The sequence below is a fragment of the Rhinolophus sinicus genome, chromosome 15, assembly GCF_057876585.1.
Source record: "Rhinolophus sinicus isolate RSI-liver-muscle chromosome 15, RSI-T2T, whole genome shotgun sequence".
In the NCBI taxonomy this organism is placed as follows: Eukaryota; Metazoa; Chordata; class Mammalia; order Chiroptera; family Rhinolophidae; genus Rhinolophus; species Rhinolophus sinicus.
In genome coordinates, this window is record NC_142515.1 from 46,315,067 (window position 1) to 46,436,962 (window position 121,896).

At 37.7% G+C, this 121,896-nt stretch overlaps 3 protein-coding genes, 1 non-coding gene and 2 pseudogenes across 5 annotated transcripts; 4 read left to right on the forward strand and 2 right to left on the reverse strand.

Moving 5' to 3' along the window:
- The first annotated feature begins 6,402 nt into the window (after positions 1 to 6,402).
- LOC141572801 (GTP-binding nuclear protein Ran pseudogene) lies at positions 6,403 to 6,769 on the forward strand (annotated as a pseudogene).
- A 2,055-nt stretch (positions 6,770 to 8,824) lies between these two features.
- Positions 8,825 to 8,906, forward strand: TRNAS-UGA (transfer RNA serine (anticodon UGA)). The gene has a single exon. It is a non-coding gene; the product is annotated as a tRNA-Ser (tRNA).
- Positions 8,907 to 30,644: 21,738 nt separating this feature from the next.
- On the reverse strand, positions 30,645 to 96,614 carry DNAJC12 (DnaJ heat shock protein family (Hsp40) member C12). Its single transcript, XM_019731770.3, has 6 exons — positions 96,489 to 96,614; positions 66,316 to 66,444; positions 57,335 to 57,413; positions 44,829 to 44,968; positions 35,956 to 36,160; positions 30,645 to 31,694 (listed from the first exon to the last, which is right to left on the reverse strand). The coding sequence occupies exons 2-6, from the start codon at positions 66,391 to 66,393 to the stop codon at positions 31,600 to 31,602; spliced, it is 597 nt and encodes a 198-aa protein (XP_019587329.2). The 5' UTR covers positions 66,394 to 66,444; positions 96,489 to 96,614; the 3' UTR covers positions 30,645 to 31,599.
- Positions 69,053 to 70,392, forward strand: LOC109447374 (small ribosomal subunit protein eS1-like). The gene is given in 4 exon segments (XM_088791715.1): positions 69,053 to 69,547; positions 69,549 to 69,566; positions 69,568 to 69,774; positions 70,243 to 70,392. Coding segments are annotated over 4 exon segments (843 nt in total). The 5' UTR covers positions 69,053 to 69,079.
- LOC109447373 (glucosamine 6-phosphate N-acetyltransferase pseudogene) lies at positions 81,844 to 82,616 on the reverse strand (annotated as a pseudogene).
- SIRT1 (sirtuin 1) lies at positions 95,922 to 119,703 on the forward strand. Of its 2 annotated transcripts, XM_019731766.3 has the most exons (9): positions 95,922 to 96,358; positions 97,729 to 97,845; positions 99,108 to 99,349; positions 100,617 to 100,769; positions 109,184 to 109,331; positions 110,065 to 110,144; positions 111,031 to 111,217; positions 114,837 to 115,397; positions 117,587 to 119,703. In XM_019731766.3, exons 1-9 carry the CDS (start codon positions 95,965 to 95,967, stop codon positions 117,913 to 117,915), a joined length of 2,211 nt encoding a protein of 736 aa, XP_019587325.3. In that variant the 5' UTR covers positions 95,922 to 95,964; the 3' UTR covers positions 117,916 to 119,703. The 2 variants fall into 2 exon arrangements, with proteins under 2 accessions (XP_019587325.3, XP_019587326.3); XM_019731767.3 differs by lacking the exon at positions 97,729 to 97,845.
- Positions 119,704 to 121,896: the final 2,193 nt, after the last annotated feature.

Genomic DNA, 121,896 nt, shown 5'->3' on the forward strand with positions numbered 1-121,896 from the left:
CACTATCAAATGTGTGGAAGAATAAAAATATTTTCAGACGTTCATGGTTGAAAAATATTTTTTTCCTCACATTCACCCTTTCTAAGGAAGCTACTGGAGTACATGCTTCCCTAACCTGAGACAGTAAACCTTGAAAGAGGAAGATGTGATCCAGGAAACAATAGAAAATATTACAGGAGAAAACTGAAGTGAGATCCCAGGATGACAGATGAGCAGCAGTAGGCTTAAAAGCAACTGGTCCAGACTGGAGAAAAGGATAGAAGAGCTCTCTAGAAGGTATCCCTGAATGACAGGAAGGAAGGATGGAGAAAAGGAGTGAAGGAAGGAGAAAGGGAGGGAAAGAAGGAAAGAGGAAAGGAAGGAAGGCAGGAAGGGAGGAAGAAGGAATGGGGGGAAGAATAGACGGAGAGAGAGAGAAAGAGAAATCTAACAGATTACCTGACGTGTTTAAATATGATGAGAGATTTACAGTTCTGTCAGAGAATTTGGGGATGAATTGGTGATAATCAGATAGAAAATTAAGCAGACAAAAAAGAACTATATAATCATTAATGCCTAGGAAAACAAAGGTTCTACCACAAAGGAAATCTAATCATAGTATAATATGTGGCCTAGCTCTAATAATTACATAATCATAATAATACAAACACGAAACATTGTTTTAACTAAATATCATCATAAAATTTAAAAGATAAGATACAGGAAAAGAGGAGTATATTTAAAAAGCTGAAGGTTTATATTTTATAGTAGAGATAAAATCTGAAACTAAAAATCCAAGAAACAGCGGTATAAAAGTAGTGTTTAGAAAGATGGAAGCAAATAGCAGAATAAACAGCTACTATAAGCATTAAAGGTAGTTATCATGTCTGGAGAGTTAGATATGAGAATGGAATCATGATACAGGGAATGCTGTTTTTTCATTAAAAGTTGTGTTATACTACAGTAGTTTGCTTTTAATAAGTGCTTGTATCATTAGCTAAATTGTAAAACAATATTTATAGATTTCTATAATACCAACTGTTGGGCTTGTATCTTATCTTAAAAATCAAACAAAAGTATTATGTCATATGAAACAATTATTTAAATGTTGTTTAAATTAAAACATGTTTATCAGTACATAAATATTTACTCAAGTTAAAATCTTATTTGAGCATCTGATGGGATATAGACTTAGGAAAAAAGTGTCATAGAATCTCAAAAATCATATTTTTAACAACTGTTGTTGATTTTACCTTCTAGATTATTAAAAACCTCATGTTACTAATGTCACCCAAGGTAAGACGACCCTTTTATATGTTCTAAGAACTTACTACTATTACATAAGATATACAGATATAACTTTCTAATTTAAAATGCACTCTAGTTTAGGGTAAAAAATATAACTCTTCATTTCAGAGCTCATCAGTAGTAGAATGGCCCTAAATCTTACTACATATTTACTTGAATAATGAGTCAACAACACAAAAATGGGCAGCAGTTTTGTAATCAAGATATTCTACCAACAGAGTATGAAATTAAATGTCTTCTAACTTACTATCTCTCTCACAACATATTAGTTTTTCAGAGTATTAAAATTGTGCAACATAACTTATCAAGGAAATATTAAGAATTAGGTTAAAGATGACAAATTGAGCACACTCTTATCTTCTCTCCCTCTCAAGACTCCATTAAAATTGTAGAGTTGAGTTCCTAAATGATCAGAGCAAATACACCAAACCTGGAACAGTGTTTATGAGGGAACTGAACAAAGAAGGGAACACTGGACAGCTGGTTGGCTCAGTTGGTTAGAGGGCAGTGCTCATAACACCCAGGTTGCCGGTTTGATTCCCACACTGGCCAGTGAGCAGTGCCCTCCACAACTAAATTGGAAGAAGGAGAAGTAGAAGAAGAAGAAAAGCTGAGAATAAAAAATGAAATGGCCCACATACATTTTTTTTTGAAAAGTTGCTGCTATACTTCCAGTTCATAAGATTTCATTTTTCCCAAAAGGATACCAAGTGAAATCATGATAAATCTATTTGAATGTGTCAAAGGCATTTCAAATATAATACATCTTACAATGGAATTCTAGATTCCCCAGCACAGGTCCTCAACCTACTCTCCATTCCTAGATCATTTGCATACCCTCAGTATGTTTATTCAACATTTAGGGAAGAGGCTGTCCTCTACTCAGAGAAGGGCCACAAGGAAGCCTTCTGGTGGTGTGCAGTCTCTTCTATTGTTCAGAACAATTCAGTTCTAGCCTCCATTATATTCCATATAAATGGAAATATTTTTAAGATAGGGTAGGTGGAAAAAAGCAGCTTTTTAAAAAGTGTGTGTGTTTCTATAAATAATATGTATCATTGTTTTTAAAGATAGACAAGATCCCAACACATTCTGATGCAAAGAATCTAGAGCAAGATCTGGAAATGTGAATTTTGAACACGCGCTCCCTCCCACACACACACATGCACATACTCACCTGGGTGATCCTGGTGCAGGTGTTCTACGGAGTGCCCTATGAGAAATGGTGCATCAACGTATCTTGAATCTGGGAAAGAGTGTATGTGCAAAACAGAAACATGATGAAATAAGAATGTAGAGTTTGGAACTGATGTTGAAGCAGGAAGAATGAGAGACAATAGAATAGGAAAATAAAACATAATACATCAATTCAATGAACTATTATGCAACCACTAAAATAATAATTACAGTGACAGAAACAGAGGACATGGGATCATTTTAAGTTATGTTAATCAACACATACACAAAATACAAGAAATCTAGTTCAAAGATGGGCAAAAGAATTTGTGACAAAATGGATGGACCTTGAGGGCCTTATACTGAGAAGTGAGATAAGTCAGTGAAAGTCAGATACTGTATGATATCACTAATGTGTGTAATCTGAAAAAGTTGAACTCATAAAAACAGAGAGTGGAATGGTGATTACCAAGGACAAGGGATGGGGGAATTGGGGAGATGTTCTTTAAAGGCACAAACTTACAGCTAGTAGACAAATGCATCCTAGGGATCTAATGCACAGCATAGTGATTATAGGAAACAATATTATATACTTCAAAGTTTCTAACAGACTATATCTTAACTGTTCTCACCATAAAAAGAGAAATACAAATTTTGTTAACATGATAGAGGTACTAGCTAATGCTACAATGGTTACCATAATGCAATATATTAATATAAATGTATCAAATCAACACATTGTACACCTTAAACCTGCACAATGTTATATGTCAATTAAACTCTCAATTTTTAAAAAATAGGCAAAGGACTTGAATAGACATTTCTCCAAAGAAGATATACTAGTGGCCAATAAGCACACGAAAGAGCTCATCATTAGTCATTAGGGAAATACAAATCCAAACCACAATGAGATACCACTTCACATCTACTGAGATGGCTATAGTTTTTTAAAATGAAAAATAACTTATGATGCAGAGAAATTGGAACCCTCATGCATTGCTGAGGGAGTGTAAATGGTGCAGCCGCTGTGGAAAACCGTTTGGCAGTTCCTCAAAAAGTTAAACATAGAATTACCATACGCTCCCACAACTCCTCTTCTAGGTGTATACCCAGGAGAAGTGAAAACAGATGTTTGACGACTTGTACATGAATGTTCATAGCAGCATTATTCGTAACAATAGCCAAAAGGTAGAAACAATACAATGATGAGTAGATAAACAAAATGTGGTACCTATACAATGAACTGTATTCAGCCAAAAAAGAAATGAAATTCTAAAACTACAACATGGATAACACTTGGAAACATTACACTAAGTGAAATAAGCCAGACCAAAAAAAAGGATAAATATTGTATGATTCCACTTAGAGGTACCTACAGAGACAGAAAGTAGAATAGAGGATACCAGGTGCTAGGGAGAGAGAGGAATGAAGAGTTATTGTTTAACGGATACAGAGTTTCTGTTTGGGATGATCAAAAAGTTCTGGAAATGGATAGTGGTGATGGTTATACATTGTAAATGTACTCAATGCCCCTGAATTCTACACTTAAAAACAGTTAAAGTGGTAGAGTTTATGTTATGTATATTTTATCACAATTTTTAAGAGCAAGTAACAGTAAAATATTGTCAAAATACACAAAATAAAGATATGAAGTGGTGATATATGCTATAATATGGATGAACCTTGAAGACATTATACTAAGTGAAAGAAGCTAAACACAAAAATCGACATATCATACGGTTCCATTTATATGAAATGTACAGAATAGGCAAGTCTATAGCAACAGAAAGCTGATTAGTGGTTGCCAGGGGTTGGGGAAAGTTGGGGGGTGGGGAGTGAATACCTAATGGGTACAGCATTTCCTTTTCAAGTGATGAAAATGTTCTGTAATAGTGGTGATGGTTGCAAATCGTGAGTGTATTGGAAGCCCCTGAAATGTACACTTTATTAATTAAAATGGTGATTTTACTTCAATGAAACAAAAGCAGAAAAACCATCACATGTACAGTTAAAACTATGTAAAAATATATGTAGGTATAAGGGGGGAAACAAAGTAGAAATACCAAAAAAAAAAAAAAAAAGGTCTTAGTTGGGTTGAATAATTTTTTCTATTTTTTCAAACTTTTTATTAACATTACTATATTGTTTTCATAACAAAAAGAGAATTATCATGTACCTACTATATAAGCATTGTGCTAGGCATTTTCATGAATCATGAGTACTTTCCCACATGCTGGGTGAACAGGAAACATTTCCTAAAAACATGTAAGTGAGCTAAAGAATCTAGTTATGAGGTATAAAAACTGAATCTGTTAGTTATGTGTTGTTGTTTAACAAACAACCCCCCCAAACATGGCAGCTTTAAGCAACAATTCTTTGGATGATATCTTTGCATAGTTAAGGCATAAACATAAATGTGCTCTTTAAGGTCAAGACTTGATTTTCCTACATAATTTAATAACCTCCAAAAGAAATCAGAATTAGTGAGAGAATTATTTTGTAAAAAGGTAGGACAGTGTTATAGTTATAATTCCTTAAAGTCATAAAAAGACTTGTCTGTGGATCTAGTTGTTTCCCTGTCAATTATACCATAATACATTGATCATAGCTGTATTTTGATGCAGTCTTTCAAATTATTTTTATGATCTCTGTTCTTAATTTCAGTTGCCTTTATACAAGGTGTGCTCAAAACATACAGTGAATGCTGCTTCCGAATGCCATCCAACAGAAAGGCAGGGATCTTCAATATGGGAAGCGGTGCATCGAACCTTAGTAACAGTGTAAGACAAGTTTCAACTTGTTCGTTGCAGTCAGTCGGGTGTAAGCTACGGTTGAGAGAAGGTGTGTTTTAACGTGTACCATAAATCATGGATCACGAACAAACACATTAATATGAAATGGGCAAACGGTTTCATCCTCCATCATGACAACAATCTGTGTCACACATCACTTCTGGTACAGCAATTTCTGTCAAATAAAAACATTGCGGTGTGTCCTCATCGACTTTATTCACCAGAGCTGGCACCGTGCAACTTCTGGCTCTTTCCCACAAGTCAAAATGACCACGAAAGGTAAACTTTTTGAATTGATTCAGGACATGAAGGAACCACGACAGCACAATTAAAGACACTCACAACAGAGAATTTTCAGAACTGCTTCAGAAAGGGGCAAGAATGATTGGATAAGTGTGTTCAAAGCAAGGGGGAGTATTTTGAGGGGGGTTAATGGCAATGTCTCTTTTACTGTAATAATTTTTTTTTATTTATACATTCACTGTATTTTGTGATCACACCTCGTAAAAACCAGCTGGATCTCAGACAAGAAAAAGCTAAAGGAGTTTGTCACCACCAAATAAGTATTACAAGAAATGTTAAAGGGACTTCTTTAAAAAGAAGGGGGGAAAAAATATCATAAATATGAATTAAAAAATGGCAATAACTACATACCTATCAATAATCACTTTAAATGTAAATGGATTTAATGCTCGAATTAAAAGGCATAGGATGACTGGATAAGAAAATAAGACCCTTACATACATATAATATCTACAAGAGGTCCGCTTCAGATAGAAAGACACATACAGACTGAAAGTAAAGGGATAGAAAGAGATATTTTATGAAAATGGAAAAAAAAAAAGCTGAGGACAAATACTTATGTCAGACAAAATAGACTTTAAGTCATTATGCAATGCATGATTGTATATTATATAAAACTCCATTGTAGTAGATTCGGGAGCAATTCTCTTGATAGCCTTGAAGAAGCCAGCTACCATGCTATAGAGAGGTTCCATATGGCAAGGTACAGTGGGTAGCCTCTAGGAGCTTAGAATTGTCCTCCACATCATCTGGCTGGTGAGTTTGAGAAGTACCTTGGGTGTTGAGGCCCAACCTTTTTTCTTCCATACCCACAGAGGACATCTAAGCCCAGTGTGCCACTATAATGTTTGATGTAACTTTGAGAGTTACTTACAAGAATGTGCCTAAATGGCATAGAGATCTGGTATGAGTATGTGAAAACATCCTCATTGTGTTGTGTGGCAACAAAGTGGGTATTAAGGACAGGAAAGTTAAGGCAAAATCAATTGTCTTCCACAAAAGAAGAATCTTCAGTACTATGACATTTCTGCTAAAAGTAACTACAACTTTGAAAAATTTTCCTCTGGCTTGCTAGAAAACTAACTGGAGACCCTAATTTGGAGTTTGTTGCCATGCTGCTCTTGCCCCACCAAAGTTTGTCCTGGACAATGAGCAATGATTTAGAAGTTGTTCAGACAACTGCTCTCCCACATAAGGATAATAACCTGTGAGAAAAAGGAGCTAGAGTCCAGTATTAGAAGTCTAGTTTTATAGACAACTGTACTGTGATGTCAGTGGTGCCGTGTGTTTGCCACTTAATTATACAGTTAAGGAGAACATATGCTTAATCTTTGGGGTGCTGAAAGAGATGAATGGGCTTCAGAGTGAATGTAGTAGTTAAAAAATACCTTCATGTTTTTGGACCTGCATATTTAGCTGTATTGAAACACAGGTGTTTCTTTATTGAGCTTCAAATATAAGACTGCTACAGTCACATCACAATATTCTGTGTTGAAATCTTGTTTGTTACTGTCGTGCCCATTCCTTTTCATTTAGAATCAGAACAAAGTTGTATTCAATTTTTTTTAAAAGGAAGAGAAAGATTTTTTCAGTAAATATTAACATCATTCAACTGCATGGAAGAAAATAACATGAGGGTAAAGGGGATCAAATATCTGGAGATGATGGCAAGAGAACTGACTCTGGCTGGTGAACACACAATGCGATATATAGATGACGTATTACAGAATTGTACACCTGAAACCTATGTATCTTTACTAACAATTGTCACTCCAATAAACTTTAATTTAAAAAAGAAAACAATAAAAAAAGCTTCAAGATCAAGATATAACTAATAAAATAGTAAGATTATAGTTTATCTCAGAGCACACACAGAATCTAAGCACAAAATAAAAAGACAAAAATGTATTTCTTCTGTATAGTTTCTATCGGAAAAGTGCAAGAAAAGTTGATATATGATCAAACTTATGCCTAGAAATGTCCCTAATAACTCTATTTCTATATGGTATTCATAGAGAAGTTGGGACCACTTGTGTAGCTCCACCAAATTAAAAACAGAGATAAAACGTCTAAAAGCAACAATCTCAAATTAGATAAGTCATTCTTACAATTCTCAAGTACTTTGTTTCCCTTCCACAATTAAATCGATCTAGATACTTAGTTACACCATAATTTAGTTAATATTAAAAAGTCTCAAGAAAATGCACACACCTGTCAACTGAGGTCATTTAACATTCAGGCTTCCAAAGGGCAAGGATTTGCCTTCCTGCCTTAATATCAAATGTAACATTATGAGAAAAACGGTGAAGTTTCCACGTACTGTTTTAGAAATTTGAACTACTAAAAGTCCACCTATTATTTTTCCCACATTTTCCATCAACAAACTGCACTTGCTGCTAGTGAGGCACCATGTGCTACGGGTAGGAAACACGCATGCGCCGTGAAATCTGCAGCACCAACCCTTGAGCCACATTCCCCGGCGCATCAGTTCTCTTAAGTGGGCGACGATAGCACAGATCTACCCGGTTAGAGAGCTTTAACAAAATAACGCAAATAAAGCACCCAAGTGCAGTAGCTACACTTAACAAAGGAGAGAATTCATGGCATTTAAAGTTAGACTGCAGAACTAATACGCAGAACTTGGTTCTCAAACCACCTCCAAGGTTCCCCATCACTTGAGACAGCTGAGACCACACTTGGGACCTGATGTCTTCCACTAAGGCTCAGCAATGAAGGGATCACTGGGGAGAGATAAGAAATGACTGCACGGACAGGCACCCAGGAGTGCCACCCGGAGCAGCCGAGCTCCTCACGCCTCCATCTCCCCTCCAGCAATCCCACATGAGGAAGGTTCAAATCGACGCAACCACCGCGGGAAAACGCTGCCTGAGAACCATCCCCTGGCAGAAATTTTCCAGCGCGCGGGCCCCCAGCACAGAAAGGGACAGATCTTTGTTTCACAGCTCTCTCTATAACCTAATGAAGCGGAAGAGCAAAATCCGGGTCAGCGACCGGAAGCCAAACAAGGTTGTGATTTTCCGAGCCTAGATAAGGGAAAGGTTCCGAAGACCTTCTACTTAAAGAAATTTCTATTAGCTCTTCGTGTCCACGATGTAGTTCCCCCAACTTGAACCGTCAGCCCTGCCTTCTCTCTACAGAGCGAAGCTCCGAGGGAGGTTGTAGCCCCGCCTGCTGGTGGGTCTGGCGCGCGTGCGCGCATAGTTGTGACTGTACTAAAGTGTCTCTGCCCTTCTTCCTTCCTTGTAGCAGCGATGGCCGAGTGGTTAAGGCGTTGGACTTGAAATCCAATGGGGTCTCCCCGCGCAGGTTCGAACCCTGCTCGCTGCGGAAGCAGGAAGCTTCTGTTTTTTCCATGGTGTTCGCGCTAAGAAGAAAATACTGTCGTCTCTCGCGGTTAGCCACTAACTTTAAAATCTTGTTCTGCAATGTGAAGAGCAAGTTCGCTAAATAAAAATAAAATGGATATTAATATTGGTTAAGATTTCAGGCTATCACTGCCCAAAGAAGCCAGATGGCAGATACATCCACGTACTAGAACACTACCCACTGCTGCCAACTTTGGGGGACTAATGAAAACTACCTGAAGAAATTTGTGCCCTAACTGCATAGATTACCAGGAAAATTGCAGCCGACCCACCTGATGCATTGCAGCACTGCTTAGCATGATTTATGAAGCTATTTTGTTTTAGCACACCATGTCCATTGTTTTCCAAGTCCCCTCTAGCCTTGACAAGGCACCCATGCCCATCTTTGGAGGCCCTGTGTTCCCATGACCCCAGAAACATCTGGTCTTAGGCCTTCTCTACATTGCTAGAGTGCAGATAACTAATAATGACACCTGTCTTAGCCCCAGCAGGGGTTAAAGAGACAGAAGCTCTGACACTGAAAATTTTCAGGTAAAACAGATGGCTTGTTCTACCTAAAGAACTGATGGAGAAAACTTAAGCTTTCAGCTCTTGTTCTAACAACTAGTTTTCTTCCCAACCTACACAAAATTGATCAGCCAAGCTCACCCAAGTTGGTAGACTGGATGCCATGGAAATGAGTTATTTCCTCTTTTTCCTTCCCACTCTCCCCACACCTTCTCTTTCATGGATTGGACTCTGAGGCCTAAAGAGTGGATGTGATGGACTTAGATTTACCTTAGCTGCTTTGTCTGGTACTGGGCTGCCAGGGGAGGAATGAGTGAGCAAGGCCAGGTCTCCCGCAGTATCTCCAGGCCATTCAAAAGATTCCAGTGACAGAGAACATGGCCCATGGGCTTTATGCTCTTGATGCTCTCTGCTGCTTGAGATCAGGGATGGAGAAGAGTCAGGGCTTGGTAAGCTTCTCATTCAGGTGCTGAGGTAGGGTACGATCAGATCATAAATCTCTTGATCTCCACTCCAGGGATCTCAGAGCCTCTTTGTTTTCCCACATCACATGTGTCCACAAAGACTTTGAGAGAATATGTTTCCCTCCCAAACTTATTTATCTGAGACAAGATTCTCAGAGTATTTGTCCAGTGAGGAAACTTTAGACAAAATTTGTCTGTTACACTTACTTTTTGTACATGCCTCTAGTGCACAAGTAAGCAAACTTTTTGTGTAAAATGTCAGCTAGTAAAGATTTTAGGCTTTGCAGGCCATGTAGTTTCGGCTGCAACTACTCAGCTCTGCTTTTCGTAGCATGAAAGAAGCCATAAACAAATGAGTGTGGCCATATTCCAACAAAACTTATTTACAGAAGCAGGCAGCAGGCTGGATTTGGCCCCTAGACTATACTTTACCAAACCCTGCTCTAGAGGACTCTCCCCAGTATAATAAAAAAGGTCTTTTGAAGTTATAATTATTAAAATATGAGTAATTGGGACACTGTTAAGAGGCTAGTTAACATTTCACTAGTCCTTCCTAGTTTATACACATCTATGAAACCTTACAATTTCCATTAACATAAAGATACCAAGAAAGGACATCAGTAATATACACCTGAGACAAAATTGGAAGCGAATTTTTCTAAGATCATTTTATCTCAACACAGCAGAATGGCCCAGAACCTTCCAGAATCCTCTCCTATACATTGTGCTTGTCTGCTCCATTGACTATTATGACTGGATGGGGTACAGGCCCTGGAACTGCTTGCTTATTCTCTCCTCTTTCTGTATTTTGCCACATAGGCTACTAGTCTACAAAATAGAAGTACTGTATCTGCTGTTGTAAACAAAGCCCTTCAGCCCAGGCACAACTTATGATGTGATGCGAATCCAGGTTTATTTGTGAAGTAGATTGAATGAGTGGGAAGAACAAGGGCTTTGAAGTCAGAGGGACCTGGCTTCAAATCCAGGCTCTTTCCCTTTCTTGCCATATAACTTTGGGCAGGTCGCTTAACCTCTCTAAGCCTTAGTCTCCTTGTCTACTAAGTGGTAATAATCATTATTTCTAATGTCAGTATTAACTGCCATTTTCTGAGCTCCAACCACAGGTGAGGCACTACGATAAGTGGTTTCCATGCATTGTCTCATGTAACCCTCAAAACAGGCCATGGCTAGTTTACCCATGAAGAACTGAGGATGCGATCTCATTCTGTTACTTCCCTTCCACTTTCCCCAGAGTGGGTCCCTCATAAAGGTGTCTGGGACCAACCTGAGGGGGCTATTGACAGGGATGAAAGAGGCCATTTGACTCATGTTTCTGGAGTGAAATTTTCTGCTCTGTTGTCTCCCTGAGGTGGATAAAGGGGTACAAAAGTTCCCTGAGAGTTGATGTACAAAGCTGCCCAGAGTAGGCTCTGGCCGAGGATGTATTTGGGACTATGTGAGGCCTACTCCAAGAGCCTTACAGCTACTCTAACATTCTCTCTCATCTGGGCCTTCTTTTTTCCCTGATGCTTCTTACAGCTCATTATTGATTTTACAAATGTAATTTCCCAGCCTGTGTCACATTCTTCCTTCCAAATACAGCCCACCCCAATTTTAAATATATATATATATATATATATATATATATATATATATATATATATATCTCAACTGCTTGATTATGTGTCAATGATCTCTAAATGCGAAACATCCTGTCTCTGGAAAGGAAAACCTGATTTGGAGGAGGCCTCGCTCCTAGGTCCTTTGGACTGGACAAGTCTGTCCAGTCCCACCACCATTGCCTCCTTCTAGGCACTGATCTAACCACCTTTTTCCCCTGCTCTCCTGCTCCCAGATCCCCAGTCGATCCCCACGACTGGCAGAGTAAAGGCCAAACTCCTAGTTTGGAAATCCCAGCAAACTGCCCTTCATGATTCGGCCCTAATATCTTTTTGACCTTCTCTCACACTACTCCCCAACATGATGAATCCGTAAGAGCAGCTAGACTGTTTTACACACTCAAGTAGAACAGACCTGGCCATTTCTGGCCCTTTCACACATTAACACCCTTGCCTAGAAACTCAATTGTTGATTAGGAATATACACACCCACCAACGTGCACATAACATACACACACAAATACCAACCCCACACACACACACACACACAAAAAATTAGAGGACAGACACATAAATAAGTTTAAAATATGTCATATAAGCAAAATTTAATTTCTGCTCCTCCTTTTCTGTCCCATGTTCAAGGACTATTCCAGAAAAGCTAACAGAAACAGACATATAAGAGAGACGGCCAAGAATTGAAACATAGGAATCCTATTTTATAGAAAGGCAAATAAAGCAGAATTTTTAAAATTAAATGATATTAATTTGCACATTGAATAGGGAATATATTCTCACGGTTCACAATCACAGTGTCTTCCTCTCACCCCAGTCCTCCTGCCACCACGGTCCCCTTCTGGGACCAGTTTTTATTTTCTCATTTTTTCCATTCAGTGCTTTCTTTATGAACATACAAGAACATAGATACTTTTTACACAATGTTAGCATACTATACAAAATGTTCTGAACATTCTTTTATTATTTAAAAATATTTCCTAAACATCTTTCTATATAAAGAGCTTTTTCATGAAAAATGGCTTCTGATAACTCAAATTCCCTCCATAGGGAGAGCTCATGGCCTCGGAACAAATGGACCATAATTTATTTCATCAAATCACTACTGAAAACCATTAAAGTTGTTTTCAATCTTTTGATTTTACCAAAAAAAAAAAAAAAAACATGCTTCAAAGAAAATCTTATATATATAACATTTTCTAAAGCAAAGATCTTAATCCCTGTCATCCATTTTCATGTAGCATTGGGAGAAAGGGGTCAGCCCTTTTGCAGGTATCAGGAATATGGCACAAAATATCATGATGGTCAAAGAGTTCAGAAAGTATAGTCTAACCTCAATAAAGCTGAAAAAAATAAACAAATGAATAAATAAAATAAAATAAAAGCATAGTCTACACAAATACCCCAGAAAGAAAAGGGAAACTCCTCCCTCTGCTAACGGATTCCATTTCAGCGAAAAGGAAGGGCCAGAAGTAAAAGTATTCATTTACCTTTTGACATCTCAAATGAGTTGATTCTTAGAAACTGTCCCTTCCCTTCCTCCATTTCCTCTCCTCTCTCCTTAACTCCATATTCTACCCAGAAACTGCTGGACTTCCTGCAATTTTTATTAACAATTCAAAATGCTCCAGTAATAATTTCCATAACCACAGCTTCTGTTAACTCACATGCTCTCTGGATGTAGTGTTCACTGCCTCTAGTTCATAAAAGGGACAACAAAGACTGGAATTACAAAAGAATGCAGGTCTGGCACATTCCCTGAAGAATGTCAAAGGTTATTTATAAGGCAAAGGAGTTATGGAGGGGTCCCTGAGACCTACTTTCAGTTACTGCTTCTGCTTACAGAACCTTTCAGGGGTGAGATGGATGACTTGATGAATTTTTTTCAATACCTACATGTATTAGTATCATGGCACAGTCCCAATTCCTTTGCAAGACTGACTTGAGGGTAGATACACTTTAGAAACTAATTTATTTCTAAAATGCAAGCAAAGAGGTTCAGAGATGCTGTTATCTATTACTTTTCCTCTGCCTGCTTTTGCCGTGAAATTAGCCAGTATATCGTTCAGCTCTACTTGTGACAATTTGATTTGGGTTTACTTTCATCCAGGCTTGAAAAATGACCACTGCTAAAGCAGATTGATGCTTCCTGAGCCGCTCATTTCTAACCCATATTAATACATGAACACCACCTTCAAGTAGTATGTCTTTCTAAATTATACTTTGTTTCCCCCACACACTGCTTTTTAAGTTTCATTAAAAAAAATAACCCTCTAACCATTTTTCTCAAGATTGTCTCCATAAAATACCCAGCCGGCCGCTGAGTAAGCTATATCTTCATATTTCATTTTTTTAGTTGCTCGTTTTTATTATCTATTATTATTACTACAGCATTGGAGAATTTCTCATTGGGGGGAATGTTTGGCTATTGAGGAAATAAAAAGAGATTTTCATCTTTCCAGCAAAAACCCACCGCACAAGTTCTAACTCTTTCACAGTTATGACTCTTCTGCAATCCCACAGGTTCTGATGGGCCTATCAACTTTTTTAAAATGATAAAATTAATCAAACTGCTTGTTTGTAGGTTTTATTGTTATTCAGGTATGGTGAAGCCAACAGTTCAGGAGATGATTGCCGTGAGAACAAATTTGTTACTCACAATTTCCAAGGGGAGGGATTATGCCACGCCACGGCGTCAATGCAGGAAGCACCAGGTCTGTCCCAAATCTGTCTGGAAGCTGAGGAAGAAAGGGGAAAGTGTGGGTTAGTCTTTTGGTTTCTGAGGGAAGAGGCTGGAGAGGCAGGGTAGGCATGTTTAGAATTGGCGAGTCTGAACAATTTCAGCAGGCTCTGGGGCAGAAGAGTTGTCCCTAGTTGTCTGGTACCCGACCTTGAAGCGATTAGGGCAGGTAAATAGTGGCCCTGAGTGTAAGAACTCCAGAAAAGTGGCGCTGAAGGTGTGGGCTCAGGATTGCTTCATTGCACATGTAAGGCAGGCTTGCAGGTGAGTTGTTTACTGTCTCTAGGAACTGGGTAGCCCTAGAAAGGACAGTCTCTCCAGTGTTGTTAGTAAGACCCCAGATGTCAAGCATCAGAACTACAGAAAATGTAAGGGCGTAATTCATACAGCATCAGTCAGTAGCTCAGCAGGAGACAGAAGGCACACTCAAGTTAGGACAACTCTAAATAGGTCTAATAATGAGACTATCTACAAATGCATGCAGAGGGTGTAGAGAAACCACAAGGGACGGCAAAGCGGTCACCACCACTAAGAGAGGAGAGAGGGGCCACCAGAACCCAGAAGAAGTTCTGAGGAGAAGGCTGTCCCAGAGCAGCAATGATGTTCCTTTAGGAACACAGCGACGGCAAAGAGATCCCTGCAGAGCGGGAGCTGCTCTTCCTCTCTCTTCTCCCTCCCTCTGCCTTCTGACAGGGCCTCCCCATTGGCCAAATGCAACTGGTCACCCTCTGCAGCTGGGGACAGGGCAGAGCATGCGACTGAAGAAGCAAAAGGAGACAGCTAGAACTCTCCCTTACATAAAACTTGGGAAGCAGAGAAAATAATTATCTACAATTCAGCATTTTAACACACCAACTTTACCACTGGGGTACATTTCCTTCCTGTTCTCTATTTATATGGTTTAATATATAGTTACATTAAAAATTAAATCAATGACTATTTCAAACATACAGACATATACAGAAAATAATATAGTATATATTACATTTTTCATTAAAATTATGTCATAAGCTTTTTGTTGCTCCTTTGTCTTCATAATCATGATTTTTAATGGCTCTATAATAGTCTACACAGTATCTGCATCAAATTTAATGAAGCAATTGTTGCACTCTTAGGCTACTTCCTTTTTTCTAAATAATAATGCTGAATAATGTTGTAATGTATACCTTTGAGATATAAGATTTTTTTCCATAGTTTGTGTTATTTCTTTTGTATCTACCTCTCTAAGAACAGGAATACTGAAGCAAAAGACACGGACAATTTCTAAACACATATTCCTAAATTGCATTGTTAACGACTTGTACCAATGTATAGTACCACCAGTAAGGCATACGGAAGTTGGGATCATGGAACCTTTATCTACATTGAGTAGCATTATTGCAACATTTTCTTTTTTGGCTAATTTAATAGGTAAGCACACTCCTTGTTTTAATTTAATTTGCTTTTCTTTGATTACTATTAGAGTTTCTATGTCTTACCATATGTTTGTTTACTAGTTGTATTTGATGTTCAGTTTTTGACTTTCTACTGAATCAGTTGTTGGTCCCGAAAGCTGCTGCTGCAATTGACCCTTGGGGGAATCCTTACTGAAAAGAGCTGAGCGTCATGGTGGTAATACAGTAATTTCAAAGGAAAGAGGCTAATGAATTTCAAGCTGAGTCTTTATGGTCTTAATAGCTACTTTTTTTTTTTTTTTTGAAAGTGTGTAACTCTATTAAATCACAATATTTATCCACCTCCTCCCCTAGTACCTTCCTTTCCTCTGTCCCAGCATTTACAATAACTGGTGCAAAACTAAATGCAGCCTGAATGACAACAGTAACTAATTCATGTTACATTCTTTGTTGGCAACATAATGGTTCAACATTTGCTTTGGGAGATATTGGAGGTAGCTGGCTTTGACTGACTGATTCTGAGATAATGTGCGTCTCTTCTGGTCTAGACATCAGCAGTCGTACTAGTGGTAGTAGTAGTAGTATCATTATCATCTTCTCCCTCTTTCCTTACCTCACAGGCAATTTGAGGAAGTATCTTCCTTGACCCTCTAAGCTCCAAAGCTGTAGGAGATTCTTTTTATATCAGACAATCTCAAATACTAGAAGAATCACCTAAGAGAATTTATTAAAAATACAGTCCTTGGACCTTACTGCTGGAGATTCTGATTCAATAGCTCTGAGGTGATCTCAGTAATCTACACTTTTTTTTTTTAATGATCGAGATGCAGGGGTGTCTACTGACTACAATTTGTGAAAACCTAATCCTTGGGATAAGAAATATATTTATATTGAAAATATTCAAGGTGAAAGCAGAAAAGACGCTGGGAATGGGGCGGACGGCAGTATAGTCCAGTAAGGCTTCCTTCTGGGCCCATTCTCCAAAAGTGTCATTGTGAAGGAAGTTGTGCAAATACCACCAGAATTGGGTGGAGAAGGTAGTCAACATGCTTCAACACTTTTATGTGCAAGGGATACAGTGACCAACAAAACAGCCTGTCCCTACCCTGTTAAAGGCTACCATCTAGTGACACTTAGTTCATTGTAACATCAGTTAGTGATGTTTACTTACATTTTCCTTGTTGGAACACTTTCCTAACCACTGTGTCCTAGCAGCCTCAAATGCACCTCTAAGCTTCCACATCAATCCTGCCTCTGACCACAGAGTTCCAGATAATAAATGGTCCTTGGCACGTACATATTCCCTTTGTGAACTAATTATTTCTCTTCCTTCCACACAGTACTGACATCAGCAAACGGGCCTGAGCAACTTGCAGAATTGCTGGATTGCTTAAGATTTCCTCAGGTCCCTCTAGGTTTTATTCATGAAATGTCTGTGGTGGACAAGGATACTAGCTGACCACACCGTAGAGGAGCAGAGGCAAAGAAACAGCCAGATCTGGAGGCTTTTTGCACCAGTGCAGCAACTAGCAAATGCTTTTGGGTGGACCCTTTCCCTACTGTTAGCCCAAGTCTGCCATCGTGTGGCCATCTGAGGAATGGTGACTTGAGGGTATATTAGGTTGGTGCAAAAGTTATTGCGGTTTTTGTAATTATTTTTAACCTTTTAAACCGCAATTACTTTTGCATCAACCTAATAGATTTGAAGAACTTTTTTTAGGAGACCATGTGAATATATTGCAGGGAGAAAAAAAATCTTTACATTTCCTTGTCATAACCCCCATCAATTTTTAGTCTAAGTAGAACCTACGAAATCACCTTGTAAAGAAATAGCCAGGCTTTTTGTAAGACTAGTTGACCAAAATGCTAAAGTCCTGATGTAGCACGCTGCTAAAATCACTGAATATCAGGTTACACATTTTTCACATGGTAACTTTGCATTTTGAAATTCTCCTTTATCCAGAAATGGAGTCACTCCTAAGGAAAGCTCTCATTCCATATTCACTGCACAAACCAACTCACATGTTTTTGAAGTGCTTCCCCTGCATCATTTTTCTTCAGGGCTTCTACTGTACATGTGTATCTACAGTTCTGATGTCATCCTTTAGTAAAGAAAAGTCCTTCTTCCAAGTCCTCGATAAATACCCATAGTACTGCATCACCTCCTCTCTGAAACCAGTTAAGTCTTAAATCTCATCAGTAAAAAGTACCAAATTTTTGACACACAAGTCTACCCTGTGCAAGCACTTCAGTTGATCTCAGCACTGTTTTGGGCATTGTATCGAACGCATAACCAATGTCAGAGCACAGTGAGATGGACGCCCTAGGTACTGAGGAGGGGTGCTCTCAGAGACTGATCCCCAAAAAGGACACGAAAGAGCAGGACCTGGCAGAGTCCGGAGATAAGAGTTTAAAGTTCCATGCAGACAAATGGCTCCTTCTCTAGTTCTCTGAAAGAGAATTTTTGCCATGCATTCATATAGATTTACCATAAATACAGTGTTGCTGTGGCAGGCTACGTCATTGAGCAGCGACTATGTGTGAAGCCAGGGTTTCAGGCAAAGGACCCAGTGGTGAACAAGATAGTCCCTGCCCAAGAAGCTCACAGTCCTGTGGTAGCGACAGACGGTGTGATGCACAGCGTAAGTGCGCGTCGGTTCCAGTGCTGTAGGAGCACCTGAGCCAGCGTAAGGTGAGCAAAGAAAGCTTCCTGGTGTGACCCAACCCCTTCACCCTACTGAGAAGAAAACAAGTCTTTTGTATTTAACGGTTTGCCCAACATCTCTGCGTTAGAAAATGGCAGAGCCAAAACCAAAAACTGGGTCCTATGACCCCAAGAAGGAATTAACAATGTCCAGAGGAGCATGCGTTATTCAGGACATGCAAAGGGCCTGGTGAGGCTGCGTAGGTTCGTGAAGTGGCTTATGCATTTGTCTAGTTTTCTGCGAAGCCCTCCTTCCTTACCTCCACCACAACCTCCCGCTCTTAGCTTTTCAGATTCTGTGCCAGTCTTCTTATAGCATCGTGCCCGAGGTGAATGGACACATACTGCAGATTACAATGTGGTAGAAAAGGAAACGGGTGTGGGGGGGATGAGTTTAAGGGAGGGAAGTAGTACATGTTTATTAAAATAACAAACTTTTAATTATGGAGTGCATTCATTTCCTAGGACTGCTGTAACACAGAACCACAAACTGGGTGACTTGACCCAACAAAAATGTACTGGCCCACAGTTCCACACTCTAGAGAACAAGGTGTCAGCAGGGTCATGCTCCCTCTGAAGGCTCAGGAGGAAAACCCTTCCTTGCCCTCACCCTAGCTCCTGGCGATGGCCAAATGGCCATTAATCCTAGGAGTTTCTTGGCTTGTAGCTGTATCACCCCACGCTCTGCCTCTGCCAGTCATATGGCATTCCCCCATGTGTCTCTGTCCAAATTTCCCTCCTCTTTCTTTCCATCTTTATTGAGATATACAAAATGATTACCACCATGGTATTAACTATCACCTCCATCACGTCACATAACTGCCATTTCTTTTTTGTGGTGAGAACATTGAAGATCTACTCTCTTAGCAACTCTCAAATATATAATACAGTATTATTAACTATAGTCACCATGTGTACATTAGATCTTTAGAACTTATTCATCTTCTAACTGGAAGTTTGTACCCTTTGACCAACATCTTCCCACTTCTCTCCTGCCTCCTGCCCCCAGGCTCCTGGTAAACACCATTCTACTCTGTTTCCATGAGTTCAGCTTTTTTGGATTCTACATATAACTGAGATCATGCAGTATTTGTCTTTCTCCAGTCTGACGTATTTTCCTTAGAATAATGTCCTTGAGGTTCATCCATGTGGTCACAAATGGCAGGATTTCCTTCATTTTTATGGCTTGAATAATTTTCCATGTGTATGTAGACCACAACTTCCTTATCTATTCATCTGTTGATGGATACTCAGGGTGTTTCCATATATTAGCAGTTATGAACATGGGAGTGCAGTTATCTCTTCAATATCTTATTTTCATTTCCTTTGGATACATACCAGAAGTGGGATTGCTGGATCATATGGTGGTTCTATTTCTAATTTCTTGAGGAACCCTTGTACTATTTTTATAGTGGTTTACCAACTTATAGTCTCACTAGCAAGGCACAAGCATTCCCTTTTTTCTACATCCTCACCAACACTTGTTATTTCTTGCCTTTTTATGATATCCATTCTAACAGTTGTGAGATGATATCTCTTTGTGATTTTGATCTGCATTGTTTTGATGATTAGCAATGTGGAGTACCTTTTTTATGTACCTGCTGGTCATTTGTGTGTCTTATTTGGAAAAAAGTCCAGTCAGTTCTTCTGCCCAGATTTCTAGCTTCTTACACAAAAGCAGATTATAATCAGATTATATTTTTTGCTATTGAGTTGTATGATTTCTTTATATAATTCGGCTATTAACTCCTTATCAGGAATTGATCTGCAAATATTTTCTCCCATTCCATAGGTTGTGTTTTCATTTTGTTGCTTGTTCCTTTTGCAGAGCAGAGGCTTTTTAGTTTAATGTAGTCCCACATTTTAATTTTTGCTTTTGTTGCTTACACTTTTGGTATCATATACAAAGAGCTTTTCCCCTATATTTTCTTTCTAGGAACTTTACAGTTGTTCCTTTTGCAGAGCAGAGGCTTTTTAGTTTAATGTAGTCCCACATTTTAATTTTTGCTTTTATTGCTTACACTTTTGGTATCATATACAAAGAGCTTTTTCCCTATATTTTCTTTCTAGGAGCTTTACAGTTTCAGGTCTTATGTATAAATCTGTAATCCATTTTGAGTTAATTTTAGTGAGTAGTTTAAGATAGGGTCCAATTTCATTCTTCTACATAGTTATCCAGTTTTCCCAACATCATTGATCGAAGAGACTATTTTTTCCCCATTGAGTATTCTTGGCTCCCTTGTCAAATATTAGTTGACCATATAAACTTCGCCCTTCTTATAAAAATACCAATCACATTAGGGCTCACCTTAATGACTTCATCTTAACTTGATTTTCATCTGAAAAAAACCCTATTTCCAAATAAAGTCATGTTCAGAGGTACCAGGGGTTATAGGACTTTAACATATCTTTTTCTTTGGCCAGCACAGCATTTTCTAAATTTTCATTTAGTAATCAAAATTTGAGAATCACATCAAAATCCAGATTTCTAGTTTCTTAAACAAAAACAGAACTATCTAGCCTAGCCTGGGCCTAGCCTCCTCGATGGTAACCATTGGCTGAGTCTGAACATGCTTTTCCCAAGTTACCACAGTCCCCAGCACTCTTTACTGTTGCTTTAGCATGGAGGTTGCGTATACCTGGCCACTTACAATTGGTTCTTGGTTCTCTTATTATTGCCCTATTTCATTCATTCACTTCACCTGCTTGGCTCTCTTAAACGTTAGAGATGGCCACTCTTGTCCCATGCAATCTAGATGCTTTGTGAGTACAAAAAGAGAAAAAAATGATAGTAATAATTATTCTAGAGTTGAACGGTCCAATAGAACTTTCTAAGATGATGGCAATGTTCTATAATCTACACTGTCCAATACAGTAACCACTAGCCACATGTGACTTTTGAGCACTTGATATATGGGCTAGTGACCGAGAAGCTGCATTTCTATTGTCATTTCATTTTTTAATTAATTTAATTTTAATTTTAATAGTCACATATGGCTAGTGGCTTCTGCATTAAAGATACAGTTCTAGGGCAGTGTTTCTCAAGATTTGATGTGCATAGAAATACCTGGGGATTTTGTTAAAACACAAATTACAATTTAGCAGATCCAGAGTGGAGCACAAGATTCTGTACGTCTAATAAGTTCCGGGGTGACGCTGATGATTCTAGGCTTATGACCACATTTTGGGGAGTGAGATTCTAGAATGGTGCTGCTCAAACTTAAGCATGAATAAAAATCCCCTGGAGATTCCAGAGTGATTCCAAACAGATTCCTGGCCTTCTCCCTCATAGATTCTGATTCAGTAGGTCTGGGGTGGGGTCCAAGAATTTGCATTTGTAGCAAGCTCCCGGGTCATGTTGAAGCACCATTCTAGAGAATGGGAAGGTGTTGGGGAAAAAACAGTTTTAGTCACTCTGATTTTCTTTCCCAATTGCTATTATTGTTAATATTTGTGTCCTACATTAAAGTAGTTACTATCCCATTTTACTGATGAGGAAACTGAGTCACTGGGAGGTTAATGAACTTGCCTAAGGTTACACTGGCTGCATGTGCTGTCTCCAAAGCCACCCTCTTAACCACACACATTACACTGTGGGTGACGTCACCATGGCTGTCTGACAGTGCCTTGTCCTTGCCTAATGTATAGACTCCCTGGTTTCTTGACTTTAGACCAGAAGAGAAGACTCAAAACCAGAATAGGCTGGTGTTAATTCACAGGTTTCCTGGTTTCATTTCATTTCCTGGTAAAATGAGGTTTACATTTCCTCATTTTACAAGGGAGAAAATGGGCTCAGAGAGGTAAAAGCAAAGGACTTGCCTAAGGTCACACAGCTAATAGTTTCTCTTTGTTATCTGGTAAACAACCTTCACATCAGCTTTTATTTCTAAATTTTTCAGTGTCACATTTTTGTTTGTGTTCTGATGGAACTTCTAAAACTGAGCATTTTTAGGTAACTTCTACTGGTGGAGACACATCACCCTCCCTTCTGCACAAACACACCCCAGAACCTTTTCTCCTTCATCTATCCAGGTGTTCCTTTTCCACAGCGGGGTGTGGGGGGGGAGGAAAGGAGAGTAACTGAGGCCAAGGAGCAAGAGGAGGATGGTTGGAGACAGCTTGACCTGCGCTCGGTGTCAGGCCGGGCAGCGAGGATCTGTAATCACTTACTTAGGGGGGGAGCATCCCAGCAGCTGGGAAACTTCAAAACAAGCCTGAGAATAGAAGCTGCAGGCAGCAGAGAAGGCCTTTCCTCAGGCCGGCAGGTGCTCAGCACCCCGGAAGCAGCCGCAGGGGGCAGAGGGCGCTCCAAGCGGCCTAGTGAGCTGGAGATAACCGGAGAGAGACCGGCAGTGGCAGAGCAGTGGCTGCAGCTCACAGACCTGTTTGGGAGCCCAAATGGACTGCCCCTGGGGTCATGGGGACCCCCTAAATAACTGGTGGCATGGAAGGGAGACCTCTAGTCCCCTATGTGTGGATAGAACCATCAAGATATTAACTATTTCCCCTATAACTTGTATTTGTTTAAGCCACTGTGGTCTTAAACCTTAGAACATATTAGAATTAACCCACCGTTGTCAAATCCCAATGCTGAAGGGACACCCATACTCACTAACTCAGAACTTCTGGGGTGGGACCAGGCATGAGGGTTTTCATGTTCCCCAGGTGATTTCAAGGTTGAAGGTTTTCAACCATGCTTTAAGAAAAAAAAATAAGATAAAATAATGTTTTCTGTTCTATTATTGTTTTTAGAATATAACAAAAGCTACAAATTCCTCAAGCAAACGAAGTTAGTTGTGAGGTTCAAACAAGATTTGTGAGAAAATGCTTTGGAAACTGTTAAAGGTAGGAGTTATTATTATTATTATTATTATTAGACCTTGTTTTAGAGCCTCCCTTAATGGCCTAACAAGCTGGAAAATATTTAATAAAATTTATTTATATTTAATATATTAAATATAAGTGTGTTTAATATACTTTCATCTATTCCGAAGACAAATCACCATTGTCTTCCAAGGTGGGATGCTATCAAGAATGGCGTCAAACTCAACAAAATGTAAAAACATAATTGATGTGTTTGGAGTTGTGTATACAATTATATCTACACTGTAATCTCTCCCTTTCTATCTCTGCACTTTTACTTAAAAGAAGAGTAAGAAAGGAGGAATTATTAGAAAGAATGATGGAGAAGACACATCCTCTTCAGCCTTCCCTGTCTCACTAATCCTTCACTGCTACTTCTAGACTACACACTCTTTATCAGTTTCCACACTACTCTGGCTCCCATTGGAGTTCCTAAACAGCCAACTCTGGACCTAGTCCTGGGCCAAGAGCTTGTCTTCTACAAAGGGACGATTCTTATACGCAGCCTCAAGTAGAAAAAACTGGATCAGAGAGCTCAAGTGATCTTTCCCTAAATCCCACAGTAAGTTAGATCCAGAGAAAGATCTAGTTCTCTAGAAATCTAATCTAGATCCCACTATGAAAACACTCACTCTTGACAGGTAATTAATACAATAAATCATCAAAGCAAAAACACTGGAAGAAATGAAACAGCCTAGGTGAGAGGAGAAAGGATAAGAATGCACAGCCTGATGCAAAATATCCTCCCGCAATGAGAGTGAGATGACTCAGAAAGCCAAGAAGTAATAATACTGAAGACACAGCCACACTGATGCATATCACAAAACCTGAAATTGAAGGGAATTGAAGCCTTCCATTGTGAGACATTTTATCATTTTCTCAGTAATTGCATCAGTTTTATAATTTCTTCCATCACTGACTCCCTAGTAGTCCTGACATCTCCCTGTCTATAATATGGAGGTGGCGGGTAATGGTGTTTGCCTCCAGGAAATTAAAGACCCCTCTCAATAACTGCATTAGCCATTGACACTTGCTGCTGTGATTGATCTTGTAACCACCATCAGATCTGGGCACAGAAAGGATATGAAAATTCATAAGCAGGAAAACAATCTTATCTTTCCCTTATCCAGCTCTCTCTTTACGAGAAATATCTGCAGCAAAGTCTTTTTTGCATTTCTAATTTGTTCATCAAGGAGAATATTTTTGACAGTCTGGGATACATCCACTGGGGACTGGAAACTAGTTGGGATTCTAGGAAATTGTGAAGTCTACCAGAATTCACCGAGTTGGTTTTCCAGAGTTGCTCTCTTGAGTTGCCCTTTAACTTAAAAGAGCAAAACTTTCAGAATTGTATTTCGACATTTCAGGACACCCAGAAGGCGAGAAGCCATAACACTGAAAAAAAAATGCCCTATTCTTTTCCTGTCTCTGTGGAAGATACCAGAAGAAAAGTGTACTCTGGTTTTACTATTGTTTTATATCTTGGGCTCTCCCTGGTATCAGGGCCTAGGGAAGGTGCTTAGGTAAATTGTTCCATAAGCACAATGCTTCAAACTGAGCTTAGAGTAAAAGAAACTTAAAGGCAAGAATCCCAATGAACAAGCACTATTTTCTGGGTTTTCTAATCCAATGACCCTAAGATCTCTGAAACTTGCCAAATTGCATCCGTTATTTGTTTAAGAATATGGTAATCAGGAAGTTCCAGTCAAGATGGCAGAGTAGGTAAACACTGTGCTTACCTTCTCTCACAACCACATCAAAATTACAACTAAACAACAAAACAATCATCGAGAATCACCTGAAATCTTGTTGAACTGAAACTCTACACCTACAGACGTACTGAAGTAGCCATCTTAAGACTGGTAGGGGGGCAGAGACTCAGAACAGGCTGGTCCCACACCTATGTGTGACCATTAAAAATCAGGAGGGTGGCCAGCCTGGTGGCTCAGGTGGTTGGAGCACTGTGCTCCTAACGCCGAGGATGCCAGTTCGATTCCCACATGGGCCAGTGAGCTGTGTGCTGCCACGGGCTACCGTGTGCTGCTATGAGCGGCCGACTGACAACTGGCAACCGACTGCCTCAGCCGGGGGGAGCACAAGGCTCATAATACCAGCATGGGCCAGGGAGCTGTGTCCTACACAACTAGACTGAGAAACTACTTGAATCAGAGTGGGTGGGGGGAGGCAGAAGAAGGGGGAAAAAAAATCAGGAGGAATATCTCAGTTGCAGAGGTACCCCCCAGAGGAGCACTCCCCTCCCCAGCCCAAGGTTCCAGTGCCAGGGAGAGAAGTCCCCATAATTTCTGGTTGTGAAAACCAGCAAAGATTGTGGCTGAGTGAGGACAGCTGAAGTCCCAGGCACTCCTCTTAAATGAACCTCACATGGACTTACCGATGGAATCACTTGCTCTGAGCTCCAGCACTGAGAAAGCTGCTGGAGAGGCGACAGGGATGTGGGGGGCAGAGGAGGGAGGAGGAGGGAAACTGAGTTGTCCTGCTTCAGAATGAGGGCTGGAGGAGCAGCTTTCTCCCGGAAGGAGAGCTGGTGGAACCTATTGTTTCTTTGTTGAGCCCTCCCCCTTCCCAGCATGCAGACACAGGTGGCCACCATATCTGAGTCTCCATCAAGCTGGCAAATGCCTCTGTTCATTCGCATGCCCTGGTGATTCTGAAATCCCACCCCACCAAACTTTCTGGCACACCCAAGCTGCTTCCAGTGACTTTTTCATCCAAATCGCCTGCCTTGGCTCATGCTGCACATATTCCTAGGTCTCTCAAAGGTTTGCAGAACTCAAACAAGGAGCATCTGGCTTGAGCATGTCCCATACCTCTGGTTGAGCACCCTTAATCCTGGCAGTAGCAGCAGCTCGCCTTCATTCATGGCTTGGCCTCTCGAGGCATCTCCAAGCACAGCACAGGCAGCAGCCATCTGTGGATTGTTTTGTGGCTAGATAGCCCGGGGTGGGGCACAGGCTGTGGCTGAACTTGACCTGCAACAGGTCCCCTCTCAGGTAGCCCCAGGATGACGTACCCAGTGACCAGCTTTGAAATAATCTGGAGCATCACCCAACCATCTCCAAGGATGACACACCCAAGAGGCAAATTGGGCAGGCACCAGAGCCCTGCTGAGGCAGCTCCTGCTCTGTAGGGTCAGCCCCTCCACCACAACTCCTCCACTGTAGTCAAGGGCAGTCCTCATAACCAGTGAGCCCAAGGGTCAATTCCTCTCATTGAGGTGCAAACAGCAACCAAGTTTCAACTACAAGAAGAGAACACACACAACCAACACAATGGGCACACTTGGAGTGTGCAGCTCAGGTGACCAAGAAGAGTATCACTGAGCCCTATAGCATACCTACATACGGCCACTCTACTAAGACTGGAAGACATAGCAGCCCTACCTAATACATAGAAACAAACACAGGGAGGCAGTCAAAATGGGGGAGACAAAGAAACATGTCCCAAGAAAAGAATAGAACAAAGTTCCAGAAAAAGAACTAAACAAAATGGTGACAAGCAATCTACCAGACACAGAGTTCCAAACACTGGTTATAAGGATTCTCAATGATCTCAAGGAGAACTTCAACAAAGAGGTAGAAAACATAAAAATGGAGATAGAAAACATTAAAAAAAAAGGAAGTCAAAAATAAAGAATACAATAACAGAAATGAAGAATACATTATAAGGAATCAAAAGTAGATTAGATGAAGCAGAGGATCAAATCAGTGATTTAGAAGATATCGTAGCAGAAAACACCCAATCAGAAAAGCAAAACGGTAAAAGAATCCAAAAAAATGAGGAGAGTTTAACAGGCTTCTGGTACAATATCAAGCATACCAACATTCGCATTATAGGCGTACCAGAAGGAGAAGAGAGAGAGCAAGAAATTCAAAATTCATTTAAAGAAATAGTGATTGAAAACTTCCCTAACCTGGCGAAGGAAATAGATATACAAGCCCAGGAAGTGCAGACTCCCAAACAGGATGAACCCAAAGAGGCCCACACCAAAACACATCATAATTAAAATGCCAAAGGTTAAAGACAACAAGAGAATCTTAAAAGCAGCAAGAGAAAAGCTGTTAGTTACCTACAAGGGAGCTCCCATGAAACTAACAGCTGATTTCTCAACAGTAACTTTGCAGACCAGAAGGGACTGGCAGGAAATATTCAAAGTGATGAAAAGCAAGGACCTACAACCAAGATTACTCTACCCAGCAAAGCTATCATTTAGAATTGAAGGACAGATAAAGAGCTTCCCAGACAAGAAAAAGCTGAAGGAGTTCATCATCACCAAACCAGTATTACAAGGAATCTTAGAGGGACTTAAAATAAAAAATATGAATAATAAAATGGCAATAACTACATACCTAACAACAATTACTTTCTGTGTAAATGGATTAAATGCTCCAACCAAAAGATAGGGGAGCTGAATGGATAAGAAAACAAGACCCTTATATATGCTGCCTACAAGAGATTCACTTCAGACAGGAAGATACACACAGACTGAAAGCAGAGATGGAAAAAGACATTTCAAAATGGAAAAACAAAAAGCTATGGTAGCAATACTTATACCAGACAAAGCAGACTTTAAAACAATTCTATAATAAGAGACAAAGAAGGACCTAGTGATACTACTTCTGGGTAGTTACCCCAAAAAAACCAAAATGCTACTTCAAGGGACATGCTCATCCATATGTTCATTGCGGCATTCTTTACAATGGGCAAGATATGGAGGCAGCCTGAATGTTCATCAATGGATGACTGGATAAAGGAGAGGTGGTACATATATACAATGGAATATTAGCCATAAAAAAAGAATGAAATCTTGCCATCTGCAACAACATCGATGGACCTAGAGGGTACTGTGCTGAGTATAGTAAGTCAGACAGTGAAAGACAAGTGTTAATGATTTCACTTGTAAGTGGAATCTAAAGAACAAAACTAACAAACGAAATAGAAACAAACTCATAGATACAGAGAACATTTTGATGGTTGTAGATGGGAGTGGGGCTGGAGGTGTGGGTGAAAAAAGGGAAAGGGATTAAAAAGTACAAATTGGTTGTTACACAGTAGTTACGGGGATGTATGATATAGCATAAGGGATATATAGTCAATAATATTGTAATAACTACATATGGTGTCAAATGGGTACTAGATCTATCAGAGTGATAGATGGGAGGGGGGTTGGGGTACTGGGTGGAAAAGGTGAAGGGATTAAGAGGTACAAACTGGTAGTTATAAGAGTCATGGGGATGTAAAGTACAGCATAGGGAATATAATCAATAATATGGTAATAACTATGTATAGCGCCAGGTGGGTACTAGTCATGGAAATCACTTTGTAAATTATATAAATGTCTAACAACTATGCTGTACACCTGAAATTAATATAAAATAATATTGAATGTCAACTGTAATTGAAAATTTTAAAAAGTGAGGAAAGACAAAGGTTCAAAGTTCCAGGTATAAAACAACTAAGTCTTGTTGATGTAATATAGAGCATGAGGAATATAGTCAATAATATTTGATAATGTGGTACAGTTTCAGATGGTTGCTGGACTTATCATGGTGATCACTTCTCTAGCATAAGGAATATAATCAATAATATGGTAATAACTATGTATAGTGCCAGGTGGGTACTACTGAATAACTACATACACCAGAAACTAATATTGTATATTAGCTATATTTTAATTTTAAAAATCTTTAAAAAGAACACAGTGATCGAATTCTAAATGTATATACATACTCTTTGATCCATTCCAGTACTAAGTATTTACCAGAGGAATACTTTGCACACAAGAAATAATATGTATAAAGCTATTCATTACAGTTGTGATTGGAAAAAAAAACCTGTAAATACCTTGAAAAGCATCAACAGAGGACAAGTTAAATAAATTATGGTTCATCCACACGATGGAATGTCATGAAGCAGATAAAAATAATGTAGCACTTATGTACTCAAAATGGAAAAATCTCCAAGATTAGCTGAATAAAATGGAAGGTGTGCAGTAGTGTAAACAGTAAGCCTCCATTTGTGTAAAGAAAACAGTAACACATGTGTGTCATGCCCAGGATATCTATGCAAAGAAATGCAAGAAACAGTGCCTCTGAGATGGACAATTGGTGGAAAGGGATTGAGGAGGGAAAGAGGCCACAAGTCTGTTGATTATCACAAGACTTAACACATAATTACATAGTAAGAATAGTAACTAGTACACATAGTGCTTACTATGTGGCAGGCATGTTCTAAGCACATTACATACTTACACTAATTCAGCATGCTCCTTTTAAATATGAAAGACAGATAACCTGTCTTTCACTAAATTATCAACGACTTGAGAGCATAAACATGACTTAAGTATTTTTATATCCTATACAAATACTAGTACAATATTTACCACATAATAATGTTCTCAAGAAATGTGTCTCATTCATTCATTTAATCAATCAATATCAAATATGAGAGAAACTAATCATCTTCATCATTTTGGGCTGAATTAAGAGTACAATATCCTTTGTTTAACTTAACCTTTTCATAATCGGTTTGTTCTGTCTTGAAGTCGAGCCAAAGTCCAAAAATAAATGGCTTTGAAAACGTGCCATTACACATACATACAATTGTGATTGTGTTGGACACACAGGAATTCAAACAAATTATGGAAGAAAAGTCCAGTTTTCCCTTTATTTTTCACTCAAAGAGAAAAACTATTATGAAAGCACTGTCCCCTCCTTTTTGAACCTTGACTTCAGGAGAGTATTTAAGTGTTTAAGAATAAAAGGCCTCCTATTAAGTTATATGGGATCAAGTATACAAAGTGCTTGGGACAAACGTGACCATCACAAACGCCCATTCAAGTGGAGTGCTCTCATTTCTTATTTGGAGGCTTCAGGCCTCATGGGAGAGGAAAGTAAGAAAGAACTGGCACACTCAGTCTTATCACAATTTAGAATTCCATCTGTAACAAAAGCAGAGTGGACCATGGGAGTGGGAGTGTTTTTCCCCGACAAGTCATTAAGTCATCAGTGCTGTAAATCAGACAATCTGGGGGGAGAAAAGAGGGGAAAAAATTAAAACCCTGATTCTTAGATTTAAAAATTCACTTATTCAATCTAGTATTTATTTGCGTGCCTACCTAGGCCAGGCAGGCATTATGACAGGCAACTGTAGTTGTAAACCTCATTTTATTAATTTAACATGCTTCATTTTTTTCATGTATTTTTTATTTTTGAAGTAAAATTTGCAGATATAGTAACAATGCCAAATCACATTTTATTGCATTGGTAAAATATTGATAGAGATAATTCTTTAAACAGCTGGCCCTGACTTTCATATTTGACAAAACAGTAGAAATTCAAATAAAATCAAGGGAACCAACACAAGATTACATTTGTCTAAAAAAAAAAAAAAAAGTTGTCACCTATGTTATGAACTTGAGTTCCCCCAAAATTCATATATTGAAGTCCCACTTTCCAGTACCTCAGAATATAACGTTATTTGGAGATAAGGTCTTTAAAGGGGTGATTAAGTTAAAAGGAGGCTGTTAGGGCAGGGCCCTAACCCATTTGTCCTTATAAGAGGAAGAGACAGCAGGCATGTGCTGCACAGAGAAAGGCCATGTGAGGACACAGTGAGAAAGCAGCCAGCCATCGGCCAACCAAGGCAAGAGGCCTCAGAAGAAACCAAACTTGCCGACACCTTGATCTTAGACTTGCAGTCTTCAAACTGTAAGAAAGTAAATTTCTGATCACTTGCTATATATATAACAAAAGAAATCTGGCAAAACATGTTTCCTCAAATACATAATAACCTCTTAAGTTTATAATTATTAAAATTAAAGCCGACATACCTATTCAAATTATTTTCAAAATACAGTTGGATTATAAATTCATTATGCACTTTGGGAAAATTATTTCTATCATTCTATGAGGTTTAGGCAAGTAATTTCACATTTCATTTTAAGTCCAGGGTCAGAAAACATTTCTTTTACATCCAGCACTAACAGAAATAGATCACCATATGTCAATGAAATATTTAAATACAGAGATCAATTTTTTAAATGGATTTCTAGAAATAACATAATTAACAGGAAAACACATATAATACAGTTTACTCTGGATCTAACAGCCTTCATTTATTCAAATAGTGAAAGAAACTTGTCTTCTGAAATTTTTCTCATTTAAAAAACACATTGTGAGAATGGGTTCAAGGATGGAGCAATCATCAGTACTGAGCGATTCACAAACATGATATATAAAAAGGACATTTTTAAGGTTTCAACAAAGACTGAATGTTGGCAGCACAGAAGGTGGTCTTGCTTGCTCATTCTCTCTTCTATAGATCAGGGATATTTCATACTTCATAGTTTCTGAATTTCCTCAGGAGTTCTGAAGGAACATCCCCAGACCAGCGGAAACGAAGGTGCCAACAGTTCATGTCTGAAAAACCTTTAGAGGAGAGGAGATTTTAAAATCAGAGGTAGGGAAAAAGAAGTCAAGCTTATAATAGTAAAACAGCTTGGTGATAAGATTTCACTGCAATAAGTAAAACGTAAGGGCAAGTCTTTGGTATGAATTATTAATATCTTACAGAAACTGATTAACTTAAGCAGACTTTGAATTCTTACGAACAGGAATTAGTTTACATGGATGAGAGGACCTCACATGCTTAAACTTAATAATAAAAGGTGCCTCCAGTGGGAATTTTGATAATTTACCTGCAAAGAAATTGGAAGACGTTCAAACAGCTGCCAAAAATAAAAGGTCAATGGTAAAAGATCCCTGGAAATACAAATAATTTATTCCATGATAGTAAGATTTATTTTTTATTCTAAAAACAACTTTGTTGAAAATTAGAGGAAAGGTCATTTTCCTTCTCTACTAGAGGAAGCGTAAATTGGCAAAACTCTTCTGGCAGGCAACTTGGCAATATTTATCAAACTCATTAAAATGTATAACTTCTAACCCAATAATTCTACTTCAAGAAATTTATCTTAAGGAAATAATCATGGATGTGCTCAAGGGTTTAACGATAAGGAAGTTTATCATGATACCATGTATATATGTTTTTAAAAATCAAGAAACATTCTAAATCTTCAACAATAGAAAGTTGGTGAAAAAGCTTTGAGATAGTCATTAACAATTTTTAATGTTTACAGTCACAGAAAAATGCTCATTAACATATTGCTAAGTGACAGGCAGTTAGAAAACAGTTTAGAAAGTATGATTTCATTCTTAAATTCTTTATTTACATGAGTATTTATGTAAGAGATTTTAAAAGTCTACAAGAAATTATCCCTAAATGTTAACAGTAGTTATCCCTGGATAGTTAGAATAGATGTGATTTTCATTTCTTATACCCATTTTTTTGTTTATCTGTCTTTTCTTATTTTTCTACAATGAACAAGTATGCCTTGTGTCATTTTTTTGGTTTGTTTATAATACTGCTAATGACAAAGCAGTTTACTGAATAAACATAAAATTATGCTTCTATTGGCATTTTAAAATATTATCTAAATATCTAGTTGGGAAAATATATACACACAATAGTTGACAGCGGTTATCTCAGAAAAACAAGATCTGTTTGCACTTTCTTTAGAATTATTAGAGAAAACAATCCTAAAGAAATTCCATTTGGGGAAAAAGCAAAATGGAAATTCTTTGTGACAACCTGTAATTGAAACACACACACAAAATATGTACAATATGATCTTTTAGTTTTAGGTATACTAACATATATAAAAATATACCAAAAGATCAGTAATAGATGTGTTCTTTAGGTGGTAAGATTACAAGTTGCATTTTCTTCCTTTTGCTTGACCATATTTTCTCACATCTCTATATTAGATAAGTGTTATTTTGTAGTTTGTAAAAGGTGTCTTCTAGTTTGGGTTCCCCTAGAAACAGACCCCCAGACAAGAATTTAATGCAAGTGGCTAAGAGAAGCCATAGAGTTGGCGATGCCTGGGCAGGTAGATGCCCCAAGGACAGGACTGACTCCATATCAACAGCATCTGCTGCATTTGACTTTTGTTGTTGGTTTCACTCCAGGATGTTATACAAAACTATTTGATTCTAAAATTGTGTTTATCAGAAGCCATATTTATTGCATATTTAAACGGAAAGAAAAAGTGAGATGGTCTTGCCATGCCCATATTTTACTGGTTGCAACGAAGAATCAGAAGATGATGGGGACTATCTGATGGCTGCTTATCACAGAAGAGGCAGCAAATGGCAAACCCCAAAGTCAGGATCAAGCACTAGTTGAGGAAATTAACAAATATGCTGGAAAGTTATGTGAGAAGCCACGAAGGGTTTGGTAAAGCTGAATATTTTATGTATATTAAGTTATTTATTCCTTAAAAGAAAAAAGAAAAATCTTATGATGTAGACATTAATATTTTAACCATTATATATAGATAAGAAAACTCAGATACAGAGAGGCTAACTCGTGTCAACATAAGAATGTCCAAACCTGTAGAGAATTTTTTTTTTAATTATTTGAATATGGAAGCAAGATCTCAACAGAATGAGAAAAATGCTTCCAAGGATAAGTTTGCAGTTTCTTTTTGCGATTAAGGAAGGAATATCGGAAGATTACATGAAGGTGGGAGAAAGCAAGGCAGGGATAAGGTTACAGGTTAAGATTATATGCTTTCTCAATGGCGGTCATGCATTAGAAGGAGGGGTCTGGAAAGAGGCATTTCAAAGGCGTGTTAACCCAGATGCACAGAAACCATGGACAGGGCTTGCTTAAAGCAGATAATCCTTTTACTAAAAAAGTCATAGCCCTGGGGCGTGACTACCCACCATGACCTACCCAAGTAGGAATTTATGATCAGATCACCCTGTGAGGTTACTTTGCACAGAACCCCTTGTTTCATCTCTGCTCGCTTGCCCAAGGTCACACAACTCATCAGTGGAAATGCTGGGATCTAGTTGCAGAATCTGTGCTCTTAGCCACTACGTAACATACAGGAATGCACTTAGTATACCTGTTCTTTCATTTTAAAGCTCTCATAAGTGAACGTACACTGTACTTATATATGCTTGTATTAGCATAGAGAACTGTGTGGAAGGAGACACACCTAGGCATCTGCACTGGTTACTTCAAGAAGTAGAAGCAGAGAAGGATGGCAGACTGGGGAAGACACTAAGTTATTGTTTATATATGATTCTTTGAAGTTTTTAATGACAAGCTCATTATTTGGGTTTTTTTAAATAGCTAAATAACTTTTTTAAAAGAAAGAGAAAATTTCAGAGAATCTAACACAAGGGATTCAAGTGGGGCCTCAGCGTCATGCCTGAGTCTCTGAAGAGTCCAATTTCCCCAGTGCTGGTGAACTCAGATTAAGTCTGAACCCAAAACAAAGTCCTAAAGGGCTCCAAGGGTTAGGGAGGGACAGATCTGAATCTTCCAGGGCTGAATGGAGAAACATCTACACTTTTGCCTGTGTGTGCATGTGAGTGGCTGTTTGTACGAGTATGTGTGTTTGCTCAAAACACTGTGTTCCTGACATTTGGGCTTCCGCTTTGATCAGGTGGCTACAAGCATTTCTAGTTACGAGCCTGATGCAATCAACGTCTAGACGATAAAAGATCTCTCAGGGAACCGGCACAGACACCTCAACCGAGCTCTAAGAATCTTTATTCCCAGAAAGTAGTGAGCATTTAAGAGTTCTCGCCAAAGAAAGATTTGAAGGAACTATTTCTAGAAAGACTAATTCACCACAAACTATCTAACTATCTTTTACTAAGTATTCAAGGATGTTCAGGAACCTTCTGCTTCAAGGCTAGAATCTAATGGGGTGTTGTATCACAACCCTGAAAATCAAGTAAGAATTTGAAGGACAATTACAGTCTGTGTACGTAACACACCTATCTATACAAGACAACCACAGTGGGCCAGCTAAAAAGACCAACAGAAATAACAACAGTTCACATTCACAGAGGGCCTGCTATAAGCAAATCACTGTGCTAAGCATTTTGCATGGATCTTCTCATTTAATCCTCATGATAAGTCAATGAGAAAGTACCATGATGATCTCTATTTTGTAGATGAGGAAACTGAGGTCTAGAGAAGCTAACTTTTACCAGGTAATACAGATAATAAGTAGTAGAACTAGGATGTGTAGCTAGGGAGCCAGGAGTTAAACTCCCCCTATTACCTGGCTTCAATGGATCTATAAATGATTCGGGGTGTCTACAGAGCTATTTACAGATAAAGAATCTTCTCAAGACAGTGTAGTGACTTAGAAACAGGCTCTGAAGCCGAACTGTCTTAATTCAGACCTCTGCCCTGCCACATACCAGCTTATAGAGCCTTAATTACCCAACCTCCCTGGGCTTCTGTTTCTCATCTGTAAAATGAGAATAATATTGGTACCAACCTCACAAACTTCTAGTGAGGTTTACATAAATAAATATATGTAAAAGAAATATTACATGAGAAAAGAGACGTAAAATAACATATGTAAAAGCATTCCTGCACAGAGTACACACCCAATAAATGTCAGCTAGCAGTATTTCAGTGGAGAGGAAGACAGTCCCAGAAATATCTCAGTTTCCTTTGCCAGGAATGTACTGAGGAATGGATCTTTTAGTTTCTGTGTTAATGCTAAGGAAGTTTCTTTTAAGGTGCCAAATCAATCCCCAAATTTGGCAAGTCTCAGACCTTCTCTATTCTGCAAAGCTATGTGACATGACTTACTTGAAGAATCTGGATTTTGTGGGGAAAGTGACATCTCCAGGGACTCAGATTCTTTTTGCTCCATTTTCTCTGTGGTGGAACCCAGCTCCTCTTTCTTTATTTCTCTTTGTTCGTTCCATTCTTCATTTGCAACCTTGTTGGGATGAATCTGGTCAGATTCTTCCAGCATCAGATCTTTTTTACTTCTGACAGCCCAGTGCATTGACTATATTAATTCAAAGCAGACACATAAAATCAATATAGTTTTCTATGTCCAAAATTTGATATGTGGTAACACCTGATCTACTGTTATAATGCTAATTATCAGAATGTTAGACTTGGCTATTAACCAGATATTAATCAATTAATCCAGATATTTATTAATCTTCCCTGATTTGGAAGACTAACGATATAAAGAGAAATCCGTATTATGGTACAGAGCAAAGGGACCAGCCTCAGAGAGGTTCAAAGAATTAGATGTCTCCTCAGAAAGTTGAACACAGAATTACCATATGACCTAGCAATTCCATTCTTAGGTATATACCCAAAAGAACTGAAAACAAGTGTTCAAAAAAAAAAAAAAAAAACTTATACATGAATGGATGTTCATTTACAAAAAGCCAAAAGATGGAAACAGCCCAAATGTCCATCAACTCATAAATGGATAAACAAAAATGAGGTCTATCCATACAATGGAATACTATTTGATCATAAAAAGGAACAAACGTGTACAATGTGGATAAACCTTGAAAACATTATGCTCAATAAAATAAAGCAGACAGAAAAAGCCACATATTGTATGATTCCACTTCTATGAAATATCCAGAATAGACAAATCCATACAGATAAAAAGCAGATTAGTGGTTACCAAGAGCCAGGAGAGAGGGGAACAGGGAGTGATAGCTAACAGGTATGGGGTTTCCTTTTGGGGTGATGAAAAAGTTCTGGAACTAGGCAGTGATGATGGGTGAACAACATTGTGAATGTACTAAATGCCACTGAACTGCACACTTTAAAATGGTTAAAATAGTGAGTTTCATGTTATATGTATTTTACCACCAAAAAACAAACAATGAAGCTGTGTGTCTTGAGGCGTGCCAGAGAGTAAACCTACTACTACCGTCACTATTGTAACTACTGTTATGACCTTCCATCCAGCCATGATCAATGCAGAGTTGGCACTAGAATTCTGGCAATAAAAATATTAGAATTTTGGGTGATACGTCTTCTAAGAAAACTCACGGCACAAAGCAGGAATTCAATCAATATTTACTAGGAAATATTTGTCTTAATTTTAAATTGATTCCCTTTAGGTGAACTTTTCCAAGTCCAGTTATCCTCAAATAACAAGAACTTTTTAAATACCTTTCCATTTATGTTTTTTCAAAGGATAATATGAATATGTATGTGTACACTGTATGGAAGGTTTCTGGAAGGAAACACAAGACACTGTAATGGTGGCTTTCTGGGAGAGGAGAGCAGAACTGAGGTCTGGAATAAGGATGAACTTACTTTTTATTACATATCCTATTGTACTATCTTGATTATTTTAAAACAAAGATGTGCTCATTATATTATATTTTTAATTTGTAATTTTAAAAAATTGGGGATCATAAATCAACAGTGTTGGGTATTGCCCATTGACTTCTGGTATAACTTTTATATTTTTAGACATACCCAAAGTCCGAAACCATTGAAAACCCTCTCTAGAAACCGATATCCTTGAATTGTGTGGAATATGCTGGTGGAAGTCCTTTGCCCAGTGATTTAATTGTGGGATTTTGCCAGCGTAACCCTGGCTATTTATGGTGGGGCGCCGAGTAAGGGGAAGATCAAAAATGGGTCTTCAAAATGGAATAGTCTGTTAGGTCCATGGGACTAAGGAACAAAGGTAAGAGACAGAGGTATTTTTCTCCATAGACCCTCTGTGCCTTTTCCATTTTGTGTCCTGTATATGTATTTCCTATAAAAGTGTTTAAAATTGGATAGATGGGTAGATAAATGGGAGGAAGAATAGATGAATACAGAGTGAGAAAGAGAGATTGAGAGTTTGCTGTGTCAAGACTATTTCACTGAGAATAGTTAGCCCTGGCATCAACCAAAATAATAAATATCACTTGTTTATTTTTCCTGATATCCAGGATATTACTTTCTCATGCTGCCAAAAAGAAAAAAAAAAGAGAGAAAAAGCAAAGCAAAGCAAAGCAACTAAACCAAAACACTGATTTTCTGAAGTCTAAGGGTTATTGAATAAGCTCAGAAGTTGTGACATATTAAAAACTGTGCCAGAACCACCAAAGGGGCCGCTGCCATTACTACACACATGCCCTATGATGCAAGGGGCATCGCTTTTCATCTATAGTGCACTTCTCTGAAAATTCAGAACTATCTTAAAATACTGGGGTTGCCAACTTCTGCCTGAGAGCATCACTTTATTTACCAGTTTTGAACAAAACAACATAGGGAGGTGGTAGCCAAATATTACTTGTGTACATGACCAAGTTGTCTCATCCAAACAACCAGTGGCCAGGTGGGGGTAGGGGGGTGTTCATCAGAAATCAGCATCCTAAAGCGCTTAGAAAGACACCACAACTTCTCACCACCTGTCTCAGTAGCACTAACACTGGCCTCACAGCAGAAGCCAGGCGAAGCATCTTACCAAGAAGAAAGGGAACATGCAAAGGGGTATGCCTTCTTGCAATCTTTTAAATAAATCTGTTCATCACAATTTTTTAAGAAAACTAGGAAGTGGCAATAACATGGTGTTAATGAATAATAGCCACAATGGTCATAAATAGCATTATCTCAACTATATTAAAAGGTAGATATAGTCAAATATAGATGTATGAATTTATATGAAGACACATATACATAAAGTATAGACATATAGACAAACCCACCCTAAAACCGTAAGTATATTCAAGTTGTCTGCCTTAATCCAACCAGAGAAGTCACTTCTTCCCACCTTCAAATTTTCTCTTTCCAACTGCAAAGGAGCATCATCCTCTCTTTCTCCAAACATAATCAACCCATTCACCCCAAGAGCCAAGAATCACCCCATAAAGCAATTACTGCCACCATTCAATGTAATTGGCTCTCACACTAACAAATGAAGGGGGGAGAACACTGGAAGGAAAAGCACAAAAATGTTAATGTGATTATCTTTGCATGGCAGAATTATACTCATAAAGGATTTTGGGTTTTTTTGGTGTTTTCTAAATTTTCTATGACAAGATTATGTATGTGTATTAGGCAAAATGGTTGCTACTTCTTGACATGACTAACCTGCCATCTTAAGAAGCAAGTTGATCTCAGTGACTTACAGTTCACCCAAGGACAGGACAGAGTGGTGGGCCCATATCAGCTGAGGGAATGTTCTTACATAGATAAGTAGGCCCATTAAGTTGTTTACTGCCTCGCAATACACAGCTCTTAACAAGCACATGCCACTTGGCTACATGCCACCTGGGACCCTGGAGGATGTATACATGTCAAGCCCCCATCCCCTTTTAGGTGTGGAGATCAACGTCTTCTGATGCCCAAGACTCTGCTTCTGTCCATAAGTTCCCTTTATGAACTATTTAATTGTGCAGTTGTCAGGCTCTTCCTTTAGTCTCTTGGCCCTGTCCTCCTTTGGAGGTCGGTTTCAGTACGCCTCAGGAAATTTTCCCAATATATACAATTAGAAAAAATTAGATTTTAAAAATTAAGTGTCACTATGATTATAAAAATATATAAGGGAGGAGCTTCTGGGTGCGAGTAATGTGTGTTGGGAGGGATGGTTACAGAGTATACACTTCACAATCATTTGTTAAATTATAAATGTAGGTGTTATACATTTTTCTATAAGTTTTTTTTCAAGATAAAAACGTTAATTTTAAAAAGAGGAAATGACCTCAGATACTGTTAAAAATAACCTCCTTTTGGTTTGAGTCTGTTGTTGTTTTGTTTGTTTGGTTTCTTGGGCTTTTCACGTATGATCAGACTAGACGAGGCTGGCTAGTGGCAACCTCTGTGGAGTGGAAAGGATATTGGGAAGGTTAGTGAAAAACAGAGAGTAAAAAAAAATCAAGAATTCAGGGCCCAGAGACCTGAAAATGTGAGTTGTAAGAGTCACAGGTCAGCCAGACGGCCTGTACACGATGTATTAACTCTGTCCCTCTGCACTTCTCTCTTGGAATAAGTGCCTACAGTCTGCCTTAGACGGGTGGTGAAGACTAATGACTCACCTACAGTAAATGCTTTGAAAACCCTCAGTGAAAAGATATTCTGAGATAGTAGTCTTACTCATCCATCCCCTTTAGGAGTAAATCAGAATAAAGTACTTTATTATCAGACCCCCATATCCACTGATCCCAATTAAAGAAATGCGCAGAGGAAGAATCCAAGCCGTATCTAACCTTCTATACGAGCACTTCTCATGCTTTGTATTGTATTATAGTTCAATCAAGGGACTAACGTAAGAGCGACGCTAAACAGCCTGCTTTGCTGGGACACAATGAGATCATTCATTTCTGTGTCCACGGAATGCATTTCTCAGGTCCACTAGTGTATTAATTGGGCACAACAATATTTAACATCAAACTATTGTGGAGTGACTCAGTTCAATTAGAATAGCATCAATAAAAATATCAAATGATAGTAGTTGATAGAGACAAAGAGGAAGACTAGGAAGGGGAGAATCTGTACAGCAGAATAATGAACTGCACCAGACAGAAAACCACTGTGTGCATGGAGTGAACTAACACTAAACAGACTCCCAGCTTGGGGTGTAAAGGCCACTGTCCTACACTCTGGGAAACTGGCATGTTGTTGTTCTGCCTTCTCAATTAACTTGTTTACCAGCTTCCCTTAATGGGTTGTTTTTTGTTTTGTTTGTTTGCTCTCTAGGGAGCCATTTTCTTAAATTCTGGACCTTAGTCAACACCAGAATATAAAAAAATTGGGTCTACATTCCAGTAAACATTGAGACAAATAGGAAAAAAACCCGGTACTCAGGTGAGCCATGTTATCAGCTGAATAACTACTCAGAATTGATGGGTTATTTTCATCCTGGATCTCCAGGAATAAATTTTTCACTTACTTGGGTGATTCAGGATTTGCTTTTGGATAACACCCAATTAGAACAGACTGCCTTCTGAACAGGCCCAGGAAGTGTTGCACTGCACACTGTTTCCCAGCCAGCTGGACACCCTGCCTATATAGGCATAATAGGAAGCTTCCCGGGTAGTCTGTAGCCAACTGGACTCACCCCAAGGATACCTCAGCCAACCAGAAACAGTAGGCAAACAGGTGCATGTGAGGGGGACTCGCAGACCCAACAAGCCCTCCAGAAGCAATTTGTCAAACAATACATTCACCAAAAATGTGTGTCTATTAACTCTTTATAAAATTTATAGTGATTAATATGGCATGAGACAGTTTTAACAGCTTATGAGAGTTTTTCTCAACGCTTTATTTTTGACTGTGGCTTTGGTGCAACCACTTTCCCACAGCCATCCAGAAGGCATTCTGCCATATACTTTGGAGCTAGAGGGAGCATCATTCATACCCTGGATTAAAACCGTTAACATGTAACATCCCTTGGGTTAAAACCGTTTAACATGTAAAACATATAGAATAATTCCTGGGATTTGGTTAAGATTAATAAACACTGACTATTACTTAAAAAAAAATTTAACATGATGATGAATTTTCCTAAGATTCTTTGAGCTAGAAAGGTGTGTTTTCAAGTTATCCCAAGATCCCAAAGGCCATGGGTACAGAAGCCCTCACCCCATACCCTTTCCTATACCCCCCTTTTTTTAACCAACGTCACATAACTAAATTTAATCTTCCAACACTGACCTGAATGCATTCTTATAACATTTTTACTAATTAAACTATCTGGAGGAACTTCTAAAAAGGAAGAGAAAAATAAATAGCTAGTGAAGTGACAGGCACCTAGAGCGGAGAAAAAAAAAATACCAGTTACAGTTTCATCATTCTTGGAGGATAGAAGTGTGTCACCCTGAAGCTGTGGCTCATTTGAGGAATTCTCCTAAAGGAGATTCCCATGACATGAACCTGTGATGCTGTAAAAATGCACTGTGATTCATCCTACTAATATAGGGAAGGGGCCTGAGGACTATTTTTACAAAGGAAAGAACTGGGAAGTTAGATTCCAAGCCTGCTATTGACGTGCTCCAGGACACAGAACTCAAGCAGATGTTAATTAATCACACAGAACAGACCATCCGAAGCTTATTGAGCAGAGATTCAGTGTCATGGCCATTCCCATAATCAAGCCTATTACAAACTAGCCACAGGCTGTACCTTACAAAAAGTTATAGGTAAACCTGCCCCTGTTCTTCTTGTACCTTGAGAAAGTTCTCCATACCAAGAAATGTTCCCTAGAAACAATAAGCACATATAAACACTAGCCCTACGGGGAGGTCTCTCTTCCACTAGCAATTAGAGACTGCCACTCTGTCACTCTGTCCGTGGGGCGGCCTTTCTTTTCTTACACTCTGCTAAATAAACTTACTTTCATTTTAAACTCTATATGGGCTTACATTTGAATTCTTTCCTATGTGAAGCCAAGAACCTTCTTACCCTATGGCTTGAGTCACCACTCGGGGGATTCAAGCTAGCATCACTACTTTGAAGACATTAGGATTAACATTGTTTCCCAACCAATACTTTTCCTTCCAGAAGCATTATACTGCTTAAATAAAAAGCAGAAACACAGGCTGAACGATGTGAAAGATAGGAACTTTATGATATTTAACAATCTATAAGTGTGTAAGGACCAGCGAAAATAAAGATGTGTGTTAGATAAATGTCACCTAAAATCCAAACCCTAAGTTATAACCATTTTATTGTCAGGATGGCATATGTAATATACCTAACCCAAACACCCTAATGGTGATGTTTATCTACAAAAGGATAGATGACCAACACTAGGTATGACAATTATTAATTTCTCTGGAGTAGTGAATGTGAAAGGATAAACAAATGAAATGCACAAATACAGAAAGCAACAATTAAAATGTTATAGAGAGAGGTGGGGCTTTCACATGCAGAAGTCACCGTGAGGATGAGAACAAAGGAATGAAAGAAAATTTACGGAAAGTCTAAAGAATGAGATACAAAACATGAAAAGTTGGCATATAGGATTCAAAGTCTACTGAGGAAGGGAAACAAAAGCAAGTCAGAAACAACAAGGTTTAGCCCAAACAAAGAAGAGTGTGCAAGAAAAAAACACCACTGCTATTGAGACAGAAAGATACGCATCTCATTATTTCTGTACCATAATAAGAATAAATCTAAAACCAAATGCTAGCCCAGCATACTACGCGTATTTCAATTTTGCTGACAAAACAAATGATGCAACCAGTAAGATCTGAAATGTAATTATAAGACCTCAACAGTTCGTGGTTAAGCTAAATTCAAAGAGGAAATGATGTCTGGAGACAGGAAATTAGTGTTTAATGGAAAGACATTGGCGATATAAATTAGAGAAGAGATTTGGAAAAGAGTTTTTAAAATATCCGCAGCTAACTTGATATTAGCGGTTAAAATTAAGTAACAGAGTTCAGTGATTCATCAAGAAAAATGAACTATATAAATCAAAAGGCATTAGAATAGCAAGGGTCACTAATTCAGTTGCAGTTATAGTGTGTCACACACAGAAGAATGGAAATAGGGTTATGCAGAGGAGGTAGAACAATGTTTATTCAGTCAGTGCCAACAAGGAATTTCAGATATACACAACATAAAAGAAAAAAATGTTACTTTTGAGTATGTAAAGTTAACATATTTTTAAAATAATCTCTCCAGTTATTCTGGGCATATATTCATTAGTCATATGGTTAGTCTTTCATAAATAATTAACCCACCTTAAAGAAATCAGATGAATATACACTTCATTCCAAAATGATAAAGCAACAGTTTATATTTTATATAGAGAGGCGTTAACCATGTACTTTGAGAGTTTTGCATTGTTCTTCCCCATTACTTCAAAGACCCTCCTTCACAGATCTTTTATCAATGGAAAAACAATTTGCTCAAGTCTTCTTAAAATAAAAAGCATTATGAAGAAAATTTAAATTACAACGCTGAGGGGCTATAATTTAAAAGATGTGAATCACTTTGTAGACTAATTCTAACAAGTGTCCCTGAAGACTTGCCTGTAAGGTAACTTTTGTATTGTAAGTCTCATGTCATAGAAAAATGCCCCTGTAGAAATAAATCTGGATAATAAGTCATGCCAAAGACTATAGAAACATTTAAAATTACATTTTCTCTATAATACATAAAGGTCAACCTAAACACAAAATAAATATATAACATATTAAATATAGTGATTATCTTGATATCTAGGTTTTTTAATGACATGAAGACAGAGAACACAATGGTTTAAAGTCCCTCTGCATTTATTCAATAACTCTTTCACCAGAATTTATAACAGAAATAATTTACAAATAGCTTATAGGTTTCTTTGATTAATCAGGCCCTGTTTTTTCATGGAATTTATAAGCCTTGAGAAGAGAACAACAGGCTGATAGGAACTAAAAGGATGGAGGAGATGAACTGGCAATGGTTCAAAATTCAGCAGGATCATATGAGCAACTTGAGAAGCACAGATATCAGAATGTATAAAACAGTAAATGATAATGGGGAGTGTATATAATGAATCAAACAGCCAACGAGACAGAGACTGACAAATGAAACCATGGGATCTTCTGGCATTAAATTTTCCTTCATAGGATTTTGTGGACATTCAGTTACATCCAGGTTCTGCCAGCTTATTGGTCTTCTCACTCCTGTTTCTTATTGACTGTTTAAGCTACTACATGAAGACATCTAAGCCTGAGCTTCATAAATTCCCTTCATCCCAGAGAGAAGCCTACCGTTTTCACCGTGTCACTCAAAGCTTCCCATTGCTGGAATGGCATCGACACCTGGCTCCTTCGCCAGTGGTCATAGCGGGCTCGGCTCTCGTCATTAGTCAGAATATCCTTTGCCTTCTGCAGTTTCTGAAAAGTCTCCACTGGAAAACAAATCAAAACATGAGCACTTCTCTCTTGTAGGAGTTAATTTAAACTCTCGAACAATCAAACTGATCTCACTGGAATATGCCTCTGTTACTTATTAGCGGTGTGACCTTGGGCCAGTACACCTCATCAAACTTAGTTTCCTCATTTGTAAAGTGTATCCTAAGGTTAAGTGAGACCAAGTATGTAAAGTGCCTGTCTTATAGTTTATCCACTTCCTTTACCAAGCTCCAGTAACGTGCCAGGTGCTGTGCCAGGTGCTGATGACACAGGTAGGAACAATAGACATGATCTATCTAGTGGGACAGACATTTATTTATAAACATTGGAAAAATGACAGTTTTATCTACTAGGAAGAAAACTACCTTTTCTAGTAGTAATTGTCCAGGAGGATAGTGACCAGGCTAGAGGAACATTATAAATCAAAACCCTAAGGCTTGGTGATTTAGAGCAAGTAGAGGATGCCTGTGTGGCTGCAGGACACAGCGCCAGGAAGAGCAACGAGGGATGGGGCTGTAGGGTAGACAAGGGCCATGCTAGGGATTCTGCTGTGGTTTTTGTTGTTGTTGGAAGCGCAGCTGGAAGCTATTGAGAAGTTTTCAGCACAGGAAACAACACAGTAGATGGCTTATGGGTGGTAACTTTGTCACTGATCTATTTGACCAGATGGCATACAACAGACACATTTCCTGGCCCTGTTGAAAACATTTCCAATGTCACTTCTGCTCCTAAGTAAAGTTAAAAATTTCTATAGAGCAGGATAAAAGATCAATATACAAAAATCAATTGTGTTTTTATACATTAGCAGTGAGCAATCTGAAAACGAAATTAAGGAAAGAATTCCATTTATAGTAGCATCAAAAAAAATACTTAGGAAAAATGCTAACGCTAACAAAAAAAGTGTTAAGACTTACACACGGATATGTACTATGTAGGTAAACCTACAATGATTATAATCTGTACTGAACATGTACACTTTTTTCCCTTGTCCTTATTCCCTAAACAATAGACTTTACATATCATTTACACTGTATTATTATAATATAATTAGGTAGTTTATATGCAAATACTGTGTCATTTCATATAAAGGACCTCTGGTATCCACAGGGGTCCTGGAACCAATCCCCCATGGAAACCAAGGGACTACTGTATAAACTCAAGAGAACTGAAAACATATGTCCACATAAAAACTTGTATATGGATATTCATAGCATTATTCCTATTAGGCAAATGGTAGAAACAACTCAAAACTCACAAATGTCCATCAACAGATAAATGGATAAACAAAATGTGCTATATCCGTATAATCGAATTATCATTCAGCCACAAATGGCAATGAAGTACTGATACATGCTACAATATGGGTGAGCCTTAAAAACATTATGCTAAATGAAAGAATCCAGTGACAAAAGGCTACATATTGCATGATTCCATTTACATAAAATATTGTGAATAGATAAATCTAGAGATAGTAAGTAGATTTGTGGAAGCCAGGGGCTGGGCAAGGGGGAAAAAAGAAGTGATTGCTAATGAGAAGAGGGTTTCTTTTTTCTTTCATAACCACTTTGTGAGGTGGATATTATTACTATCATTCCCATTTCACAGACTCTAAGTCTGAAGAAGGTTAATGAAACTTGCCCAAAGTCCCACAGCTTCACGTGCTGGAGCCATGATTCAAACCCAAGCCTGTCAGGCTCCCCAGCTGATGCTGATCACTTGACTGCCTTCCTCGCCCTTCCACTTTCCTGTAATGCAGGATACCCTCTAATCCTCACTTTCTCTTCCACCTTCAGGAATAATAAAAACCTCATCATTCATCAATAAGATCCAGGTTGTGCTCTTGAGAAGTTCAGAGTCTAGTAAGGAAGCAGACATATAAACATGTCATTTCAATATAATGTGATAAATAGAAATAGAGGCAAGACTGGTTCTGCTTGATGAGTCAGGAGATACTTCATTAGTTTTCTTTACACTCAGAGTCATCCTTGACTCTCTCTCACATATCACTTCTAATGCATTAGCAAACCTCGTTGGCTCTACCTTTAATATATTCCCAAGATCTGACTTCTTCTCGTCACCTCCATTGCCACTGTTTTGGTCAAAGCCACGATCCTCTCTCGGATGGATGATTACAGTAGCTTCTCAACTGATCTTCCTGCCTTTGTCTCAGTCTATTTTCTACACACCAGTGAGAGTAATCTTTTTAACAATAAGTCACATAATATCACTCCCCTGCTCAAAATGACTTCCAATGATTTCCCATTTCTCTTAAAAGAAAATTTCTTACCATGGCTAGTAGGTCTGACATGCTCTGCCTGCCCTCTATCTCCCTCTTCTTTCTATGACCTCATTTCCTTCTACTTTTCCCCATCTCCCCTTGCTACAGCGTAGTAGCTTCTCTGCTGTTCCTTGAATACACCAAGCGCACTTCAGCCCCAGGGCCTTGGCACCTGCTGTCCTTTCTATCAAGAACACCTTTACCCCGATGTACTCACATGTGACTTCCTTCAGATGTTGGCTCAAATGCCATCTTGTTGATAGGGTCTTCTCTGACCATGCTATATAAAATGGCCGCTCACCCCATCAGTCCCATTCCTTTCTCTCCCTTGCCCTATTTACTTTTCTTCATAGTACTTACCTCCTGACATTATATAATTATTTGTTTGTGACCTGTCTCCTCTATCAGAATGCAAACTCCATGAGGGCAGAGACTTTACCTCTTTTGTTCTCTGCTGTAACCCTTACACTGGAGCAGTGTAGCAGATGCTCAAAAAGTATTTGTTCAGGGAATAAATGAGTGAACGCTTCCTTTTTTGAGTGTGAATATAGAGATATTCATATAGTGCTATTCCCTGAGTGCCAAGTACCAAAGAAATGACACATATCCTTATAACATTTTGTGAATTAGGAACATTTTAATAGTATCATTGGGAAAAATAATTCAAATGACCCTCATAGTGCTTAAAAATAGCTCATGGAAATTAGTCAAATCCTTTAAAACAGATGTTAGGGCAAATGTGCAGTCACTACTGATGGTACCTCCACGCCAACTGTGAAAAGACTGAAATACTTCTGTACCCCAGCTGGTAAAGAGCTGCTCTTCCTGAGCCCCTATCCCCCAAATACAACCACTTCAAGTATTCCCCGAGCAACCAGAGCTACAGCCTGCCACAGAGGGCACCTCCAAGAACCTGCTCCAAAGCTGGGCAGCACAGATACCTAACAGGCAATGAAATATTTAATATCCACTACTGGAGGTAGTAGCAATGAATGGGTTCAAGGGAAGAACCTGAAGATGGGCCTATGGAAAGCTACAGGAAAACAAACAACAAACAAAAAGCATCTTGTTATATCAGATCACTCCAGTGGGCAATCCTTCCTGTTGCTGATGACAGTGTAATTGTCCCTCTGTGTAAGTGAGATGTCACTTTTTCCAACAGGAATAAAAAGCTCATTAAATCATCACTAAGGATGAGCATGCCAGTTACTAGTAGAGCAGGGGTTGTAAAGATTTACATATTTATCTATGAGTCACCTTCTCTTGGCACATTACTGTTGGCCTGTTTTCCAGAGTTTCCAGAACAAAAGAGGTTTGCTTGGAATTACTGTGATGTCAATCCCTCAATAACAATTGATAAGCAGAAAGCAAAAGAGACCTTATCTTTCCTGTTAGGTGGCCTTTTTCTTGATCCATCCTCTTCACCACATTTAATAAAAATGAGTTTGGGTTTATATTTACCCTTTAATATATAAGCTAATCAAATGACTCATGCAAGACAAATATTTACCAGTTCTGGGAAGAGACATCTCATTTTATAAGCTTATACAAGCAAATGATGCTTGAACCTTCGAGACACATTCTCACTTAACTCCTAGGTCTATTTTGAAAACAGACAGGTTTTTTAAAATTCACATTTCACAATAGAATTTGTATTATTATAGCCACAACTTAAATGCAGAAAACTTACTATTACTTGAGAAATAATAAAAGTAATAATAATAATAATAATAATAAAATAATAATATATCAGAACATGCTTTGAAAAAAGTCTGGAGAAAAATACAACCAACTGTTAATAGCAGTTCTCTGACAGGGAGAGATAAGAGCAGACTTGCGCTTTCAACATTATTTATTACTACATGTTATTTCTATTCTAAGGGAAAGAAGCAACAGTTTTTATTTTATTTTTTAAGATTTTTATTAAAATATAGCTAACGTACAATATTATATTAGTTTCAGGTGTCCATCATAGTTATTCAACATTTATATACCTAAAGAAGTGATCACCATCATCACCATACCATATTATCACAATACTACTGACTATATTTCCTATACTGTATGTATGTTACATCCCCATGACTTATTTGTTTTATACCTGGAAATTTGGACCTCTTATTCCCCTTCACCTTTCCCCACCACTTTTTTAAGTTTTTCGATTACAGTTGACATTCAATATTATTTTATAGTAATTTCAGTGGTACAGCATAGTGGTTAGAATTTATATAAGAAGTGATCCCCTGACTAGTCTAGTGCCCACCTGGCACTATACATAGTTATTACCATATTATTGATTATATTTCCTATGCTTTACTTTACATCCCCATGACTATTTTGTAACTACCAATTTGTACTTCTTAATCCCTTCACCTTTTTCAACTATACTCCCCACCCCTCCTCCCATCTATCACCTCAATTACCTAGCATCAACCCAACACCATACATAGTCATTACAATATTGACTATATTCCTTATGCCATACCCTGTATCACCATGACTACTGAGTAACAACCAATTTGTACTTCTTAATCCCACCCCTTTTTTACCCACCATTTAATCCCTCTCCCATTGAAACCATCCACACGTTCTTTGTATCTATGAGTTTGTTTCTGTTTTGGTTTTTGTTTATTTTGTTCTTTAGATTCCACATATAAGTGAAATCACATTGCATCTGTCTTGCTCTGTTTGACATACTCCACTCAGCACAATACCCTCCAGGTCTATCCATACCACTGCAGATGGCAAGAACCCATTCCCTTCCACGGCCAAGCAATATTCCCTTGTATATATGCACCACCTCCTCTTCAGCCATTCATCCATCATCAATGGACACCCAAGCTGCCTTCTTATCTTGGCCACTGTAAACAATACTGCAACGAACATATGGATGCACACATCTCCTCGAAGTAGCATTCTGGGTTTCTTCAGATAAATTCCCAGATGTGGGGTTATTGGGTCCTTCTTTGACTCTTATTATAGCCTTTGTTTTAAAGTCTATTTTGTCTGACATAAGTATAGCTTTTGTTTGTGTGTTTACATTTTCATGAAATACCTTTTTCTATCCCTTATTTTCAGTCTGTGTATGTCATTCAATCTGAAGTGAATTTCTTGTAGGCAGCATATGTAAGGGTCTTGTTTTCTTATCCATTCAGCCACCCTATCTTTTGATTAGAGCATTTAATCCATTTACAATGACAGTAATTATTAACAGATATGTAGTTATTGCCACTTTTTCATATTTTTTATCTTTTTTGTGTGTGTCTTCAAGAAGTCCCTTTAATGTTTCTTGTAATACCAGTTTCGTGGTGATGAATTCCATTAGCTTTTTCTTGTCTGGGAAGCTCTTTATTTGTCCTTCGATTTGAAATGATAGCTTTCCTGGGTTGAGTAATCTTGGTTGCAGGTTTTTACTTTTCATCACTTTAAATATGTCTTGCCAATCCCTCTGGCCTGCAAAGTGTCTGTTGAGAAATCAGCTGACAATCTTATGGGACCTCCCTTATAGGTAACTAACTGCTTTTCTCTTGCTGCTTTTAAGAGTCTTTCGTCTTTAACCTTTGGCATTTTATATGTTTTGGTGTGGGCCTTTTTAGATTCATCTTGTTTAGGACTCTGTGCTTTCTGGGCTTATATATCTATTTCCCTCACGAGGTTAGGAAAGTTTTCAGTCATTATTTCTTCAAATAGGTTTTTAATTCCTTGCTCTTTTTCTTTTCCTTCTGGTACCCCAATAATAGGAATGATGGTTCGCTTGATGTTGTCCCAGAGGCCCCTTAAACTCTCCTCATTTTTTTGGATTCTTTTTGCTGTTCTGTTTTGGTGTTTTCTGCTACCTTACCTCCAAAATCACTGATTCGATCCTCTGCTTCATGTAATCTACTATTTATCCCCTCTAATGCATTCTTCATTTCAGTTATTGTATTCTTTACTTCTGACTGGTTCTTTATGTTTTCTATCTCTTTGTTGAAGTTCTCCCTTAAATCACTGAGCACCTTATAACCAGTGTTTTGAATTCCACATCTGGTAGATTGCTTGTCTCCATTTTGTTTAGTTCTTTATCTGGTGCTTTGTTCTGTTCTTTTATTTTGGACGTTTCTTTGTCTCCACATTTTGGCTACCTCCCTGTGTTTGTTTCTAAGTGTTAGGTAGAGCTGTTATGTCTCCCCATCTTAGAAGAGTGGCCTTATGCAGTAGTTGTTGTGAGGAGCCCAGTGGCACAACCTCCCTGGTCACATGAGCCAGGTGCTCCAGGTGTGTCCCTTGTGTGGGCTGTGTGTGCCCTCCTGCTGTAGTTGAGCCTTAATTGCTGTTTGCACACCAGTAGGAGGGACTGACTCTCAGGATGATTGGTTGTGAGGCCTGGCCATGACTACAGTGGAAGAACTGTTGTGCAGGGGCTGACCCTACAGAGCAGGACTCACTTTAGCAGGACTCTGGTGCCTGCTCCGTCTGCCCTTTAGGTGTGTCATCCTTGGAGATGGCCAGGTGATGCTCTGCCTGGGTCCAAAGCTGGCCACAGTGAGTGCCAGCCCTGATCCTCCTGGGAGGGACCCCGCTGCAGGCCAAATTCAACCACAGCCTGTGCCCGGTCGAGGTCTACCTAGCATGAGCCACAAGGCAGTTTGCTGATGGCTACCACCCATGCGGGGCTTGGAGGTGCTTCGAGAGGCCAAGACGTGAACTGAGGCTAACTAGTGCCAGGCCTAGGGCTGCTCAGCAAAAGGTACAGGACATGCTGAAGCCAAATGAGCTTGTTTGGGTTTTATGAACCTTTGAGAGATTTTAGGAAAGTCTGTAGCTTGAGCCAAGGCAGGCCGTTTGTATGGAAAAGTCACTGGAAGCAGCTTAGGTGTGCCTGAAAGTTTGGTGGCACAGGGTCTCAGAATCACCAGGGCATGGCGAATGTACAGTGTTAACCAGGTTGATGGAGATTCAGATATGGTGGCCACCTGTGTCTGCATGCTGCGAGTGGGGAGGCCTCAACAAAGAAACAATGGCTTCCTCCAGCTCCTCCTTCTGGGACTTGAAAGGGTCCTCTCTAGCCCTTGCCATAAAGCCAGACAACTCAGTTCCTTCCTATACATCCCTGGTGTTTTGTGAGCTGCTTCCCCAGTGCTGGAGCTCAGAGCGAGTGAGTCCCTCAGCGAGTAAGTCTACATGTTCCTTTAAGTGAAGCACCTGGGATTGCAGTGCCTCTGTCTCACTCAGCCACAATCTCCACTACTTTTCACAGCCAGAAGTTGTAAGGATTTCTCTTCCCAGCACTGAAACCCTGGGCTGGGAAGCCTGGTGTGGGGCTGGGACTTCCATAGCCGAGATATTGCTCCCAGTTTTTAATGGTCACATGCAAGTGTGGAACCAGCCCTTCTGCATCTCCACCCCTCCTACCAGTCTTGAGGTGGCTTCTGTATGTCCTTAGTTGTAGGACTTCAGTTCAGCTAGGCTTAAGGTGATGCTCAATGACGGTTGTTCTGTAGTTTAGTTGCAATTGTGATGTTGTTGTGAGAGTAGGCAAGCACTGCATTTACCTATTCTGCTATTACACCTTGACTGGCAAGAAGCAATAGTTTTTAAAGTAGGAAAACACTGAGACATTGAAAGACAACAGCAAGGGACAAAGAGTTCCCCTTCTTCAAATATCCAAATGTCTTTGAAGTCTTTAAATCAACAACAAAAATAATCATTTCACAAAACCTTTGACCCTTTTCTTCAGGGTCAAAAAGAAGTAATAAAACATTGATTTGAAGTAATAAAACATTGACCTGAAACAATTAGTGTCATGTGTACACACAGGACTGGCATGAGCACCAGCCAGGGTCTTTTGAGCTCAGTAACACAATTTCTATAACACAACCAGTCCTGCCTCCATCACCCACACCTGGACAAGAGAAGGGATTTCTAAAAGCTAAAAGCCTTAGATTTAGCACTTTAATGAATGCAAGAAATATCTAATGGTAACTTACAAAAAAGAACACTATCGTATTTTGTTTAATTTTTATCTTGGAATGTGGCATAAAAACAAGGAAAGACAGTCAACTGAATCATAATTGCCAACATTCATTGAGTGCCTCCTGCATGCAAGACACATTGAGAGTCTACCCATTTTATCTGTGAGAATGGTGAGGCTCAGGGAGGTTAACCAAGGTCAATTAGCTCTCAAGTGGGAGCTAGGAGCAATCCAGCCAGACAAGTCTCTGTTCATATCTACTACTATATTATGCTAACAAATCAGTAATTTCAATGGCAATGGTTCAGACTACATTTAGTAGACCAAAAAGGTATATTTACAAATTTAATTTCTCCTACCTGCTATTGCTCTACAGTCTAGCCTTTCACCTTAATGAAATACATTTGAAAATCTGTCCATGTATTCTGGATTTCTGTCAAGCCAAAATTCAGCAGCTGGGTGAATTTTTGTTTAACATTTTTAAATTATTTTTTTTATCAGTACCCTTACTCCTTCTCAAAGTGTGTAAAAAACCACCTAAATTTTTAGAAAGGCTTATTAATCCAAATGGATACTTAAACAAATTTGAAAACAATTTCTACACAAAGGTTGCATCATCTGTCACTGCAAGCCTGATAAGGGAAGATATTGATGTCTGTGTACCTTTTCGTCTTAAACCATATTTACGCAGCCCTCTTTCTCTGAACAAGAAGCCTTGAGGTAGCCTGTATGTGAAAACTCCTATCACTATGGAAACTAGAAATGGCACTGATTGTACAGTGATTCATCATGTATCCCAAATAGAAATTGTTTCCGAGGGACAGAAAAACAACTCAAAGCCATGCTTCACTGAAAAAGAACCCAATTAAAGAATAACCTGGGGCTTGTTTATCAAATTTTTATACTTTTATGTTAGGACATCCATCTTAATATTAACTCCAGTTCAGACAAGTAATTAATATGTCTCCTAAAGAAATGTTCATGAATTCACTCATTCAAGAAATTATTTGCACAAAGTAGGACTCCTCCATAGCAGGTGCTATGCTACACGCAGGGCATGCCATTGTGAACAGGATAAGCAGGAGGCCTGCCACACTGAGCTTCCAGTATGACTCATATGCAAACAGTGATACAGTTTGCTGCCTGACATATAGGCTGCTCTGGGTAGCTGGGACACACATGACTTCCTGAGGACGTGATGGCTAAGCTGAGACCTGACACAGGAGCATGACCTAGCCAATCAAAGCAGGACAGGAAGGTGTACAGGTCTTGGGAGTGTTCCAGACAGAGGAAGCAGCAGGCATTAAGGTTGTAGAGTAGAAACAAGGGCACATTATGGAACCAAGGTAGTTCAGAGTGGTTAAAACATGGAGTTGTAGGTGTGGGGTGAGAGAAAATTGAAAATGGAGAGATGGGGGGGAGCACAGCATGAGGGGGTTTGAACCTCAAGATTCAGCAATGACAAAAAATGAACTATTGCTACAAGTATAATACATTGTACACGTAAATATCAGCCATAATATAAATCAAAAGAACTACACATAAAATAGTACATATTGTATGAATCCATTTATATGAAATTCAAAAACAGGCAAAACTAATCAATGATGATAGAGATCCAAAAATGGGAGAGGGTGCTGACTTTGAACAGGACATGAAAAGGTACTTCTGGGCTGCTGGAAATGTCCTACATCTTTATCCGGGCAGTGGTTAAACTGGTTAGACATAGACACAAGTTTATCAAGTTTACACTTCTGATTGAACTTGTTGCCTTAAACAAGTTATGCCTTAATAAAAAGGGGAAAAATCAAATAAGCAAAAGTAATAGTTAAGTATCTAACCAAAAAATGACTTCATATATAAGAAAATGATCTGTTTACACAAATCAAAGGGCTCAATGATTTCTTTAAAAAAATTAGTGAAGAGATAGCTTTAAGATAGGGGAAAACTTTTTTAATGAAGAAGAGCTTGGGTTTTATTATTTGTATAATGTGGAGTTATAGACAGGTCTTAATCATAGTATTTTCCTTACAGAAAAATCATGTATTTATCTCTATTTATAAATATAGATAGCTAGAGATAGATATATATGTATGTGTATATATACGTATGTATGTCTTTAGTTGCATTGTCATGGCTACCTTGATGTCCTGAATAGATTCAAAACGTTTTCTTTTCATGGTCATTTTGACTTTGGGGAAGAGCCAAAAGTTGCACGGTGCCAGATCCAGTGAATAAGGTGGATGAGGACACATTGTAATGTTTTTATTTGACACAACTTGCAGTACCAGAAGCAATGTGAGGCATGGAGCACTGTCATGATGGAGAATGAAGTAAAGACACTCACAAAAGAGGACTTTTAGAACTGTTTCAGAAAGTGGCAAGAACGATGGGATAAGTGTGTTTGAAGCAAGGGGGAGCATTTTGAGGGCGATTAATGGCAATGTGTCTTTTACTGTAATAAATTTATTTAAACATTTACCGTATCTTTTGATCACACTATACACACACACACACACACACACACACACACATAGGACATACATATAGTAAACATAATTATCGAATTTAAGATAGTATTACCTACCATGAGGATAAATTCAGGGTAGGAATACACAAGAGACTTCAACGGCATGGGTGAAGTTTTAAGCTGGGTGGTGTATATACATAGGCATTTGTATAGTATTCTTTATACTTTTTTGTACATATTAAATATTTTATTTTTTCCATAATTTAAGAAAAAGGTATCTGCAGTATGAAGCAATGAAAGGAGTTCTGTCAGGATCCAGGCATGAAATCATGGTGACTCACCTAGTAATGACTGTGAGGATGGAGGGAAAAGAACCTACAGGAGAGAGATGCAGAAGGAAATTCACCAGCATTTGGTAATTGACCAGATGCAAACATGTGGGAGAGGAAGGAGGCAAGGTTTTTCCTTGGCCAACCAAATGGATAGTGGTGCCCTTTATTAAGATGGGGAAACATTAAAAAATGAGTGCTATTTTAGAGCGGGTGAGAGGAGACTAATGAGTCAGCCCAGTTTTTGACAGGATGACTCTGAAATGTCCCCAAATGGAGATTTCCAAGAAGCAGTTGAAACTATAGTCTAAAGATGAGGAACGACAACCGAGTTAAGGATAGACTTGGGAACCATCAACAAAGAGCTGATGATTGAAGCCACAAACTTGGACAATAGTCGAGAAAAAAAGTGGGGAGTAAGCACAGAAGAAAGTTTAGGAGGAAACCTTAGGAGAGCAGAGAAGGACTCACAAAGGAGACACAGCAGCTTGAGAGGTTGGAAGAAAAGCATGAGTTGAGTACATAGCCTGGTATCTAAGGGAAAAGAGTGTTTCAAGAAGGAGAGCATGGTCAACAGAGCTGAATGCTAATGCAAGCTCAGGGAAGATAAAGATGAAAAAGCAACCACTGGATTTGGCAGATAGGAAGTCCTTGGTGACTATTACAAGAGCAGTTTCCAAGAAAAGTTGAGAGTCAATTTAGGATAAATCAAAAACTGGGTGTAAGGGAAGTAGAGATACCAACTTCCTTTCTCAGGAAGTTTGACTCTAACAGGAAGAACAGAAATAGGGAGAAGCAGGAGGGAGACAGGTTAAGGAAGGATTGCTGGTTTGTATTTTATCAGGCTGAGATATACATAAGCATTTATGTCTAAATTTATGATAGTAAAATTTAAATTATGATAAAGAAAAAACAAAAATATGTATATATTATCATATATATGGATATATCATATATATATGGTCATATATGGACATATCCAGGTCCCCAAAATGAAGAAAACATAGCCAGATTCTCATTAAGACAACCACCTGCTTGCAAACATACATAACACTCCAGCACTGGTAAAATAAAGCATAAACTGGACAAATTTTAAACCATGAAGCAGCACATTATAGCAGAAAGAAAACTGGATGTTAAGTGGCTACTATTAGACAAAAGACCCTACATGTTTCCCTCCCCTCCTACCATCCAATAGTGCAATAACATTCTTTGGCATTAAATGAAAGAATAAGTTTGAGCATAATAGATTTTTTAAAAATTAAGTTACTGCTCAATGGCTTTTTAGTTCTATATTCTATTCATTTTCATGAGAAATAGCTATGAAATACCTACCAGCTTTGGAGTTTTCAGGATGCTTATCGGGGTGACATTCCCGGGCTCTGAGCTTAAATTCTGTCAGGATTTGTTCAACCTAAAACAAAAATCAATGTTTAAAATAAAGAGTCCAGCTTAAAATGCACAAAGGAAGATGTTGGACAACAGTCCTTCCCAAAACAGCCATAATCAATCCAACTTTTCATTTTGATCCTTATATCTGTATTTTGAGTTTTTACTCTAAAAAATAATTTCCTTAATAACAAAATTCAGAAAGTATCCAATAAAAACTCCTGTTCAAATAATGGTCTGTGATGACAATTTGACTTGTCCATGTATATAGATGATGGCCCAAGACACGTATGAGCTCAATATACTCGTATTTAAAGATCAAATATGGTCAGATAGGTTTATCTGAGTTCTTCAAAAGATGCTTAGCCACCAGTCATTATTCAGGGATGATTGTCCAGTTTATAAATTATACATTATAAAGTTATTTCTTCCTGCCTTTTGGCCCTTTTTAGTTTTATTAAGAATTTTACTTTCTTTTTTTTAAAAAAAGGACATCATTCAAACCTGATCATTTTGCTACTAACAGCTTGGTTAGAGATTTTTGACTGGGAAAAACAAAAACTTCAGCCAAAACTAAGATGATGTGTGAGAGTCATCTATGATTTTATTTTATTTCACTCCCTTACCTAATCCTTACTATCATGAATTATTAAGACTTGGCTTTTTGCAATCATAATTGCAATGACAGTAGCAGGAAATAACAGTGATTATGTGGCTCTGGAATCTGATTGCTTCGTTTTAAATCCCAGTTTTGCCCTGAAACATTAGGGAATTCATATAACTTCTAAGTGTCTAGGTTTCTTCATATTTACATTACGTGAATAATGTTAGTAGAGCACTTAACACAAGGCCTGATTATCATAAGAACTCAATGATAGTAGCTATTAATAAATGTCAGTGGTTAAGTAACTTGTCTGAAGTCATTTAGCTAGTTACTAAAAAAGCTAAGTTTTTTGTTAACTAAGCAGTTGGACTTCAATCATCTTTCCCACTGTTTTATATGGCCAAATTCTTCAGTTTAGGGAATCTACTAATTAATGAAAGCAAATTACCTCGTTTGAGAAATTCTCAGGCAGCTCAGCTCAATATTGTCATAAGACTCATGGGAGGAGAAACGTATTTTTATCAGCTCCATGTCATCCTTAATCAATTCTCACAAAAAAATTCTTCACTTTTATAATCAAAGTCAGGCTGTATATTTATAGATACACAGACTAATAACTATTCTTTTCCTTGTTAAGCAACTACTGAGAACCCTTTGGAATAATAGGAAGATACAGACTTCCTGTTAAGAACTGTAATCAATTGTGTTTCCTCTTCCTGGGTGCTTCCTTTAACTATCAGTCACCATAGCCTGCTATATAACAAAGAAAATGGAGAATAACTTGTTTTTCAATTTTAAAATATTAAATATTCTAAATATATTAGTAGTATGCAGTTTTAATTAACAACTAATTTATGAATGCTCACAATCTCTTTGAAAAAAATTTCATCAGTACAGAATAAAAAATAAAAGCCCTTTTACCCCTTTTCCCCCAAGATAAGAGATTACATCCTTCAAGACATTTTTTACACATTTATACACATACCTTGGGGGACTTTAATAACATAAATGGGTAAAATTATGCCTAGTTATCAAAGGTAGAAATTTTGGATTTTTACTGTTGTTGTTTTCTTTTTAATTCCTATCCAATTAGGAAACATTCTGGTATTAGCCCATGGAAGCAAATGTGTCAAAATGGTTAATTCTCAGTAGTGCTAATGTGTGTGATTTTTTTTTTCTGCTTTACATTTTCTGTATTTTGTCAGTTTCATATTTTAAACAATTAAAAATAGTCTATATCTATCTTTCATTACTTTTTATAATTTCACTGTCACATAGTTTATCACAAGTCTCCTGTGTAGGGCTGTTTCTGGGTAAACTAACTGGTAAAGTGGGTTAGTTTGTCTTGGACACATTCTATTTATCTCGTCGCATGCCCACCCTATGTGCCCAGTGCCAAGTGCAGTCCATGGGCAGGTGAGGCCCTCCATGTCAAGGTTCATTGAATCCTGCCTTCCTGATTCAATGTTCAATGGTCTGGAAAACTGGCTATCCTGTCCATCAGTAAACAAACGAAAATGTTCAAACTTTACTTGTTATCAATTAATTTGAAACATCCAAGGAATGATAACCACCAGTGTTATTGAGGGTGCAAAGAACTGAACATTCTCATGCTCTCCTGGTGAGGATGTATGTAAGTGCAAATTTCCTGGAAAGCAATTGGGATATATATTATTTTTTTCCTACTCTTTAATCCGATTCCAATTCTAGGAATTTGTCTAAGAAGATAATCAGAGGTGAGACAAGGATTTAGTTATAAGAAGATTCAGTAAATAAAATACTATATAAATTTTAAACAAAAATCTATGCGTCAAGTAACAGGACATCTGTTAAAGTTAATTGTAATATAACCATAGGCTGGGATATTTTGCAGTCATTAAAAAATCACCTTGTAGTGCTGCCCGATGGCTCAGTTGGTTAGAGCACGAGCTCTGAACAACAGAGTTGCCGGTTCATTCCCACATGGGAGCAGGGGGCTGCGCCCTCCACAACTAGACTGAAGACAATGAGCTGCCACTGAGCTTCCGCTAAGCTTAGGAGGGGCAGCCAGATGGATCAGTTGGTTAGAGTGCGAGCTCTCAACAAGGTTGCCGGTTGGGATGGTGGGCTGCACCCCCTGCAACTAAGATTGAAAACGGCAACTGGACATGGAGCTGAGCTGTGCCCTCCACAAGTAGATTGAAAGACAATGACTTGGAGCTGATGGGCCCTGGGGAAACACACTTTTCTCCAATGTTCCCCCAATAAATTTTTTTTTAAAAAATTATCTTGTAGTAGAAGACTTTTAATAATACAAAAAAATTTGTATAATATGTTTCTACGAGAAAAGGTAAGCTACAAAGCATTTTGTGCAGTATAACTCCATGTTTTACTTCAAATGGGTTATGTAACATATATATGTATGTTCATATGTATACACACATACATATATAATAATGATAATAATAATAGCTAAGATTTATTGAGACTTACTATGTGCCAGGCACTGTTCTAAGCATTTTATACAGAGTCGCATTTAATTCTCACAACAACTCTATGGGATGGGAAGTATTATTATTCCAGTTTTGCAAATTAGGAAATAAGACATAGAAAAGTTAAATAATGTTCCCAAGGTCACACTGCTAGTAAGTGGCAGAGCAAGGATTTGAACTCAGGCAGTCTGACTCCAAGCACATATAAAAATACACATATAAAAATATATATACACATATGTGTGTGCTTATTTACATAGTACATAGATATAACACATAAATATGCACACAAAATCGGCATGCATATGTCATAGTCCCAAATATTAAGCATTTAGGTTAACATTTTTCTTTGTGCTCTCTTCATATTCCACAATTCCTTATTGAACATATACTAATTTCAGAAATTAAATTTCAAAACTTAAAAACTTATCTTTTCCACATCCTATTAGCACAATATTTTGATCTGTGCCAGGAAAACTCTAGTGTGTAATAAGGACTAGTCTGATTCCTAGTTGGATGGATCTTGTCCAGCTTTCCCTAGCCACACAAATGCCCTCTGTGTCTCCCTCCATGCATCTAAATTTTTAACAGGGTCATTTCAAGCCCCATATTTTCTCTGAAGTCTTTTCAGATATTCTAATTCCTGTTGCACTTACAGACAGTACCACATAGCAAAATACTTATTTGTTCCCACATTATTTCCTGTGTATTAGTTTTTGCTCCTCAACTGGATGCCAAGTTCTTTATACATTTGCATCCTGTATCACTTTCCTGCTTTGTTTTGTTTTCTTTTTTTTTTTTGTTTCGTTTTGTTTTCCCCCATCATTTCTAGTACTGGCCCAATGCCAAGTGTTGAATAAATATTTGATTACAGACTGAAAGATGTTCTTCAAATAACATGATGTAACCTAATAGGAGCTTTCTGAAAATTGTGATTTATTCATTAAAAGAATGATCTCATTCTTGTGATGGAAATGTACGTGCTGCAGAATATGCTGCAGGAAAGAGAAAACTCGTTTTTACAAATGGGTTAAGTATTGTCCATCATTTCAATTCACTTAATCTGAAACTGGATTTTTCACACAAACTTCCAGTTATTAGCAATATCCCTGAAATAAATTCAATGAGAGATCATCCTATATTATTCTAATCAAATGATAATTAATTAAAATATGAGCTAAAGAAACGATTTGAGCCAGAAAATATATAATGGTCATAATTAGGTTATACTCTATAAAATATAATATCTATTAATCCATAATGACAAAAATAGTTGAATAAATATGAAAGATAGATTTTCTTTACAGAAGAATTCCAAGTAATAAATGTAAAATGAATGAGGAAAATAGAAAGTTACCATTATGCAAACACATAGTAGTAACTCTAACAGGCAAGATCCACCAAACCATGCTAAAATCAGTGGTAAGAGTCTGAGGAGAAACACTACAGTCTCAAAGAATCTTCACCAATATAATTACAAAAGGGAATATAGGTAACCCTACTGCAGAAAAACCTGGCAGGAAAAACCTAACAGACACTACCTTAACCAAGAGATCAAGGTCAAGACATATCAACATCATGTACCCCTGATATGACACACTACGAAAGGTACTACACCACTTCTGCAGTGTTTTTCCCAAAAACATATAACCTCAATCTAATCATGGGAAAACATCAAACAAACCAAAATTAAGGGACAGTCTACAAAACAACTGACCATTATTCTTCAAAGTGTCCAGGTCATGAAAGACAAGATAGGTATGAGAAACAGTTATTTTGGAGGAAACCAAGGGAACAGGATAACTAAGTGTTTTTAAAAAAGGATCCTGGGGCCGGCCCGGTGGCTCAGGCGGTTAGATCTCTATGCTCCTAACTCCGAAGGCCGCCGGTTCAATTTCCACATGGGCCAGTGGGCTCTCAACCACAAAGTTGCCAGTTCAATTCCTTGAGTCCCACAAGGGATGGTGGGCCGCGCCCCCTGCAACTAAGATTGAACACGGCACCTTGAGCTGAGCTGCCACTGAGTTCCCGGATGGCTCAGTTGGTTGGAGTCAGTCCTCTCAACCACAAGGTTGCCAGTTCGACTCCTGCAAGGGATGGTGGACTGCGCACCCTGCAACTAGCAACGGCAACTGGACCTGGAGCTGAGCTGCACCCTCCACAACTAAGACTGAAAGGACAACAACTTGACTTGGAAAAAAGTCCTGGAAGTACACACTGTTCCCCAATAAAGAACTGTTCCCCTTCCCCAATAAAAAAATCTTAAAAAAAAAAAAAAAAAGGGGGATCCTGGCTTGGATTTTAGAAGAGAAAAAGGACATTCATAGAAAAAAGAGTGATCCATAATGTAAACGATGGACTTTGGGTGATTATAATGTGTCAATGTAGGTTCACCACTTCTAACAAATGTACCCCTGTAGTGGGGATGTTGATAATGGTGGAGGTTATGCATGAGTAGGGGGAAGGGACATACGGAAATCTCTGTATCCTTTGCTCAATTTTTCTATTCTATGAACCTAAAACTGCTCTAATAAAAAACTATTAAAAATCATTTTTTAAATAAGACAGTTTTAAAATAACATGAATTATAAGATAAGGATAAATTTACAACACCAAGTACACAGTATTACTGTGAGGCCACAGTAATACCCACTTACTATGTCTCAGGAACTGTTCTAAGCACTTTCTATACCATATCTCACTGAATCCTCACAACAATTCTGTGAGGTGGGTACTATTATTATCTCCAATTGCAGATTAGGAAACTGAGGCATGAAAAGTTAAGTAATTTTCCCAAGGTCACACAGCTAGTGAATGGTAAGATTTAAACAAAGGTGGTTGGTCTGAAGTCAATAAGAAAAAGAACTAGAAAAAAAATAGGTGTTTCCCTTAATTGAGTTTATGCTCAATAGTCAAGTCCTTGAAATCAGGAAGTCCTCTTAACGTTACTATTGAAATGGTGACCAAATATTTAAAAAAATCAAAGAGGATGCCTTACACCACTAGTGTATGGTCTACATCAGTAAGGACTTTAAAAGATTTTATAGCATGTGTCTTTTGTGTAAAATCTGACATAGGGAGAGAAAGCTGACTGACTTGTAGTCAAACTTCAGTAAATGTTTTTGAAATGAGGGCTATACTGTTTTCTATTCAATAGCACAGAAATCCTCCCATAGTTTATGTGTCATTTAATTAATTTCTAACACAAGCTTGAAATTGTAAGAACTGTATACTAAAGCAAAAGAATTATGTGTGTGTCTCAACTCAATTGTGATAAGTACAATCAAAATATAAAGTTGCTTTGAAATTATAACTGCTTAATTGTCTTAGGATATGAACTTTTCTAGTCAATTTTTTTAGAGCATCAAATCAAGGAATATTTGAAGTAAAGGAAATCCATCCAACACAAATCAAGTAAAGGAAATGTCACACTAAGTACTCAAAAATGGAATAAAATAGGGGTGTCCAGATGGCTCAGTTGGTTAGAGTGAGGGCTCTGAACAACAGAGTGGCCAGTTCGATTCCCACATGGGCCAGTAAACTGTGCCCTTCACAACTAGATTGAAGACAACGAGCTGCTGCTGAGCTTCTGGAGGTTGCGGCCAGATGGCTCAGTTGGTTAAGAGCGCCAGCTCTCAACAGCAAGGTTGCTGGTTCAATTCCTGCATGGGATGGTGGGCTGTGCTCCCTGCAACTAAAGATTGAAAATGGCAACTGGACTTGGAGCTGAGCTGCGCTCTCCACAACTAGGTTGAGGGACAACGACTTGGAGCTGATGGGCACTGGAAAAACACACTGTTCTCCAATATTCCCCAGTAAAAATTTTTTTTTAAATGGCATAAAATATTTTTTAACGGGAAGGATATATACAAAAAGAATTGACAAAATTGTGACAGGTCATTTCATTTTAAATAAATGATTGTTGTCTACATGTGCCATGCTATTGACAGAATCAGTAAAATACATCCAGAAGAAGGAACGTCAAGACAATGTTTTTATTTATTCTCCTTCTAATATATGCCTCAGTATATACAGAGAAGTATGACTGTACCTGGTAACCACGAAATGAAACTGTTATAAATATTATAAAGAACGGGATCATTTTTTTAAGTCTATTAAAAATTAATCCTCCTCCTTTGTAGACTTAAAAGACAATAACAACTGTAAGAGATGACTAAACAGTCAAGAGATTTATTATAAGGATAAAACAATCTTCACTTTATAACTTAGCATGACAGTATTTTTTAATCCAAATGGTGAAGCTTATTAAGTTAAATTATGTTCCTTTGATTTTAAATAGTTCCTTCAAAAATGATTTGGCAATAGTATAATCCAAAGTGTGAATAACACATATAATAAAAATGGTAATATACTGTCTCAATTGCTGTAAGCAAAATTGCCACCAAAGTGAACAAGAGTAACATATTATCTTAAAGGAGCAGTATGCATCCCTTAAGAGCATTATAACCTGGTGTGTGTGTGTGTGTGTGTGTGTGTGTGTGTGTGTTTTAACTACAAGATACCTAAGATAACCTTCTCAGAATGATGAACATAGGAATTTTACTCCTTTGTGTCCAATATCACATTCTCTTCGTCAAACAAAGTACATTTTATTACTAAACTCCAGCCATATGAAATAAAGATAAATAGAAAAAATATTTTGCTTTAAAACATTTTAATATTAATAGCTGCATTTTAGTAATAAAATAGATATTTTTAAATATACACTTATAACTATATATAATAATATATATTATATATATTTATATGTTATATAAATTATATATAATAATATATAATAATATAGTTATAACTGTATAATATAAAATAATGAATATATTAAAATACTAATAATGTGAATATATTAATATATTTATGACTGTATAATATATGAATATATTTAATAATTGAAATATATTTCATATTCACCTCAACAGTATTTAACATATTGAAAAACTGGAAATAAATGAAATATTTAACAAGAAGAGAATAGTCAATTGTGGTGCAACAGTAAAATGAAATATTATGTAATCATTAAAATACGTACGAAGAGTGTTTCATAGCATGGAGAAATCAATGTTATAATGTCAGTGGGTAAAAAGTAGGAATTAACAAGTACATATAATATCCCCCAAATATATCTTTAAAAAAATATGTATAGGAAAAAGACTAGAAATTAATATACCAAACAGCAACAATGTTATCCTTGGGAGGTAGAACTATAAAGTTTTCCATAATTTCAAAAACTTTTACAACCTTTACAATTGTCTATGGGGAACGTTAAAAACGTTATTCCCCTATATGTCAAGTGAACAACTGCAGAGTTTTCAAATGTTTTATGTCAGAAGACACCTTTTTAAAAAACAATTTCTCACACAATTTGAAATATTAACATAGAAGGATGTTTCTTGGTTCATATAATTTAGCTGCTCACATAAAAGTACATATTTTAATAAAACACTTTAAAATCACTAATTACTAGAAAGTTACATTTCATGTCAATTATAGTGTAAATTACCATAATAAAGATATAGCCTATGTATGCTATGATATGTAGCCAATGGCAATCACAACAAAATCTCAAATTTCTATTTTTCGTATATTTGAAGTAGAGTCTATGGCTATGTGCCAGAAAGCACATATTCAATCAGCAGCGTCCATAAATTGTAAGAGAATACTATTCAAGTAAAGACCTAACACACATTTAAATCCTTAACTTTCTCTGAATCAAGAGTGCTTTAAAATTTTACAAGATTAGGTTTTTTTAGGCAACGTGACTAAAAGTTCAGTTAAAACCTTAAATAAAACTTGAAATACTGTTGTGAAAAAAGAACAGCATTATCCAGTCTTACCGAAGACAGTTCATCACATCCCAGTAACGTGTAGTAATCTTCTGTATCTTCTGATCTGTAATTCAGTATTGCGTCCATTTAGATCACGAAATCAGCTCTTCTTCCCCGTGAAACAAGAGGCACAATGAGCTGTGAGTTAACAGGAAAAGCTTTTTTAAATCTGGTTTACAGCAGCACATTCCAAATAGCACTAACTAGATTTAAGGCTGGCCACAGCCAATACACAGCTGTCATCCTAGACCTTTGTAAGCTCTACCTTTCATTGGCTGTTCACAGAAGAGAAAAAAATAGATCACATACCTGACTGTTGCAGTGCTGCCTGGGATTTGTAGTTTTAGATTATGTAGTGCTGCAGATGAACCATTCCTCTTATGGGTAAGCAAAGACCATTTTTACATACTCCCCAAGTTAGCCATCTCTCCATCTCCTATCTACTCTTATCTTTTTCCTTCTCTTTAAGTGATAGAAGAAAATTTGAAGCAACAGGGACCTGCTGTGGCTTCTTGAGCATATGAGGAACATGTTAAAAGTGGAGCTTTAATAAGATTAGTATATTATGGTTGCTGTGTGCTTTTGGAGAAAAGAAGCTGGAAAACAATGACAAATATAGTTAAACCATCAATTTGAGAGTTAGGCCCACTTTTATCTTAAATTTTATTTATTTGTTTGAATGGTCACTACATGCGCATAGTACAAAACTTTAAAGGTACAAAAGGGTAAGCATGAAAGGTAAGTCCCTCCACCCTGGGTCTTCCAGCCACCAGTTTTCTTCCCTAGAGGAAACCACTGGTAACAGTGTCTATGTTTGCAGATTCAGTCCATGCATTTACATACACATATATCTGTACAGCCTTCCCCCGCTGTCCGAAAGTAGAGCATTCCTATGAAAACTTGCATAGCTCAAAGGATATTAAACGAAGCAGAGATTACCATTGATTTATATGGAAAAATATGGAGGCATTCCCAGAGCCCCAAAATAGCCTACAAAATGATAACAAACAATACATAACACCTAAAATAACACTAACATAGTAAAAGCAGTGCAGCTCTCACTGCTCATGGTATGCACTGTGTAATGCAGGGTCTCTGGTCCCGCTCCTCACACAAGAACACAGGATATGGTGAGGCCAAAGAGGAACACCCACGGAGCCATAGATAGGGGAGTCATACCTCTATATTCTCGCTGGCGGCTGGTCGAGACACAAAAGTAAACATCCGCCAGTAGCCCAACAAGGGGTCTTCCTGCACCCCAGTCTTGTCTTGCTGGCGGCCAGTCAAGACACAGGAAGTAGGATCAACATGATCCACCATCCACAATCCGCTTGCTAACTGCGCTTGCTAGCCGCAATCCTGTCCGCTTCTCTCCCAATCAACCAACCCCCTAGCGTAGCCACAGCAGTTATATTAGTGGCCAATGGCTAACCAGCAACAGCTGATGGCCACCCAGCCACAGCGGATGGCCATCTGACCACAGCTGTGGCCATCTAATAACCGAGCCAGCTCCTTTCCATGTGAGTCCAAGAGCCTGGAAACTGCTCTCTGGGACTCTGTCCCCGCACACTGTCTCTACAACAGCTCACTGCAAAACGGACACTAAATACTATTTTCACTTTTCTCCTTTTTTCATAAAAGCAAAAATCCTCTTTGGATTTCTTTGGGTTAGCAAAAACAGACACTAATGTAGTCGTTTGTAAAAGCAAAGTGATGTAAGACAAACTTTTTTTTAAAGAATTCTATGATAATTTCTTTTGCTCCCCCTACATCCTGTAACTGAGTTTTACCAAAATTATTATTCCATGTATGTATAATGTGACAATAAAATCAACTAAAGGTTTTCATACCTGTCCTCAATAACCCTAAAATTAGGCAATTCTAGAGAACAGACTACACCAGCACCATGTATATTTCCTATCATAATATTTATCAAACTGTGGCCTACATTTCTGACACCTTGACTCTGAATGGCTCCTCCCTCCTTTGTGCCCCCAACTCACAATATCCTTTGGGGTAAAGGTAAGCATTAAAGAGAAAGAGCTCATATAGCAAAATGAAATAAGAAGGCAGTTTGAAAATTTTGCATTTGAGCTTGCCCGACTATAGGATCTTTGTGGACACACACAAACTACACATACATTTCAACACTGATATTACAGTGTATGTCAAATGTATTTATGGTCCTTAAAGGTTATTCAGTAAGCACTCAGCTGAAGGTATCCTTTATATTGTAATGTTACAGGTTTGCAGACCATTACTGGTTATTTTCCTCATTTTGACATCTCTACATTTATTTTCACTGTCAAAATTCAGTAAAAGTCTCCTTCTCATTTTGTTTTAAGCCTTTGAGTTTTTTCTTATGCTGACTGGCTTATATCAGAGTACATCCTCAAAGCAAAAAAAAGTTGAGTTTGATCAGGCCCTTGATGAAATGCTGACAGTGCCATTTTATAATCAGAGAAAAAGAAAAGCTTGAAAGAAGTGCCCAGACAGTCCTCATGTTATAGACACAGTATTCCAAGATTTGTAAGAAAAAAAGTGGAAGATTTGCCTCACACCTCCCTCTGCCCAGAGGTAAAGAGTGTGAAACATTTCAGCTATTTCTTCTTGTATTTTTCACCATTTTTCTAAATGATATTTGTACTTCAGAACTTTTTACACTTAAAAGTGTAAAGTTTTGCATTGCTGTATCTACAAAAAAGCCTTGATCATACAATAGCAAAATGGCAAGAATAGGCCTGAATAAAAGCCAACTCTAGCCCCACCCTGTATGCCTGAATTCTCATGCGAGTTGTACTTCTGCTATTTTGGCTCTCTGAGCAGCACAATGGCGCTTGGCAAGAATACGTGCCTTACGAAAAGCAGCAAGGAGGGAGCCAAGAAAAAGATGATTAACCCATTTTCTAAGAAAGATTGGTACGATGTGAAAGCACCAGCTATGTTCAATATAAGAAATATTGGGAAAACACTAGTCACAAGAACTCAAGGAACCAAAATCGCATCTGATGGTCTCAAGGGTCGTGTTTTGGAAGTGAGCCTAGCTGATCGGCAGAATGATGAAGTTGCATTTCGAAAATTCAAGTTAAATACTAAGGATGTTCAGGGCAAAAACTGCCTGATTAATTTTCATGGCATGGATCTTACCCATGACAAAATGTGCTTCATGAGCAAAAAATGGCAGAGCATGATTGAAGCTCATGTTGGTATCGAGATTAATAGTTATTTGCTTTGTCTATTCTTGTGTTGGTTTCACTAAGAAAACACAGCAATCAGATTCATAAGACCTCTTATGCTCAGCATCAACAGGTTTACCAAATCCAGAAGATGATGGAAATCATGACCCGAGAGGTACAGACAAATGATTTGAAAGACGTGATCAATAAGTTGATTCCAGATAGCATTGGAAAAGACACAGAAAAGGCTTGCCAATCTATTTACCCGCTCCATGATGTCTTTGTTATGAAAGTCAAAATGTTGGGGCAGACGGGTGGCTCAGTTGGTTAGAGCATGAGCTCTGGGCAACAGGGTTGCCGGTTTGATTCCCACATGGGCCAGCCTGCTGTGCCTTCCACAACTAGAATGAAGACAATGAGCTGCCACTGAGCTTCCGTTGAGCTTCCACTGATACCCCTGGCGGCCAGATGGCTCAGTTGGTTGGAGCGCGGGCTCTCAACCACAAGTTTGCATGTTCAATTTCCTCAAGGGATAGTGGGCTGCACCCCCTGCAACTAAGACTGAACAACGACAACTGGACTTGGAGCTGAGTAGTGCCCTCCACAACTAAGATTGCAAGGACAACAACTCGACTTGGAGCTGATGGGTCCTGGGAAAAACACACTGTTCCCCAATAAAGTCCTGGAAATACACACTGTTCCCCAATAAAGCCCTGTTCCCCTTTCTCCAATAAAATCTTAGGGGAAAAAAAAAAAGAAGAAAGAAAGAAAAGTCAAAATGCTGAAGAAGCCCAAGTCTGAACTGGGAAAACTCATGCAGCTTCATGGTGAAGGTAGCAGTTCTAGAAAAGCTACTTGGGATGAGACAGGTACTAAAGTTAAACAAGCCCCCATCCAAAAATCTGTTTAAAATTCAGACTTTTCACAGTGACAAATAAAGCTTATTGGCAGGGGGGAAAAAATAAAATAGCCAACTCTAAATTTCACCAATGAGTCAATCCAAAAATAAATAAATTTCACATCATATATCTATATATTACATATAAATAATATACATAATACATAAAATAGTCAAATACCGACATGCAATACTTAACTTTCATTACTTAGTTATATATAAAATGATCAAGTGACTTCTTTTCATATTTAACTTTTTAAATTTACTTAAACCTACATATTTGAAATCTTGTATTATTTAAAAATGTATTAATTTAGGAATAGTGCTATTCTCCCATTGTATGAGAAACTTTGTAAGGCTACAAGTATAAGGCATCTACCTTTTTTGCCTAAAAGATGATTTTTGGGAAAATTGCACCTTATATTTGAACATATATAATACTTTCTCAATGTGGGAATTATACTTCAATCATCTCAGGTTCTACAATCATTTTCACAAATGTTTTCTCTTTTTTAAGTTTCATATTGATTAGAAAAGTTTTCTTTACTTATTTTAATAAATATTAGCAACCATTTTGGGTATTGTTCAGAAAATGCAATAATACAAGATGAGTGGATGTTTTAAGAAAAGTTGGACTGCCACTTAACTTATATCCACTCTTTTCCTCAAAACTAACCTTCAAATCTGCCACAGAATCTCATCGTAGGGTGTATTTTTAACATTCATTGGGTTTTTCTCCCTAATTATAAAGGTAACAAAGATTATGTTGGGACCATATTTTGGAGAAATGATAAAGCTAGAGCCATTCCTTCTTACACCAAAATAAATTATGGATAATCAAATAACCTAGAAGCCATAGAAAAAATTAATAAATACGACTACATAAAACTAAAGCACATTTGTGTTGTCAAAAATACAAAAGCAAAATCGTAAGGTACAAGTAAAAAAATTTTCACAATTCCCATAACAGACAAAAGGCTAACTTCCCTAATTTACAAAAAGTACAGACAGATCAGTAAGAAAAAGATTAAACCCAAAAGAAAATTGGGCCAAGAATATGACTACTTTCAGATATATTAATGACCAATAAACATATCAATAGGAGTACCACCTCATTTATAATTATAAGCCTGCTAATAAATCAAAGGAAGATAAATTCTATCAGAGAAGCAAAATTTCTAAAGTGATAATATCCAATGCTAGAGCAGAAGTGATGAAGTAAGCACTTTCATACATTGTTGGATAAGAGTGTAAATTGGTACAATTTGGTAATTTGATAGTATTTATCAACTTTTATAAAGCATATATCTTGTTGCCTGAGAATTTTGTCTCTACAAATTTAACCTGCAGATATACACCAAAATATGCAAACACTGTAACATTATTTGCAACAGAAAAAAATTGCAAACAACCAAAAATGTCCCTCAGTGGGGTGGGAAAGAGAGCAATGGATGAATAAATTATGGTATTTGTGGAATGATAGCTCTTTTTGTGCAAGTATGAAAACATCTCTAAAACACATTATCAAATTATAAAGGTTGAGGAAGAGTGTTATAGAATTATTTTGTGTACTTTTTAATAATATGTACATTTATACCTATAATCTTTTTCTTTAAAAACTGGGTAAGTATTTTTCTTTGAAGGGAGGGAGCTGGGCAGGAACAGAAGTGAGGCTTTTAGTTTCAGTTTATACCTTATACCTTTGGGAACCGTTTGCATAAATTCAATGCAATCATCCCACCACTTCTATGCTTTTTAGTATTTTAAAACAGAAAATGTCATTTATTTTATTTACATATGCTCGTTGAAGAAAACCTTCAAAAAAGTACAAAGTAGTGGAAATCAAATGAAATTCTTAAAAGAGTTAAAGCTCTTTGTACCTCAAGAGCAGTGAGTCAGGTGCCCAACCACACAACCAACCTGACTGGGAAAATCGCTGAGTCTACTCACACCCGGGAAGCGTCGCCCACCCCCAAGACTACAACTCCCATGAGGCATTGCGGGAACAGCACCAAAGGGGAAACGGGAGACGTCTGTTACTTCCGGCCTCCAGGGAACGTCCCTCCGGAAGTACTTTTTTATTTTTAATTACGTTAATGCTCTAGTTTTTAAGCGGGAAGAAAGAAACGAGTAAAAATCAGTTCAAACGTAAAGGGGAAAGGCTAGACTATAAAAGACTACAAGCCCTAGAAACTCCGAGCGAGGACAGAAATTTGGCAGCCCCCAGAGTCGTACTAAAGCGTGCCGTTCTGCCTCTCGCTTTTCCTCCCAGTCTCTTGCCCTATTTCTGTCGTGCAAAACAAAATCTTTACCTTTCCCTTGCAGTTCCTTCGCAACCCAAGCTTCCAGGAAGCTAAAGCCAAATTCCAGAAACCCTGCAACCATTCATCCTGATTTACCACAACACTGCCCCCCCCTGCCCCCCCCCCCCCCCCCCCCCCCCCCCGCTTCCCGCTCAGGCAGGGATCCTGTGTACCATTTGTGCACTCTGATGCAAAGTTCTCCATTCTGACTTAGCTCCTAACTCTCAATGCCCATTCCTCAGAAACTACTGCTCAGTTTCAGCACAAGATATGGTGGGAAGAAAATGGAGTCTGCCAGAACCTTAGCCTCCCTTATGTTTCAGTCCCTCCATTTGTAAAACAGCCTAATAAAATACCTCCCTGGCTGCCAGACCAAACCAGCATTCTGAGACAACAACACAACAGGATATGTTTAGAAAGTCTTTCTGTTAAGTCAGACACAATAGAATTTGTAAATGACTCTTTAAAGCCTGCTGAAACATTGCTTTGAAGTTTTAATCAAGTGCAATGGCAAATGTTACTAATCCCATTGTTAATAATAGTACTGGGGATATCAATAGTGGGGGGTGTTGTGCTTGTGGGGACTGGGGGTATATGGGAACTCTGTACTTTATGCTCAATTTTGCTGTGAACCTAAAACTGCTCTAAAAAAGATTAATTTAAAAAACAATAGTGACTACTGGTACAGGAAGTATAACTACCATTATTGAGCTCCTATGTACCAGTGGTAAAGCTAGGATTTGAAACTTACTAATAAATATGTGAAGCCCATAGTGGCAAAAAATGCATAACAATGCTACATCAAATTATCTGGTCAGAAGTTTGGCACATTAGAAAACACACACAATGCCATTAGGAAACTTGATTTCTAGTCTCAGATCTCCACTGGCTCCTCGTTGAGCCACACTGCTTGAGTAATGAAGGAGGATATCAAATCAGAGCAATGATTCTCAAACTTAAAGATGCACATGAATCACCTGGCCATCTGGTTAAGATGCAACTTCTGCTTCAGGTGTCTGGGTAAAGTCTGAGATTCTGCATCTCTGACAAGCCCCCAGATGAAGTCCTTGTAGATCCAGGGACCACACTTGGAATAACAAAAGACTAGACGACCTGTGAGATCTTTTCAAGCTCTAATACTCTCACACTCAATCATTCTTTCCCCTCTAACCTTAGCCTCTTTACTATCAAGGAAATATTAAAGGATCTGTAAAAAAAGAGATACTGGTGGTTCCTATCTGAAGCCAAAAAAATAACAATAAAAATGACTATTTTAACTATATGTCTCTGGATAATGTCTCTGGAAAGATACATAAAAAACCCGTAAGAATTAGTTGCCTTCGGGAAGGGCCAAAGTACATGAATGGGAGGTAAACTTTACTTATATACCTTTTGAATGTTCACTGTATTTTCTATTTTTAAAAAACAATTCATTTTTAATGATCATAGAAAAGTGGTCAATATGCCATTTGTTAGAAAAGGAGCAAGCCACCAAGTTATTACTTCATGTCTTCTATTACTACTGTTTTTCCCGGAAAATAAGACCTAGCCGGAGCATCAGCTCTAATGCGTCTTTTGGAGCAAAAATTAATATAAGACCCGGTCTTATTTTAATATACTATAAGACTGGGTCTTACATTAATTTTTGTTCCAAAAGACGCATTAGAGCTGATGCTCCGGCTAGATCTTATTTTCAGGGAAACACAGTATAACAGGTTTATTTTAAACAGAATGAAATTACTTGAACAGTCACTTGATTATGTTCAGGAAACAAACACTTATATATCTCCCTGACATTTCAGCTTTTTTCCCTCTTCTCAAATAGAATTTCAGTGGAGTATGTTAGTAATGTGACAATAAATACTGAGAACCTCGTTAAAATGGAGTCAGGAAGCCATGAAGGAAGAGCTCTCATGCATGTACTGCTCATACAACTCATTGCAATTTATATGACCAGCACCAGCAGCTTATACACTCAATGGGAAGAAGAAAGTTTCCCTCCCTATTTGCCTCAGTAACAGCCATTCTTTCCTCAGCAACAGCAACTGCTTGCTGCCAATAATAAACCTCCACAACCTCAAACCTGTCATTTCCCACCAATGGGAATTCAAAACAACCCTCCCTGGTTTCCTGTTGCAACCCAATAAAAGCTGACCTCCCTTTTGTCTCTTTGGAGTCACCTGTAGTTTGCCATAGTTTGCATGTCCCAAATTGCAATTTCTCTGCTAGTACTACCAAATTAATTGCCGTTTGAATAACCTTGCTATTTAATTTTTAAAGTTGACGTTACTATGATGTCAGAAGTGGGGTTTGAAGGAAACCCCTGAGGAACTAACAACCCCCAGAATCATGTGCAGTACCCACGGGAGACCCTTGCACTCTGTTTCTGTGACTCACCTTTTTTCTTTCGGTGTTAAATCTCAAATTCTAGCTCCTTCCTTTTGGTCCCTCTTTTTGATTGTGCTCTCTGACTTTATTTGGGATCTGTTTTCATAAAGGCATTGTCCTTCTTTTGGCGAAGACTCATTTTCTGATTCTGTTTTATGTCATGGGATTCCAATCCTGGAAACATTCTCAGTATCACCCTCTTTCCAGGACCCCAGCCAGCATTATTCATATTTTATGGTCCCTCCGCCTGTGCATTTTTAACCAATTGGACCAACCTAACTGAAGTTGATCTAGAACTCCAATGGCCACCATTGGAGCTCCCCAAATTTGTTTATCTAGAAGCAAATTAGAAGGCCATGGCTCTAAAACTAAACAGACTGAATGGGATACCTATTTTAGTTGGCACCTGGAAGCTTCCAAACTCATCCAAGACTCTGAAATTGCCTCTAAACAAAATATCATTTCTGAATTAACCAAGGTGAACACACTACTGAAAGAAAAGAAAAAAGCTTCTCAGGCCTCTTTTTCCCCTCCTCCATACTCTTTGTCTCTAGCACCAGCTTCTTCTTTCCTTTCTGCACCACCCCCACCCTCTTCTATACCCTCCACTTCCTCATTCTAATTCTCTCACTCACCTTTCCTGTTGCTCAGAACCTCTCCCCACCCCTCCTCCCTTAAGAAAATTAGGCCTTCTGAGGATCCAAATGCTAACCCTCTAATTTCTTATACGCCCTGGACTAAGGCTGAACTACGGGCCATAGTCAGGGATTTTCCCAAAGTAACTAAGGAGCCTCATAGACTTGCCAAGAAATTTAAGGTGGTTGTTCAGATGTTATCAACCTGGTATATCTGATTTATACCAACTAATTCATATGCTTGTCAGCAAATACAAGGCCCAACACTGGATGAAAACTATTAATTGGGATGCTACGAAAAAAGTTTTTAGAACTGCAAATTAGGGACCAACCTCCTGCCTTACAAGATCAGACTCAGGGAATTGCTAAGCAACTCCACTTGGCAATCTCTAGGGTTATCTCAAAGCCAGTCAGTTCGAATAAGATTCTGGCTTGCACCCAGAAACCCTGTGAACTCCTATATGATTATTATATAGCTGATTCCAAATTGTCTTTAAAGAATATTCCGGCCTCCCTATGGAAGAATCCACTGAATTACCCTTTAACTCCATGTTCATCAATGGGCTAATCAATGGGGAAACCTTTCTCCTTTAATTAAAAGAACTAGAATAGGAAGGAACACTATGTCCATGACAGAGTTAATCAGATTAGCAAACCAGCTTTCCCGTACCCTAGATGATTCAACTAAAAGAAAAACCACTAGAGTTTTTAATCCCCAATTTCAACAGATGGAAGCCCCTAAACCCACCTGGCCAATGTCATTACTGTAAAAAACAAACCAGGACACTGGAAAAAGGACTATTATAAACTTCTTATGCACTCCAGGAGCCTCCAGTCCCCCAAACAATATTGACAGATAACCACCACCACCCTCCACACACACACACACACACACACACACACACACACCAGTGACTCACAGGAAACTCCTTTGGATAACACCAGCTTTTCATGGTTCACTGATGATTCTTATTTGAAAGATGAAAGTGGTAAATATTGTGCTAGATGTGCAATATCAGCTCCTTTTAAAGTGGTTGAAGCCTTTCCATGTGATCAAGCTACTGCCTCATCCATAGCTAAAATCCTATCGGGGGGAAAAAATCATTCCTATATGGGGAGCCCCTCATGGTCTCCATAGCAACCAGAGAATCCATTTTATTAGTCAAATATTACAGCAGGTCTGTATTGTTTAGCCATTTCTACAGCCTTTTTACTGTGTTTATCATCCTTAGTCTTCAGGACTAGTCGAGCAAATTAACGGCATCATCAAAACTCAATTGGTAAAATTTGTGAAAATCTTCCAAACACCTTGGCCAAAAGCATTGCTGTTAGTCCTTCTAAATCTCAGATTCACCCCTTTTGAACACATAAGCTCTCATCCTGTGATTATGAATAGATGCCCCATGCATCAAGCTCCTGCCTCTTTTGATCCACAACTAATAAAAGGAAAGATACTTCAGTATTGCAAACGTCTAATTATATCCATTGAAAATAACCATGCTTTAGTAGAGCAATCTTTTCATAGCGTGCTCCCAGGAAATGAAGACCTCAAATACCATGCTTTGCAACCTGAAGATTTCATTTATTGGAAAAGACACCTCCAAGAAGACACTCTACAACCTCATTGGGAAGCTACCTGTCAAGTGCTACTAACTGACCCCTGCACTGCCAAGCTCCAAGAAATAGATTCTTGGATTCTCACATCACATCAAAAGAAAGCTCCACAACCCAAATGGACTTACTGACCGGAGATCTAAAACTAAAGATTTCCAGGACCTGAAGCTGATAACACCTGGGGCAGCTTCCTCAAGATCCAGACCAGGCCTATATACCCTTTTCCCGTGGCTGGTTCTCACCTTCTCTTCTCCCTCTCTTTCGTAGAAGGACAATGCCCTTGTCCACATTTCCCAATCCTTTGCAAGAGGGGCAAACCTCCCAATTATTGGATTTCTCATCAGAAACCTCAATCTATCCACAACAGCAATCACCCCTTAGTCCTCCCTATAACCAATTCTCACTCCCCTCAGTGTTACTTCTACAGGAAGGCTCCTGCACACAAAGTCCCCCCACACCCTGCTTTGACCTCTTCCCTGTTGTAACTCTCAATACCTATTTGTTTCCCCATTCTAATACAACAACCCCTCTCTATACAGCCTTCGAGAACAAAATCCACAGAACAGAATGGTTTCTACGTAAATGTTCCCAGAACACCACTGGCTCAAAAGGGCCAATCCACAAATCCCAACTAATTACAATACATTTCACTTGATGACCCCTGCCCTTTCAACCTATTTAGCTGCTTACCTTCAGGGTTAGGATCCTGGTTTAGGATCACGATACAAACAGGATTTGTTATTCGGTTCATTTTGTTGTGTATCATCATTTTAAAGCCCTGTACTTGTTGCCTATCAAACCTCTATAGAAATGAATACTCAATAGGATGATATTGGCCCAACACTTCAAGGTGACCTCCAATGCTTAGAACCTGGACAAGATACAAACTTTGAGTATGAAGTGCTTGAGAGTTCTGTCTTCTTCCTTTCTTGTTACTCAAATGTGGCTTTAAATAGTTTCCAATCACTATGCACTTTCCTTCTGATGTGGGACATGACAACCAGGAAAGGTCCTTCCTGGCACTGAGGCACAAAATTACTAAAAAGGGAAAATCTGACTCTTGATCAGCACTGCTTTTGAGGAAAGAGCTTGATCAAAGGAGGGAAATGTGAAAATATATATACAGGGAACCTCATTCAAAATGGAGTCAGGCAGCCATGAAGGCAGGGCTGTCATGTACATACTGCTCAGACCACTCATTGCAATTTACATAACCAGCACCAGCATTTTATATAATCAGTCAGAAGAAGAAAAATCCCCTCCCTGTTTCCCATCTTCTTTCCTCAGCAACAGCAACTGCTTGCTCCCAGTAAGAAATCGCTACTATCTCAAACTCATTCCCCACCAATGAGCTCCTGTTCAAAACAACCCTCCCCGGTTTTCTCCTGGAGCCCAACAAAAGATGACCCCTCCCCTTTGTCTCTTTGGATTTGCCTATGGTTCACATAGTTTGCATGTTTCAAAGTGTAATTCCTCTGCTATTCCCAAATAAACTCAGTTTCCCCTCTAATAATCTTTGCTGTTTCATTTTTAAGGTTGACAGTAACATAGTAGTCAAATCAGGTACAATGGTAGTTTTTGGAAAACAGTAACTTATGGGTATGAAACTGGACTAAATCATTCATGAGATAACTTCTGACGTAAGATCTGTGATTCTGTGGTCCCATCGGTCTTGATTCCCAGAACCTAGACCAGTGATCTTCTATGTTGGCTACACATTATAATCACTTGGTGAAAATGCAAACACACACACACATACACATACATATACCTATATGTATACACATATACACATATACTAATGCCAGGACCCTCCTGTAGACCAATTAAAATGGAGTCTGTGGGGGTGGAGCATGGGTATTTTTTAAAGCTTTCCTCAGTGAATCTAATGTACACCAAGGTATGACCTAGACCACGGATATTAATCTGATAGTCAGGAAATACTAATGAAATAAAAACAAGAAACATCCAATGAATACTTTTCTATAGCCTAGGCCCCATTCTCTTTGGTAAATTCTGAGAATCCATTTGATTCAGTGATAAATTCATAGATACCATATGATTCTGTGAAAGCCCAAGCTTGCCAAATGAATGTTTGCAAAAAGAAATTAAAATCTAAATATAGACTAATACTTATGAACAGCTCCATGGATCAGCAAAACTCTGTGTACACGGTATGTGCCTAGCACTGTGGAAGATATAAAAGGAGTCTGTTTTAGGGGTTCCTCAAAAGGAACTTGCACCTCAATTAAAGAGACAAGATGGAACTTGTGACCCACAGATCAGGCCAACAAAACCACATTCCTGAAACATTGTAAATTAGCTGCCAATGTTTTTAAATTGGGAGGTTTTGTCTGCACTCACATCCTGGCCCCTATACACATCTGAGTTTATGACCCAGGAGTCACACTGATTAAAATATATACTCAATAACTATCCAAATAAAAAAGCCAATATATTCAAGTATAGATTACTGCTTACGTGTATGTGGTCTAGATTCAGGGATTCAATTCCAAGCTACCATTTACCAGCTGTGATCCTACTTTATGGCCCTAGACCTCAGGTTGTCCTTCTCCAAGGGGGATGATAATAGCACCCACATCCACAGTTGATTTGAGGATTGAAAAGGTGATATGAATTAACATGGTATCTAGCACCCAGTGATGGCACCCTAAATGTCAGCTGTTTTAATCCTGGTCAGGAAGTGCTAAGGGGTGCGTTAGGGAGGGGGCAAAGTGAGTTGTTGGGGACGTTATATAGAAGGTGTGAGCTGACCAAGAGAGGAGGAAGATGTAGCTTGTCCAGGTGGAGAGAAGACAGAATGGGATAGGCCTGAGCAAAACCTTAGACGAGGCGGTGACCACGGCCTAGATATTTAAGTCATACACTTGCAAGACCATCGAACTGGAGACTTTTCCTCATGTTTTAATGTTAAAATCTAAAGACTTTGCTGGCATCTTGCTTCATGATATACCATAGGGGACGGTAACTATCACTGTAGCGATTTAGGGGTATTTCCCACCCACCATTTGACAAGGATCACACAATTTCAAGAATTCAAACTTCTGAGTGTTTCAGAGTTCCACCGAAGATACTTGACTCTCACTATATGCGCTTGGACCCAATCACCAGCAGTACCTCATGATCGCCACTAGAGGGACTAGAACCAAAGGCATCATCAAGCTTGTAGTTACCGACTTCACTCTGCTAGATTACTACTCAACGACTTCGTATGTAAAACAAAACACAACTTTTTCTGAAGCATATTTCTTACTTTATGCATTTTTAAATACTTTTAAACATCTAAATCCTACTGGAAGAGAGGAAATTAGAGTCCTACTGACCATCATCCCTGATTCCCACCCACAAACGGCCACTTTATAACATGAAAAAGATTGTATGTCCTTCCAGATATTTTTATTTATATATAAGCATATGTATTGTCCTTTTTTCTCATCACACGAACAGGTTTAATGTAACATGGAATGCAAAAGATTAGAACCATTAATAAAGTACCTAATTCCTACTTCAACTTAAAAAAATAATTAAAATAAAACCAAAACAGGATAGCAACCAGAATACCATTATAATCACATTAAATAGAAAAGCTTCCATCAACATTTTAAGATGTAACAAATACAGTATAATACAGTTTTAAATATTCCACTCAATTTTGTAATCCATTTTTCATAAAAATGTTCCTCAGAAGAGAGCCTTCAGACATGCATTAAAAAATCAGAAATCAGGTTAAAAGTACACAATTCGTCAGGATTTGATATTCACTGTTAAAAAGTATCTTATATTTACTCTTAGGTATTTTAAACAAATGAGTAATTATTATATTTGATGTATAAGACAGATGGTACTTTGTCTACATTAGAATTATACAAACTTTTAGGTGTACATTTAAATTGTTTTACTCTGAATCTTGTCACATTTTAGAAATCAATTTTCATTTCTACTTTGAAAGGTAATTTGCCGATCAGGTAACCTGCCAACACAGTATTAGGATCAATAAATGTTGGACTGTACTACATTTAGTTATAATATATATAACTTATCCAATTTCAAGTGATATGTGGGAAATGACACACCCCTAATTGGTATTAAGTATGTTTATTTGAAACAAAAATAGTAATTTTATGAATGTGGTAAGAAATAGCCTTATTCATTGCATGCTTTTTTAAAAATGAGCAGTACAGATAGCAAATACTGAGGGAGCCAAAAAAATGTATACACATTTTTAAAAAGGAAAAAATTGTATTAAAATTGTAATACAATGAATGAGACTAGCATTCATTTTATTAATGGCATCTTTTGAGCAAACACCATACTACACACTGCTACCATGATTCAACTTCGAAAAGTAATACATAGATAACATCTCTTAAAATGTGTACATTTTTTTGGCACCCCCAGTACATAACTCCTTACTAGCTATATTCTGACGACCCAGAAATGAAGCCAAACTTTAGAAAAATGCAATGCAAGAAAAGATTCAAGTTAAAAATATATTCCTTTGATTAAAAACTATCTTTATAATATTCATTTTTATCTAAACTCACAGCACGTCCCACCATCCCAAAGTTATCTTCTAAATATCATTATATTTGTTGTATTACAGTGTTTTTTTCAATCCAATATTTATGGAAGTTACTGGATTGCAGCAAAATACTGTTTTATCTCTACGAAGGGGATATAGCTTTGTTGCATTACCTCCTTTGACAAGCATCTTTCTTTAAAGATTTTTACTTTGAAAACCTCTGACAGTTTTCCACATTTTTCTTCAGATACTGTATATCCAAATTTTTTATGGAAACCAACATTTTGTGTTAGACATTCAAGGGTAAACTTATAACAGTCCAGTTTCTTGCTTAGCAAAGTAAGGGCTGATAACAATTTGCCAACCTGCTTTCTTCTTCTGCATTCATCGCTAACAACATCTACTCTGCCTCTCTTAGCACAGGAATGGATGAATTTATGTTCTGGTATCAAAGTTGCCGTAGCAACCACCTGTCCTAATGTCACATCTTCCACAACTGTAACATAATAATTCCTATATTTCTTCATGTGCCTGCCTAAAATATTGCATAAATTATTCAGGTTTGATAACTCTAGTTTCTGTCAGCTGACCTAGTGCTTTAAAAACCCCTCTGTTTAAGTTAGCAGTACAAAGAGGCCTCAAAACCAAACCTTCTCCAGGATGTGTTGGGGAAATGTCTGGAGAAAATGTAGCTGTATTTTGGCTCCAGTCCACTTTTCTGAGTAGACTTGGGTCAAACATAGGACTTTTATCAGGTTTTTATCTTTGCAATAAGGTCGGTAGAGGCCCTGCAGTCCTGCTCCCCTTGGGCGTGGCTCTGCGGACTTTCAACAAATGCTGGTAAACACATGGGTTCGTGTCCAGCCAGCCCCTCCTCTTCCACCTCCCGCACCACCGTCATCGCCTTAGGTATTATCTTATTTAAACCCATAATTTGTCCTATGACTAACACTCTGAATGCTTCTCTTACCACTTTCTGCCTGCTATACAGATTATATTCTAGATCTTCAAACTTGCCAACTGTTCCAGTCTGGGGAACCTTTGCACAAAGATTAAGATAGAGTTTCTCAGGCCTCAAAGTACCATTTAATTCATTTAACACTACTGTGCTCTTAAAAAAAGAGAGAGTGGAAGCCAACTAATAAACTATAACTCTGCATAGTCCCGGCGGATTATATGCTTTAAATACCAATTATACCATAATATCATATCTACCTTTATTCTTATCGTAGATTACATCAAACAGCTTGGTTTATAAATCGAATATGTTAACTTACATGCAGTGAGCATCTGCCTGGAAGTAAGAGCTGGGCATCCCAGCTCTCTCCAGAAGTGCCCTTCAGTGAGGCTTCACTACCTATTGGAATTACTAGCTGAGCAGATTTAAAAACATTGATGGCTGGGTCCCACCCACAGATTCCAATGTAATTAGCCTGGGGTGTGGCCTCAGCGTTGGGATTCAGAGAGAAGCCAAGATGGAAACCAAAGCCTGCCCAGCTCCACCTGGATTCCATTCTTCTATCTTTAAAATGTCACTAAGCATTCTTGTATAATAAGGGCCCTAGAAACCACTACTGACTTCTATTAGATTATTGAAAGTAAACTTTTAAGATCCTACATTTAGATTTCGATTTCAGTACCTTCCCAATCCTCAAGTCACACAATGGTCTTTGTGCTGACCTGGAATCCACCCACCCTCCAGCTCCCCACTCCAACTTTTGGGGCTCTGAGACCGAGAGGGCATCTGCCCCTCTGGATATAATCGTCAGGTGGTGCCCCATTCCCTTTAACAACGCCCTGCGTTTGCTTCTGAGTGTGTTTTCTGACTGATCCTCTTCCAGCTCATTTGGTTCAAGTTTTGTCTCCCATATCAAGCTCCCTTTGGTCTGAGAGGGAAGGAATGAATGATGGAAGAACAAATCCTTCCCCCTACTTCTTTGCCCAGAAGGCTTGACAGAGTAGCAAAAGTGAAAATTCCAGAGTGATGGGGGCAGCACTGAGCAATTACAATCTAGCCTCAGGCAAAGCGAAGCCGCCTCCTTCCAACCTGTAGAGCTTTTTTTTCTTTTTAAGGTATATTATTGTCTGCCGCCCACCCCACAGTCTCCCTCCCCAAAGTCTCCTTCGACTTGTTCAGGATTTTCTGAATATTTTGTTGTGCCACCACATGTATGGTGTGCCCTGAGAATTCACTGCAATAATCATTTGTTGCCCACCTATGAAGTACCAGCTAACACGTCTCCAAGTCCCAATGTTTAATTTATGGAATAAAGAACTCGCCTCAAAACACATCCAATTCTGCCTGTAATACTTCTATTCCTTGGACAGTGCAGAAGCACTGCTTGAGAATTTGAATTATAAAATGGTGAAATCCTGTGATATGAGAATATTAATAAATGTTCTTATGAGTGTGTAAATATGGAAATAGTACAAATTTCCTAAATTTAAAAAAAAAATCCATCAAGAATTACATGATTTCAAAGCTGGGGAGCTGACTTAATTGTAAATATTGTTACTACTTTAGCTACTAAACAAATCATTTCACTGTGGTCCTTTATCCAAATTCATCTTGAAAAATGTGATTATCTGAACTAATGTGTGATCTTCAAGAGTACAGATGCTGTTTAAAACAAAATGATCCTATGTCCAAGCTTTCTATACTTAAGTCTCTTTACTTAAGTAAGCTCTCTATACTTAAGTCTGAAACTCAGGAAACTGCCTCTCTCATCTTACCATTCTCTCCCACAATGAAGCATAGAACTTTTGCCAGAGGTAGGTGTTCAATAAATCTACATTGACTTTAGAGTGCTTAGAGGGGAATGGTTCATTTCACATGGTAATCAGCCTTTCTGATGTAATGAGATGATAAAAGATGGCCTATGAGAGATAAATATGATAGAGAATTAAGAAGCAAGAATCTGGGGCCAGCCCGGTGGCTCAGGCAGTTAGAGCTCCATGCTCCTAACTCCAAAGGCTGCCGGTTCGATTCCCACATGGGCCAGTGGGCTCTCAACCACAAGGTTGCCAGTTCAACTCCTCGAGTCCCACAAGGGATGGTGGGCAGCGCCCCCTGCAACTAAAATTGAACACGACACCTTGAGCTGAGCTGCCGCTGAGCTCCTGGATGGCTCAGTTGGTTGGAATGCTTCCTCTCAACCACAAGGTTGCCGGTTCGTCTCCCGCAAGGGATGGTGGCTGTGCCCCCTGCAACTAGAAAAACGGCAACTGAGCTGGAGCTGAGCTGTGCCCCCCACAACTAAGACTGAAAGGACAACAACTTGAAGCTGAACGGCACCCTCCACAACTAAGATTGAAAGGACAACAACTTGACTTGGAAAAAAAGGCCTGGAAGTACACAGTGTTCCCCAATAAAGTCCTGTTCCCCTTCCCCAATAAAAAAAAAATCTTTAAAAAAAAAAAAGCAAGAATCTGACAGTGGTGATCCAGGCAGAGGGACACTATTTTGGAGGTATCACGCTACCTGATATCAAACTATACTACAAGGCTACAGCAATCAAAACAGCATGGTACTGGCATAAAAACAGAGACATAGATCAAGGGAACAGAATAGAGAGCCCAGAAATACATCCACTCCAATATGGTCAATCAATCTATGACAAAGGAGACAAGATTATACAATGGCATGAAGACAGTCTCTCAATAAATTGTGTTGGGAAAACTGGAGAGATACACGCAAAAAAGAAAAAAGAAAAAGAAATGGATCACTTTCTTACAACGTGTACAAGAATAAACTCAAAATAGATTAAAGACCTAAATATAAGACCAGAAAGCACAAAACTCCTAGAAGAAAACATAGGCAGTAAACTCTTTCACATCGCTCTTGGTAATATTTTTTTGGATATATCTCCTTGGGCAAGGGAAACAAAAGAAAAAATAAGCAAATGAGACTACAACAAACTAAAAATTTTTTGCACAGCAAAGGAAATCATCAATAAAACTAGAAGACATCCTACTGAATGGGAGAAGATATTCACCAATGACACATACAATATGTAGTTAATATCCAAAATATATAAGGAACTCGTACAACTCAACACTAAAAAAAAAGAAGAAAAAAAAAAACTCCAAAAAAAAGAATGGGCAGAGGACCTGAATATATATTTCTCCAAAGAGGACATACAGATGACCAATAGACATATAAAAAGATGTTCAATATCACTAATCATCAGAGAAATGCAAATTAAATCACAGTAAGATATCACCTCACACCTGACAGAATGGCCATCATCAATAAATCAACAAACAACAGTGTTGGTGAGGATGTGGAGAAAAGGGAACCCTCTTACACTGCTGGTAGGATTATAAACTAGTGCAGCCACTATGGAAAACAATTTGGAGGTTCTTCACAAAATTAAACATAGAACTACCATATAATCCAGTAATTTTGCTTCTGGGCACTTATATAAAGAAATCCAAAACATTAATTTGAAAAGATATATGTACCCCTATGTTCACTGCATTATTTACAATAGCCAACATAAGGAAGCAACCTAAGTGCCCATCAATAAACAAATGGATAAAGAAATTGTGGTACATACGAGTACCTATATACAATGAAAGATTACTTGTCCAAAAGAAAGAATGAAATCTTACCATTTCTGACAACATGGATGGACCGAGAGGTTATTATGCTAAATGAAATTAAGTCAGACAGAAAAAGACATACCATTTGAAATAATCAATATGCCATTATGTGTTATTTTGGGGGTGACCTGCCGTGGGTCCCAACAATATCCACAGGTAAAAAATAACAAAACAAAAAACACCTTGACCCATGTCATATACTTTATACAAAATAGACCTGAAATGAAGTACAGACTTAAGTGTAAAGTGTGTAACTATAAAATTTCCAGAATAAAGATGAAAGAAAATATTTGTGACCTTGGATTTGGCAGAGTTCTTAGCTATGATACCAACAGCAAAATATACAAAAGAAAAAAATGATAAATTGATCTCCATAAGTATTAAAAACCTCTGCTCTGTGAAGGACCTGGTTAAGAGAATGAAAGACAAGCTGCGGATTGGGAGAAATATTTGCAAATCACATTTCTATGAAGGACTTTAATCTAGAATACATAAAGAACTTATAAAAAACAACAAACCTTGTGACAAAGGAGCCAAGAATACACAATGGGGAATAAATGGTTTTGGGAAAAGTGGAGAGCCACATGCAAAAGAATGAAATTGGACAACTATTTTATACCACACACAAAAATCAACTTAGAATGGATTAAAGACTTGAATATAAATCTGAAACCATGAGCCTCCTAGAAGAAAATATAGGGGGTAAGCTCCTAGACATTGGTCTTGGCAATGATTTTTGGATTTGACACCAAAACAAAGGCAACAAAAGCAAAAATAAATGGGACTACATTAAACTAATGAAATGAAAAGGCAACCTAAGGAATGGGAGAAAATATTTGCAAATCATATATTTGATAAGGGGTTAATACCCAGAATATTTTTGTAAAAGAAAAAAACTCATACAACTCAAAAAAAAAAATCTAATTTAAAAATGGGTAGAGGCTCTGAATAGACATTTTTGCAAAGAAGACATATAGATAGCCAATAGGTACATGAAAAAGTGCTCAACATCAGTATTCTTACGGGAAATGCAAATCAAAATCACAATGAGATCTCACCTCACACCTGTTAGAATGGCTAGCATCAAAAAGATAAGAGATAATAAGTGCTGGCAAAGATGTGGAGAAACGGGAACCCTTGTGTACTGTTGGTGGAATGCAGCCACTATGGAAATTCCTCAAAAATTAAAAACAGAACTACTATATTATCCACTAATTCCAAAGAAAATAAAATCATTATCAATTCCACCTCTGGGTATTTATCCAAAAAAAATCTAAAACACTAATTCAAAAAGATATCTGCATCCTTATGTTCACTGCAGCATTATTTACAACAGCCAACGTGGGGAAATAAATTAAGAGTCCATTGATAGATGACTGGATAAATAAAATGTGGTGTGTGTGTGTGTGTGTGTGTGTGTGTGTGTGTGTGTGTGTGTGTGTTTGTAATGGAATATTATTCAGCCACAAAAAAGAAATACTGACTGTGTGACAACATGGATGGACCTTTAGGGCATTATGCTAAATGAAATAAGTCAGACAGAGAAAGATAAATACTGTATGATCTCATTTATATGAACTTAAAAAAAAAAAAACTCACAGAAACAGAGAAAAACAGATTAATAGTTACCAGAGGCAAGGTGGGCGATGGGCGAAATGGGTGAAGGTGGTCAAAGGCACAAATTTCCAGTTATAAGATAAATAAGTCTTGGGAATGTAATGTACAGCATGCTGACTACAGTTAACAATACTGTATCTGATATTTGAAAGTTGCTAAGAGTAAATCTGAAAAGTTCTCATTACACATACACGCACCCATATTTTTATCTATGTGTGGTGATATAAACTAAGCTAACTCTGGTAATCATCACGTATATACATAAATCAAATCATTATATTGTACACCTAAAACTAATACAATTTATGTATCAATTGTATCTCAGTTAAAAAGAAAACAATCCAATACAAAGAACAAGATTGATAAATTAGTCTACATTAAAAGTAATACTTACGTTCATCGAAAGACACCATTAAAGATCCATTAGGTGAAAGGCTAATAGGAAACTTTTTATAAAGTTATAATGAATGGATCCAGCTGACAAACTGTCCACACAGCTAGATTACATTTTAGTGCTGGTTATTGTCTGGTTTGCCCTCACCTCCATTCTGTGACCCTAAATGATAAAATTTCTCATGTTTTCTTGTGTGTAGCCACATGATGGGTTTTTAGACAGCTGTATGTGAGAAGTAGCAGTGGGTGTCACTTTCAAGGCTGGCCAATAAAACCTTCTGAAAAATGTTAATTTCCTTTACCTGTCCAATGGCAGAGCTTCAAGATAGAAGGAACAAGTGTCCTCTTGGTCATTTTTCAAAGGCAAGTTGACCTAATGAGCTATTTGACCAGGAACAACCATGTAGGATTGTCATGTGAGTGAGAAGTAAACTTTTGTTGCATTTAGCCGTTGACATTTTTATTTATTACAGCAGTTAGTCTGCCCCTAACACAAGTTCTTTTGGGACTCTAAATCTCCTCAGTGATGTCTTGAGGGATAATATGGTGGAAACTGGAAGGGGGGGGTCTACTTCAACTAGAACAGCTCTGTTTTTATATATTTAATACAGTCGGCCCTCCATATCCACAGGTTTCAAATCTATGGTAGGGGCAATGATATGCATGGTCTATACAATTTTATATAAGGGACTTGAGCATCCGAGGATTTGGGTATCCCCAAGGGGGATAGGGGTGGGTGGTCCTGGAACTAATCCTCCGAGGATACGGAGGGATGACTGTATATATAACGTATGATGTATGAACGCATGCATGTATAGGTAATGATACACATGGTGAGGACTTCAAAAGGCACAAAAGATTTTACAGTAAAAATCTTCTTGATAACATTGTTCAGTCTCCCATTTGCCCTCCTTAGGAGCAAATTCTGTTACCCACTTCATGAGTTTCAGTGATAATATATGTACATAACATATGTACTGGTGATATGTTTGACCAGTTCTTTATTAATGGACAATTAGTGTATTTCCAATCTTTTGCTAGTATAAACGATGGCACAATGAACATCTTTGCATTTTATACATGCGAGTATGCAAGTATATCTATAAAATCAATTTCTAGAATTTGAATTGTCAGATTAAAAGGCATATACATTTTACATTTTGATAAATAGTGCCAAATTTCCCTCCATAGGGTATGAATTGACACTTCTGCTGTCACTATACAAGTGGGCGTGGCTCTTTACATCCTTGCCAATGCGATATATGATCCATCTGATATGTGAAAAATGGTATCCCATTGTAGATTAATGAGTATTTCTTACTGTGAGTGAGGTTTTACATCTTTCACATGTTTCAAAGCCACTTGCATTCCCTTTCCTGTGAACTGAACTTTTCATTGTCAACTGAGCTGTCAATCTTTTTCTTATTGACTGGTCGGAGTCCTTTAACTATTAAAGGAAATGTATCTACATTTTATAAGAGTTAAGATTACTCAACAGATGGATTCTGCTGCTAAAATATCAAAGTTTGAAAATCACTGCCTATGCCCTTTTGCAATCTGGCCTTGCTAATAAGCCGGTCCCCTCATTTCCTTGGGAATCTTTATCAGTGTGGTTGAAACTCTAAGCAAAAGTTTCTCAACCCTGACACTGTTGATAACTTGCCTATAAAATTCTTTGTTGTGGGGGGCTGTCCTCTGCATTGCAGAACGATTAGCAGTATCCCTGGCTTCTGTCTGCTGATTGTTGGTAGTAGTATAGTCTTCCCCCAGTTTTGACAACCAAAAATATCTCCACATTGTCAAATATCCCCTGGAGGATAGGGGGACAAAATTGCCCCCGTTGAGAACCACTAGTCTTGGTGTGCTATGTTCCCACGTGTGACACGATCTCTCAGTCCAGTCTTCTAAGGCTGCTAGAGTGTACCTCTCTGGCTTTGACCTCTTTTTTCCATTCATCTCTTTTCAATCAGCCTGTTTCTGTGACACCCAAAGGGTCACAATTACATTTCTGAAGGCAGGCTGCATTACCAAACTGTCTATTTGCTAAAGTTCGGAAGTCCCACAGAGGTTCTGAAACAGTGTTTGATAAAGTATAGACTATTAAGCTCTGTAGGGAAGGACAACACATGTGTGCTATAACCTAGTCAAAAAGACAAAAAAACGTACATGAAGCCATGAAAGGATAATATCTGCTAAATGTGTCGTTATACCTAGGATATTTAAAAAGAAGTGGTGTCAGACAGGAAAGTCAACCAACTGTGCTGGCCTCACAGGGTGGGAAGGGCTTGATGAGGTTATCAGAACCCAGTCTAGCTCTCAGATGGTAGTTTCAAAAAATGATTATTATTTTTTTAAATTAATAAAAAGGTGCTCATTTTAATACATGAAATTTTAGCAAGATATATTTACTGATATGTCCCCAACTCTTCCATTTATGCTCACCCCTCCATCAGGGACATTAAAATGTTAACATTTTGATATGTAACTTTCCATACTTTTTCCAAGTCTCTACAGCTATATTTGCATATGGGTTTGTATATAGGTGTAGTTTTTTTTTAAATAATAAAAAGGGGATATTTATTAAATAATGAAAGATAGCATACATGTTTTTGTGCAACTTGCTTTTGTCTCACAAATGTTCATATATCATACACATTCCTCAAAACAACAGCTCTTTTTAATGGTTACATAATGTGCCATAGCACGTGTGCACCATAATTTGATCAACAGGTTTACTATTGAAGATATCTGGATTGTTTCTTGACTTTTTCCCAGTAACATTAATGCCATAATAAACATTCTTGTATTCATATCCTATATATTCGCATATTCGCATTTTCATTTCTTTCAGATAAATGGGATTTTGGATTGAAATGTATAGGTATATTTATAATTTTAATAAATATTTTCAGATTACTTTCCAACACTATGACAGCAATGTATGAGAGTGTAAGTTTCCCGAATCCTGGTGAGAGATGGTAACAATAAAATGTTTTGTTTTTGCCTATTTGAGGAATGAAAAATAGTACCTCATTGTTTTATTTGCATATCCCTGACTAGTAAATTAGAACGCATTTTAAATTTTTATGTAGTCAAATATATATATTTTCAATGGCTCCTGTCTTACTTAAGAAGCTTTCTTGATATAAAGTTACATAATATACTAAAATGTCTTATATTTCTATTGTATTTTTTCATTTAGATCTTTAATCTACCTGGAATTTATTCTTATATCTAGTGTGAAGTAAGACCTGTATTTATGTTTTTCCACATTAATAACCAGTTATGCCAATATCACTTTTTTTAGTACATAGAGTTGATACTAACTCCTCCATTAATTGTAATCCCATAAGACTGATACCAAAGCTATAAGGCCAATTTATTTGTTTATATAAACAGAGCTTTCAAGTCAGCCAGAATATTAATGTTGGCTCTTTGACCATTTTCTCCCCAGTGGGTAATTCTACATGGGAAACTAAATTACTGTTGAAGGCTGCTCAGGGGGATTAGGTCTAGAAAACAAATTAAACATTTTAGGGACAAGTGTCCGAGTCTGTGACAGCCTTTGATATAATAAAATATAAACACTTTGTCCACTCTTCCTGATACAGAACTCCTAACACCCTTGGAATTTCCTTAATGATAAGGAGGTCTTTTATCCTTTTCACCACTCCTGAGTTTATGCTAGTGAGGTAGCTTAGGGTGGGGTCCCCAGGAAGCCTCAAGATGAGGCCAGAAACCAGAAAGACCACGTGATTAGAAAGGGGAACTTTTAGCCCCACTCCCAACCTCCAGGGAAAGGAGCAGGTGCACTGGAGACTGAACTCTATAGAAAAACTTAACAGAGATTCAGAGCTTCTGAATTGGTGAACACATCCATGTACTGGGAGGGTGATAAGCCCCAATTTCATGGGGACAGAAGTGCAAGACCTTTCTGGACCTTGCCCTGTGTACCTCTTCATCTGCCTGTTCATTTGTATCCTTTGGAAGGATATAGAAAATACATTTACTTTGTAAATGTAAGTCATGTATCTTCCTGAGTTCTGTGAGCCATTCTAGGCAATTACTGAACTTTAGGAGGATGTCATGGGAACTCCCAGTTTCTATGCACTTCATCAGAAGTACAGGTGGTCTGGGACTTATTGGCATCTGAGGTGGGGTAGTCCTGTGAGACTGAGCCCTTAAACTGTGAGGTCTTCACTAACTCCAGGTCAGAACTGAGTTGAATTGTTGAATACCCAATTGGTTTCTGGACAGTCAGACTTGGTTGTTGGTGTTGGAAAACACCTCACAGTCCAATGCTATGTCACCTTGTCAAACAGAGTATCAGAAACATGTCATATGTTTTACTAACTTTCTCACCTGAACTGTGCTGAGGACAAAGTGAATTTCCCTATTTCGCTTCGTTTTTTGTTTGTTTGTTTTGTTTTGTTTTTAGGACCCATGCCAATAATTCTTTTCCTATATGGAAATCTTCACTTAGATTCTTCATTTATTCCATTCAATAAATACACATATATGTGCCAGTTATTCCACTAGAGAGCTAATGATACAGAGGTGAACCAGATGAACAAAATTCCTGCTGTAGTTGGGGGAGGCAGTCAATAAAATACAGAGAAAAATAAGTTAAGGAATAAAATAGGGGAATGTGCTTTATAATGGACTGAATAGGGAGTACAGAGTCATAGGCAAAAAAAAGTATGACAAATACATGGCAGGCATGTATGTATTTTAAAAGCTTCCAGAGTTACTTTGTACATATATAAGCAAATACATACATATATACACACATGGTCTTCCTTCCACACTCCCCCTTTTATTTTTTTCACCAATAGCACTACACTATATACACTATTCTACATATTGCACTGTGCAGCTTGGAGATCATTCCATACAAGAACTTACAGAGTGCCCTCATTTAAAAAAAAATGGCTTCATAATATGAAAAGCTCAATTTAGAGTATATTAATGCTAAAAATATTTACAAGGCTTAGGCCAGATTCATGGAAGATTTTTAAAAAACTGAATATGAACTTGTAATAAAATAATCAGTCTTTCTGACTCCATCTTGCTCGTGCCTGACATGTTAGTTAGCAACTTCTGCTTAGTCCTGCATGTAGATATGCTAATCATTAAAGGAATCTAACCTGCAGCCTAGAGTTTACTGAAACAACCTTCCTGCTCAAAACTACCTCCCTAAGGAGATAAGGAAGGTATGTACACAAATATTGTTTATCAAAATTTTTATAGGAATCTTGTGACTAACATCACGGCAACCAGAGTTTGAAGTTTCATCATCCCCCTTGGACCCTTGCTGACCTCCAGACGTCTGCGCTCATCAGTCACGTCCTGACCTCAAACCCCTCTTGTTCCCCCTTTCCCCTGACATAAAAGAAACCTGCATTCTCTACCTTCTCAAGAGAAATCTTTAGGACTCTAGTCCACTGTCTTCTCAGCTTTCTGAATAAAGTCGTTTCCCTTGCCCCAACGCCTTATCACTCGACTTACTGGCTGTCCTGCGGTGGTACCAGCTTTCCCTCCATTACAAACGTGCAAGCTTTAGGCACAAAGAATGACTTGAATTTCAGGCAAGTAGGTCTCAACTACTGGTAGACCAGAAGTCTAATTACGTTTGTTTTATAATACAATTTCTATTTCTCATTTATTCTACTTGCCATGAGTACCCCATTTCTGACCTTTCAGCACATTAGTGATCATATAGCATTTCATAAACACCAGCAAGTATTTTTGATAATATGTATATATATATATATATATATACACACACACAAATATTATATATAAGTAAAAGAATGTCCATAAGCTTACAAACGTCCATCTCAAAAAAGCTAGGAATTTTGTTTCTATTTTGATTGGATACTGCCTCTCAACATTTCATATATTACATCCCATCAATGTGGTTGAGAATCAATATATAAAATATCTTGTAGGATAAGACAGACAAAGTGGAGAGACATCAGGGCCAAGTACGTCAGCCAGGAAGGATGAGGTGCCTGTGTAATTCGGAATTGGAAAGAGTATAGGAGGGAAGGAAGAACAGGATTTGGTACAGATTGTACAGAGGGCATCAATCTGAAGGAACACTTCTAAGATGATTCCAAGGCTTCCCAGAAGAAAGAGATCACTTTCAGAAATGAAAAGTGACCAGTTGTAAGGGGAGATTCCTAACTTAATTTGAGGTACAAAGACTTTAGATGGGACCTCAGAGACACATTTCCAACCTTGTAATTTTTTTTTTAAGAATGAAGAAACAGCAAGTTGTTTGCCTAAGTGCGCACAACTTAATAGGCGTGGCAGGCAGGACCCGCATTATGCTTAAGGGATGGTTTACTGTAAGCTCGGAGAGGTCCTGTAAACGGATAGAAACAGTGCGCCGGAGGCAGATACTCTACCAAACAGTGACTCCAAACCTGCCAAATTTTATTACATGGGTCCCTAGTGAATGCTAGATACGGAGTGACAGAGTCCTGGAATTTCAGGGAAAGTGGAAAATGGAGGGGCTTCAAGTAGGAAAGGAACTATTTTCTGAACTACTATGTACCCCTCACTTTACATCTGGCTATCTCATTTAATTCTCACCACAACCCTACAAAATAGGTACAGTAGTACCATCTTTCAGAGATGGGACCAAGCTAGAAGGGAAGGATCTCCAATTGCAACCGAAACCCAGATGTGTATAGGGGCCAAGTCATGCTCATCCCACTCTCTGCTTTTGCTGCCTCACCTGACCCAATACACTCATTTTAATGAAGCCCACACAAGGGAACACCCACACATTTGTCAAAGGAGTTGTGTGTGTGTGTGAAACACACACCCTTAGGGATTTTACAACTTACACTACACTACAAGTGGAGAGTAGGGGGGGAAGCCATCAGCTAAGAGGAGAAGCAAGGACAGAGAGGAGCTGTCAGAATGGTGTGAGGAGTGAACTGTGTCCTTCTGCTTCTACTCATACCCCTAACAACGAGACTATCCATCACATTTGCGGGAGCTACACCTTGGCCAGCTTCAGTCCTTGTTGCCTCTCAGGAACTACGATTTAACCCTTAGCTTTAACCTAGAACAAGCGAGGTGAGCACTTCAGATAGAAACTCACAGTGTGGAAACCCACAGTGTGAACCAAAATTTGAGCGGTGCCAGCGGCAGTGACCTCAGGACGGTTTGAAAGAGAAGTTGAGAAACGGGCAAGTTTGGCAGCATCACGCGACTGAAGCCAAGCGGTGGGGCCGCAGCAGCTCCTGCGGCTTTTCCTCTCGGCCCACGCCGCCTCCGCCCGCCACGTGACCCACCGTGTTGTGGTGAGGCCCGCGTGGGTGGCGGGAGCCGCGGGAGGGCGGAGGCGGCGAGGGGCGGGTCACGTGACAGCGTTTAAATCTCCCGCAGCCGAAGCCGCGGGGGCGCCACTGCCGCGAGTCGAGCGAGAGCAGAGGAGGTGAGGAAGGCGGGCCAGAGAGGCAGTTGGAAGATGGCGGACGAGGCGGCGCTCGCCCTTCAGCCCGGTGGCTCCCCTTCGGCGGTGGCGGCCGAGAGGGAGGCCGCGTCGCCGCCCGCCGGAGAGCCGCTCCGCAAGAGGCCGCGGAGAGACGGCCCCGGCCTCGGGCGGAGCCCAGGCGAGCCCGATGGGGCGGCCCCTGAGCGTGAAGTGCTGGCGGCGGCCGGGGGCGGCCCGGCGCTGTGGCGGGAGGCGGCGGCGGCGACGGCGGGCGGGGAGCGAGAGGCCCAGGCGGCGGCGCCGGGCGGAGGAGACAATGGGCCGGGCCTACAGGGCCTATCCCTGGAGCCGCCGCCAGCCGATGACTTCGACGACGACGACGACGAAGGCGAGGAGGAAGACGAGGCGGCGGCGATTGGGTACCGAGGTGCGCAGGGCGCGGGCGGCTGGGACTGCGCATTCCCTCCTCCCTCTCCCGGAGCCCCTCCTGGTGTGGGGTGGCGGGGTCTCGGGTGGGCTAGGGCTCAGGGCTGGTTCTGCCGCGACCCTCTCCTTACCGCGGCCCTCAGCTGCGCGCCTCCGGGGCTGCCGGCCTGGTTGCAGGAGCGGCCTGCGGACTCGCTCCTTCCCTCCCGTCCGTCCCTTACTCCGCGGCCCGCCTTAGCGGCCTCGCGCTTTGCGCAGCCGCCGGGCGGGGAAGCTCTCGCAGGTTTTAAAATAAGTTTCTTTCCCCTCCTACTCTTTTAGCATATTGCTTTTATTTAACAACATTCCCACCCTTCGTCCCAGCCCCCAGCACTCCTAAATCTGCAACTTTCGCTTATCCCTTGCACCGACTTTTTGCAGTTGTCTTTGCAAATTGACACCTGTGCAATTTGTGACTTTTTGGGGGGAGGGTCTTTATTTTTAAACTAGTCTTGAAATTGGAAGAGCAAAGCTATTTCTAAAGTAATAGCCTCCAAATTTTAAAGAGCTTAGCTGTTTCTAAAGACATTACTCTTTTGTGGTGCAATTAATAGTGGACATAGAAAAGTGACAGTACTTTTAGAGTACTTTGAATAGTATTTTTTCTCTAATCATGTTCTTAAAATAGTTTTAGATTTAGGTATAATCCTTTACTGTGTGTATATGTAACCCTGAAACACGACTGACATATTTTGGCATACTAAAGCAGATGTGTTAGTTGTATATGTCATGTCATCTTTGAGGATTTCATATTTTCGATGTGAGGAGTTTCTGTCCTGGATAGATGTGCTCTTCATCATTTGTATCAATAAATTTAATCAATGGACCACTGGACCGTATTTAAAGGTAACACTGCATTAGAGACTTGATTAATAAAAAGATCTCATTCAAGAAACAGTCTAATAGGGAAAATGAATCATGCAAAGTTATTTTTGTATGTTTAGTATTTTATAAGAGAAGTGCAGATTGCCCTAGTTACTTGGAACAAATTTTTTTGGTTTTTATTTGACAAGTTTCATGAGCTCTATTATTCGTGATTGATAAATTCAGTCTAACTAGATTAGTACTTTTTGTGTTTTGATTAAGTAAACTTATGTCTAGATTCTTTTGTGAACTGAAACTTTTAGATTGTGGGCAGAATCCCTAAAGATGAGGATATATACTGTGCCTATGAACGGTGCAAGCAGACCTAGTAGGCATTCTTTACACAGGCAATATGAATGTTAAGTGCTTCATTCGGTGAAAATTGTTGCATCATAACCACTGTAGATCTTCATATATTTTAGATGCAGACTTTCAGTAGCTTTGAGTTACTTTTGGTTTCTTTTGTAGATAACCTTCTGTTTGGTGATGAAATAATCACCAATGGTTTTCATTCCTGTGAAAGTGATGAGGATGATAGAGCCTCACATGCAAGCTCTAGTGATTGGACTCCAAGGCCACGGATAGGTATGGTTCCACAGCTTTTAGAAAGTAAATGTCTTTCTTTGTTTTAATTTTAATGCCAACTAAAAATATAATTCTCTGCCCCCTTATAACCTAGTCATTAGGTTTCTTAGGTGCTTACTGGATTTAATGTCAGCTTATGTTTCTAGGGAAAGTCTAGTGCTATGTTCTGTTTTTATTTTTAAACAGCTCAGGCCCATGGAAACTGGCCTCTGGTATTTCTCAAACAACCAGGTCCTCACACCTTGGGTCCTTCGGTCCTTTTCGCTGGTACTCTCAGTGTGGAATGCTCTTCCTCTAGTTAGAGTATCTTGCTTCCTCACTTCCTCTCCATTCTTCATTTTTTTCTTAACACGTCACTTCTCAAGCTTTGTATCTTAACTTTTTTATTGTGTTTCATATACTAAAATATACTCGGCAACCCGTTGGGGGCAGGGATTTTTGACTGATTTGTATACTATTTAGTGCCTAGGTAAGTGCCTGGCACATAATTTGCATTCAGTATTAATTATGTGGATAAAATGGGAAAGTATTTTGAAATAGAGAACACTACTCAGATTTTTATTACCAAAGTTATAACATGACCATCTTGAAAGTGATCTTTCTCTTAATGTGCTCTCATTCTTGACTATTTAAATATAGTGATGGATAGTTCCTTTTTAGTGTCCATAATATTTACTATATTTTTGGTTTTTTCAAGCTAGGATACTGATTTAAGAAATGCCAGGTGAAAAAATATTAATGTTCAAAACCAGCATTGTGTGTATCATTTTGGGAAATTGATTAAGATCAAATTGAAGATTATTACTGGAAAAAATTTAAAAGATAGTAGTTATGTATAGATTTATTTTAGGTAGATATTTAGATATCCTTTTCTTTTTCCCTATGTCTTTAATGATAAATAGTATGGGATTTCGGGACTGGTAAGATCTATCCTATATTGATTTGGAGAACCCTTTTGTACACATTCGTGTTATTAATTATAGTGTGTATTTCTGGATTTTAATGATTGAAATTTAATTCTGGTAATTAGTTTGACTCTTAAAATACAGAGCCTGAGGGGCAGACTTAACTCTTGATTTGCTCTCCCTATTTCATTGGGATATAGCATTAGCTGAGGATGTCATGAGAATGAAATACCTTTATATTTCATTTTCTTTACAAAAGAACCCTCAAAGATTGCTAATTCATTAATTCAGAAAATAAGTGAAATTTTGAATTACTTGGAAGAGGATTTGATCTCATTCTTTTCTCTCTTAATATAGGTCCATATACTTTTGTTCAGCAACATCTTATGATTGGTACAGATCCTCGAACAATTCTTAAAGATTTACTACCAGAAACAATTCCTCCACCTGAATTGGATGATATGACATTGTGGCAGATTGTTATTAATATCCTTTCAGAACCACCAAAAAGGAAAAAAAGAAAAGATATTAATACAATTGAAGATGCTGTGAAATTACTGCAGGAATGCAAAAAAATAATAGTTCTAACTGGAGCTGGGGTATGTAAGATGTATAAAACACTAGTAAAAGGGGGAAGTGGTATAAGTTTTTTCTTATGCCTTTTCCAATTAAGAAACATTTTTCTGGTGTAGAAGCATTAATTCTTACATGATAATGAGCATTTGTGTTTGGACACTGCTAAAAAGTGACTGCAGCAGCAGTTGCTAAATTGGTTCAGTTTTTAAAAACCTCTCCAACAACCTTAAATGATTTATTTCTGTTTATTAATACAGTAGGTAAGTCGAATTAAGGCAAGATTTTTACCTACATTATACCACAGATCGGAAAGGAGATGCAGGGAATTCTGCGTGCATTAAAGTGTGTCAGGGGCTGGTGGAGAAATTGGGTATTTGTTCTGTCTTCATGGGGAAACCAGGAACCTAATTGGTATTCACAAGTGAAGAACTTAGGGTTGGGAAGGTAACAGATTCGTACCGCCTGTCCATTTTAAATTAAAATGATGAGATTGTGGTGGCTTGATATTTTTCATTTGGCCTACTGTAGGGTCCCAGTTAACTACATAAAGCTATTGTGTATTGTGTTGAGTACAGAATATGCTAGTGACCAGGGCAATGCTGGATTAAAATTCATTTTGAATTAAGGAGGGTGTAACTTAATCTTAAATTTTCAAGAATAGTTATGCTTTGCTCCCAGATTTAGACAAGTTTGGTTTACTCTGAGTTCAAAGTGGTGTCAACTCTGGTAAAATTGTGAAACAAAAGGTAACCTTGAAATCCCTATTTGAAATGTCAAGGTTTATTCCTAGACAAAGCAGTGTCTAAATCTATTCTTAACAATTAAGAACTGAAATATTGTACAACATTTTATTATTTTTTTTAAATACAGAAATTTCGTATTCTCGAAGTAGTTAGGACCCTGACCAGATAAGAAATTTCTTTGGAAATACTTGACTGTAACAGAATTTCTTGCCTGCTTTCTAGTTAAAATAATTTGAAATGATTTACTCCCTTCTCAATCAAATTTCATTTGCTTTAATTTGCTGGTTAAATGCTTAAAGGTTTGAAATTAACTTGACTTGAAATTCCTTACCCCATTATGAATGGAATATGTGATGGATTTAATAATATTCTTTTTTGGGGTTTTTCATTTCTATTTTAAATTGCAATAGGGAGGTATTTCTGTTCCTCAAAAGTTTCAAAATGAAATATTTTTCAACTTTTCCCTAATTGTATGATAAGAGAACAAGTAATGATAAAGGTACAGGTAGAAGATTTAATTGTACAAATTATGCCATGCATATTTCAGGTTTCTGTTTCTTGTGGAATACCTGACTTCAGATCAAGAGATGGTATTTATGCTCGCCTTGCAGTAGACTTCCCAGACCTTCCAGATCCTCAAGCAATGTTTGATATTGAATATTTCAGAAAAGATCCAAGACCATTCTTCAAGTTTGCAAAGGTACTACAAACTCTTCTAGTTGTTCTTTTGGTCTCTCATGAAACAGTATTTGTTCACATCTCGACTTCTTAAGATTACCATTAACTGTCTAGTAAATTCAGTAATAGTACTGTGGTGTGGTGTAAGATCACTGAAAAAAGTCATTTCACTCAGAATTCCCTTCTTCCCAGAAGGGATTATCATTCACTTTTCTTAATTTTAGGATTGAATTTATTTCCAAAGAAGAGGCTATTTCATATTTTTCAAATTTGCACTTCAGTACTGACCTTTACATTGTCCAGGCTTTTTTAGAGGTTAGTAGAGCATTTAAAAGTAACATCACTGTGATTTTTAATATTTTTACGGGTCATAAAGACTGTAACATCTTCTTTGGTATGCTTTATATTAGCCAGGCCTTAACACATGAGATGTGCCTGAAAATTTGTGATTAGAGGTGGAGAAGATTCTTAGGTTGCATTTTAGTCAAGGGTGCTCTATTTTGCTCTAGAGTCTCTAGAGCTACACAGTTCAGCTCAGAAGCCACTAGCCCCATTTTGCTATTGCATACTTACAAGTGTTGAGATGTAATGTAAGTGTGGAAGACGTACCAGACTTGGGAAACCTAGTATGGAAAAAATAGAAAATATATCATTAATTTTCTTTATTATATATTAACAAATATTGATTATATGTAGAAATAATGATACTTTTGATACTGGGTTTAAATTATGAAAATTTTGTATTTTTAATGTGATTACTAGAAAATTTAAAATTACATGACTCACATTAAATTTCTATTGGGCAGTTCTACTCAAGAATATGAAATTTGATAATACTTTATACCATGCCCAATAGATTTTAGTCATTAGGAAATTTGTTTTTCTCCCCCATAGTTTGGTCTTACAGAAAGAAATAGTAAAATTGTTATTGCTAAACTTGAATATATTTGAAAGGGTCTTTTGTATTAGTGACTGTTTTTAGTGAATCTAGAAATTAAATGAACCTGAATTTTTAAAGAGTCACCTCAGCTACTTTCAAACCATGTGGTCTATTTGTATAACTAGAGAAAAATCTCTGCTAATTCAGAATAAATGGTGTTTAAATTGGTTGCCTATCCTAAAAGAAATACTTTGTTTCATCCAAGTGTGGTTATAAGTAGGAATTAGAGTAAATTGGGGAAATTACATTAAAATTTCTTGGATATGATTTAATTGCTAAAACTGAAAACTAAATTTCAGAAATTTTTAGGCTTCTAAGATAATTTTTAATCTTTCTAACCATCAACTTTAAACTTGTAATAATTTTGAACTTTTTATTTTATGTATCAGCAGTAGTGATGGATATCTACATCTAGCCTTTAGAACAATCACCTGGTTTACATCAAATCAAATCAATAACGTAAAGTTAGTTTTTTTGCTTTTCTTAAATATAAGGTTATGAATGAGTGAAGATTTACTGTTTTAACATACTGGTGCTAGTGTTACTAATGCATGATTTTGCAGACCAATGAAATATCACTCAAAGTTTCTTGAATTGTACCTGGGATACTGGCATTTTAATAGCTCTAGTAGCAAAAGGCCAACAAATACTTTGATCTTACATCTGATTATGAAAGCTTGATTCACTAGTCCATTTATATCATGCTCCTAAGACTTTTGCTGCAAATTCTTGAGAGGAAAGAAAACATGTCACCCAAACTAACTTGTCAGTTTTTTCCATCTCACTTATGTAGTAAATTGCTTAGTAAAGTAGTAACCTGACAGTGGAAAAATGTGGTAACTGAGAATAGAAATAGCAAGGTGAGAAAGATTGTAACCTAAGTTGTCTAATATACAGACTGAGTATTCATTTGAAGCTTAAACTAGCTTTGACATGTAATAACCTGCATAAACAATTCAGAATTACTCAGATAAAAACAAATTACAAGAACTTGAAAAAGTGCACTTAATAGAAATCTGGACAGTGCATAAAAGAAAATATGTGAAATTTCCGTTAATGTGTTACAGTGTTCTTAACCACTGTGTGTATAGATTGTATACCACCTATGAGAAGAAGTTTGGAGGGGTGGCATTTTTCATTTGTCTATAAAAGTTTTAAGAATTTATGCGTATTTTTATTGTTAGTTCATAGAATGAAAACAAATTAAGTTCAATCATTTATAAAGTGCAGCCTTTTCTAGTCTTGTTTATATAAACTTAATTTTGCTTCATTGATTTTCTGAGTTTTCATTTAAGTTATGGTAAGAGCTAAGTAATTAACCTTTATAACTGCTACTGCTACTCGTAGAACTGTCGCACTTTATTGTCACGTTAGGAACTGTCTAAAAGAAAGCTGCTCGTTGCTGAAGTAGCACTTAAAATTAATAGTAATAGGTAGAAGAGCCTGAGTTAATACTGGGTCTAAAAATAAACAATTGGGGAAAAGGTTAAGGAGAAATATGGACAAAAAACAAAGAATAGTATCCAAAAATGGGGAGGGTATGTAAATATTGTTATATTGTACTAGATTCATAAAATATTACATGAAGAAAATACTCATAACCTAAAATTTTCTACTAGTTGCTGTACTACGCAGTTTATAAAGATGGTTTGTGAATTCGGCTAGTTATGAGAGGAAATGAATGTAATGTAAAGCTATTATTGGTGAAATTTAGACAAATTTTGGAAGAATTCCTTAATATAACAAGCCATTGATTTTATATAATTATTGAAAAGAAACTTAGATTTAATTCAGACTGGAAATTCCAAGTAATGGAGAGTGTGTTAAAGAGGTTACTGGCCCATTAGAGCGTTTCTCAAACTATTACCATTTTGGGGTGGATCATTTGCTGTGAGCTGTCCTCTCCATTGTAGGGTATTTAGCACCATCCCTCTTCCCACTCAGTGCCATTCACAACCCACCCTCCAGTCTTGGCAATCAAAAATGTCCCCAGATGTTGCCAAATGCCCCCTGCAAAATTGCTCCCTGCTTGAGCACCATTGTAATACAGTGTGCCTAGCTGTGTTACCACTTTGAATTTTTTTACATAACAACAGTTAAGGCGGACATTAAAGCTACATAGCCATGTCCTGAACCATTATCCTCTTGCATAATAAGGGCTTAAATTGATAATGAGTTGTAGTTGTGGTTCTCAGGAGTCTAAAATAATTGATGCTGATGAACATGAATGGTTGTACTGTTTCCCAGAAAATATTTTACTGTAAGACCGGGTCTTGTATTAATTTTTGCTCCAAAAGACGCATTAGAGCTGATGGTCTGATGGTCCGGGTAGGTCTTACTTTTGGGAAAACATGGTATTAGGAGTTAGTAAAGGTGAAACAATGTATAAAACAACTTTTTTTAAAAAAGTCCTGTACCAAAGAGTGTATTAGTTATCCCATATTGAATTCAGTGAATGTTTTTTCCCCTAAAGTGATTAAAACTCAAAAAGTAGAGCGGGGAAATATGAACTGAATTTTTATGAACTTAACTCCAAAAGTTTATCTTTATATTTATTCAGTAAATTATCACTTTATTGATAATGTGCAAACATACCAGATTATGTGTTATAAAGTTAAGGAATCTTAAAACCAGCTTATTACCTAAAAATAATAAAATGCAAGCCAAAAAAGAAAAAATAGCCAGTCCCTGAAGACAATGTTAATACCTATGTGCGTGTGGATACAGATATATAAATGTAAGTATATGTGGATATATATTTTTTATTATAAAAATAGGCTCTTTTATGAACTGATTTGCATTTGTAGTGTTTTCTACTTAATAAACTTTTTCTGTCATATACTTGAATACTTTATAATCATCATAATGTTCATTAAGTGGTGTACTGTAATTAATCCTGTAAGTGTACATTTTGGATGTTCCATACTTTGTTATTACAAATAGTGTTGCTATGATTGCCCTTCTTGGTGTGTTCCAGTGTTCTTAGGATAAATTCTTGAAAGGGAAATTGCTAAGGGTCCTAATACATTTTGCTGTATTGCTACCTGTGAAGGTTAAATAAAATATACTCCTGTTAGAAGTGTAAGAGAAGGCGGATTTAGCATGTCCCTGTCCCCAATACATTATGATGATTATTATTTTTAAATCTGTGTGTGTGGTGTTACGCTTTAAAAAGAAATTAAAACAGTACAAAATATAAATGTTAGTTGGGCTCTCCCTTCAGCCTTCCCTACCTCTGATCTCTTTTCCTCAAAGGTTACCATGGTAGGATGTTTTCTTGGATATCCTTCTAGGAAATAAAAAGAGTAAGTGTGTGTGTGTAGGAGAGGTATTGTAAGTTTCTCATAATGCTTTAAAAATGATTAGCAACAGAATCATACAACCTTTTCTCTACCTTGCTTTTCCCCCTACTTAATATATTCTTGGAAATAGTTTCATAATGACACTTAACAGATATACCTTATTTTTAAGAAAACGCTGTATATAGTATTGTTTTATAGTTGTACCACAATATATTTAGTCAGTCTATTAATGGCTATTTAAAGTGTTTAAAACAGTTGAAACTATCAGTTCAATAGATAAAAAATTAGCATCTTCTCTCGTATTAGTGTTGTTTTTGTTTATTAGTGTGGATGACTGCTTTTTACTGCTGGCTATGTGGATATCTCTGAATCATCTGATTGTTCCTAGCATTTTTTTTTCCATTGGGATGTTTTTCTTATACTGATTGGTGGGAACATGATATATTCTTGAGTGTTTTTATGTTAGAGGGTGATTAGAATTCCAGCTTCCAGTAATCCCATGAAGATGTGCAAAATGAAGTGTACTGACTAATCTTCTTAGACTAATTAGCAACACCTAATAGAATGGTGCTTAGCATAAAAGAAAAATATGAAACTTGAGGTTGAGGTATCAAAAACTGAAAAGGCAGTATTGCATAGTGGATAAGAGCCACACTTTGGTTTTAGAACTGGGTTTGAATGATAGCTCTGCTACTTATTGGCTCCTGTGACTTTTGGCAAATTAATTTGCTTTGGGTTTTTCATCTCCAAAATGGTGTCAGCAGATCGCCAGGTAGTATGACCTGCTTTGTGGACAACATAGGAGCTGTGTCATATGTTGTTTTCTTCTACAGCCCTTTAAAATGTAAAAACCCAGCCCCAGCTGAGTCTACAGCATTATAATAGAGTGCTCCTGTTATGCCTGGTACATAGGAAAACTTCATTAAGTGGTAACTAATAACTTGACTAATTGAAATTCTCTGTGTTAAGTGAGTACAGGGGTTGTCAAACTACAGCCTCAGTCCAAATGTGAGCTAAGAATTTTTAAATGGATGGGGAAAAAATCAAAAGAATATTTCATAGCATACGAACATTATATGAAAATTCTAATGTCGGTGACCATAAATAAAGTTTTATTGGAACACAGCCATGCTTGTTTGTTTGCATATTGTCTATGGCTGCTTTTGCCCTACAGTGGAGGATTGAGTGTTTGGAATAGAGACCATATGGACAAAGAATGTATGGCCTGCAAAGCCTTAAATATTTACTATCTGATGTCCCTGTGTGGAAAAAGTTTATTGAACCTTGAATTCCTCAGGGAACCAGACTTTAAAAAAAAAAAAAAAAAAAAAAAGGCAGTTGAATTTCTTCCTCAGGTGACTAAGTATTGATTAGGTAAGATAGTCTATTCAAGAGTGGTTTTGTGGAATTAATGAAACAAGATGGGATGGTGAGAATTTTCCTAACCAGAATTCGATTGGCTTCACTTTTCAGCAGCATGGAGATTTTAGGTTCTAGTTTCTTACCAACTCTACTTACTGCCTCCTACTGCTCTGCCAGGAGGAGGTGGATATTAGCAAATAGTAACATCTCCAACTTTGATGAGTCCTTTTTGAGGGGTTATAGTTTACTCCCTTGCCTTTGCCTGTGGTCTCATTCATATTGCTAGATATTTTGAGAAGAAACCAAGCAGAAAACATCTCTGGAGGAAAGCCATTATTTCTGTTTGAAAACTGAGTATGACAGGTAGTTCTAAGCTTTAGTTTTGACCACGTTTGTTGCCTATAGACAGTTATTGGATTGTTTGCATATTTCTGGACACAACTGTGTAGAAGCAATGGCTGTTTTTTTTTAAAGTGTTTCGAGCCTTTGGTCCCAGCTCTGCTTATACTCTAATCTGTGAGGATCCTATGATAACAGAATGGCCCAGTCCACATGATTCGTTCCTTAATAGGACTTTTAGGATGTTCAGATTTGGGATGACATGTCTTGCTTAGAACAGGGCTAGATGGAAAAAAGTAATCCATACTTTAGCTGAAAGTTGTACCCCCCCCAGGCAGTTGGTTTTTAGCAACTTTTCATGTTAAGGACCTGCCTTAGGAGTAGTTTCTATTAAAACAGTCCTTCCAGAGTAATTTTTGTTCACTATTTCAGATTATGTCCCTTAGTTTGAACATAGTACTTAAATTTAATGGTTTAGACATGGTCCACTGCATATTTCAAAGAAAACAGACAAAATTAAGACTCAAATCACTTAGGTTCTAACACATAAAATTTAGGTTTATAAAATAAAACAAAAACAATTGCTTCATACATGATCCCGAACTACAGGAATTGAGTCATAACTTTAAGGGCTAGTTTATACCCTGGACATGAAGGGAAACTGGAGTGTAGAGCTGAATCTAGTGTCCACATATCTTTATGCTTCCATTCCCCCCAACCCCCACCCCTTTAAAAGAGGGGACGGGGGATAGAGCACACAAAAATTCACTTCAAGAGTGTGGCATCTTGGTACTGTTGCTCCCCAACCACGCTCTGGAGGTCATTTGTTCTTATTTTGTGTGTTACCATGCTGTTACCACTTTTCTTCCTACTTTAGATCCTATTTTATCTGTTGCCTAGCATATGCCAATATTTGTTAAAACACTGTTAACAGTTATTTCCAGAGGGAGCTTTAATAAAATACTATATTTAATTCTTTAAATGTAACTAAAATAAAGTATGTTGGGGCTAAAACAGTTGTTAGTATAGCAGAACCCCAATGGTCTAGAACATAATGTGGCTTTCAGTTTTCCTTTTAATAAACATTAGCTTTACTAAGCTCTTCATTTGTTACTTCTTTCTATATATGCGTTATCTGTTTCTTAAATTGAAAAGTGTCCATGAAATTCATGATAAAAATTTGAATGTGTCAAAATTTTTGTATAACACAAGATTCTCACCAGCATATAGATATACATTATGTGACAGTTGTTAAAATGAGATTTGCTTATTATTTTTACCTAAAAGTTACCCCAGTAGATAGGTTTTTTTTTTCAATTTGAAATATTAAATAGGTTACAAGTAAAGTCATGAAAGTTTCCCCACCTGTTTATAGCTTGTTTGTATCGTTCCTGACTTGATGTTTATATGAACATAACTATATACATGTGCATATAATTTCCATTTTTGTTTAATAATGAAACAACAAAAGCAAGACTATACACACTGGTGACTAACTTGCTTTTTTCATGTATGTCATAGACCATCTTCCAGGTCAGTGCATCTAGACCTCCCTCATTCATTTTAATGGCTGCATACTATTAGGATGGTACCATATATCTACAGCCGGTCCCCTATTGACGGATATACGGTTGTGTCTAGTTTTTTTGCTAGCACTGTAATAGGTTAGAGGCTATAATGAATGGTAAGGAAGTAGGTAGCACTACTACTTCAAAGAAAAAAGTAGAGAAGAAACTTCCTTTGCCATAGTCACTTACTAAATGAAATTTAATAAAAACACTGTCAAAAGTTGAGAGGACCAAAATTGATACTTTTTCTCTGATCTTTTTGCCATGTGTATATCTGAATTCTTTGTTTTTAAAGAAGAAACAGCATTGAAGCATTATTTGGGGGGAAAAACACACACACAAAATCCAGCAACTCAGCATTCATGAGCAGCTCTATACTATACCAGTATGTGCCTGTGCAGTGGAAGGAAAACAATTTTGGTAAGGAACTAAAACTTTAGCTTTAAACTTCCAACAGGTTGATATTTATAATGAATGATGAATCAAAAATTTTTAATATTCTTATGTTGACAGTGCTTTTTTATAGTTTTAAAAGAAGTCACCATACCTTTGGTATCTTTAATTTCAGTTTAAACTTTTCCCCCTTTTTCCTTTTAAAAAAAAAATCTGAATTTGCAGCCAACAAAAATTAGATATATTCTAAGGTGTGTATTACTTCTGACGTTTATTAAAATATTAACATTTATTAGAGATGTTTGTGGGTCAACTATCTTTTTCTTCAAGGGGCCAAGTTCACTAATTGCTGAGTTTTATACATATTACTGCAAGAATCCTTTTTTAGGTGTGTGTTGCATCCATCTAGATGCTTTGAGATGCTCATGTATTTTTAAAAATTATACATGGGGATTATCATTGGTAGTTTTTTATGTTAAACATAACCTATGACATCTGTTATACTGATTTCTGCCTTTTTTGCATTATTTAGGAAATATATCCTGGACAATTCCAACCATCTCTCTGTCACAAATTCATAGCCTTGTCAGATAAGGAAGGAAAACTGCTGCGCAACTATACTCAGAACATAGATACACTGGAGCAGGTTGCAGGAATCCAAAGGATAATTCAGTGTCATGGTCAGTAAACTTCAGAATTGCTTTCTGTTATTTAAATAGTTTGTTGAAAGTAGGCTGCTATATAGGAATGGGGATTGAGCTTTATTATTATATTATCTGATCAATTGTAGATAAAATAATTAGAATGCAAAAAAATGAAATCAGAAGAATTGGCCTTGACGTTTAATTGTACAAACATGAAAAATTAATGTGCTTTTGGATTTCAAAAGACGTAGCAGTTGCATTCCATTAAATTCTTTTTACTAACCTTTTGGATTACAAAAGTAGTAATATCTATGTATGAAAAACATGACATCTTTAGAATGAAACCAGAGGAACTGGGTAGTTTAGATGTACAGGATTCAAAAATTTAGACTTTTCAATCTAAAACAAATATGAACAGACCATTTTCTTTGTTTATCTAAACTTTTAAAACATAATTACTAATTAAGCTAAGGTAATACAATTATAACCCTCCAACTCTAGAATTTTAGTGCTGGAGGAGTTGGTTTATTTTATAGGAAAGAATAGATTGATCATTGTATCAACATCTCAGCAATTGAAGATTGGATTCTCTTCTTTATTATATAACTATTTTAATTCTTCGTCTGCTAGACTGTCCCATAAAATCTCTTAAAATTTTTAAATTCTCTTTAACTTTCCTGGTGTCAAACTTTCTATTAGAGCCTTTGTGATATGCTTAATAAATGGAAACATTTCTTTAATAAAACATGTGTATATTGGTTGTTTTTAGGTTCCTTTGCAACAGCGTCTTGCCTGATTTGTAAATACAAAGTTGACTGTGAAGCTGTACGAGGAGATATTTTTAATCAGGTAATTTATCACCCATATTTTAGGAACTGTGCATGTCTCTGATCTATTTCTTCTTTTGCCTCCAATCCTTTTTTTTTCCTTGAAAGTATTTATGTGGTACAGAAAAATCTAGGGAAGAGAGTGTTATCATTGGGCAGACTGGTGAAATACACAAGAAACTTTTAATATCTTAAGGTGAAAACATTGCTCCATAATGCCGCTAAAGTGATGAAATTGGCTCCTTAATAAATAAAAACCCAGATCATAAGTGTTGCTATATTAGTTTTTCTTCTTACTCTCCTTTTTTAGTGTCTGTTAGATTCAGAATCTTAAATTAGGGTGGTAATTATTTAAAACATTTAAAAAACTACTGTAAAAGGTATTTCTTGTATGCTCACTGCCAAAAAACTACAGGAAGATACAGTAGAGAATAAAAACCATCCAGAAATAAATTCTGTGAACTTAACCTGCATAATCAAATATGAAAAGGATAGAGTGTTAAATGGAATTGTATCCTACAAACTTTTTTTAAAGGAATAAGTGTGTGTGTGTGTGTGTGTGTGTGTGTGTCTGTCTGTCGGTCTACATGTGTGCACATGTATACACAGGTTGGTTTTTCCTTTTTATACAGTGCACTCTTGAATATCAAATGTAGGTCTATACAGAGTCACAGTAGCACAGATAATAGCAACATTGTATTTCATTGTATGTTAATAAAAGGTCAATGACAGTTGGCATTGATGTTTAGGTTATGTCTAGTTTTTCCTGCTATTCACATCTTTTCTGGCCTTTTTTTCTTGTTTTTATGATTCTGAAATGCATTCTTAGGAAGTGTGGAAATGTTGACTATTTCTAACTTGTGCTTTCCCTTTTCTTCCCCACCTCAACCAAAATCTGAAACATACAGGTGGTTCCTCGATGTCCTCGGTGCCCAGCTGATGAACCACTTGCTATCATGAAACCAGAGATTGTCTTTTTTGGTGAAAATTTACCAGAACAGTTTCATAGAGCCATGAAGTATGACAAAGATGAAGTTGATCTCCTCATTGTTATTGGGTCTTCCCTGAAAGTAAGACCAGTAGCACTAATTCCAAGTAAGTTGGTGGTGATTTTTAGAGAATATTTCTGTATTTATATTGACATGGGTTGTATCTGTACAGTAGACCCCAGTGATCTTTCTGTTTCTGGATAGAGTGGTAAAGAGCCAAACTTAATATTTTAGGTGACATTTTTGTTCATGAAGATTGGTTAATCTGACATTTTGGTTGGGTGGAAGGGTTGTCAAAACGGAAGTAATGTCAGATTCTAATGTATACTGAAAATTAAGACAAAGGGAAACAGTTCAACTTTAAGTTAAAATGTATAGCTTGACAGAAGTGTAATGTATTATGTAAAATAGAATTTGGGGTTCAGAATGATTGGCTCATTTTTGTAAGAATAACTATCATGCCTTGTCATAATTATTATATGTGCATCTATTTTATGCACAAGGGTGTTTGTGTATAAAAATGCTCAAATACAATTTAAGTCCCTATTATTCTCAGGAACGTTTCTTTAACGTGCTCTCATGCTACCTTTTTTCTCACTCTAGTGAGGAAGCTAGGGAGATAAGGAAGATGGAGGAACTAGCTCAGTAGCATCAGGTGTGCCCGAAAAAAAATGAGGGCAGGAGAAAAGGAGAGACTTAATCAGAAAACAGTTAGACACCAGCAATCTAATAGGCAGCCAGAGTAAAGACTTGGAAGAAACAAGGAATTACTCACCAATTGTGCGTCTTTTTCCTACTCCCAGGTGTAGTGGCTTTTAGCAGTTTAACTCAGTCTTCCCTAAATAGCTGTGAAATTCTATTAAAGTAGAATAGAGGACAATATATAATTAAACAAAACATGAAAATTTAATGTACAAGATCCTTTGTTTTTAGTTTTCTCTTTAAAGGTAAGGCAGAGAAATTCTTAAAAGCTTTCTGTGGGGTAGTATAGTGTGTTGGTGATAGGTAAAGGTACATTTAAAAAGTTTAAGACAGGTATATAATAGTGGAGAATAGACTTGTGAGAATTTTCATTTTAAAAAAAATTTTTTTCAATTATAGTTGACATACAACATTATATTAATTTCAGGTGTACAACATAGTGATTAGACACTTACATACCTTATGAAGCGATCACCTCAGTAAGTCTAGTACCGATCTGGCACCATACAGTTATTACAATATTATTGATTGTATTCCCTATGCTGTACTATACATCCCCATTACTATTTTTGTAACTTGTACTACTTTCAATTACAGTTGACATCCAACATTATATTAGTTTTAGGTGTACAGTGTAGTGATTAGACATTTATATAATTTATGAAGTGACCTGATTAGTACTCACCTGACACTATAGTTATTTCATTATTGACTATATTCCTTATGCCATACTTTACATTCCCTTGACTATTTTATAACTACCAGTTTGCACTTAATCCCTTTCCCTCCTTTTCACCCATCCTTCTATCTGGTGACTTTAAGTTTGTTCTCTATTATCTATGAGCTTGTTTTGTTCTTTAGATTTCATATATACTGTATTTTGCCACGGTTTTGGTCCAAATTTCAGGGGAAAAATCTTTTAACTTTTCAATTCAATTTTTTATTTGTTTACATTTAGGTACTTTTTTTTTGTATTATAAAGGAATTTTAGCATTTTTAACATTATGGTACAAGAAATTTTATGTAATAAGTAATTTCACTTTGTGTAACACCTTCTAGGTCCATCCATGTTGTCGCAAATGGCAAGATTTCATTCCTTTTACGGCTGTGTAACATTCCATCATATATATGTATATCTTCTTTATCCATTCGTCTATTGAAGGACACTTAAGTTGTTTTCGTATCTTGGCTATTTTATTGTAAATAATGCTGCAGTGAACATAGGGTTGGATGTATCTTTTTGAATTAGTGTTTTGGATTTCTTTGGATATATACCCACAAGTGGAATTACTACATCATAAGGTATTTTGAATTTTTTTAAGACTCTCCATACTGTTTTCCATTCCATGGTGGCTGCACCAATTTGCAGTCCTGCCAACTCTCCACATCTTCGCCAGCAGTCCCAGTTGGTTCTGTGTTTTCTATTTCCTTTTTTATGTTCTCTGTCTCTTTGTTGAAGTTCTCACTGAGTTCATCTATCCTCCCAATTTCAGCGACCTTATAACCAGTCTTTTGAATTCTCTATCTGGTAGATTGCCTGTCTCCATTTAGAGTTCTTTTTCTGGAGTTTTGTCCTGTTCTTTTATTTGGGACATGTTCATCTCATTTTGATCAACTCTGTTTGTTTCTATGTATTAGGTAGATTTGCTGTGTCTCCTCGTCTTGACAGATTGGATTTACGTTAAAGATGTCATGTAGCAGGAGTCACTTTAGTGGGGGTGGGGAGGTGGGGTTCCGGTGCTAGCTGAGGCCCCCTTTGGGTGTTGTCCGTTATGGAGCTAGTTGATTGGAGCCTGGTTGTCATTGGAAGTTGGCCACAGGTGGGTTGGTCTGGAGCCTCTTGGGAGGGGCTTTTGTGCAGGCCAAAGTCAGTTGCAGTTTGTGCTGGGTTTGAGGTCACTTGGCAGGAGCTACCATGCATGCTGAGACTAGCTGCTGCTTGTGTGAGGTTTGTGGACCTTTGAGAGTCTGTAGCACAAGCCGAGGCAAGCTGCTTACAAGCAGAAGCCACCAGGAGAAGCCCTGGCCAGCCCTGTGATTTGGGTGGGGTCAACATTGTTAGCCAGATTAATAGAGTACACAGATTTAGTGCCCACTTGCACCAGGCAGGCTGGGTGGGAGTGAGTTCAACAAAGGAACAATAGAACCTGGCAGAACTTCCATACCTGGAAAGAGTTGCCCCAATCCCTGCCATTCTAGCCATCGCTCTGAAGTTAGTCAATTTACTTCCTCCCCGTATGTCCCTGGTGTTTTTCAAGCTGCTGTCCTTGTGCTGGAGCGTAGAGGGAGTTTGTGTGGGCCCTTTAGAGCAGCACCTCCACCTTTTGCAGCACTTTGTCTCCCTTGGACACAATTCCTGCTGGTTTTTACAGCCACATGTTATGGAGATTTCTTTTTCTGGCATACGCATAGGTAGGTGCACTGGGCTGTAGACGCTCATGTGGGCTGGGAACCTCTTGCTTCTCAGGTGGGACCTCCACAGCCAATGTATTCCTCCACAGTCTTCTAATCATCACACTGTGTGTGATCCTGCTTGGTCAGCATCTTCACCGTCCTAACAGTCTTAACGTGGCTTCTTTATATCCTTAGTCATACGAGCTCTGTTTAGCTTGTCTTCATGTGGTTCTTAGTGACTGTCTTTACAATTTAGTTGTAATTTTGATGTTAACCGTTGAGAATAGACAAGCTCTTCCTTTCTCTACCATCTTAACCGGAAGTTTTCACACTCTGTACTGGGAGTAAAATAAAGATCACTTACTACATGCCAAGAATTCTTCTGTACACTTGACATATATTAACTCATTTAATCCTCATCACAACCTTTTGGAAAAGTATTATTATCCCCATTATACAAGCAAGGAAATTGAGGTATAGAGTGGAAAAGTTTAAGATTGCTCAGAGGAAACCAATTGACAGAACCTGAAATTTTATGAAAGATGCTCCTTACCTGCTCATCTGTTTCCTTAATAGCTTGATGAAATGTTTTCCCTTTTTCTAACTCTTATTTTTCACCCCATTTTTAGGTTCCATACCCCATGAAGTGCCTCAGATATTAATTAATAGGGAACCTTTGCCTCATCTGCATTTTGATGTAGAGCTTCTTGGAGACTGTGATGTCATAATTAATGAATTGTGTCATAGGTTAGGTGGTGAATATGCCAAACTTTGCTGCAATCCTGTGAAGCTTTCAGAAATAACTGAAAAACCTCCACGAACACAAAAAGATTTGGCTCATTTGTTGGAGCTGCCACCCACACCGCTTAATATTTCAGAAGGCTCAAGTTCACCAGAAAGAACTTCACCACCAGATTCTTCAGTGATTGTCACATTTTTAGACCAAGCAACAAAGAGTAATGTTGATGCAGATGTTTCTGAATCAAGAGATTGTATGGGAGAAAAATCACAGGAAGTACAGACTTCTACTAGGAGCACTGAAAGTGTTACTGAACAGTTGGAGAGTCCAGATTTGAAGAACCTTGGCTCCAGTACTGGTGAGAAAAGTGAAAGAACTTCAGTTGCTGAAACAGTGAGAAAGTGCTGGCCAGCTAGACTCGCAAAGGAGCAGATTAGTAAACGGCTTGATGGTAAGAACCTATTATAATTATTAACAAAATATTTGCAAGAAACGAGCAAATTTAGGAAGTTAGTTGATAGGATAACTTTATGCAGCTAAATTGTATTTAGAAAAATTGTAAAGTTGAGCAGTCAAGCTAGAGAAACAGTGGTGTCTTACATAATATGGGGAAGAAATAGTGTCTTCAGGTAGGAAGTATTGTATCTGGGCTACAGGGGGGAAGTATGAGGAACATAGAGGTTAAGTACCCCATGCAAGATAACAACTACGACTTGGAAGAGCCAAGATTGGATTCCAGGCCTATCTTTAAAAGAGCCTGCCCTTTTAACCATTATGCTGTGTTGTCTCAGACCTAGAAAACATCTGTTTCTTCTCCATTATTTATAAGGAATAACGTCTACCCTGTTGTGTCACATGGGAAGTTTTTAACAATTAGTATTAACATAGGTGAAATCACTCAACTTTTTGGAAATCAGTGTTTTAATTCCAAGTAGCATATATGGTGAAAATCCTAAGTAAAAAATAGACTCTAAGTTAGATGCAGCAATTTTGTACAACCCATTCCATTTACCATACATGGTGAAAACTGACAAATTTTAGACAAATGTATGAAGTGTTGTAATCATTTGTTGTAAATGAATTTTAGTTCAGTTGAATAAGCCTTTGGGCCTTTCCATACCAGGCATTAATTAGTAAGTTCTGGAGACACAATGATCAGTCTACTGATATTGGTATATAATTATAGATTATAAAAAAATGTATGTATAAAAAAGTAGATACTACTTGAAGAGATTAGGTTATAGAAAGCTTTCTAAAATCCTAACTTTGGATTTTGATCTCAAACAATGAGTTAAAAGTAAAGGAAGTCTTCAGAAGGGAAATGAAAAAAAGCATAGAAGAATGCTTCATGTTTGCAAATGTGGCAAGAGTCAGACAAAATAATTGCTGATTTAGTCAGGTAATATAAGTCTCTACCATACACAAAGTCTGCCTATGCACTAAGACTTTTGCACTGGGGGTTTTCTTACACATTTTTTTGTCCCAATAAACAAATGTTAAACCTGGAGCCGTCTCTCTGGTGTTATACTTTGGTTTTACTCTACAAATTTATGCCTTAAAGGTACAGGTTTTGCAATTAGACCCAAGTTGCCTCAGATCTACCTTGGGCAAAGCTATTTAATAATCTCTCAGATTCTTAATCAGTAAAATGGGAATAGCACATACTTCGTAACACTGTGAGAATTTAAAAAGATAACTGATGACAAGAGTGTTAAAACCAAATGACCACTAGATTTCACTCACTCATTTTAGTTTGCCACTATTTACATGGTAAGGTCAAGGTTAGAAAGGAGGAAGTGGGAACATATATGAAGTAAACGGACTTGAAGTGTTTTGATGGTTGCCAAGAAAACAGACAGGTATTAGGGTACTTGGGCTGAGAAATAGATTATTCAGTTATTCAGGGGGACCAGAACAGAATAAATCACTTTTTAGAAGCATGGGCCAAAACTATAGAAAAGTTAAGTGTAGGCCAACCATGTGCTGGAATCCTTAAAAGACTACGAATGGGTGTAATTCAAAGGAGATGGCCCTATTAAGATGTGCCAGATGGGGTTGCCTGTTACCAATTACAAGTACTTGTCCCTCCTCTGATGGTGGAGATTAATACCAGTGGCTTAGAAAACTGAAGAATACTATGTTCTCTTGAAAGAAGAGACTTGAGGATCTAAATTTGTACTACAGACTACACTCTGAATCGGTGGTGAAGCCATTATATTTAATGAAGATGCATAATACATGCTTTAGAGAAGTTCTAGTCAATGAACATGAATTAGGTATCTAATACAGACTAGTCTGGACACTTCATTTCACCTCATCAAATTTGTTAAAGGGAATTGGCTAAGTAATCTTTATTGAACATAGTTCTTTACGTTTTTCATGATTTACCTTATGAGGTAATTGAGGCACAGAGGGGTAACTGCCCAAAATACAAAGCTGGTGAGTGGCAGAATTCAGATTTGCACCCAGTACTGAGTCTACAGCTTGTTTTTGATGAAAAACACTACAGTAATAATAGCCTTTAATAGTGATACTCAGATAAAAGGCAGAGCTGGAACCTACACTTACTCTAGATTTATCAATCAGACTCCTACAAGACTAGAAGTAACTTATTATTTCTCTTTTATTGCTGTATTTCAGGTAATCAATATCTGTTTTTACCACCAAATCGTTACATTTTCCATGGTGCTGAGGTATATTCAGACTCTGAAGATGACGTCTTATCCTCTAGTTCTTGTGGCAGTAATAGTGATAGTGGAACATGCCAGAGTCCAAGTTTAGAAGAACCCATTGAGGATGAAAGTGAGATTGAAGAATTTTACAATGGTTTGGAAGATGATGCTGATATTAATGAGAGAGCTGGAGGAACTGGATTTGGAGCTGATGGAGGTGATCAAGAGACAGTTAACGAAGCTGTATCTATGAAGCAGGAAGCAACAGACATTAACTATCCATCAAACAAATTATAATGTACTAATTGTCCAGGTATAGGAATTGTTCCACCAGCATTAAATAGCATGTCAAAATGAATGTTTACTTGTGAACATGATAGAACAAAGGAAACCAGAAAGGTGTAATATTTATAGACTGGAAAATATTGCTTTTTTCATGGGTAGTTTTTAACTTCATTATTTCTGTACTTGTCCATTCAACACTAACTTTTTTTTAAAAAGAAAGGTACTAAGTATCTTTAATCTGCTCTTGGTCAAGACTTTCTTTTAAAGATTCATTTGTATGATACATCTATATGTATATATAATTTTGTTTTTGCCTAGTGAGTTTCGACATTTTAAAGTTTTCAAAAAGCCATTGGAATGTTAAATTAATGTAAAGGGAACAGCTTATCTAGACCAAAGAATGGTATTTTCACATTTTTATTTGTAACATTGAATGGTTTGAAATCCTCAAATCTCTGTTCTGCTAAACTTTTGATTGTTTATTAGCACAGTTAACCTATTTTTAAACACTGGCATTTCCCAAAACTTGTGGCAGCTAACTTTTTAAAAATCTCATGACATGCAATGTGAGTAGAAGGAAGTCAACAATGTGTGGGAGAGCACTCAGTTGTCTTTGCTTTTTAAAGTAAGACTTGGTGCTAAGAGTTTCAGGAATGTTGTATTGTTCAAATGAAGATGGCTTTTGTACTTCCTGTGGACATGTAGTAATGTCTATATTGGCTCATAAAACTAACCTTGAAAACAAATAAATGCTTTGGAAATGTTTCAAATGCTTAGAAACAATGCCTGCCTGGGTCCCCTTCGTTTTGAGAATATTTGCCATTGTTGTTTAAATACCTGTCACTGTGGTAGAGCTTGCGTTGGTCCTTTTCCACAAGTATTAAAAACTGCCAAGAAGTGAATATGCAAAAGCCTTTATGAATCTATAATAATGGTACTCTGACTGGGGAGAGTGTAATATTTTGTATTGTTGCTTCTTTTTCCCACAAATGAGGAGAGTGACAGGCCCCTGATTACGGTTCCAAAGTAATTAGATGTTAATTATATATAACTCAGCCAGTAAAGTACATGTCTCCTGTAGGGAGGATTTGGTGTAATAAACGCCAAACTGCTAGCCTAGTATTACGGAGATGAACATGATGTAACTTGTAATAGAATAGATAATGAATGAAATTAGTTCCTACTGTGTCTTTATTTAAAAGCTTAGCCTGCCTTAAAACTAGAGATCAACTTTCTCAGCTGCAGAAGCTTCTAGCCTTTCAAAACAGTTCATACTTTATAATATTGCACAGTAAGCATTTATTTTCCAGACTTTTACCCAACATTACAAAGTATTCCCAAATTATAACGTATTACTATGTTGGTTTGGTATTTATTACAGTTTTTAAAAAGGTTTGAAATATAGCTGTTCTTTAAGCATAAAATACCCAGCTACAACCATTATTGCCAGAGAAAAAAATTTTACTGAATGGCCATTTCCCTACCTAAAAGATGTCTCAATCTGAATTTATTTGGCTACACTAAAGAATGCATTATATTTAGTCTTTCATTTGCATGATGTTTGTGCTATAGATGATATTTTAAATTGAAAAATTTGTTTTAAATTATTTTTACAGTGAAGACTGTTTTCAGCTCTTTTTATATTGTACATAGTCTTTTATGTAATCTACTGGCATATGTTTTGTAGACTGTTTAATGACTGGATATCTTCCTCCAACTTTTGAAATACAAAACCAGTGTTTTATACTTGTACACTGTTTTAAAGTCTATTAAAATTGTCATTTGACTTTTTTCTGTTAACTTACATTGTTTAAGGTATAACATTTTAAAATCTTACAGAATTTGTACAGCTTTAAGGACTATATTAGATGCTTTCTTCTCATACTACATTTCTTCATTCGATTTGTTAACAGTCTACCCAGAACTGGTAGTGCTGGTTTTAGCAGTTGGTGCATCACCACAAGTTTCAAAACTAGTATTTCAACCATTCTAAGTCAGGGGCTTTAGCAGGTAAAATGTGGGGGAAAGGCAGGGCCTAAGAAAGACTTGGAGGGTCAATAAGAAATAGTGCAACTGTAGTGAATTTGAGATCCCATGTGCTATAAAAGTTAGGTTTTCTGTGAAATTTAGTCACCTGGTGCTAGATCTTGCAAGTCTTAATGAGTGGACAAAAAAATGACTGCAGACTATACTGGGTATGAACTTTTTGAGGCTGACCTGGAAACCTATTTAGTCTATTCAAGTTAGTCTATTCAAGTTCTTGAGAGATGAAGTACAACTACTATTCAAGAGGCCAAGAACATGCCTCCTGTCAAGTATATGTAATAACACCTTGACTGGCAGTTTCCTGCTCTCATATCTCCTGCCTTCCTCTCCCCAGTAAACTTTTAAAGTGAATTAAACAACAACAAAAATACTCTGCCCTCATATATATCCTGTTTGCACTGGAAAAATCACCTGCAAAATCCCATCCTCAGATGTTATAAAAGTCACAGTGACATTCATATATGCATAAAATGGAAGAGTCAGATAATTCCTCCTTTTTTAGTTTACACTTTAAAAAGGAGGTAGTCAATTCAAGTAGTTGGCAAGACCGAATTTCACCAAAACATTGTAATCAATACTATTCCCACACCCCTGGGTTAATGCAGCATGTATTTCACTGATTGTAATACATATCCCCAATTAATAGCACACGATGGCTTAGCATTTTTCTTAGTGGTACATAAAATAACAGTGTACCTTCAATCAATGGTGTTTTATTTCACATCACCTACGAAGCATTATTTGGTAGTTAACTGATTTATTTGAAACAAGTTTCAATTCTTAGACGTATAATTCTTAGACCTCCCTTAGAAATGAACAAAGTCTACGCTTTAAACTCAAACTAGGTTGCTAGCAGAAATACGGAAAAATGATCTATCTCCCCTCTTGAGTGGCTCTCAACTGGAACTATTAAATCACCTACTGAGCATCACCTATAAGAGATACAGATTTAACCGGAATAGGGGATTCAAAAGTATAGCAAGGGTTGAGAAAGGAAATTAGTAGGAGAGTTTGCTTCTGTACTTAACACACCATTCCCAAGGGCTGGCCTAACAGGGAAGGCCAACTTAAAACAAGCAGATTCTACTCCCAGAAATAGTTCATGAATTAGCAAACACTGGCAAGGGTGGGAAGCTACTAAAATGGTGAATTCTTTAGCAAAGGAGAAAACTATAAAGAGTTTGAATAGCCAAAGTATAAAAGGTTGGGGAATGGGGAGAGGCTGAAAACAGGAACACCTTTGCATTCAGAGCACCATGTGCTCTTCAGGGGAAGACTGCCTCTGCGTATTACACTGTGTTAAAGTAAATGCAGTAGAATCATGGCAGGAAGACCAAATACCTGTTAGGAGAAATTAACCCTAATGAATGACCTTATGAATGGACCCTACAAGGCGGCAAGGACTTGACTTAGGTCTCTCAGTTTTAAAACCTGCGTTCTGGTTTTATTAAATGCCAATTTAAAGGCATGTCTTGGTTCTGCTTTATCAGTAAGTGTGAACAATGGCTATGGTTAAAATTACTACTCAAGATAGGAGTTACAAACACGATTGCTCTTACAAACAAATCAATTATCATGGTCCTTATTTAGTGAACTCAGTCTACAAAGCTAAAGATATTTTTTTGGTTACTTTTAAAAAGCAAATGGCAATTTGAAAAATATTCAATGGTGTTTTAATTTTATATCACAAATCTCCTTGTTAATGCTACTTTATGTCTGCAGCAACAGAGGGAGGAAAAGAATATCAGACTTACCTAAATTAAGCCTTGTACTGTTGTGTTCCCAGATCATACGTCAGGTCCTTATTAAAATAATTATTCAGTGAACTCCATCTGTATTAATCCAAAGTGACTATTTCACACATCAGCTTCATAGCACGCTGCAATTACTAAAGAAAAAAAAAGTATCTGACGCATACATACATACATGTTTTTGATGTAAACAGTC

Excerpts from the sequence above, each read along its gene's own strand:
- DNAJC12 (XM_019731770.3), bottom strand. The coding sequence starts at position 66,393 with ATGGACGCAATACTGAATTACAGATCAGAAGATACAGAAGATTACTAC. Across the intron at positions 44,969-57,334 it reads TCCTGAAAACTCCAAAGCTG|TGGAGACTTTTCAGAAACTG; the intron begins GTAGGTATTTCA and ends TTTGTTTTCCAG. Across the intron at positions 31,695-35,955 it reads ACAAAATCCAGATTCTTCAA|GTTTTTCAGACATGAACTGT; the intron begins GTAAGTCATGTC and ends TCTCCTCTAAAG.
- SIRT1 (XM_019731766.3), top strand. The coding sequence starts at position 95,965 with ATGGCGGACGAGGCGGCGCTCGCCCTTCAGCCCGGTGGCTCCCCTTCG. Across the intron at positions 99,350-100,616 it reads TAGTTCTAACTGGAGCTGGG|GTTTCTGTTTCTTGTGGAAT; the intron begins GTATGTAAGATG and ends TGCATATTTCAG. Across the intron at positions 100,770-109,183 it reads CATTCTTCAAGTTTGCAAAG|GAAATATATCCTGGACAATT; the intron begins GTACTACAAACT and ends TGCATTATTTAG.